This window comes from Sycon ciliatum, chromosome 1 (assembly GCF_964019385.1).
Source record: "Sycon ciliatum chromosome 1, ocSycCili1.1, whole genome shotgun sequence".
Classification (NCBI taxonomy): Eukaryota; Metazoa; Porifera; class Calcarea; order Leucosolenida; family Sycettidae; genus Sycon; species Sycon ciliatum.
The window spans coordinates 59,042,682-59,185,781 of NC_088643.1; the positions used below are offsets into that span (position 1 = coordinate 59,042,682).

The 143,100-nt window shown below is 48.6% G+C and overlaps 9 protein-coding genes and 1 long non-coding RNA gene across 10 annotated transcripts in view; 7 read left to right on the forward strand and 3 right to left on the reverse strand.

The window, feature by feature from the left end:
- Window positions 1-10,323: 10,323 nt before the first annotated feature.
- LOC135804626 (acyl-CoA-binding domain-containing protein 5-like) lies at window positions 10,324-18,817 on the reverse strand. Its single transcript, XM_065318540.1, has 10 exons — window positions 18,557-18,817; window positions 18,414-18,448; window positions 15,875-15,960; window positions 15,455-15,527; window positions 14,785-15,000; window positions 14,549-14,627; window positions 13,657-13,769; window positions 12,727-13,236; window positions 12,439-12,468; window positions 10,324-11,529 (listed from the first exon to the last, which is right to left on the reverse strand). The coding sequence occupies exons 1-10, from the start codon at window positions 18,639-18,641 to the stop codon at window positions 11,401-11,403; spliced, it is 1,356 nt and encodes a 451-aa protein (XP_065174612.1). The 5' UTR covers window positions 18,642-18,817; the 3' UTR covers window positions 10,324-11,400.
- Window positions 18,818-19,068: 251 nt separating this feature from the next.
- On the forward strand, window positions 19,069-29,546 carry LOC135804624 (ran-binding protein 3-like). Its single transcript, XM_065318538.1, has 14 exons — window positions 19,069-19,373; window positions 19,459-19,492; window positions 20,824-20,919; window positions 21,237-21,344; window positions 23,401-23,460; window positions 23,999-24,064; window positions 24,506-24,615; window positions 24,781-24,896; window positions 25,583-25,691; window positions 26,525-26,606; window positions 27,230-27,351; window positions 27,488-27,605; window positions 27,935-28,071; window positions 28,414-29,546. Exons 1-14 carry the CDS (start codon window positions 19,326-19,328, stop codon window positions 28,675-28,677), a joined length of 1,470 nt encoding a protein of 489 aa, XP_065174610.1. The 5' UTR covers window positions 19,069-19,325; the 3' UTR covers window positions 28,678-29,546.
- A 7,226-nt stretch (window positions 29,547-36,772) lies between these two features.
- LOC135804625 (luc7-like protein 3) lies at window positions 36,773-46,448 on the reverse strand. The gene is made up of 9 exons (XM_065318539.1): window positions 46,204-46,448; window positions 44,686-44,752; window positions 42,838-42,877; window positions 42,172-42,316; window positions 41,741-41,821; window positions 41,308-41,403; window positions 40,723-40,890; window positions 38,245-38,615; window positions 36,773-37,783 (listed from the first exon to the last, which is right to left on the reverse strand). Exons 1-9 carry the CDS (start codon window positions 46,303-46,305, stop codon window positions 37,540-37,542), a joined length of 1,314 nt encoding a protein of 437 aa, XP_065174611.1. The 5' UTR covers window positions 46,306-46,448; the 3' UTR covers window positions 36,773-37,539.
- Window positions 46,449-49,686: 3,238 nt separating this feature from the next.
- LOC135804627 (core-binding factor subunit beta-like) lies at window positions 49,687-64,307 on the forward strand. The gene is made up of 6 exons (XM_065318541.1): window positions 49,687-50,096; window positions 51,903-51,998; window positions 58,854-58,958; window positions 61,326-61,442; window positions 62,034-62,171; window positions 63,530-64,307. The coding sequence occupies exons 1-6, from the start codon at window positions 50,022-50,024 to the stop codon at window positions 63,533-63,535; spliced, it is 537 nt and encodes a 178-aa protein (XP_065174613.1). The 5' UTR covers window positions 49,687-50,021; the 3' UTR covers window positions 63,536-64,307.
- A 6,637-nt stretch (window positions 64,308-70,944) lies between these two features.
- LOC135804628 (uncharacterized) lies at window positions 70,945-83,010 on the reverse strand. The gene is made up of 9 exons (XM_065318542.1): window positions 82,428-83,010; window positions 80,526-80,583; window positions 79,774-79,830; window positions 78,431-78,568; window positions 77,911-78,005; window positions 77,119-77,217; window positions 73,959-74,025; window positions 72,854-73,327; window positions 70,945-72,225 (listed from the first exon to the last, which is right to left on the reverse strand). Exons 1-9 carry the CDS (start codon window positions 82,590-82,592, stop codon window positions 71,579-71,581), a joined length of 1,800 nt encoding a protein of 599 aa, XP_065174614.1. The 5' UTR covers window positions 82,593-83,010; the 3' UTR covers window positions 70,945-71,578.
- Window positions 83,011-84,446: 1,436 nt separating this feature from the next.
- Window positions 84,447-90,491, forward strand: LOC135805893 (uncharacterized). Its single transcript, XM_065320015.1, has one exon. It carries the CDS (start codon window positions 84,447-84,449, stop codon window positions 90,489-90,491), a length of 6,045 nt encoding a protein of 2,014 aa, XP_065176087.1.
- Window positions 90,492-114,785: 24,294 nt separating this feature from the next.
- LOC135805903 (uncharacterized) lies at window positions 114,786-118,046 on the forward strand. Its single transcript, XM_065320026.1, has one exon. The coding sequence runs from the start codon at window positions 114,786-114,788 to the stop codon at window positions 118,044-118,046; it is 3,261 nt and encodes a 1,086-aa protein (XP_065176098.1).
- Window positions 118,047-123,997: 5,951 nt separating this feature from the next.
- On the forward strand, window positions 123,998-124,756 carry LOC135807046 (uncharacterized). The gene is made up of 2 exons (XR_010551428.1): window positions 123,998-124,146; window positions 124,304-124,756. It is a non-coding gene; the product is annotated as an uncharacterized LOC135807046 (long non-coding RNA).
- Window positions 124,757-128,227: 3,471 nt separating this feature from the next.
- Window positions 128,228-137,078, forward strand: LOC135804629 (uncharacterized). The gene is made up of 9 exons (XM_065318543.1): window positions 128,228-128,511; window positions 130,322-130,382; window positions 130,850-130,897; window positions 131,211-131,354; window positions 131,795-131,889; window positions 132,651-132,752; window positions 133,254-133,311; window positions 133,655-134,095; window positions 135,871-137,078. Exons 1-9 carry the CDS (start codon window positions 128,323-128,325, stop codon window positions 136,491-136,493), a joined length of 1,761 nt encoding a protein of 586 aa, XP_065174615.1. The 5' UTR covers window positions 128,228-128,322; the 3' UTR covers window positions 136,494-137,078.
- A 5,859-nt stretch (window positions 137,079-142,937) lies between these two features.
- The window catches only part of LOC135804630 (mitogen-activated protein kinase kinase kinase 1-like), a 21,837-nt gene continuing 21,674 nt past the window's right edge, over window positions 142,938-143,100 (forward strand). The window contains exon 1 of the mRNA XM_065318544.1: window positions 142,938-143,100. This exon is cut by the window's right edge and continues 336 nt beyond it. The gene's annotated coding sequence lies outside the window, so the exon portion shown is untranslated.

Here is a 143,100-nt window from a genome sequence, read left to right on the forward strand (position 1 = left end):
CTGCTGCACATCCACTGCAGCAGCGTGTGGTCATACAGACTGGTGCTGTAGAGACTCTGTTCTTTTTCGACGTGACCAAGGTCTGAGGGGAGGTCAAACGATTCGGAGTGAGGTGCGGAAGTTGGTTTGGACCAGGCTTCCAGTTCGAGTTACAACAATGCTGGCGGCAAGGTCTATGATCTGACTATCCGAGGGCCAACGTGGGTGAAGAAATACTATCTTACAACGCAACCAAGTCAAGAGCGAGTTTGGGATGCAATGGCGTCCAATATCGTTAGATGGTTTCAGTACTACAGCTTGGCGACGAATAGCAGCTTAGCGCTGGCTCCTGGGTCCTCCCTCGCCAAGCTTGTGGCTGACGGGTGACACACGCGAACTCCCTGCGCCCGTGGCGGATGCGATCGTCCAGTTACGTAGCGGATATTGTAATTCGATGGTGGTTGACACCAGATCAACTAACTTGCAGAAAGTTGAGAGTGTGTCCTGGTATTGATTGCCCTTCTAATTCTGCTGTCACAGTGCTGCTGCTGCTGCTGCTAGCGCCATCGTCTTACTTCCGCCTCGCTTCCTGCAAGCTTATCTCAGCAGCTTCCAGTCCCCTAATTTAAATTTCATCGCACATTCCAGCAGAAACGAATGTGCTGCGAATAGTGTTTTATTTATTACCCGGGGCTGTGAGATGGGCTCGTAAATTAATAACGTATCTTTTCAGAAGCACCTGGCAATGCATCAGATTCTCTTGTCGCGGCTTGCGTGCTGCTGTTTGCTCGCCAGCCCGTTGTACCGGCCTCTGAAGTCTGCACCTGTACTAGATCTACCGTGTGACAGACAGTGAGGGCGCGCTGTATGCACACAAGCCAGCCCACACTACTGTAGGCTATGAGTATGACCCATGGCATGGGAGAGAGCATCATGTAGATCTCCGTCGTGGACTGTATATGGGCACGTGGTGTATGTTATGCGATAGTCATGCGGGTTGCTATCACTATCAACAAGAGTTCATATGAACTCTTGCTATCAATAGTAGTATCATGCTATCTCTACTGGCTACCCTAGCAGCCACGGTTACATGTACTAGAGTGTCTACTCTTTGTTTCTCCTCCCCTCCAGTGCTCCACGGCCCTCCACTCCAGGCACCGTTTTGCACTACTCGCATCCAGACCCTTCCCACTGACCCGCAGGCTCTCCTTCGTGAATGCATGCCTCATCGAGGAAGTGCGGTTGGCTCACTACCAACAAGTCCAGTCAGGCAGGAGCATTGCGTATCGACGCTTCAGCCATGTCAGTAGTAACTTGTCAGTTTCAGGTCTACAATATTGCCTAGCTAGTACTTCGAAGTACATCATGTTTCCAATCGTCACAGAGCAGAGCAACCAGCAGCAACATTACATCAGCAGTAGCTCCGTGGGGAGAACATCGTGCTTCGTGGTGGGATCATGTACTTCTTGAAGTAGATCTACTGTCTTGGACTAAGACGTTGTAACACCCGGATGTTGGTGCCACGAGCTTCTTTTACATGTAGATGGTTTTCAGTGACGGTGCCGTACAGCATGACAGCCATATATGTACATCTTAGGAACTTAGGAAGAACAAACACGCAGTGCTGTACTCTACCAGGTAGACAGAGTCTTCTGCTCAGATTCAGCCAAGCCCCTTCTACATAAGTCATTGGAGGCATGGAGGCAACACTGTGCAAGTATTGTAGTTACCCACTGCCAGTACGGTCGTGTAGATGGTAGATAGTAGGCATGGGTGCGTGCACCTCGAGCCAAAGTCCATCTTAGCTCCCTTACGGTAGTATTGACAACCTGACGTGGCTGTTACAAGAAGAGGCTGATGTAGAATACCGCAATGAAGACTGCACTGCGCTGAGCATACACCATAGTTGTGATTTCCAACTGCTACGTGCACTTGCATTACAATGGGTGAAGGCACTCAGTTCAGTTGTTTAGCCATTCAGGGCATATTGCTGGGCAGACGCATGAATAGGGGCACACGACAGAAGTACATGGAGGTTATGTACACTTGGTGGGGCTAGGGCAGTAGGGTCTACTCGGGTTGTGTTCGTCTGCTGGTGGATAGGGTGAATCTAACATGAAAAGAAGTTTGTACAAAATAGAAAGGACCAAGGAACTACAAGTTACCCTAAACTGTCCACTAACACCACCAGTTACTAAACAATCAGGTCATGCGATAACATTGCACCTTCCCCTCCTATGTTATCATTATAATACTTAGAACCTTCCAAGTTGGAAGGCTGTTGAAGTGCGCATCCAAGATGTGCAAGAGCTATTAGCCAGTTAGTTGTAGAATGTCAGTACCGTTGGTCAGTGTCGTGCAATGTTATCGCATGAGCTGATTGTTTAGTAACTGGTGGTGTTAGTGGACATTATAGCGTAACTTGTAGTTCCTTGATCCTTTTCCTTTTCTATAAATTTATCCTTGGCTCTCCATCCGAGTAACATGAAGTAAGTAATCTAATAGTTTAATATCAACGTGCGATGATGACTACGGTGACACTCGGGTACTGCATGCCTCTCCTCAATGATTATGTGCTCCCTTCGTCAGCAGACTCGGCACGACCATTGAAATAATAATTCTCCCTTGAATGCATTGTCGCGTCGGTGGTGTCCTCGAGACCTGGCGCCCGTGCACGCCCTGTGGCTGTGCTCTGTACAGCTACAGGCATGTTGACGCACTTTTCAAGAATGTGACTGGAACCTGTGTGTGGCCCCCTAGCTAGTAGGGGGCGGGACTTCAACTTCTTTTTTGGCCTCAGCGCCGACCACAGTTTGGAGGCACATACCGACGTCAGACCAAACACTGTGACAGAGAAAGCACCGCACTTTGCATGTAAGTTAGTTGTCTCCTCTTCATCATGTGAATGGTGACGCCACCAAATACATGTACATGAGTAGCTGTCCGACTGATTCTGAACGTACACATGTTTGTACCGGTAGATAGAAGACTCCACACAAGGTGACTGGTCGAAACAACTACATATTGCTGCTGTCCGCCGTGTCCGGAGATTGAATATCCCGGTACATACATGATAATACCGGTACATCTAATTCTTGCTCGGACATTACAAATTGTAGGTAGGTCTGTGGGGTGGGGCGAGCGGTAAGGGTGGCCGCATCATGCGAATTATTTTGTCCAAAATTGAAGTTCAAAAAGCGAAAAAAACGGTCAAAATGTTTTACGAGAATTCAAAAAATCCCCCAAAATGCGAAAAAATTCGATCCGCTGCCATGGTTTTTACAGTACTCGTACCCAACATTTCCAAAAAATGAAAAAATAAATAAAAAATAAAACCACAAACTGCTTATCATGTGTGTCTGTACTGTTGTGTGCTTCGGGGGATGGGTGTCAAAAGGTCAAAGGTGTGTGTATGTGAAAGTACTGTTTTCACATGTCAAACTTGGTAATATATTGAGCAGCACATGTACTCTCCAGATGTGACAGCACTGTCGTTCTCCAAAAACGGCCAAAATTCAATCCTGATGAGGCCAAAATTCAAAAAAAATTCAAAGTGCGAAAATCCAACCAAAATTCAGAAATAATTGAAAACATTTTGTGGACAAGCCTAGCGAGCGGCGTATGGCGCGCCAACCACTACATACCGGTACATGCAATTGTTAGATTGACAGGATGAAACAAGGAGGAGGACACTGTGTTCGAAAACAGTGACCTTACTACAACCTTCCGTGGTTGGCAGAGCCCCGGTCCCTGCGGACCATTTGAACCATATGGGTATCGCACCCGGTTCTGACCCTCGTTATGCCAGGGGGTTAGGAGACTACTCCTGATTTCGTCTTGTTGTCTTCGCTCTTTTTTAACTTGTATAAAAACTTCTTTTTCTTTTTCTTTCCAACTTCTGCCCATGGCGTCCTTCTCTCAGCTCGTCAGCTGTGAACAGTTTTTTGTCATCACCATGACACTGTCGCGAGAAGGTGCTCTCTGTAGACGGCCCGGGGTTGGTGATGTCCCGACGTGGCCATGGGTAGGCCATGGGCAGAAGTTGAAAAGAAAAAGAAAAAGAAGTTTTTATACAAGTCAAAAAGAGCGAAGACAACAAGACGAAATCAGGAGTAGTCTCCTAACCCCCTAGCATAACGAGGGTCAGAACCTGGTGCGATACCCATATGGTTCAAATGGTCTGCAGGGACCGGGGCTCTGCCAACCGCGGAAGGTTGTAGTAAGGTCACTGTTTTCGAACACAGTGTCCTCCTCCTTGTTTCATACTGTCAATCTAACAATTGTGTGAACTACAACAAGATTTATCTAATACATGTACTGGTTTACCAGTTTTGGATTATATCATACCGGTACATGTACAACTGTAACAGTGTTAGTGCTAAGACCCCTAAGTGCTTGCAAGACGGCGGTACCATAACCATTACTGTATCATTGGTTGACACGCCGGCCAACACAATCATCATCATCATCATCATCATCATCACCTCCTTACAGCTCAATCTTCGGGAGGTAGCTATTCGTCGTTGATGAGTTATTATCGTTGTGGGGTGTCTTTCGCGCTGCTACGTTCCGCTGTGTTGTGTGTCAGGGGTGCTCGGTCGGCCCGTCATCGTCCAGTTCACATGCTTCGTGAGTTGGCGATGGTGGAGGGTCGGGTTCCCCTGCAGTGATTGGTGCTGCGCCGAGCTAGTTTGGTGTGAAAGTGTAACTAATGTTATTATTCTTATATATATACATCAAGTAGTACTAAATAATTGAGAGGCTTTGAATCGTTTTTATCAAAATCAAAATATTTGCCGGGTTGGAAGGTGGGATCAAAAAAAAAAAAAAAAAAAAAAATCATCATCATCATCATCATCATCATCATCATCTGCGTTGCCGAAAAAATAATAAAAGTTAAATTTAAAAAATAATAATAAACGGCATTATGCAGCTGTGTAAGCAGTAGATGCACAGTGCGACTGCCAGGCATCTCTGTCAGATGCCAACTGGCAATTCTCATGCAGAGACATACCAGTCCACGAAACGATGTTGTCAGCAAAGGAAATCTTCGGACGACCACGCTTTCTCTTACCATCCACGACACCAAACATCACGTCACGTACAAGCTCGCAGCCAGATGGGCGGCATGTGTGCCCGAAAAAGGTCAGTTTGCGTATCCTGACCCTGGCTAGCAGCTGTCTCTGTACTCCCAACTCCACCAGGATACTGTCATTTGTGCGCTTCTCCATCCAGAATACTCTGAGCAGACGTCGGTAGCACCACATTTCTGCTGCCTGTATTCGTCGTTCATCTGTCTTCCGCAGAGTCCAACTCTCAGCTCCATACAGCAGGACAGACCACACTAAGGCATGCATTATCCGGATTTTCAGCTGTCTGGAGATGTTGTGGTCTTTCCAGATGTCAATTAACTGCAGCATACGCTCTTTCGCCATGGCAATTCTTGACCGCATATCGAGGCTGCAATCACCGTTTGTTGTCTTCCAGGATCCCAGATACTTGAAACTGCTCACCTCTGCAATTCGTTCTCCGTCGACCACAAGGGGGGTTGGAGCAGTATCGTTTGCACCAGCAGTACAGGTTCCGATATGCATGATCTTGGTTTTGGACAGATTCAGTGACAGGCCCTTCTCTCTTCCAGCGTCATTAACAGCATTGGTGAGGGTAGACACTTCTGATGGATGTGCACACAATCCCGTGTCATCTGCATATCGTAGGTTCGACAGCCGGCGTCCTCCGATTCTCACACCGATACTGTCCACATCAGCAACACGCATAACACTCTCAGTGTACAGGCTAAATAGATGTGGGGACAAAATACAGCCCTGCCGAACACCCTTCTTGATGGCGAACCCCGGCGAATGCGAGCCATTCCATCTGATAACTCCGCTCATCCCTGTGTAAAGATTCTGAAGCAAACAAACTATGTGGCGAGGGAAACCAAAATCCAAAAGGCAACCGAAAAGATGTGAGTGGTTAACTGTGTCAAAGGCTTTACGATAATCGATAAAAACAATGGATACAGGATTCTGCCATTCAAGACTTTGTTTGGAGATTTGGAAAACAGGGAGATGGCCAAAAGCATGGAAACGTCAAGAAATCGTCATGCTACCCAAAGCTGGATCAGCTAAGGAGTGTTCCAACTATCGGACCATTGCTTTGATGTCACATGCAAGCAAGATCCTTCTGACAATAATCTTGAATCATATGAAAAAGAAGATAGAGCCTTAGGCTGAGTTACCAGATGAGCAGGCTGGTTTTCGAGCTGGTCGCAGTACTGTAGATATGCTCTGTGTTCTGCAAATCATTATCGAAAAATCTCTTGAATAACACAATCATAGGCCTTGCATATTCATTTAAAATTTATTCAGTACATGGACTGGATCAAGCCATTCAAGGATCAAGGTAGTAACATAGTCATAATACTAATAGTAGCTTGTACAACGTAGTACTGACATCATGCAGGCGCCAGTAATGTCGACTTGTTCAATGATTATGCCATGACTGTCTCAGTGTCTGTGTGCTAGTACTTAGTAGTAGTAGTAGATCTGTCTCTGGAGACTGCTGATTACAGATTAGCCTAGCCTGAGTACGAGTGCTCACGGGAGAGGATGATTGGATCCACTCTGGATATGTGTTGCCTGTTACAACAGGCAAACGCTATACCAAACTGATCGCAAGACAGTATTCTTACCAAACAAGGAGACGCTAATAGGGCAATACAGCTCGACTGCATGGCCGCATGGCCGCAAGCTTGCGAGATTCCGATATCGGAACTGCAACGAGGCAATGAAATGCAGAGGAAGTGCCTGAACAGGCCGTGTAGTCTAGTGTAGACTGCTGCCAATGCAGGGCTGAGCTGTCAACGCCACCTGCTTGTCAGCACCTACCTACAGTAGCGACGGTGGCCGAGAGGGGGGCGAAGACCACCGTGCGTTTTATCGCCGAAACTAACACTGGTGTCAGGACGCTGTAGCTAAGGAGCGAAGGCCTTTGACTGACTGACTAGCGGCGAGCTTCAACTTCGCGGTGACGGTATAGTCGTGTACGAAGCCGACATTGCTTGAATAATACAGTTGATCGATGGGCGATCGACTCGCCGTAGTGCAACGAGTGCCAGTAACACTCGCTATTATCACTAATATCAGCCATGCAGAACGCAGACATCATGATACACTCCCTGCTATGGGTCAGTTGTGGATAAGCCATGCCATGCTGCTACTACAGTCTACAGGCTACAGTACACTTGTATGTACATGTACTGTACTACCAATCCCTGGTTGATGGTGATTCGGCCGGGCTGGCATCAGGTATGTGGGTCTGCACATTGTTCTTGACGGTAAGGAGCTCTTCCGACAGCCGACAAAAGGAAGCAAGGTCCTCCTAACCACACTCAGCCTTCCAATCACCATGATGAGCATCACTGACATCGGCGCACCAGGATACATGCAACATAATTATGTCACTCTTGAGGCTATGCATAATTGGCATTGCAACCACCATGGACATGGCGGGATGCGTCTTTTTCGCCCATTCAACCGATGTCCCTGCTGCCTAGTGCTTGCTGATGCAACGTGTAGATCTACAATCATCATGATTATGGAGAAAAGAGTCTCTCCACGTCTCTCAGACGAACGCTGTACTGCTGAAGACCCTGGGCCTGTATGCGTGGTTGTGAGCTTGGGAATACAGTAGCACATGGGTCATGACTGACATAAGACATTATCACATACCTTGCCTTATAATTATACTGTACATGTACATGTATTATGTATAATTATGGATTCACTGTCGCATGCAGACAGCAGGTGTCTAGATGATTACAGAAGGAATGTGTCAATCTGCTCGGTTAGCCGTTCAGCCACTCCTAGCCTAGGTCCTGGCACTGCTCCGCAGACCAGGGATCGAACCAGGAAGGTCATGCATGGGGAAGGTAAACAACAGAATGCTGCTGCTGGCAGTGCTGCATACGGGGAGGGAGATGGAAGGGAGGATTATAAAGCGCTACTCGGCCTGTTGACTTGTTCCGGTAGTGCTGACGTAAACATTGCGAACGACATCATCGCAAACTAATACTATTATGCTTTGCATGAAGTGGGGACCAGGTGACCCTATGCTTGCGATGCCAGTCCATGCAAACTTGAAGCTGCAGAACCTCTACACCTTTCCACCAGCATGCTAGCAGACACACGAGACATGATTGTATTGCTATTCAGGTATTCATGGTATCGTGTCCCTAGTCTTTCCCCACTGCATACAGTGCAATAGCCAGGGCCCTGAGCTGCCTCCCAGCTCTGATAAGCATCATGATCCATTGCCTTTTGAGTAGAGTTCTTGAGATAATCATGTCCCATGATACTTGGAAACTAGAGAGAGAGAGAGTAAACGAAGAATCTTCCTCTTGATACTAGCAAGTACCATGTACCAAGAGTATATAGCCTGATTCTCAGTAACTCTTGTCTTGATACTACTACAGTCGTCCCTCTCTAATCCGGCACTTTATAATCCAGCACCCTCGATAAACCAGCACAATTTCCAGTAGCCAAAATGTCCTCTTCATGCACATTGCAGCAGTAAATCAGATTTGTTAATCCAGCACCCTCCCTAATCCAGCAGATTTTCGTGGCACAAATGGTGCCGGATTATAGAGGGACCACTGTACTAGCCTTCGGCGTTAGTCTACCATTGCCATGAGTACCATGGTTACGTGTACCTGGTTGCTTGTCCAGGCGTAAGAAGCAGGGAGTAATAATATTATTTTACTACTCCCTGGAAATACATTTCCTCTGAGGTCAACCAGCGGTCAACAGACATTGCATTGGTGACTGGTGACAGAGCATTCAACCTGCCATCATAATAATAATTATTATCATGAGTGAAACTGAAATGCACAGTAGATCTACACTCTACACAGTCGCAGTGTTGCGATGCAGACTCAAGTCAAGAGGACTGCACTGCATGGTTAGACACAGTTACACTGGTCCCGCCCCCCCCCCCCCCGCCCCCTCATTGTGTTGCATAGCCTATCTCATACAATAATCAGAGCATCCTACAACAAACAACATAGATCCTAGATTACATCTTGTTACCGGTATGCCATCTGGTCACTATTGCCACTGGTGTGTGCGTGCGTGTGTGCGTGTGTATGTGAGTATCAGACAGTACAGGATAAATAACCACATGAATAAGAAAAAGAAAAGCTGACAGGATCTTTTTTCTAAATACCGGTAACACTGTCTGTGGCTGCCGGGTAGTTTACGACAGTACACTGCCGTTTGGCACACTCATGCCTTGCTTGTGTTGAAGGCAGCAGTGTGAGCTCACCAGGTACATAAACATGTAAACGACAGCAGTCAGTGAGCCTCAGCCTCACAACTAACTTTATATCATTTTAGTCTTTACTTACCACAAGCAGGGTATTTCCTAGGCAGTTCAAGCCCTCACTTGCTTACAACGACAAGGTGATCTTCATGCCTTGCTTTGATCCATGCGCACTTGGTTTTGCATACATCACTGTTTTACAATCATGGCATGTAGTTCAGTGAGGATATGAGTGGTCATGATACTTGATAGGGCTTGAAAGTGATGACGTCAAAAACGGCCAGGGAGTACTAAGTTGACATCAGATTTCTATTTTGGATCCACTAAGGTGTGACTTTGCTATTGCCTAATAAGTATGTGGGTGCATAGCAACCCACTCATGTCGCATGCAGGTGTGACTTTTATTTCGCCACCAGTTGTAACCCCACCCCCAGTAACCAAATCAGTCAGTTTCACTGGCTACATGACCATGCTGTGGGTAAGACCGCTTGAAATGTGCTTGGATCCATACAAAAACTGGATCCAGTTTTTGAATTTTTGAAATTGTTGCTATGCTGTGACGTAGCACTTTCAAGCCCTATTGCCTCAGTATGTGGTTGCATAGCAACCCACTCATGTCGTATGCAGGGGTGACTTTTACTTCGCCACCAGTTGTAACCCCGCCCCCAGTAGCCAAATCAGTCAGTTTCACTAGTTATAATTATCACCTTGCTGTGAGTAAGACCAAGAGTACATAAACATGGTTTATGTACTCTTGGTAAGACGGCTTGAAATGTGCTTGGATCCATACAAAAACTGGATCCAAGTGGATCCAATTTTTGAATTTTTGAAATTGTTGCTATGCTGTGACGTAGCACTTTCAAGCCCTATTGTACTCTTGGTGCTGATACAGGCAGGTCCGTGCTCATACTGAATAGTCGTATCAGGACGGAGATTTCACAATTGCGGCCACCACAGGCATGCACATCGCACATGCAGCAAAGGCAAACCTCAACGCAAACTGCGCATAAGGGCAAGCTGGTGTGTGATTGCCATTGAAAAAAAGGCGTGATACGCTCACAAAGACAATAGATATAATTTCACAGCAGCATATATGGTAGACCACAGCACATTCCACACTCGTGAGGATACTGGGTGTCGGCAGATAATAAATAACATAGCACAGCAATGAATAGGATCCAGTACTAGTATACCGTATTATCTCTAATATAAGCACAGTCTCCAATAATAGCACGTCTCCAATAATAGAACACCTTGGGGCGGCATTCAAAAAATAAAGTGCTCAGTCTCCATTATAAGCACACTGTCTATCGGTACCTGGTAAAATGCATGTATCGTATTATCTCTAAAATGCAGTACCGGCAAAAAAAACCTGAAATGTGTGTGTCTGACATGAATTTGGCATGGCAACATGCCTCTGAAATGAGGTTCAAATAATAACGGAACAGTCTCCAATAAAGGAACATCTCCATTAATAGCACGGGGCGGAGGTACATTGAAAAAATAAAGGACCGTGCTTATATTAGAGATAATACGGTATACGAAAATAATAGAAATGCAGCGATACTACTAGCAACTAGAAGTTTAAGCAATGCTATGATACAAAACGATATCAAGCGAGAAATTAGACGACTACTCCGAATAACAAGTCCTAAGTAAGAGCAAGAGGCTCTGCAGTTGGCATCTTGAACAAGAGATTTCAGGCGGACATGTGAAGCAGAGTCCACGAGCGGAAATAGAAGACCATGAAAAGAGCGAGGCTTTGCCGGGTCATACTGCATAAACAGTATAAAAACCGAAATCTGGGAGACTAGTAAATGCCTGGCTAGTAGTGGTATGCAGCTAGTGCAGAAAGAGAAGGCCATTGGTCAGGCACATTTTCTCCGTGTTACTGCATACCCGGTGCATGTACCGGTAGAATGCGACTGCCAATCAGTGAAAACAGACGAGGCTGGGGCGTAGGAAGCAAACACAGCGCAGCGGCATGGTCATGACTATACGCGTCGGAACACACGGTACGCGGTGTGCTGCCACTGTGCCAGTCAATGTGAATGCCAGTCAGGGATCATAAATTATAATGTGACCTTGCGCAGCACAAGCTCAATTCGGTCTGCGCTGCCCTCTTCCGAGGAACACACGCATGATGTAATTAGCCAGGAACGGCCACAAGAGAAGTGACGCAACCGAGCTCGAGCTCCAGCCTTGGAACGGCCACCACGATGAACGTGGCTGAAGAAACAAACATACACGCAATCACATGCACAGAAGGAACAATGTTACAGCTAACACGCCATCTTTAGCCAGGACACCACAAGTCAAATTCTAGTCACGAGTACGTAGCCCGAAAGTAGAAAACAAAGTATGAAGTGCACGAGGGTAGAGCTTACACAAGTAGTTCCAAGAAACTTAGTTTCTCGGTATAAGCCTAAGGTACCAATGCCTTGCAAGTAGGGGTGAAACGAGTATCTATTTCGACCAATCGATCACTCATTCATAATATTCGATCGAGTATCCGATTATTTCGAGTATTTTATCAAAATTCCAAAGCGCTAGATTTGTGAGTTCTCCACCAATTCGGAAGAAATTATCTGTGAACATAGAACAAAAGTCGCCAACGTCTTGTACAGAGTGTAAAGTAACGATTTTCATCAGTACTTTCATATCTCAGAACGTTAACTAACGTTACTTGCCGTGGTGATCGCATCGTCGAAGTCATAAATACTGACTCAAAGGCATGCATAACGCATGCATACCAGTGGACGAGCGGTACAACCAACGTTTTGGAAAAATTGAATGCCAATACTAAAAAAAAAAAAAAAAAAAAAAAAAAAAAAAAAAAACGATCGAGTGCAGAATTTCGAATAGTCGCTCGTTTGAAATTTTCGAACGAATACTCGAATATTCGATCTAATCGTTTCACCCCTACTTGCAAGCATGCTCAACGCAACAGGACAGAGCTACACATACAGTGACCATGTACATGATTGTATTTAAATTCAAACTATACCCTGATCCCTTATACTGCCTGGAGTCGAGCAGACACCCTTGCTCGCCAAATCAAGAACGGCATCGCATACGATGATGCCCAGTTTCACACAAGACATTATAGAAGAATGCATGTTGAAGAGTGATCCATACCTCACGAACTGTGGTCACGTCCGGCCGACCCTGGACATCAAGAGCAAAGTGTGCAACAAATATACAGAGGTCACAGACAAACACTATACAACTATGTTTACCTGAACGTACGCAAATTCCCAAGATGTTAGATTGTGCGCATGATATCGTTCTCAACTTTTGCCACAAGCGTTCAAAAAAACCAAGATCACCAAATTTGCTTCAGAGAAACCAAGGACAGAGAAAGGCGTGTCCAGTCAGAGTCGGTTCTATGCAGCGGACGCAAAAGGGATGAGAAAAGCTCCTCACCTGTTTTAGACCCTGCATACCGGCTTCAATATCACCCAGCCGCGCATTGATGGAAGAGACATCATTGCACAGGGTTTGCACACTGTGCTCCAAGGACGACGAGTGATACTCCGGTCCAGACATGCTGCTAGCCTTCACCTGGGCTGCCGACGCAGATGCACTGGGCGCATACAGAGCCTGGCCATCGGGCATGGTCGATTGCTGAGAGCTGATGTAGCCCACGGTTGCAGGGGCATTGGAATACGAGCTAGGGACTGTGCCTGCAAAGTTACAGCCACCAGCACCACCGCTGCCACCGGCTGCTGTCTGTGGTGTTGGTGACGGAGCGTACATAGGAGAGGATGCCTGGCCCAGACCACTGTCAGTAGAGCGACATGTTGTGGTGGCACCAGTCGAATCAGCAGCACGCAATGCATGCTCAGCGTACGGTGAACTTTCAGTGACGCCATCAACAACGTTACTGGATGGTTCTGCGTTTCCTAGTGTTTGTGGTAACCCTCCAGCCAGATCCTGTGCAATAGAAATAGAGCAAGGAACATGAAACGAAAGCATCATGAACCAGGTCAAGTCTATCGTGCATTCTCCAGACAAAGCGTCAAGAAGGGATCTATTGCTTCAGAGATAAGGGCAATATACAGAGAGAGAGAGAGAGAGAGAGAGAGAGAGAGAGAGAGAGAGAGAGAGAGAGAGAGAGAGAGAGAGAGAGAGAGAGAGAGAGAGAGAGAGAGAGAGAGAGAGAGAGAGAGAGAAATAGAGAGACAGACAGACAGGACAGACACAGACAGCCAGACACACACACACACAGAGGGAGGGAGGGAGGGAGGGAGAGAGAGGGAGATAGAGAGAGAGAGAGATAGATAGATAGAGAGAGAGAGAGATAGATAGAGAGAGTGATAGAGAGAGAGGATGCAGCAAACAGGGGAGACTTACATCAGTATTGAACGATTCCATAGTGTCACAGAACTCATCATCATCATCGTCATCGTCGTCGTCGTTGTCATCATTGTCCATGTCAGAAGCAATCGGCGATGGAGTCGTTTGTCCTGACACAGAGGAGCAAAGGAAAGACAGTGAACATGGATAATTCATACCTCACACAAATAGTCACCTGGCACGGTTCGTCCAGAATACACAGTATTCTAATCGACCTTCTTTGGATCAATCCCTGGATTAAAAAATAATCACGGTCTGTGACACTCCCAACCACACGTTGATGCGCCCACCACGCACCACTAATCCATCTCCCCGATGCCCCTAACCTCACTGCTTCCCTCTCTGTACCTGTATCTGTATCTCTCCCCCCTCCCCTCCCTCGCTTGCTCTCTCCCGCTTTGAAATTAGCATCCATAGAATTGGGCACCATTGCCAGTTTGGCCTTGCGAAGTAAAATGAATAAAAATCAACAACACTCAGCTTAAGACCGAGGTTTCCGCATCCGTAGCAACGGCACCACCCCCAAGGATCATGGCGCAGATGCAGCTCCTAAAGCAGATAAAGGTTGTGACTACAGTCCATTTCAAAAACATTGACAATCCTGGCGATCACCCGGGGAGTTCCTGTCTTATCGTATGTGATGCCTGGAAAAACTCGCTGTGAACTCAAAGAAATATTCCGTGCGAAAGCACGGAAACTGTGACAACGCACGCACGCAGGTACATGTACGTCAAACAACTTTTACTTCTTGCTCGTAATCGTATTGATATGGAGTCATAACTTAGAGGACAAGTTGAAACCGTGGTAAACGTGTTTGCAATGGACTGTAATATCCCCATAATATCCCAAAGATATGGTTTCTGAGGATGAGCATCATTGCCAGACAAACCTGATCTCAGCTGTTGAGAGTTGCTGCCATGCGATGTAGCAGCAATGGTTGCAGGATTAGATAGCGGACCGCCAACACCCTGCAGTGATATGAATAAAGAGCGTCCAAGGAAAAAAAATTAAAAGCTGGGAACAGAACAAGCACAACTGAGATAGCCACCGACCAACAAGTAACACATAACCACTACAAGCTGCAGTACAGCAATACACACGCGCTACACAAGACACAATACGTACCGCGGGCGATGGTGGTGCTTCTCGAGCCGCGTCTGCCGCGGCATCGAGCTGTGAATCCACAGATGCACTGGGTGTTGCACTGGCACTAGTGGATACAGTGTCGTCGGCGGACTCCTGGTCAGGTATTACAACCTCGGGTTCCTGCTGCTTGGGTTTCGCATGCATGATTGACATGAACTTCTCCTTTTCTGGCGAGTCAGACATATTCTCAGCGGCCTGGTCAATGTAGTAGAAGAAGAAGAAGGCAGCAGTGAAAACAAAAGGAGAGCAAATCGAACTTAACACCCTTTTAATACTCACCCAATTGACCCATTCCGGCAGCGACCATGACAAGGACAAACAAAAGACACTGCACTACAAATGTATGCAGAGAGATGTTGAAGCATAAAATTATCTGAGGCAGCCAGGTTGCAACTGGAGCACACGGCCAATGCGTACGCACGCTGCATAGATAATTGAACTATATTCAATATCTCCAACAGCTCCGTCCGTCCGCCCATCTGTGTGTTTGTTTGTCTGTCTGCTCGCCTCTCCTTTCTCAAGCTCCCTTTCCACTTTCTGATTCCAGCGAAGTGAATAAAGTTATCGACTCGGCCAAAAAAGATGACATTGCACAATGCCAACAGGCACAGATGCAAACTCCAAGCAGAAAGATGTCCATTATTCTCACCGAAACTATCTCATCAACATATGCTTGCATTGCTTGCTCTGCAGTCATTTCACCTAATCCCTTCCAGGCATCCCTATTTCAGGTCAGAGCAGAACAGCAGCAGACAATCAACAATCAGAAATGGGGTATAGCAGTAGAAGTAGGAAGTCTAGGATAGAGGACATCGACGTTAGCATGTGAATATACCCACGCGTGTACGAACACATACATGTAGACACATTGCTGTTCATGGTCGCAAACATATAATACGTAAATGCACGCACGCACATGCACACACACACACACAACAACAACCACCACCACGCATGTACATGTACACACGCCACCACCACCACCACCACCACCACCACCACCACCACCACCACCACACACACCACGCACACACATGCACACACGAGACAGCAAGCTAAACGTGCGTACCATTTTGCACGGCCGATGGGATCGAACATGCCGGGACGAGCAGACGAGACAGGGCCGGAGGTTGCTTGCTTGTACAGAGAATAGAACTACACAAGTAGCAGCACAGGTTGCAACAATATCAGCCAGTGCAAACAACAGCACCAGAACAAGATAGAGTAAAACCTGTGACTAACGACCACCCCTTGGGGCCAGAGAAAGCGGTCTTTAGTGGCAGGTGGTCCTTAGTTAGAGGTTTGCACCGCACAACCATGATATGAATGTGAGATGGTCCGTGCCTGGCGAAGTGGTCTATAGTACCAGGCTGGTCGCTAGTCACGGTGGTCTTTAGTTACAGGTTTTACTGTAGAGCCAAACAAGCTTGAAGAGCGCTAACGACATGTAGCGACCCAGCGGGAAAAGGCTTCTCGCATCGTACGGTTGCCTGTAAGGAGATGCAGTAATGATGGGAAATCTCGACAGAATACTCTAGTGAACTACATGATATACGACTACTGGCTTTTTTCTTCTTCATACCACGGCGTGGTTTCGAATCCTAGTCCTTCTAAAGCGAAAGCTTGCCTCATCAACCTTAACGAGGGTTCACTGTACTACGGTGGCATGCATGTTTGATGGCAGCATGCGTGTTTACATCACCCACACAGTAACACCACAGCATGCGTGTTTACACCGCCCACACAGTAACACCACTCTTATACAAACTACTGTAGTGCAAAGAAACACTAATAGCGTACTTGCACACGTACATGTCGATGCGATGTTTGTCTCTCACATTATAAGATCATGGTCTTACAATCGAACGAAAATGCACTTGTGAAAGGACCGAAAACAGCGACTTTTCGCTTATAAGGCCATGGCCGTACATGCGCGAGATTACGGTATAAGCAGTGTAGACCACTCCAGTATGCCTGCTTGCATGCAGAGTTAGTTTGGCTCAAATGATATCAAAACAGAATCAAATTTATGCTGTTTCGTTGCTGTGTGAAGTGCCATGGAAAGTAGTGTATACACAATGCTAACTATGGTATGAAACAGGTAAGGGGCCTTCCGTAAATACCGATATTTATTTAGAAACGAAAACTAGTCATTTCTCTTCAACCCCCCTCCCCCCTCCCTGAGAAACGAACACATACAAATGGTACATAGCATCGATATTTTTGGTCTTTTTCTGGTCATGCTCACGCATGCAAAATGTACATCGATATTTTTCGAGAAACGAACAGGCGCTCAAACCCCTCCCCCCTAAACGACTAGTTTTCGTTTCTAAACAAATATCTATATTTACGGATGGCCCGTAAGCAGCAGCTACTAGTAACGGTGCCTTGATTCTATAAGACAGTGCACTCCCACCACAACCATCAGGAACCACTGCATGCGCTCTATGGCCAGCCACGTTCACAGACCAGCAACAAAACGGCACCTTGAATTATTGTTTCTATGGCTACATCTCCAGTACATCTTCAGTCTTGTTTCTTGTACATACGTGTGTGTATGTGTGTGTGTGTGTGTGTGTGTGTGTGTGTGTGTGTGTGTGTGTGTGTGTGTGTGTGTGTGTGTGTGTGTGTGTGTAACTGGTTTGAGTTGGCAAGCGATCGTGGAGAGTGGCGTGGAGTGGTGACAGCAGCAGGTGAGGACAAGGAACCTGCCCCGAAGAGCATTGAGTGCCCAACCTGCAACCGTCTGTTCCGCCGTAGTTCCGACATGGCCCGGCACAAGTGTTCAGCAATCCGCCAGCTCCCGGTATCGGAGCAGCCTGGGTCAGTACAGTATCCAACATGCAACCGATGGCTACGTAGCAGAGGAGGCTTTGCGGTGCATAAGTGTCGGCTAGGCGATGACGACCAGCCGCTGGCCCCTGCTCCTCTTGTTGTTCCGGGTGTAACTTGCACAACCTGTCAGCGTTCGTTTAAATCGGCTGCGGGTCTCAAGCATCACTGTTGTGGAACCTGTCCAAAGCGCCCTACTATGGCTGAACGCCAGCAATTCAAGTTTCACTGCCAAGTTTGCCACAACCGACGGTTCCAGAGGCGGCAAGATCTGGATCGCCACTTGGAGCATTGCCTTCCTCCCCCCTAACCTCTCTGACAGTACCTCCCATCTGGGAGCGGCGTGGCCAATTCTGGCAGCTGTCAATAGTAGTACATGTAGTAGTAGTAGTAGTAGTAGTAGTAGTAGTAGTAGTAGTAGTAGTAGTAGTAGTAGTAGTAGTAGTAGTAGTAGTAGTAGTAGTAGTAGTAGTAGTAGTAGTAGTAGTAGTAGTAGTGTGTGTGTGTGGTGTGAGTATGTGTATGTGTGACTTGTGTATGTGTGACTTGTGTGTGTGTGTGTGTGTGTGTGTGTGTGTGTGTGTGTGTGTGTGTGTGTGTGTGTGTGTGTGTGTGTGTTATGGATATCAAAGTTACGGGTCGTGCCCGGTCCCGGACCAGCCAGATAATCGAGGTGCTAGCATGAGTGTACAGCTGTAGTCATTATCATCATAATCATTGGGTACCCAAGTCCTGATCATAGTCTCACGTCTTATGGAAGTGTTCATTTGCCTCACCTTCAATTTCATGGCATTAGAAGGTTGAAACGAGCCTGGACATGATCAATCAACAACCCATAGGCAATCCATATAAGTATGCAATCGAACAACTACCACTCCGCAGCAAAGAGCCTGTATACGTGAAATATTTACTCCCGTACCCTGTTTGGGCAGGTTCTTGATCGTATCCACGGCAGCATCGAATTTGCTTATCAGCAGGGCATCCCCTGTAACTTCCCTCGCCATCTTGATGCGGGTGCGGATGCAAGCCCAATTATTTACTATCGCCGTGGACTGTTGTTACAGACTATATCCTGATCCTGATACCTAGATAATTGCATGGGCTTCCATGACATTGTCACTGGCAGTTACGCAAAATCGGATTCTGGCATTTTCACTTCTCAGCAGTCAGATGTGTCAATGACATTGACAATGGTCAACTAACTTATTACTATGTCGTGCAACATTACATGTGAAGTAAAGATCAAGGCAAAGTGACGTCGACATCCTAGATCTCCCTCGTCGACACCACGTGCATGCTTGTTGCTAGGAGATAGCCAACCAGATCGTACTGGTTTTGCGAAATGAAAGGATTTCCCACATAAATCATCGACGTAGCGACCCAGGTACAGCTTGTGGTTGAGTTCAAATCCGATACGAACCCTGCACTGCTGCAGCTAGCTGGTGATATCTGCGACAGGACTCACACAGGAGTTGTGGATCTTTTTGCAACTAACCAGGACGAGTCTCGCTCTCTACACTGCAGATTACACTCAAACGTGGCAGCGAGGTGTTTTGTTTTAATGTTCAAAGACTTGCATACCGGTAGCCCCCACTGAGCTCATCGCCCCTGCGCTGCAAGCAGTATTGCTGGAAGATTTGATCCGTCCTTGCAGGCGATTTTTTTACGCTCAATTTATTACCTCAATCATGAGCATGGAATCAGATCGCTCGGAAGTTTTGGCGGCGCCGACGAAAGTAAGCTTCCCGACGCTGTGCCTGTGCAATTATTCTGCAACCTACTAGTATAATGTGGCACGTTCATTCTGTGTGACTTCTCCAGCGACCAGCAACTGAAGAGCCTGAAAATGAAGCAGGTAGTGAATTCTATAGTTTCCCCAATTGATTCTCAATATTGAAATCGTACTACACCAAGCTGATCTTGTACTATTAAAAAAATCAATAAGCTGTAGCGTATAGTGTAGTGTCTTGGCGATGTGTTGCTTCACTAAAATACACGTTTAGAAGGAACCCTCTCACCTAACACCACTCATCGTCGCTCTCCTGCTCAATTTTACCAAATTATTCAGATAATTCTGACATAACCCATCATCACGGTGGTAATACTAGCGTAACTTGGCTAGCAGGAAAAGAATTTGGTGCAGTAGAGAGGTTCCACCCTACGTAAAGTTGAGCAACTTAGATAGGTGGGCAGGAAAATTCACGAGTTTGCACTCCACTTACGGAACGTTTCTACATAGAGTGCGTACGTGGGGCTCCACTAACGGAGGTGCTCCGTAAGTGGATTGGGGGACTAATTTATGAATTTCTCTCTCTGGGTCGTATACTTTCGCGTCCGGAGTTGCCATGGGCAGCTACGTGGTTTGAAAATTCCGTATGGCAGAACACGGATCCGCACGCAGTGTATGTAAGACTTTCCGTAGGTCAACTACGGTTTTTACTGACGTAATAACATTGTGCAGAACCCCTCTAATATCAAAACTTACTGGTAATGGGTGGCACCAGTTTACCCATACAATGAAGGCAAGAATGCAGATGTCAGCTACTGAGGTAAAGGCGATTTGTGAAAGCATTCTCCAAGTTAGCGTGGGGGGGGGGGGGGGAGAGACAGACCGAGAGACTGTGCATGTGGGGTGTAACAAAAGAGAAAGGCGAAACAAAAGTGAAGGCAAAGTATCATCGTGTCGTTTCAAATAAACCAGTAAACAGAATGGCGACAATACATTGTTCTGCTTTGCGTACCATTTTGTTTCGAAACGCCATTCCAAATGCAGTGCCGGGCTACGAGATTTAGTTCGCAGTACAACTTACTACACTCGTACACACGTGTAGAAGTCACATGCTGTGCTGATTTTGGCATGTAAGAGGTGGAAATACATTTGTAATGAGGAACTAAGGCTGGTTTCTACGGGATAATATTGCCACTGTGCCTGTGTGTGTGTGTGTGTGTGTGTGTGTGTGTGTGTGTGTGTGTGTGTGTGTGTGTGTGTGTGTGTGTGTGTGTGTGTGTGTGTGTGTGTGTGTGTGTGTGTGTAAGGATGGACGAATGCATGAAAGGCATAGCAGTATCCTCCTGGGTCAGGTCTTGCCCGGAAGTCTGGTTACTAGTTACACACCATGTAAGTTTGTACTCGTTCTAGGTCACTTACTGTTGTGATGTACATGTCCACCGTGTGCTCGCTTGTAGCTTCTCCCGATGGATCAGCAGCCAAAAAGCTGAAGCCGGCATCTACTTTTTCAGAGTTAGCATCACAGGCTGCGTCCAAGGACAGCAGCGGCAATGGTACGTGGGAGTTATAAATGTGAAGCATTGTGCGTACAACTCGCTGTCTTTCATTGCAGGGTTCCGCCAGCTTACACTACACACTAAATGCTGAGCACTCCAGACGTTTTTCGGGCATGCATGCTGTCTGTTAACTTGGCAGTGACTGAGTCCGCATCTACACTATCATTCTGAAATCACAGCACAGTAGGACATCATTGTTGTAGTTCTTTTTTTCTTCGTTTCCATGGCAAAGAGGCCGGAGTCAACGTGCTTGGGGCTGTTGTTGAAGTCTCATATTTCTCTTGATGCCGCTACCATTATTTATGTGGCTGTAGTGGGGGCCGCACCGTTTGACTCCAATCGTCCAAGCATCCCATTGGATATTGCAGCGAAGAAGAAGTCCACCGAGTCCACTGATTCAGACAATGCGGCCGACTCTCCAGGTAAGGTTGCAGCTGCTGCCCTAGTGAAAACTACCTATCACAGGGAAAAACTTTTAATTAAAACCCCCAAGATCCAGAGCTCAAAGTGGTGCTTTCTTGCAGGTTTGCCGAGTGGAAGGTTCGATGGACTTCTCGTGTGCTCTGGATTGCAATTGTGGGTCAGTCAAGTGAGAATTCAAGTCGGCAGGAAAAGCGCGAGCTCCCACGTAGGGAGCAAAACATTCCCCAGGATAACAGCGGATCGGTATATACAATCTAACAAAGGAAAAAGAAAAAAAAGGAATGTTCAAAGTGTTGGGGTGTTTTTCTCCTTGTCCATCTGCTGGAAAGGTACACCTACTACGGGACCTGAGTGTTGTGATACAGTGGGCAGCCTGACAGTGTGGTGTGTCCCTCAGCCCACCGCTGCACATTCTTGTGACCAAGTCCTGAGCAGCCAGGCACAGAACACCTGCGGCGAGCGAGAAGGTCCTCAAGAGACTGGGCAAGTGTGGAAGTGACCGGGCCAGCAGCAACTGGAACGACTGCTCCCATCGCAACTGTTGACAGGGGTACATAGGGAGGGAGGATCTCGAAGCGGCGATCTGTAGGAATCCATCGGTCGTACATATCTGTTAGCTGTGCCGTCTTTTCTGCATTGACTCCTGGGCATGCATTCAAATCGGAGTAAGGAGTAAACGATGACTCTCAGCAAGATCCCTTTAGATCCCTTTGTACCTTGATAGCCGATTGCTCTGCATTGCCGGACTCGATTAAACGGTTCGCTATTGTTTGCGCCCGTGATATCTCCTCACCATACGCCTTGCATGAGTCGCAGTAGTCTGAATTCAGCGAGCATATTTTCGTGGAGGGACACTCTTGATTCAGCCACTACCGAGCTGCATAGTTTCCACAATGCTGACGACCAGCTGCATCCTGTGAGAGGTTGAAAGACCCAACAACTGATCGGCGCGCTCGAATGTCATGGTCAGCTACTCCCTTGTCAGGCGAGCAGAAGCAGTTGAACTGCGCATCAAAGAAATACTCTGCAGAAGAGCTACCGGCACGACGTCCATTCGGCACTCTATTGGCATCCACAAACTCCAGGAACTGTGCTTTCACAGTGCTCTTTGCTCTGTTGGGTTGCTTGGCCTGCAGTCCATGCTCTGGTGGAATATATTTATGTCTCATTTTTCTGAGCCTGGACAGTCGCTGATTACTGACTCTAAGTGTACGTGTGATACAACTTCTACAATACAGGAAATTTCCGCTGGCATCAAATACATTGGATATCAGCCAATCGTTCTGCTTCTTCAGACACCTGTACGCTTTCTCCTTGTCCCCCTTTGGCAAATACCGCTTGCGTTTTTTCAAGTCAGTCCCCGTAACTTCCATTGCATGAAACGACTCCACATGAGCGGACAGAGCAAGGCGGCATCCACAGCCAGTCCGCTGTTGCTCTGCAGCATCGTCTTCATCATCGGTTGGGTTTTCGTGCTCTAGAGATCGCCAGGTTTTTTGTAGGGCGCTCGAGCTTTGCCTCGCGGAAATAATTCCCCAGAGCCACGACGTTTTCGCTTCGGCCTTACCTGCTCCGCAGCGTCCACATCACTGCTGTAGCTTGTCGACAGCCTGTCATCACCCAAACTTTCACTGCCAGTGCTTTCCTGCTGTGATAAAATTAATAACAACTGACGTGTAGACATGTGTGCTGCTGTGACAACAGCTGATGTGTGGAAATGCTTCCCAGTGTATGGAGGTTATGTCACGGTACTTACTTTGATGGGGCCGCCAATCAGTGCTTGTGTTACCACTCCATGCACAAAAACAAACGAACACCTCCACTAATGATGCAAACGAAAGAGAGAAAATAACCCTGTGTATTCCCCAGGTGGCTGCAGCTATTTGATACACGCTCAATTGCTTTGGAGTGCTCGCTGCCAGCACATTGATACTGATCACCCCGGCGACTTGGGCTGTATGAAGCCAATTTTCACTTGCCACAGTTGTGTATTGAACATCAAGCTGCCAATGTTTCCTAAATATGTCCACATGGCATTGTGTTGCTTGGGTGCAGCTCCGTTACAGCTGAATGCACCGAAGTTTTCCAACTCGCCTATGGAAGTTCCGAAATCACGTGAGTATGCTATAGTCCTTCATTTCATGTTTATGTACCAAGTACAATGTATTTTGAAACTGGGTATCATCGTATGCGTATGTGATACATTCTTTTTATCATAGCGGCATGTACTTAAAATTGCTAAAACAATGATTCAGCATTCATTGGTGTGAAGTCTCCTTAGGCTGTACGCGGCAAACATCGCCATTTTGCATTTAATGCGCAGTCGGCTTTCCAACGCATTCCATCATTGTAGACCTAGGTGTTACATGATAGTGTGATGGATGCATCAGTAGTTTACCTTGTGCAATACTGTCTGTAGCGCTGTCTAGGATGGAGTGCATGCTAAATGTCATACATGTAGGTTTTGTAGCTGTGAACTGGGAGTATGCTTACGTTGCAAGGTGCTCTTGCTACAGAGATTCAACGTTTCTTATGATCATTTAAAGTAGCATACATCCCTGTTTTTCGGGCAACGGGTATTGCCTGCAGTTCGTTGTTTGGCCGTGCCTCCTCTTCAGTTTAATTTATTTTCCCTGGTGTTGTTGCACTGCAGCACTTGTTGGTGGTGGCAGCTTTTCCCTAGCGCCTCCAACACTGGCTGCTCCTGGCAAGAAATCAGGTGTGTTCATTCGTCGTGTTGGCACTAGCCTGGATGTTAACGTATGCAATATTTCAAGACCTATTACTGCGGAAAAGCTTCTTTGACACGATTGTGTACTGAACATAGTCTTGGTGTGCATTTCTATTCTTGTCGTTTGGTGGGGTGTGTGTGACCTTATGCATGTTTGGGTGATGATAGTGTGCCTGAGTAAAATAGGTACCGGCATGTCATACACCCTCCCACCAACACACGCATACATACATACACGCGCGCGCGCACACACACACACACGTACATTCATCTTGCAGGCGTTCCATAGCTCACTTCCATTGCATACCTGGTCTTCGTTATGAAGCACTGGGCCCTGGTGCTCGTTGCGTATAGGTAACTTTCATTTGCTGGGTTGCTCTTTGGGCGTTTAACATGTCTCTTTTTGGCTTTGTGTGTGTCGGTCATTAGATACTGCTACGTCTGCTCCTGTTGCTGCTACTGCCGCTGTCGCTACCGGTGAGGTGGTGAATCCACTTGCAGCTACAGGCGCTGCCACTGTTTTTGGTGCTTTCCACAACGTGAGTTATATCGCAGCCGAGTCCAGTCGCATGATTTGTTTCTTGAAGTAGTGTGTCAGTGTGTCTCATTATGACTGTATGATTCTGCTGAGTAGTTGAGTTGCTGGAAGTTGTGAATGCTGTACTGCGTCAAATGAACTCCTCCGGATGGTGTTGTTGTTTTAGTCATCACCTGGATCGCATCTGATCAAGGACTTTGGTTTTGGTCCGCGCCCCGTTCTGGACAAGGCACCCAAGCCATCGGTCCCCAGTGACAACCCGTTCTTGCAGTGCCTTCAAAAGTAAGCTGAGCTAGCAATGCCCAGGGCTGTGTGTGTGTGTGTGTGTGTGTGCGGGTGTGTGTGTGGGTGTTGCATCGTCTCGTGTGCTTCTTTTTGTTTGTGTTGTGTAATCACTAGGTCAAGAGAGGGTGCTATATTTTCAATGCTGATGCAAATATGTCATCTAGCAAAAAACAAAAAAAAGCAAAGAAGAACAGAGTTGAAAGTATCAATGTCCATACGTGTAAATACTGCTGATGTAGAGGAGAAGAAGAAGCACAACTCAACAGAAACTGCACCAAGATCTACGATTTTTATCATGAAACCACCAATGCCAGAACAACAACACTAGCAATACAACACCAAACCTGCACATGCGCTTGATCATGCACTCAGGACACTATTCAACAGAGAGGGCTTTGTTTAAAAAAGATTCACTGGCTCTCCGAGACAGGGCTCTGATTGCATGAGTACGGGAGGTGAACATACCCAGTTCTACTATCGAATTATCAGACGTTGTTGTGGGGAAAATCATATCGACTGAATCTATAAAATCGGCATTATAAAGATTCCACCTGCAACTGCAAAAAATTACATTTATTTACCCTGGTCAAAAGTAAAAAAATCCTCCTTGTGGTGTTTTAGACTTTTCACGTTGCAACTCCCTCCACCTGATGAACTTTCTCTTTTCACTGTTTATTGTTCAGGAGCAAGTCTGTTTCATCAGAATCAACAACGGTTGACTCCAGTGATGAGAAAACACCTGCAAAGCCAACACCGTTCGTGTTTGGTCAGAACTTGACCGATCGCGTCAAGGTATGGTGGATGAGGGTGGGCTCGTATTAAAGAGGCGATTTACACAGCGGCAGGATCCCGTGCGTGATGCTGCCATGGAGATTCAGTCACATGTACTCATATTTTGGCGTTAACGTGCCCATGAACGTATCCCGGTGCCGTGAGGGGGCTGGGGGTGGAAATGCATCCCGTGGCATTCCGTGGACTGTTTGTACTACAGGTATGCACTGTGCGTGCATCCTGCTGTGTGAATCGATTTTCGTTTTCCCGTATCACGGCAAGCTCTTGGGATCACGTGCTTCACTTCCTGGCGGGATGCACTGCCGTCGTGTAAATCGCCTCTAAAGGATAGTGAACATGTTACTGTATATAGATGTGCCTTCACAGACTTTTTGCCTGTGAGGTATGGGGGAATGCGTACCTGTTGGTCCATGGACGTGGCAGGTGAGCTTTGCAGCACCGCGATCAACACGGTTACCTTGCACATGAAAACCAGAGTGTGCAGCTTGGGGCTTTTTCTACTATGGGTGTCTGTCACGGCGGAATTCCGTGATTTCATCGTATTTGGTGCCGATCTGAGGCGGGAAGTGGCGTAGTGCGTACAACTGAGCTGCAGTTGTGCAGAAAGTGACCTGCTTGAATCCTGCTTGTACGTACCACATCACTAAAAATTAATGATGTAGTCACGGAATTTGGCCGTGACAGCAACCCATCTGAGCTACGCGCTCTGGTTTTCATGTACGCTTGATGCCACATGTACTCCGGATCAGCCAGTGCTTGTTTTCTTTTGTCTGCACTCTCAAATTGCCTTACCTTTGAAGTCCACTGTGGGGTTTTTCTTGGCTTGAAATCAGGTATTTGCAGCGACATCATCAGCCGGAACGAATGGCTCGGCGAGCACTGCAGCAAGCAGCGACTCTACCAACAGTAGTGCAGGTAGGTAACTACTGGCTAGTGATAAAAACTCAGCTGCCGTGGCCCAAACACTGTCAAGTTACGAGTATTGAAGCGTGAAATCAAGCACGCTCAGGAGGGCCCGATGGCTGAATCTTGCCCGAGCCTGCAGTCCAAGGGCCATAGGCCCGAGGGCTGCAGGCTCGGGCAAGATTCAGCCGTCATGACAGACAGAGCGTGCTTGATTTGATTTCTTACAGCACCAAGCAACATAATTTGGAAACGTCAAAGGTTGAAAGTACTAGTTAAAAGGTCAAATTCGTCCCACAATGACGTCAATCGGTTCTGATGGCCTGATTTTACTAGTGCCCGCTGCGGGAAGACCGCCTTTCGGCCATGGCCTGGGCAACGATCACGTGTCATGTGAGAATAGGCATGTACATGTAGTGAGCTGCAGCCATGATAAGTGCAAAGCAGCCCTCATATTCCAACATGTGTGTGTGTGTACGCATATGCGTGCAGGTGGATGAACTTGTGCCAGATAGTTGTATGTCCACTGGCACTGTTGATTGTGGCTTTGCGTTTTTGAACTTAGATAAGATGCACTGAATCACACCATTTTTAAATCCCGTCCTGTGCCTGCTTGCGTGTGTTCTGGCATGTAGATACGAGTGCAGCTGCCAGCTCGACAACGTCAGCATCCAGTGCTGGGGGCTCTGCGGCAGCGCGTGACTTACCACTTGTGGATGTGGTCACCGGAGAAGAGGGTGAAAAGAACATCATGCAGGTAAAAAGCTGCCCGGCAAGTCGGGTTCTCTGTCATTGTCTAGAAATCATGCTTCGGTTCACATGGCGTTATTTAACAGCTCACTGTATCAGCGTGAAAGTCCATTCCCGGTGTTGATGTCTTGCTTAATTTATAGATTTCTTGCCGTTTGTACAACTTCAATCGAGACACCCGGCAGTGGGTGGAGAAAGGTCGTGCCATCGTCCGTGTCAACGACAAAGACTCGCCCAGTGGTCCACCATCGTCAAGACTCGGTATGTTGACATTATGCTATGTAATGTGCACGCATGGCTGCATACTTAAACACTTGTTTTGGCTTCTGGCTTTGTTACTTCTCTACATGTCATTACGTGCAGACTGCTGTGTTCTCGGCACGTAATTCAAAGGTGGGGCTTTTGTGTACATGTACATGTATTCATCAGAACATGCATACCTATGGCATAATGCATGTGTACTTGCAAGTATGTATTTGTGTAACCCCATCTGACCATTCTTCTTCTCTCTCTCTCCCTCCCTCTCTCTCTCTCTCTCTCTCTCTCTCTCTTTCTCTCTTATGGCGGTGGTGTTGGTTGATGTGTTCCAGTAATCCGCTCCACAGGCAGCCTCCGCGTGATGGTAAACTGTTTACTGTGGGCTGGCCAGAGCTGTGAGAAAGTCAATATACGGTCGGCTCGGCTCACGGTCATGAACGACACAGAGCTTGAGATTGTGCTTGTCAAGGTATGTGGACTGTGTACATCGTATATAGAGGGGGGGGGGGGTGTTATCTCCTTGAGCTGGGGCACACTGGATTGTGTCTTATCGCCAGTCATGAGTGGCATCTTGTCAGCAACACTCACCCCTAAATCTATTGTCAACTTATGGCCTCGCCTTTGTTACAGGCTACTCTTTTACCTGTTGCGAGACAGAGACGGAGAATGTTTTGTTTTGTTCAGGACCATAGTGAATTTCCCTCTTGGTTTTGTGTCGGATTGCTGTATCAATTGTATCAAGGTTATTTAAGGCGAGTGCCTTTGTGTGTGCGTGTGTGTGTGTGTGTGTGTGTGTGTCCTCTGCATACAGGCCTCGCCTGTTGATATTGCAGACCTGGTGGCGCGCATCAACGCACGCATCAACGCTCTGAAGAACGAGAAGGAGATCAGTGCAGCAGCACCGCCGTCGTTCACAGCCAGCAAACCAGCCCCGGCGGCCGAGAGTGACGAAAAGGCAAACGAAGCGAGTGAGTCAGCTGCAGTGTCACCGCCAGCATCACCCACCGGCAATGGCAAAACGCCTGTGCAGGCCACGGAGACCCCCGAGCATGAAGACAACGGTGACAATGCATGATGTGAGTTGTCCTCCAATACCCTGCACACTTCAGTCGGATGAGGTGCCGGCTCTTAACGGGTAGTGGCATGGCATTACTGTGCCTCGTTGACAGATTACATGTTACACTGGGACGGTTGACCAATGACTTGTCGCCTCGGTTACCCGGCTTACCTACAGTACACTGTTGGTGTGATCTCTGCAATGCAGTGCAATGCAGTGCAATGCAATGCGGTGATCTCTGCAATGCAGTGCAATGCAGTGCCGTGCAGTGCCGATCGCAACTTGCCAGTTCTGTCTATCATGACACTGTGCACGGTTCTCGAACTTTCTACACGGTTCCTACAAGTATTGATAGGTAGAGCTCATTGCAGATGCACCCTGCCGAGTATGCGTTCGCACATATCTTGGCTCATTGTATGTCCTCATACGACTTGAGTTGGCAAGTGCGTGCTGGTGCGTGTACCTAACCGCCAAGCGGAACACCTTTTGTTGACACTCTTCGGCTGGATTCTATTCTAGCTGCTACAGATTTGATGGTGCTAGCATGCACACTGACACACGCGCGTACACACACGCGCACACACACACACACACACACACACACACATGTGTACACTTTCCCTGACGTTCGATCAATCGTGTTGTCAAAAATGAAGTCTCCCTTTCAGGCATGCATTCTATTTTTCGTGCCACCTTCCCAGCCACAGTTGCTATCTCTACAAATGCAGCCGCTGTGGTGTTTCTTCTCTCTATTTCTCTCTTTCTCTTCTTCTGGTTATTTTTATTTCAGTTTTTAAGATGTGTTTGCTTCTGGGTTTTTTTCTGCTAGTGGGCTAGCACTTGCTTTTCGAAGTCTAGTTGTGGCTGATGCAACGCATCACACGGTGTTTGTGCAAGTGGGTTTATTTGGCTAGATTAGTGCACTCCTAAATATGCGGAAGTTCACCCAATAATGAGATCTTCACAACTTGCAGTGAAAAATGCACTGGCTCCAATGGTGAAAGTCTCAGGTGGCTCGGAGCATCTAAAGTATTCCGGAGCTACAGCAGCTGGAATTTTTCGCTTTATTTGGTGACATGATAATGGTGTCATAATTTGTCCAGAATAGGCCATCTCTGTGATGTCACAGAGGTAAACTTTGTATGGGAATAGATAGGGAATAGCCAAATTCTCTCTTGTTTTGCTACAATTATTGCAAGCTTCCTGTCAGCACGATTTTCCTGTTGTGATCCCGTTACGGTGTGATATGTTCTGAAGTTTGAAATATCTGGCTAGATTGTTGTCAGTTGACAAACCCCCTTTTATTCAGATTGTGACTGTTGGGAGAATCTCTCAACAGTCGATATTGCTATTGTTTGGTCTACTCCCATGCAAAATTGAGCTCCATGATGTCCCAGATCTCGCCTATTCTGGCCAAACTATGTCACTGAATTTAGTGAAAACTTCCAGCTGCTGTAAATCCGGAACAGATGCAACCTGAGCCTTTCACCATTGACATCGGTGCATTTTTCACTACCAGTTGTGGAGTGTTGATTTCCAAATGTCCACGAATGGGCCAGTACCGTGTCTGATGTGTCTCGGACAGCTAACGTTACATGTATATACTACAGTACAGTACTAAAATTTCAATCAACCGAACAAACACTAACACACAATCCAATAGGGAACTGCTTCTCCGTACCTAAAATGGCTGTTCACCTAACCTGGCCTTTTGCCCTCATACCGGTACTGAAAGTACTGAGCGCCTAACATTTCTGTTTCTGTCCTGTTCACCTAACCTGGCTTTTGCCCTCATACCGAAAATGCTGAGCGCCTAAAATGTCTGAAATTCGAGTATACATTAAAAATTTTACTTTTGAAATTCTATAGCGTATCTCAAACACAGAATGATACACTATAGGCGCTATATCTGTCCTGGACATGTCAAACACGGCACCTCTGCCATCTCTCACACATCCTTGGGAGTATCAACTTATCGGGTTGAGCATTGTGCATCGGGTGCTTCTTAGTTCTATGATACAAGCAGAATGCTAATTCAAGGAGCCTATGCCAGTCATGAATAACAGCCACAGCCGGGGTTTCAAAAAAGTGTTAAGCCTCAACTTCACAGGATTCAGAAAGCAATTCTTATGTGTGTAGCTCAAAATATAATAATTATGTATCATGTGTACAAAGCAGCTACCATTGTACTTATGGTGCACGTAACGTTAGTAATTCCGTCTGTAAAAAGACGAGGTACATAGATCGAGAATTCAAGTTTCTCATCTTAGTCTACGAACCGGAGCGACTCAATCATGCATAGGTTAGGTAATGAAGTGGAACTGACCGACAACACGGTCAATCCCTACTTGCAGTACTGCCTGTTTCTCAGTATGACAGGCGCGCAGTGCCATTAGTCTGCAAATATCTTCCGAGCAGCATCCTCGTGATCCTGGCTACCCGGGCCACTGCCGGACGTGTAATGACGAATGTAGCGGCAACCCTTGATCTCGCTCATCAGCCTTGCCAGGGACTTTCCCCCGTGGGCATTGTCTCCCATCACGCCATCATCTGGAAAGCCGTTGCTGAGCAGCTCGCCATCGTCCTCCGCCAAGAGACCGGCATGTCCATTGGCTGATTCAGCGGTGGCGGCAGCAGCATCCTTGCCAGCCTGCCCACCGCTACTTGTGGATGCAGGCTGTCCGGCAGGCTGGACGGCAGTACCCGGTCGGCTACGCGTGATCCGGGGTAGAGACGACGTCAGGTCTTCCAGCAGATTGTGCGACTGGACTAGCCGAACCTGATTGCTAGCCAGGAACACGTTGGCCTGGGTCAGCGGTACCTCGCCGGCGTTCCTTCCCGTTCCACCTCCTGCGTACGGACCGTCCGTCAGCGTCTCGCCGTGCACCGAAAACTCCGACAGGCCCAGCGGATCGCTAGTTTTCGGCTGTCTAGCTGCAGAGTGACGAAATTCTTGAGAGCCATACTGTCCAGCCGCCGAAGCCAGGCCGTTGTTTGACCTGGATGCCAAATGGCTGGCTTGCGCAATGCTAACGTGGTGGTTATCCTTGGAAGGGTGGACGACTAGCGGCGGTAGAGAATGCCGGTTACCCGTACTGCGTGAAGCAGCAATGCCTGTGTTACTATCCGTGTTGCCACCAGCCATTGGTTGTACATGTAAGTCGTCAATGTATGCGTTACGGATATCTCCGCTACTAGCTGCCCTCTCTCTATCTGTGGGCACGTGTAGTCCGGTTGGGGGCTTCGACCATGCACCGTTCGGCGTCCAAGACTTTGCTACGCTCTTGCTCGCAGAGTCAGCAAGTGGTGACGGGAACGCGTTGATATAGGACCGATGTGATGTCGATGGACTGCCGATTGTTCGGCTCTTGCGCAGTACTTTCGGTGATCCCCGTGGATTCCTTGCCATGGTTGCTGGACTGCGCGTATGTGGCTGCTGTGCGTACTGCGATGATGCCGCGCTCACACTACGATGTGCTGCTGGGTCATGAGTGGATGAGCTGTTGGCCAAATGTCTACTCTGATTCAGACTTGGTGATACTGAGAGACCTAATCCCTGTCCATTGACTCCTGGAACATTCAGGTGACCGCGACCACCACCACCACCGGAACGGACCCGAGTGCTCTGCAGACTGTCCAGCGACCGACGAAAGGCTTTCTGCTCACGATCCAGGCCTTTCAGCAGGTAGGACTGCTGTTTGTCCAATGTCTGCAGGTCACGACGCAGCATGTTGCCGCTTGTATCGCTAACCACTCTGTACGGAGTAGTTGCGCGAGCAGCTAGTTCCGACTTGGACGGGATACTCATTCTCAGTGTCGCTTTTCAGACCGTAAGGTGTCTCTTCCAATTGCTTCAATTCTGTGGCTCCGAGCAAACACGAAGTTCTGAGATGTACTGGCGTTCAGAAACAACGAAAATTAATGTCGTGTAGATCTACCTGCGGTTGTGTTCCGATTATCTCCAGATTCCAGTCCAAGCTCGTGCTAAGTCACAAGTGCGATGGCACAGCAGCTACTGCAGTACATGTATCAATGGCCAGCCCGACGAGTGCGAGTGGGTGGTCGCAAGCGATCTCAGGTATTCACACCGACCCACCCGTTCGAATCGGAGCAAGCGGAACAGTCCGAGACGGATCGCTGAATGAAACAGGCGCGTATTCACACTAGAATACCAAGCCACGGGCCTGTACTTGTGATGTTGCCGCGCCAGTTGGGCGAGCTTGCCAGCCGAGCCTCTCGATGATTTCCTGCTGTGTTTGGTCAGGCAGCGGATGCTTCTAGCACTCGTTTGTGATTCAAAAAACGTAGAAGACAATGTGGCTTGATCTTTTACAGAGAGGTATCGCTAGCAAGATTTGCCAAAGGGCCAGGCCAGGTCCTGATCTCTTCTTGGGAGGCGGTGGACAACGTTATGAAATGCTAAGTCTAAGGCAACGACTATCTAGCCGGATGGGAGGAAACTAAGGCGGTTGCTCTCAACTGCAAACAGTTACACCATAAATCATTGTGCGGCGCGCGAATGAAGAAACCGAGGGGGTCGAGAAATCTGTAAGGTTACTCTACCAAATACATGCCCGGATGGAAGGGACGAAACCATCAATGACAATGGGATCGGAACATCATTATCGCCGCAGTGCAGCACTGCCAGCAGGCTAGACAAGCGTCAAGTAAACAAGAGACGCACCCTCGTTCCGGATTCCGTGGAGAGCTGGTGAGCTGGTCAGTCAGACAGACTGCAGACTTGCAGTGTATCAATCATCGAATCCGGGTAAGTCTCTAGTTTAGCGCATGTTTGCCTTTTGACTGTGCGTGTGTGAGCCATGATCTGCCATCATTGGCATTGTGCTGCCATACCAACACACACACACACACACACACACATGACCACATACGAACGACGTGTTGTCGGGGAAATCTGCCAGTGTAGCAGAGGATGCGTGTAGTTGTGGGCAACTGTCGGGTTCATCACGATGGTGTGGAGCTCTAGAAATCAACACCACCTTGCCCCATTCTTGTCACCTTGGCTGTGCGTTGGCCTCAGTGGTTTGACAAGCAGAGGCACATTGCTGTGGCAAGCCTCTTGGCCGCTTGACAACATCCTGTCACAGCTACTAAAGTACTAGTACACTCTGTACTATTTTGTGTAGATCAGGTATAGTAGTGGTATAAATGACACCCTGGCCTGGTGTAGATCTACTATCATAGCATCATAGTATTCATACCAGACAAAGCATACCGCATGCAATGGTTGGGCTTCATGCAAACCAATGCTCCTTCGATAATGTCCACCCGTTTGCACACGACTATCATGTGCCTACTACTGTCTAGCCAAGATCGCAGTGGAAGCAGAGCCTGTCCAATCAGAGTCAGCCGGCCTCAGGGCATATTTGGCTAGCTACGCAACCTCATGTTTTGCCATTGGCCAGAGGTACTGACAAGGAACGAAACTAGATCTGCTGATCACATCATTTTATTTATTCTGCTGTGCTGCTGAAACCTGAATACTTTCTCCGCAGTGGGAGAAAGCCACTGTAACCGTATGTCACATGATCATGTTTATCGCACCTGATCCCTAAAAAGCTGCAGCTCAGCCTGGGCTGATGGGCTGCTTGACCGTGACTTCAAGCATGCATGTTGTAGTTACATATCACCATGGTCGAACCAACGGTTTAAAGTTCCCAAACTTCTGCCCAATTTGTAACAATGTAAATGAAGAGATTGTATGTACTTGTATCGTGATTGTCATGTATCACTCGGTGTCGTTTGAAACACAGCAGTACGTGATCCTACTCTACAACATGTAGTCTTGAGCTAGGCATACTATTACTTAATGCGGCCTGCGTGGAGGCGCAGGAGATTCCTGGCCGATCCTGCGGCCTCTCTCTAGTCTATGCGGTCTTAGAGTACTGTAGTAGTCCGAGTAACTCTATGCAGCCTATCTACATGTACACAGGCGGTCTCTGATTATCTGATACTTCGTCCAATCCTCTTCCTTCTTGAAGTTGTCTCCTTGTGCACGAAAAATTTGCCTGTCGGATTGCACGACTACCGGTGTAGATAAAAGCACAACCCGAGCAGTGGCAGCAGCAGCAGCAGCAGTGACGGCGGCAGCAAGAACAGCAGCAAGAACAACAATTGACAACATTGTATGCTGTGTGTCCGTGGCAGTTGCCCGGCACCCTCGGGGCTGGATAAATGAATATTCTGGATAACTGAAGCTACATAGCCGTTATTGTGCTCACGCATCAAAAGGACGAACTGAGAAGTGCGCCTCCAACGTTTGGAGCAGCCACCTTCTTACACATCAAAAGGACGGTATTTTTTGTTGCTCTTTTACACTCACACCTCGGTTATCCGGACCCCAACGTTCCGGGCATTTCAGTCTATCGGGCACCCTTTGGGTGAGTTTCAGTGGAAATATTACTACTCTTTTGTCACTTTTTATGGATATAGTGACGCCATATGCCATACCTATGTTATGGCCTTTCCCCATCAAAATGCATGTGATTTGGGGTTACGGACATTTCAAAATTACGGGCAGTGCCCGGTCGCGGACCGCCCGGATAAGGGAGGTATGAGTGTACATGTACTATATGTAGTCATGGTTATCCTCAGATCCCCAGATCCTGAGATAGTTTCGACTTATCGAAGCTATCGTGCTCATCTGCATAGACTGCATCATGACTTGTGTGTAATGTTGGATAAAGGCAACAACAGTTGCATGCATGATGCTCACCGCCCACATTTACTCAAGGTAGGACTGTAAATTACTAAATATGCAGTACCGGTATATGAGCTGATAGTGCGCTGTTGGATAACCGATGTGCTGGATAAGCGACATGTGACTCGCGTACTATATTTTCCAGGGTCTGAGCCACGCTTTCTCGAAAGTTCAGCCAAAATTGCCTCCGTCTCCTATGCCCCCTACCCACAGTCATTGCCATACGAAGAATACGGTACTAGTACGTAGTACACAGGGTGGAACGTGAGACTTTGCCTCCAAGCGTGGGGCGTGGCTTGTAAGTTGCAACCTGGCCGTTGCGGCTCTGGCTCCCGGAATGAAAATACCCTATAAAGCCCCCATGCCCATGCATCACTGGCCAAGCAGGCGCTGTAATACTGACGAATGTGACAGACTGCACGACATTTTGTCATCTGGATTTCCTCTAACCGTGTATGGTATGACATATGTTTGCGATGAGCTGCTTGTACTGTGCAGTATGGTAACACCTGGAGGCAGCTGTGCAATGTAGTAACAGCAACTGCTACTTGTTTTATTTATACGTCACGGTGTGGGAGATTTAGTAGATGATCTCTGACAATCACGGTCCGCGTCAATTCCTTGGGGATTCAGTGTGACGCAGGGCCATGCACATGCATCAGCCAAGTACCTGCAGCTGCTGATAGTATCAAGACTACAGACGAAGAGTACACAACACCCCGGGAGATTATGGACTGTTGATAGTATACGTACGAGAGCATAGTCACAGATTATGTATACAAGTGATAAGGCTGCTCACCAGTCATTTGATTTACATTATTTAGTGCTTGTGTCACACATGCGTGTGTGTGTGAAATCTGTGGGTGCACATACAGTGCATTTGCAGATTTGCGTGCTTCTCTTACGACGGGCGTATACATGGTACATGGTGTGTGTGTGTGCGTGTGTATGTGTATGTGCGTGCAGCGCTCCACCACCACGGCCTGCTCCGATCCTGATCTCGGTGGACGTCCGCTTCATCGACCAGGAGACCTGAAACGACATGCCAAATTCTGCGCTCGTGTTCTCACATGAACTTTCTGACGTTCGCTATCATTGCGTACACAATGGGGAAGATCCAGGTCAAGGTGTGTGTGAGTGTGTGTGTGCGCGCGCATGTGTGTGTGTGTGTGTGTGTGTGTGTGTGTGTGTGTGTGTGTGTGTGTGTACCTCTGACGTGACTGTTCTACCCATGTCCTGGACGCTGGCTGCCCACACATGTACATGCCATTCAGACACTTCCAGCATAGATTCACACTACACACCAGAACTTCGGGAGCAGCTTCAGCAGTGCCGCTTCAAACCATCGGTCGTCTGGTAATGGGGCAACCATCGGTCGTCTGGTAATGGGGGGGGGGGGGGCAAGAACAATTACAATAGCCAATACGGTAATCCGTCTGACATGACTACATGTTGAAGGACACTGAAAAAAGTAAGTAAAGCAAGGGTAAAAACCAGTAGAAATAATGATTTACAACACGCCCCCATGGACCTGGTAGGTGCTGGCAGCGTAGTACAGCAATAGTATGACAATGGCTGTGTATATCGGTGACTGTTAGTCGAGTGGGAAAGTCAAATGCATGCATAGGGAGTCTTAGAGACTCACGTACGGAGCAGAACAAATGACATACTACATGATATTTACAATCCAAACAAACAAACAGACAGACAGACAGACAGACAGACAGACAGACACACACACACACACACATGAGCAATGCCCAGGGCGTACGACTCCTGCTGTGAGTGACCCAGTGAGACCAGCACTGGGAAGCAGTCGGAGCAATCAGTTTTGCACAACACACACACACACACACACACACACACACACACACACACACACACACACACACACACACACACACACACACACACACATACATACACACACACACACACACACACACACACACACACACACACACACATACACATACAAACCCACTGCACGCACGCACGCACACACTCGCATTCAAAATCACACCGAGACAACAGCTGAGAGGAAGCAATGAAAAGGATATGCTCCACTCCGTGCACTGCATGGAATCAACACGATATATTGATCCAATTGAGCTGCTGCTGGCAGCTAGTTAGGTGGTGTGTCATGTGGTGGATTCACCCTAAACGTCCGGCGTTCCTGCTACATTTGCAATATCAGTAGATTCAGGCTCTGCAGCACTCTTTTCTTCTTGCTGCTCTCCGTCCTGCTGGTCTGTTGCCCTGTCACTGTTAGCCTGCGAACGCTTGCTCTCAGACTCGCGATGGCGACTCTCGGAATGTTCGGGCTGCCGCTCTTCAGAGTCCCGCTGTCGTTCTCTGCTGGGCGAGCGGTGACTTTGATGGCGGTCAAGTCTTTCCCGAGACCTTCAGGCAGGCACACAGACAACAGGCAAATAGATATGATACAAAAAATGGTTCTAATTGCTTGCGAGCTCTAATGCAGCCATTGGAACATGTCCTAATATCGGCCAAACCCACTCATACCCACTCTCTCACTGGTCTCTGTACTGTAGTGCAACCATGTTCAATTCCATGACATGGATCATTATCTTCACGGGAATACAACGGATGTGAGTAAGTGAATCCTGAATCCTGGGAGTTTCAGTGCATTTTCCTTACAACTATGGCTGTGACACGGTCATAACAATGCACACAAATAGATGTGCAGCAGATAAGAGACACTAAGGATACCTTAACGAGTTTCTTGTAAGGATACCTTAACGAGTTTCTTGTAATTATACCCTTCCAGAAGTAAACTGGGAAACACGCTGTACTACGAAGTTGACCCAGCCACGAGGATGCATACGGTCCACACAATATCTTACCTGGATCTCCGATCAGAGCGGTCACGATCTCGACGATCGTACCTACTGCCACTGTCTCGTCTTCTATCCGAGTAGTCGCCGCCATAGCGGCCTCTATCACTGCTGTCGCGGCCTCTGTCCCGATCACTGTTATGATCGCGGTCCCGGCCTCTGTAGCGGTCACTGTCCCTTCGAGAATCCCGGTCACTATCCCGGCGAGAATCCCGGTCGTAGTCCCGGCGAGAATCGCGATCGTAGTCCCGACGTGAGTCCCGGCGAGAATCGCGATCGTAGTCCCGACGAGAATCGCGATCATTATAGCTGTCACGTCGCCGATCGCTTCCCCCTCGGGATGACGATGATGACGATGAGCCACTAGGCTTCAGCATTTTCTAAAGCAAGATAAAGGACATGGGCAACCTAGGGTGAGGAAGAGCTGCATTGGTACTCTAGAAAATACTGACTGCGTGTAATGTGTGCATTCATATTGGCAACTTAGTGCATTGAAACAGAACAAAATTAACCCATGTTAACCTGCCCAGTCCCCACGGAAAATCGCAGAAAAAAGGATTTCATGGTAGAAAGTACGCAGAAAAAGCAGAGAAGAAGTGAATATACCGTGAAACAGGAAGGCGTTTCCTTTTCTTCTTCAGCCGCTTCATGCACTGGCGCGCCTTTTGATAGAACACGTGGCATGGCAGTGGCCAGTCTTTACAGGGTTCACCACGATCACTCACAGTCCATTGCATGGGGTTTAGCACCAAAAAGCAAGGCTGGCACTTGGTTTTTTAGAGCATCACAGTCCATTGCATGGGGTTTAGCACCAAAAAGCAAGGTTGGCACTTGGTTTTGTAGAGCATCCCGGGCAGGCGACAACGAACAAGGCTCCTGGGAATTTACTACATTCTCTGCAACTACGTCATATCGTACGCAAAGCTCAACATCTGGAGGATTCGGCGCCACCGCAAAGCTGCGATTTTCGGTGGGAACAGGCGATGCGTTCGGGCAGTAAAACACAGGCATCTGATAGCAACTCATCACAACCCAGAAAACAAAGAGAGACAAAAGTAGACTAGTACAATCATGCTCTATCAGCATATAAAGAAATTTGTTGTCATGCAACCCTTCCCGTTAGAGTAAAGTAGCCTGGGAAAGAAAGGTTTGAGGCTTGACTTAAAGATACGACACAGGCAGATAGACACAAAATAGTCAACGGTGCAAGTGACTCAAAACGCCACAGGCTTGCACCGTGCCACAATGTGTCTGTTCTCCCTTTCTTTCTCAACTGGATGATTTCTCTCAGTTTTCGTTGAAGCTGCCACAAGGGCAACTGTGTTTCAAAAGAGAGTGTGAATACCTGAGGAAAGTGGTGGAGGGTATATCTTGCAAATACGTCGGCAGCCGAGATAGGTTTCCCAGATCAGATTCTAACAATCAAGGCATCAAAACCACGAGGCAACGCTAAAAACCTTGGGAATGGCAAAGACAGCAACAAACACCATGCTTGCATAACTCTCTTCATCAGCATCTGACTACATCAGCACATGGTACATCACACAATCATGCTGCTTGCACTCCAAGTGAGAGCAGCGGCCAAACACCAGCTGACAAAGCCTACAATGCAGTAATTCAGAATGAATTGTTAGGTATACTTGTGTGACACAGCTATGTCATTTGATGGAGAGAGAGAGAGAGAGGAGAGAGAGAGAGAGAGAGAGAGAGAGAGAGAGAGAGAGAGAGAGAGAGAGAGAGAGAGAGAGAGAGAGAGAGAGAGACAGAGACAGAGAGAGACAGAGAGAGACAGAGAGAGAGAGAGAGAGAGAGAGAGAGAGAGAGAGACAGAGACAGAGAGAGAGAGAGAGAGAGAGAGACAGAGACAGAGACAGAGAGAGAGAGAGAGAGAGAGAGAGAGAGAGAGAGAGAGAGAGAGAGAGAGAGAGGAGAGAGAGAGAGAGAGAGAGAGAGAGAGAGAGAGAGAGAGAGAGAGAGAGAGAGAGAGAGAGAGAGAGAGAGAGAGAGAGAGAGAGAGAGAAGGAGAGAGAGAGAGAGAGAGAGAGAGAGGAGACAGAGAGAGAGAGACAGAGAGAGAGAGAGAGAGAGAGAGAGAGAGAGAGAGAAGAGAGAGAGAGAGAGAGAGAGAGAGAGAGAGAGAGAGAGAGAGATAGACAGAGAGAGAGAGAGAGACAGAGAGAGAGAGAGAGAGAGAGAGAGAGAGAGAGAGAGAGAGAGAGAGAGAGAGAGAGAGAGAGAGAGAGAGAAGAGAGAGAGAGAGAGAGAGAGAGAGAGAGAGAGAGAGGGGAGAAAGAGGAGCAGAGACAGAGGAAGCAGCCAGCCAGAAAGAGAGACAGAGACAGACAGATAAACACACACAAGCACACAAATACACACACACACGAATTGAAATAAAAGATGGCATGTAGCATATGTATGTGAGCAACAAGTACCAAAGGAAACACCCGGTTACAGGCTCAGAGGAGCGACAGCACACTTGCTTCTCACCTTGAGGTCATCAATCTTGGCACGGACCTTTGTGAATCCAAGGTGCTGCTTGCCGGAGAGATGGGCATCAAGGCGAATTTGAGTGTCATTGATAACGAGAAAAGCTCCGCATGTGTCACACACTTCCATGCGCTTCTCATAGTCATCGAGATCAGCGCGGTGGTTGCTCTGAGACGGGAGAATACACACGTGCAGTATCACCAGAGACTAACTTCACAGAAGAAGGCAACTATTCATTTCAAAAGTACAGTCAACTTCGCTTATAACGACACTCAGCGGGGCATCAGAAAAGTGTCCTTATTCGCAAAGTGTCGTTATACCCGAAGTCTCATTATATGTATTACAGTTGGATGGGACTTTGATCTGGGCATGGAAATTCTGTCGTTATTCGCGAATAGTCGTTATATCCGCAGTCGTTATTAGTGAAGTTGACTGTACACCAGATTTCGTTACGGTAACCACAGACGTGGTAGCAGCAACAGCAGCAGCAGCCTCAATGAGGGCAGGACAGGCAGTGTAAACGTAGGCACTAGATCGCAACCGCACAGACAATCGGACTAGGGCCAGACTATTATAGCAACTCACAAACTGCTTCTTTTCCTTCTCGCGCTTCAGTTGATCGATCTTCCTCATGACATTTTGTGCTTCGTCGACTTCCCCTTGCTGACCAAGAGATTCGACCTACGCAGCACACATACACACACACACACACATGTATTGATACAGAGGCAGATGTACTAAGCTATCATACACATGGGCATTGGAAGGTATTTTAGGGTGGCAACGTTGGCCATCCAAAGCACAATTTACGGGGGGGGGGGGGGGTGCACTTAATGTTTTTTGAAATTTTGAGGCCAAATCAGTGCATTTTATTGATTCACAGGGTACCTGGGACAGCGAGCGGTACGGTCAATACCGTAGTGACCGTAGCATGTCCAGCACCCCTGATATAGATGGCACATAGGACAGGGCACACAGTGCTCCTGTAATGACTCGACATTGCTCGGCGGCACCTTACCTCTGACAGCAGCTTCTCAATCGTATCCTCAATCCGTGCTATGTCCTGGTTACCAGCAGCATCATTGCCCTCATCGATCACCTGACCAATGGCCACAAATAGACCATCAGCACACACACACGCACACACACACACACACACGCATACGTTTATTCATTAGCTTGAGAGAAAGGTGCAAACGGGAAAAGTTTGAAGAAAAAATTGACTGTCACCACCAGGACTCGAATCAGGGACCCTCGCTTATGGCCAGTGATGCTCTACCACTAAGCTACGGTGTGGTCGTCATCCAAGCAGCGACCGCTCAACATTGTCTTCAGACTTCGAAACTCACACTTCCTGGGAACACGTTTATTAGGATACCCACACATTTGCTAAAATCCTTGAAGTGAATCAAGAACAAGTGCTCACGGTCTAAAGTAGAATGCACGTACCACTTTCTCACGGTACGCTGTGTTGTTAGCTAGGCGCTGGCGACCTCGCTTGATCTTACGATCCATGTCCTCCACGATACGTTCCAGATAGGAAAGGAAGGCATTCTCGTAGCCACATTTCTGAAACCTTGCGCTCTGTTCATATCTGTGGGCGAACACACATGTTACACAGGGTGAACTCATTCTCCAACAGCACACTCTACAAGGAACTCTGGGAAGCAGTGAGCGCCGACCAGGCTAATGATAAACCACAGATTGGGCTGTACCACAACCGGTTGGCTTCAAACAAAAGTATCTAGCTACAGCTGCTGACTGCTGTGCGTGGCTGGTTGGGTGTGAGAACCACTGAGCTCCACCATAGCTTGATCATGTGACTGGACACATCCTGCTGGTACCTAGCCAGCAATACACTCCAGGAAATGCGCAACGCAGTAACTACAGCTGTGGCCAAAGAAATCCGACTTGTGCGCCGAAAGCAGCGCAAAGGCTCATGCGGCCCCCGGCTGGGTTTTCGGATCGTGCATGGCGCGATTGGAATGGAAACGCGGCACTACTTTTGACTCGTGGGTTGGATTTCTTTGGCCACGACTGGTGCACCAACACTCATAATCATACAAGTAGGTCGCTGCAACAAATAATGCAAAGCCGGCAGTAGTAAGAACGTACTTCTCACGCAGTCTGTCCTCGTGCTTCTTCGGACATTGACCTACATGATGAGCAAGAACCACCAGAATAGCAGGATAAACACACACACACACCATGTACCATGTACACACACACTTGTACTTGTTGCTCACTGCCAAACCTGGTCACGTGGGTCTCCCCGGGAGAGGGGAGAGAGACTCAAAAGGAATCTTGGAAAGATGATTCAATTGGCTATTGAACCGCCCGACGGCCGACACCCCCTGAAATCCCCAAAACTCTGGGTGGACTTTAAAATGATCCCACTTATGGGATCACCACACCTCAGTAAGTGGATGAGGACTAGGTGCACACACACGCACGTACACACACACACACACACACACACACACACACACACACACACACACACACAAAACACATCACCCAAATTCAAGGCACACAATAAACTACATTCCGATCCACAGTACAGTGTAAAACTATTTTTTTAGGAATCTAAGACGCGAAAGGGAGAGAGGGAAAAGAGAGAAAGAAAGAAATAGAGAGAGAGAGAGAGAGAGAGAGAGAGTGAGAAAGAAAGAGAGGAGCAGGGCGTAGAGGCCAAAGACCCTGGATGCCACGACAGAAGAATAAGAAGCTCACACAAGGCAGACTAAATCCCAAAGTTCAGATGCCCCGGGCTATGCAAAACAGCCCAAATCAGTATAATTGTGTACTGGGTTACGTAGATATAAGCAACGCACTGTCCAGCACAGTTTAACATTTTTCTCCTTCTTCTTTTTCCCGACCGGAATACTGCTGCCAGGAGTACATAGCCCCCGGGAGTGAGCAACTCCCGCATACCATGCCCCCCCGGCAGAGTTTCAAAGTTGATGTCGTTTTTATGATGAATGTTTGTCGCACGAGTGATTTACGACGTTTGTACTGGGTGTCAACGCACCACACGTGTTTCCTTGTACACATGTCCTAGTCAATTGTTAGCTGATTGACAGCATGAAACAAGGTGGAGGACACTGTGTTCGCAAACAAGGTGGAGGACACTGTGTTCGAAAACAGTGACCTTACTACAACCTTTCGCGGTTGGCAGAGCCCCGGTCCCTGCGGAAGGTTGTAGTAAGGTCACTGTTTCCGAACACAGTGTCCTCCACCTTGTTTCATGCTGTCAATCTAACAACATGTGTGAACTATAACAAGGTTTATCTAATACTAGTTTTGAACTAGTATTGGGTTATATAATACCATGTACTAGTCTGTACAGGATCGAAGGGGGATTTGCCCACCACATCTCCAAGACACGCCTGATAATACGTGAACAACGCATCAACTTGAAGTTCTGCCATGACAGCAATGACGGTGGCGCGCTGTACACTCTCGGGAGTTATGTACTTGTATGACTAGCATATTCAGCCCTTGACGACCTGGCTGAATTTCACAGCACACAGCTTTGAAACCATAGCATGTCAGCTCTTGGGCCATTAGAACTGAGCAAGAAGGCAGCAAACCACCCTTCTCCAACCTTGCCAGCATCCGAAACTTGAGGTAGCTGTACCTTTTGCACTAGTACATGTACTATGTAAACGTAGTATAGCGATGAGCCATGCTGTCCTGATCTCATACCATATGCCGAGTAACCGAGCTGGACACTCTGCTTTCTGCACTCTTGGCAACAGTAGTAGAACGATGCTGGACACATCCCATTCACACTCATACCATACCACACAGCTCGTCTGCAGTGGCAAGTCAGAACACAATCACACGTGCACATACCTTGAACTACTTTGGTACTTTATCATATTCATAACCTCGTTAATACTAGTAATATAGTACATTTGATAATAGCCACAGTTTTGAGTCAAATACAAATTGACTTACCCAAATCTGATTTGGTATTTGTAAACAAATCATGGGGGCAGAATCCACACAAATAGCTTCGGCACACCTGAAAAGCAGGCAGAGGATACTTAAGTTTTAGAAACACAAGACTCCATCGCTGCCCGACATACTGGTACGGATGGTGATGCAGACACGCCCGGCAGGGTATGTCACAGACAGACAGACACACACACACACACAAACACAGTGCGAATAGTAGAATAGAAACAAATCTGCAAACAAATGCCCGACTGCTGTCTTGCCAGGCAGGCACAGTGGGTTGACCATGATTGAGAAACAAAAGGTGCCAGGATATAAAAGTCCTGCTTGGAAGTGGATTGCCTTTTCCAGCCGTGCTGCGGCCCATGGTCAATTGGAAACTTGTGACTTGGCACAAGGGTTACACGGACAGAGCACATGGGATTTCAGCCTTTGGCCTCTGATTGATGAATCTAAACTCCAATGCCATTTAGGAGCTGCATCTGACGTCACATCATGGAATGGGGCGTCCCATGACTAGATATCGGAAAAGCAAGTCCCTCTCTTCGTTCCCTTCTCTTTTGGATAACACAGGGAACTTTTATCTACTTCGATGCCTCCTTTCTTCCAGGAGCAAAAGAGAGGTGCGCCACAGATGCCATGTGGACAAGTGTGCCGTTTGCCGGTACTTCCCACAGTGTGTTTCAGATGTAGACCAGGGATTAGATGGGGAAAGCCCCGTTGAACACGCGTCTATGCCACATGACATCTGCGATCATTTTTGTGCATGAACAATTAAAAAAAATAGGGAGCTTGTTGTTATCCAACCTCTCGCCAGCTAGCTCCGGGCAAGCAACGACATCTCTACTTTCACCGCTGCTACAGTGCACTTCAAAGCAGATGCTCTTGGATCTGTTGCTACTGCTGCGGACTTCCACACGGAGTGTTTTTTGAACGTACAAACTCCCCCGTATATTTTGCGAAGTTGGACGAAGCGTCCATCATGCGTTGAAAAAGATATTTCAAAAAATCTCAAATCGCACTTGTATTCGCCTGGCAAGTGAAAGGCTCGATGTGCTCCCTCGTGTACTATGCTCTAGATGGCAGTTGGGAGTCAGTCAAGTGTCGGCCAAGTCAGCAGCAAGCTCGAGCTTCACTTTGGATGTTTTCAGCTCAAGCACACACACACACGCACGCGCGCGCACACACATACACACACACACACACACATGCATACGTCGTCTTACAAAACAACATTTACATTGTATTATGCAACAGTAGGTAGTTGGCGGTCATATTCATACGTTCATGCGAGGATGCATATGTACTTTTTTCTTTCTTTTTTTAAATTCACACCCCGAAGGCCGTGCATCCATATGGCCATATGCTAACCATCATTCGTATCATTCGTCAGGAGTTTCCCTACACATTTTAATGCACTGTATATACTTTTATTAGTACATCCTAGAGCCACAGCGGACGTGTTCACCTGCAACACCATCAGATTCACCGCGGTACACTTGCAATAAATCAACTCACACTTTCATCGTCCCAATGTGGACCTTTGGGTTTTTCGTCCGGCAGAAGATCTCGATCTTTTCCCATCAGCTCATCGAGCATGGCAGCCATAACCGATGCCATTGCTGCTCGAAAAGAATTTCTCTCTTCGTTGAGTTTGAGAAACAACAAGAAACTTCACATGCACTTCATGTTGACTATCACCAAGCAGCTTTCATTATTTTTGATGGTCGGGCCAGGACTGCGAGGTTGTTTTCCGGTTTGAGTTGAAGCAAACACTAATTGTCGCAAAAATAATGTACGATGATGACGTATGCACAACGTGCCTGCTAGCTACGAGTACAGTGCTGGCAACTGAAATCCGACCCCCTGGCCCCTACCGTCTCGTACGAATCGCTAACGCGGCTAGCGCACCGCTAGGGGGGGGGGGGGAGGGGGTCGGATTTCAGTTGCCAGCACTGTAGTTGCTACCGCCCCGGCTGTGGTTTCTTTCGTCGTATAAACTCTCTTCCTCCTCCTCCTCGCGCTCTAAGCCGACCATTGTATATTATGGGCGCAAGAAACTAGAACGTAAACGAATATTCTCCAAGCAGCGTGCAGTGCCTATGTAGGCTAGGATTCTAGGAAAGATACAATGCAGCTATCATTATCAGATCAGCATGACTGTACAAGGTACCACCAAGAGGTTACCGTATACTAGAGAGGTTAAGTTTCACGTAAAAGTCTTACGTCCGTGAACTTTTACGTCAAAAAGTGAAAAAACTCACGTAAAATTTGACGTGTTTTACGTGAGTTGACTGTCCCGCACGTAAGTTCATGACGTGAGTTTTTGGAAGTTTCGCTTGGTTATTCCGACCGAATGTGTGTGAGTTTCCGGAATTTTATCGAGTTTTATCGAGTTTGTTGGAAGATTTGATATTTGTGCGAACTAAACCCGAATCCTGCCAGGCAAAATTTCACGTCACGTCGCACGTGTAACTTAACCTCTAAAAATTACACGTAACGTGAGATTTGCACCGCGTTTTGAAAAAGGGCAAAACACGTGTAACTTAACCTCTATTATAAGCGCGGTGCTTATATTTTTTCAACACCCCTCTACCCCGTGCTTATATTGGAGACCGCGCTTATAAGTTATAAGTTATATTGGAGACCGTGCTTATATTTTTTCAACCAATACATCCATACAGAGCAAGAAGGAATACACATGTACATGCTGGATATCATGCATGCAGCATTGAATTCCACCAAGACCGTGCTAATAATAGAGACTGTGCTTATAATGTTTCGAAAGGTACTCATAGTGTGCTAGTATTAGAGACTGTGCTAGTAATGGAGACCTGTGCTTATAATAGAGAATAAACGGTATTATTATTTATTATTAACTGGTTTGAGGGAAAGAGACTTATTATTATTATGATTAAATTTTGAATAGGGTAGTCCCACAGGCCTAGGTTTATGCACTCTTGCCAAGAGTCTTGGTACCACTACTAGTACTAGGTGGAAAGAGGATGGCCACGCAGACTAAGGGTGCGTTCTTAAATCCTCTCGGAAAAGTTGGAGACTCTCCGAAAAGTTCGAGAGCTGTTCTTATATCCTCTCCGAATTTTAGGAGGCTCTCCAAAGCTCTCGAAGCTCTCCAAGCTTCAGAGGTGGTTGAAACTCGGAGATTCCCGCGGTTTCGGATCAGCGCATGCGAACTAGGCTAAAAGCCACGTGTTGATCATGAGTGTACGCATTTCCCTTTTCGCATACGCACAGCGCATACTATTTTCGTGGCACTCAAGATCACGGTCCCTTTGGCGCTCCATTTTGCTTGACATCTGCAAAATATCTCCGAATTCTTCGAGACCCGTTCTTGAAGAATCCCAGTTTCTTCGACTTCTCTTTTCTTCTTCTTCTAGAAGCTGGAGAATTTAAGAACGCACCCTTAGATTAGTAGATAGTATTATTATTTTATTTATTTTACTAGTGTCGTGTGCTTATGGCTACAATGGACATTGGTGTACTAGTAGTTAGGGACCCGGCAAATATGCCGGCACTAAATCGAGCATTTTAGGGTGCAAAAATCACACGAGCATAATCGGTGATTTCGCGGGCATAATCGGTTGTCGCTGACGTTTGTCGAGTGGATAGTGCGGATGAGGAGGAGGCTGAAAGTGAAAGGGATGAGAAAAGCAAGAAGGTGGTTTCTCTGCTGGACAAGCTGAAACCAGCAAAGCATCTGAACTTGCCAGAGCCAGAAAACAGAAAAAGAATAATTTTTTGTTTCCTTTATGTTTGAGAATGCATCTTTTTGTGTTGGATGCGAAGAAAGACCTGGATTTCAAGCGAAAATTGGTGAGAATTTCTGGGAATTATCGGCATGGTTTCAGGCATTATCGGTTTGTTTGAAAGAATTGCGAGAAAGCATGATGGGAGATTTTTCGAGCATATTTGCCCGGTGCCTACTAGTAGTAGTACGAGACTCGTACTACATTTTGTAATTATGTCGATGACTGCGCATGCTGGTGACTATGTCGTATGACACTTGAACTACTTTGACACAATCTTTATTAGGCCATGGTAAAAAATAAAGTTGATTCTCAGGTCATGAGCCTGTGAAAATCAGTGCGAGCGAGCGATTTTTTATTTTAATTCCCACAAATTTTTTATTACTCCACTTTTATGTTTATGTATCTATGTCATTCGGATCTTCCCAAGTTGTACAATGTACTGTTGAGATACCGAATTCAAATAAATCAATACCATACCAATACCATTTCCAAAGATAGGGTCACACATGTGTACGTCACAGGTTCATATTTAATTTATAATTATTTTATTATTCAGGCCAGGGAGTAGAAAAATACCGGTATTTTACTACTCCCGGATTCATGCCTTTCGCATTGACCGTTTTCATGCACGCATATGCATGCATAGAAATAAAAAAAAATCGTCGGTGCGCCACCAAAAATCGATGCGCGCGTACTAGTACTTGAGAATCAAAGATATTTTTTACCATGGCCTTTATAGGAAAATTGAAATAAGTAGACAATGACATTACATGTATGTAGATGGAGCAGCAATGCCCAAGAACTCAAGAATTCACACTTCAACGGAACACTATACTACCCACTAGTACTATAGTATATTTAAATATACAGTGTGCACATGTGGTAGACTACATGTCAGATTGATTTTTATTTTATTTTATTTTTTTACATGATTGATTTACATGATTGATTATTAAATTTTTGTACTTTTGTAGAGAGATCGTAGATCATGTAGATCACCATGATCTACTATGATCTACTAATACCATTGAATACTGTCCGTACAAAACGCTGCCGTAGACGTCTTGACCTACTACCTACATACGTAGTATACAATGGTATACCTGTACCTACGCCGGCTACGTAGGCCTAGGCGTAGATCTACGTAGTGATTCAGCTAACAGTAGCTATGCGCATATGCAGTCAGTAGCTATGCAGTCAGTACAATGATTATTGTTGCAGAGATAGCATAACCAAAATGATAACACGTCAACGCAACATCAGTAGTTGTTACTGTTATCAGGGGTTATTACTTTTGCAAGTCGTTGCTTTCTGCTCGGTACTGGTACGGACTGTAGTTTGAACTAACGTTAATCGTTACTTCCTGAGCCTGAGTTTCATTGAAGTAAAGCTCGATAGATTCTTTCTTCACCGGTGCGCTATTTTCTGCTAACTTACTTTCATACTATTTCCGGTGCTACATTAGCGGGGCGCCGGTGGTCCGCGAATCAGTTTATTCCAGGATTCAACTAACTTACAGTCGGAGACTTACGATCGAGCGCACGGCCTACTGGAGCACGCTGCACTATGCCGAAAGTGCACGAGGACCAGAAGAACAAGTTCGAAGAGGACTTCTTCACCAAATTTCACAAAGACACCGAGGTACGTATCGCACGCCGCCGCCACCGCCGCTAGTACAATGTATTCTGTGAACTGAAAATCATTGAGTACTACAATTATTATTATGTTCTGTGAACTGAAAATCATTGAGTACTATAAAAGCTGTACTTTACTTTCATGTACTACGGCTAAGCAATAACCATGTGTTTTGATTGATATCCTCGGATATGTGCACTAGTGGTACATTCATTGATATCGAGTGTGCGCTAACAACCGCTCTGTAATTCGTAATAGGAATCGGAAATCATAATTGATAGCAATGAATAAAACAAATTAAGTTTTGCAGTAAAAAATGCTCCAAACTTGTGACGTTTTCATGTGGCACTCCTCAGTTGAAATACATGTAAGTCACGCATTGAGGAATGGACTCGGATGGAGAGCTAAGGATAAATTTATAGTAAAGAAAAAAGGACCAAGAAACTACAAGTAACGCAATCGCATGAGCTGATTGTTTAGTAACTGGTGCCGGTGTTAGTGGACCGTGAATATAGAGTAACTTGTAGTTTCTTAGTCCTTTTTTTCTTTACTATGCATTGAGGAATAATAACCGAACCAACCAACATTCGTTTACTCGTAGTCGAAAACATTGGGAGTTCTTTGTGTACCCAGAGTAACAAATAATTATAGCGAAATCTGGAGGTACACACAGCGCAACTCGAAATCAGCCAATAACCTACTGTAGGTTGTGAAAGGTAGTAATGAAATTAAATGCTCTCACACTCTTTATGTAGTAGGCACACACCGGGCCATCATGTTCATTCACACAGTTCTTACACTTGCATGCCCATCCACAAGTATCAGTACAGTGAAACGGCTGTCTAAGACGACCGCTCAAGAGACCTTCAAAACGTGGTCTCTGTTACCAGGTGGTCTCCTTATCCAGCCGGGGTCGTTTGACTGGAAATAGCATATCTTGGTCCTCTGCTGGTTGCAGTGGTCTTCTGGGGCAGGTGGTCGTCGCCTTATCCGAGTGGTCGCCTTGATAGGTTTTACTGCATCTTTCACACTACCTACAGTACGTTACTGGCTGGCTGTGCGTTGCACTGCTTGTACATCCTGATTTCGCTATACTTCATAGGAGGAGCAACCGAATATATTGGTTGTTCTGGTTATTGCACAGCAAGTTTCCACTGAAGAGTGTCACACAAAAACATTTTGGAAGCTAGTATTTTTACATTGTTTCGACTGCATGGTTGGTTCTATTCATTGCAATTTTACGGTTGTTGTCTCCTCGGTGATTAGAAGTACTGGAGATCATATACTTTGGTAGTTCTATGATGTCTGTTGTACCGGGCTACTAATTGCCATATGTCATTCCGGAATGCTGCCAAAGGCGTCCGTTTGTGTGTGTGTGTGTGTGTGTGTGTGTGTGTGTGTGTGTGTGTGTGTGTGTGTGTGTGTGTATGGTGTGTATATGTGTGCGTCTGAAGTAGTTATCCACGCTAGTATGGCCGTCAGATAGTGGCCCCGCACATATGATCTGAAATGCCATAATACATGTATTTTATTGCATCACGTTCACTTTGTGCCGAGATAGCCTGTGCGTGTAACTCTTTCTGCACAGAAAGAGTTTGAATAAAAGATGCTACGTTGTGCACAGAATTCGCGTCAAGGGCTGTGTAAGTGCTGGGTGCCAAATGTGTATTTTCCGGGGTCGGTTTTTGCCGAGCCCGACAACTGGTTTTACACCCTTCTTCTCTTTTAAAGTCATTGTTAGTATCTGAGTTTATCGAGTATTGTTAATTATGGTATGTGTTTGCATCTATTGTTACATTTGCTGTGGATTAGGTGAAATATGTGCTGAGAAAAGAAACGGTGGACGGCCCCAAGGAGGAGCGCATTGCGCATCTCAAGAAAGAGCTAAGGGACTCTACTTCGCACATTGTGAGTCCCGATCGGTTCAGTTGTTGTTTGGGGCACGTGTATTCTTCGCTTTGCACCCTCTGGCATTGTTGTATGAGCCATGAAGCACCAACATATGGTAATATGCACAAATGTGATGATGTATGTGTTGGATGAAATACCCGAGTTCACAATCCTTTCGGAAAAGTACGAGACTCGGTGGAAAGTTGGAGAAGTGTTCTAAAATCCTCTCTGAGTTTCAGGAGATTCTCCAAAGCTCTCCAAGCTCCCCTAGCTTCAAAGATGTTTGAAACTTCGAGATTCCCGCATTTTGTGGTCAGCGCATGCAAACTGCTGCGAAAAGCCACGTGTTGATCATGAGCGCATGGCTGGTCTTTTTTTCTTTTTCGCTCAGACGAATGGCAGTTGAGGACGACTGGGACGATGAATTCAGGGTCGTGGGTTGAGCGGAAAGTGGGGCGCCATTGTTGGGATGCAGAATGGTGTTATCCTCCCAGACACAACGGACACAGGAACGGTTAGGGGGAAAGAGGAAAGACATTTATAATGGGAGACGAAGAGACCGAGACAAAGACGAACGAAACGACTACATTATGGAAGAGAGAGCGAGAGTGACTGAGGGCGAATGCAAGATAAAGGGCCTGGGTAGCTATGGCAAATATGGGCGCAAGTAGCTACCCAGGCCAACGGAACAAAAAGTGAGTACGACTGTTGTAGTACGTTATTTTGTGTACGTCGTGTGTACGTCATGTTGGTGCATGCGCGTGTTGCTGTGGTATGAAAAGCTGTCTTCGTCTTGAGTTCACCATGTCTTCGTCTTGAGTTCATCATGTCTTCGTCTTGAGTTCATCATGTCTTCGTCTTGAGTTCGTCATGTATAGTTGTGGTTCCGTCGTCTTGTCACAAATATAGTCTTCTAAATGTAGTTATCGTCGTCCATTTGTATAAGCGCTTGGAGATGGCACGGGACTGGGAGCAGGTAGAGAAAAGCGAGTTACAACACGACTTTATACTGGGTGCATGCAGGCCAGCGTGGGAAAGGTTGTAGGTAAGCTTATACGGGAGGAGGTTCCTAACACTTACAATGAGTCATGCGGTCGAGTCACTCAAGATCCTCTGACGCGCGAAAAATCACCGAATTCTTTCAGACCTGTATCCAGGGGATACATTTCTCCGAGAAGCTAGAGAAAATTCGAACGCATCTTTAGAATAGACTCGGATGGAGATACTGATTAATTTATAGTAAAGAAAAGGACCAAGGAACTACAAGTTACATTATAACGAGCGAGCTTGGAAGCTCAGGGCCCTACGCTATGCTTTTTTGCCTTCATGACCTAGACAAAAAAAGCATAGAGATGTTATAAATTCTTATTAGTTTCAACTTTTTGTTTTTAGACATAACCTGGGATTCGAACCCGCACTATCGCCCTGCATGCATCCCCCGATACACTTCGCATACATACTAATTCTTCCAAGTTGCTTCATGTTATGATCTTGTATTTGAAAGCCCTATTTGAATATGCATTGTGGCCAGCCGTCTTTGATTGTACAGTACGGGATAGGTACGGGACATGTACGGGACAGGTACGGGACAGGTACGGTCGAGGGTAATACGACACCGTCTACCGCCTTGATGACGGCAAAAAAAGAAATGGGATGGTCTAAATTTTTCAATTCTCCTATTTTTTCAGGCATTACCTGGGATTCGAACCCGCACTATCGCCCTACATGCATTCCCCCATACACTTCGCATTCATACTCATTCTTCCAAGTTGCTACACGTTATGATCTTGCGTTTGAAAGCCCTATTTGAATATTGCAGCCAGCTGTATGTGGCCAGCTGTGTTTGATGGTACGGTACGGTACGGGACAGATACGGGATAGCGCCAGGCGTGACACAAACACACAAACAAACAAACACAAATTAAAGCTGTGTGGACCCTGGCTAGCGCCAGACGTTACTGAAGTAACGTCTTCTGCATAGCTACGGGAATAATGTCCACTAACACTACCAATTACTTGACAATCAACTCATGCGATAGCATTGAACAAAACTGACCGGCAGTACAGACGTTCTACAACTAACTGGCTATCCGAGCTCTAGCACGTCTTGGGTGCGCACTACAACAGCCTTCCAACTTGGAAGGTTCTAAGTGGTATGAAAATATAGGAGGGGAAGGTGAGCGCAACCAAGACAAAAACAAGAGTTCTATGTTTTACAGCAGTGTTAGAGTTTGCGACGCCGTGTCTGGTGGTGAAGATGGCCATGTTATAGACGACCATGTAACTCCTGAAAATGGAGTAAGTCAGGTTTTTATGGTGCAACACTTGGTGCGCGCTTTTGAGCTGGCTCCAACTCCCCAAGGTTCGGCGGGTCAGAATCAGTGATGCTGGGTGCCACGGTAAAGACCTTGCCGGCCCAGTTGCGGTGGCGGAATCTGTGGTGGCCGAATCGGTGACTCCAGATGCCAATACTGTGGCAGGTAGCAGGGACTTCAGGTTGTCCACCAGCTTCTCCACAGGGTGCGGCCACCCATCCTTCAAGAGGGAGAATGTGGCAGCTGGTGCATTTTGGTGCAGCAAAGTTTTACGGAACAGAAGCTGTGCCCTCAGCGCACTTCGTTTTTCAGCAACAGTGCGGAGGGCTGCCACACCAGCATACACCTCAGCAGTAGAACCCCAAAGACCGCCGTACTTGTGGACATCTCGGGTAAGGTCTTCTTTCTGGCGTGTGTCTCTTGCCTTCTTCTTGGCTATCTCCTCCTCCTTGTCTTTCAGGACTCAGTTTCATTCGGTGGTCTCTGATCTCTTGGCAGCATTTCTCGTACAGGTCCTGAACAGCTGGAGCCTGAACAGCTGGAGTCGACTGGCGAGCTGAGGCAAGGATAGCAGCTCGGTCCTCTTCACTTTTTGCTGACAGCCAAACTGCTGTTTTGTTGTTCGTGAACATAATCATGCCCTCCAGGGCGACGGTGTGAGCACATGGCTTTTCCCTGATCATACGGTCAAGCTGAGCGAAATCCCTCTCAGACCGTGGCACAGCATTCGTACTTGCAACTGATTGACTCTGCTGCCTGACATCATCGGATGGATCATGTAATTTCCCGTCTGACAAGTGATCTGCAAGAAGCCGTGCAGAGTACACCGCATATGCCGCACACAGTACCTGAAGGATTTCCTGGGTGACGGCATCGCTCTCATCTGGCTCAAGCAATCGGGTCATGACGACATCAAGCAGGTTGGGAATGGCACTGGCAAACGGGCGAGCTGTACCATCAAGCAGCGGCGAGGCATCTTCCGACCACTCGACAAAATGTCTGTACAGCTCTGTGTACCGTGTCGACATGTCGAAAATGGATAATGTTGCGTCCTCGAGAGCTTTCCATGGGGGGGGGGGGGGGGGGGTGATAACAAGCTTCGATAGTAAACCAAGTGCTCTGGCGCCTGCACAGAGCTTATCTACGGACAGATCGGCCTTGACAGCTTTCAACATCAGATTGGTATCGCCATGGATATCCCGGAGGAAGTGGAGAAGGGTCTCTTGTAAATAGCACACACCGGCGCCGTTGTAGAAGCAAACATAGCTGCGGTTACCACGTAGCTCGGCAAGTGGGACAGGAATGCCAGTCTCCTCCATGTAATTGTAAACATTGAAGTCAGCCGTGCAGCTGGCCTGATCGTTGCCATGCTTTTCAAAGGCGTTGGCAGTGGTGCGAAGCATGCGGATCACTCTAGACTCGGTCGTGTCAAACACCTGTGCCAGCTCTGTGGCCCCAAATGCCTTGCCTTAAAAATGGACCTCTTTCCACTTCTTCAGGCACTCTTGGGCTTGGTCCGCTAATCCAGCTATATAGTGGAGTCCGCAGAAATAGTTGCTCATTGTTGTTAACTTGCTCTGCTGCTCCGATGTCGAATCCTCCCATCCACCAACAACACTTGGCAATACGCCAGCACGGTATTTCTGAAGCAGTTCGTTGAATTTCTTCTGCACTATGCAGCAGTCACTCATGGTATTGGTGATGCCTTTCAAGATCTTCTCTGCAATTTGTTCTTTGCCGTCGCCACTGCAAGCACTCGCGACGTCTCCCAGTACGTGCTTCAGCTTGTCCAACACATGGTCTGCACTACCACACTTCATGTCCACAATTCCCAGAGTCAGCACTTCTGTGGCAGTTCGTCACAGTGCCACTTTGTAGCTGCCGAACTTGAAGCCACCCTTACTTGTGCCATCGCTGTGGAGGGTGGTGCTAGATGCTTCCATCAGGGACTCGCCAATTTGCATTGAACTGATTTGCTTGAGCTCTACAAGCATTTTGGAGAGTAGCCCGGCACTTGGAAGGGGATCAGCTGATTTACCGACCATTTTCAGTATAGAAAAAAATGGTTTCAGAAGCAGACTCGCTCTCTTCCCATTCACTCTGCAAACTCGAACTCATTTCTCAATCAATTTTTTTTACGTTTCGGCAAAATTGCCCTCATCAGGTATGCAATGGTGTGCAAGTTTGCAAAGGAGCAGTTATATACCGTGATGCAATTTTCAGTATGGTTTGGATAACTGGACCGACATGCCTTACTCCCACATTCCGCATCGCCAGTAAGCCTAGACAGCACTCCCTCACAGTATCTCGATATTTCTCACCATCCATCGTCTGCACGTCTGTACCACAGTCTTCCATTTCTTCATGCGCATCCAGCAGGCCAGCCTCAAGAGAAGAAATCTTGCTCTGAGCCGCAGAGAGCAATCGGTGAACTTCCGCCAGGCAACATTCAAGCACCCTCATTTTCTCGTTCTTGACTGACAGCTGCTTTTGGTAGTAATAAACACGGTGCTGCTCATTTGTAAGCTTGCGCTTCAGATCCAAAACTCCATATTCTCCTCATTATCCTGGGCCTCTGCAAGGGCACTGTTTCGGCGCTTCACCTTCTTTGTGGCATTCCTGATCTTATCCCGCTGCCTTTTCACAGTCTCCTCCAGAGCATCTTTCCTTTTGTTCACAGCAGCAAGTTCTCCTTCCATGGACACTAGTTCAGCAGTCATCATCTCTACAGTGGCCTGGTCACATCTGGACATGGTGGATTTGCTCTCAGCTTCGCTGCTTGATCCTGCTCTGGACCCGGAACTTGCTTCTTCTCCAGCTGGAAGAAAAAATACCTGCTCAGAAAGCAAATGCCACTGCTCTTTGTTTGCTTTCAGGAGGTAGGTACGTCTGTCTTTCAGTCTGTTCACTTTGCCAGACACTGCCTTCAAATTTTAAGTCGAACGTTCTCTCCCGGATATCCCTTCCAGCCATGTTGTGAAAGCCTTGAACGTCAATTTCTCCATTCCTTTCAATCGGAAAAGCTCCAACCCAAGACCATTGACCATTGGACTATCTCTCAGCACTACACTTCAGCGACCTAAATGCATCGTCATTTTCCACTGAACTTAGCAGCGACCTCTGAGTCAAACCCAGCACTTTACACAGATCTCCAACTACGTCCTCGCTGCTGTCACCTGTCTCCATTTCTGTGTCACTTGCCATCGTTCAGGTAATTTGGCAGGCTTTTGCTGCCTCCTGAAGTTGCAGGACGACTCGATCATACTAAATTTGAGGGTACTCTACACGAATATGAGCATTTCCCCGCCGAGCAACTAGAAAAAAGTACTGAAAAACACGATTGAAAAGTTCCTCCAGAACTTTGGACGTCTGAAAACGGTTCAACCACGGCAAGTGACACACCAAACAAAAGCTACTGTCTTCTTGCTGAATAATTTGAGCCTGCAGCAAAACATTCGAAAAACACGTCCCTCACCCACCTGGGCACGTCATGAGTACAGCCGCGTGTAGAAGCCCAATGTATGGGCCCACACACTAACCGCATGCTGCTCCCACACACCAACCGCATGCTGCCCCCACACACCAACTGCATGCTGCCCCCACACACCAACCGCATGCTGCCCCCACACACCAACCGCATGCTGCCCCCACACACCAACCGCATGCTGTCCCCACACACACCAACCGCATGCTGCTCCCACACACCAACCGCATGCTGCCCCCACACACCAACTGCATGCTGCCCCCACACACCAACCGCATGCTGCCCCCACACACCAACCGCATGCTGCCCCCACACACCAACCGCATGCTGCCCCCACACACCAACCGCATGCTACTCCCACACACCAACCCCGCATGCTGCTCCCACACACCAAATGCCAGAAGGCAAACTGGTTAGCTTCAGAATATTTGCGGACTGAGTGCGAAGATGCATGATTAATGATGGAGGATGGCTGGAGGTAAAATGCGACCCGCAATCAGTGTCGTTGCAAAGTAATGATAGAACATATCAGCTAATAACTGTCTAACCAGAAAATGCTACAAATACATCAGCTTGTACAGCTTACAATAAGACACACCGACTCAGAGAGAGAGAGAGAGAGAGAGAGAGAGAGAGAGAGAGAGAGAGAGAGAGAGAGAGAGAGAGAGAGAGAGAGAGAGAGAGAGGGAGGGAGGGAGGGAGGGAGGGAGGGAGGGAGGGAGGGAGGGAGGGAGGGAGGGAGGGAGGGAGGGAGGGAGGGAGGGAGGGAGGGAGGGAGGGAGGGAGGGAGGGAGGGAGGGAGGGAGGGAGGGAGAAAAACACAACTGGGACAAAGAAAAAAAGCGTGCATACTAGATCAATGCAGGTCGCCATGCTCAATCATAGATCCATCTATAACGTAACAGGGGTAAAATCTTACTAAACGCCATCATGTGATGTGCAAGGCAACCATACATGTGCTTATGCATTAGCGTATGCATCATGTACTATTTTGTCATAGCTTAGTGTGGTAGGTGCAATTGGCAAGTAGAACGACGTACGCTGTGACTTGTTGACTTTTCCCATCTTGGCTAGGCATTCAAAGCATGTGGAACAAACCTACCGCTCCGCTTTCCCATGGCTAAAAATGCCACCGCACCGTCCAGTGAATACGCCGACTTCGACAGAGAACCTGATAAGGTATGGTCTTGGCTCATCGGGACTCCTTTTCTTTTATTCCTGGCAGCACCTTTGACTTGCCTGATTGATTGTGATAACTTAGTACAGTACAGGTCATTCAGATATTACTAATCTTATGTTAGTGAGTTTGGGGATTTTCCAAACCCATTTAGGTCGGGTTAGGCTAGCAAATCTTACTCTAATTCGGATGGAAATGGGATCTGGACAAGTAGTCATGTAAACTTTTCCAGAGAAGTAGTTTTAGCATTCGGCAACCGAGCCAATGAACTCAACGGTTGGCTGGGCTGGACTTAGTGATCATCGGCTGATTTTGAACAAGCATGCACTTCGAAGTACAGTCAAACCTCTTTAGGACGAACACTAAGGGACCAGTGGTATTTGTTTGCAATAACGAGAGTTCTTCTTATCCATATTTTATACCCAGTGAATACACAGTGTTTTCTGCAATATAGTTATGAATACTAGTTCTTCTAAAGCGAAAGTTTGTCTTATCGGTGCTCTTCTTAACGAGGTTTCACTGTAAAGAAGACTTTGTGTCAGTGGACTTCGAGACTCTTTACCTGCATATATTTGTGTCCACGTGCTGAATAAAGACTTCTCAAAGATGTACTTCAAAGTAGTATTGGAAGTGCATTCCTCACTAGATTGCTAAAAAACAATTCTGGAGAGGCTCAACTTTTCGACCCGTTCATGATCGTAAGCATTGGCGATGATCAGCATCTTGTTTTCCTGTTACTATTGAGCACTAGTCTGCATTTGCTGCTGCAGACAAGTCGAAATGGAGATCAGACATTGTTTATGAATGAGTTTTTTGTTGACTGGAGACAGAAGCGGACTTGGCTTAATTTCAGTGTATTCTCATGCATTGTTCTTTGGCCTTTGTACGCGTGCTGTGGTATTATTATTATTATTATTCCCGTAGCTATGCAGAAGACGTTACTTCAGTAACGTCTGGCGCTAGCCAGGGTCCACACAGCTTTAATTTGGTATTTGTTTGTTTGTGTGTTTGTGTCACGCCTGGCGCTATCCGTATCTGACGGCAAAAAAGCATAGGATGTTATAATTTTTTCAATTCTCCTATTTTTTTTCAGGCATATCCTGGGATCCGAACCCGCACTATCGCCCTACATGCATTCCCCCATACACTTCGCATTCATACCCATTCTTCCAAGTTGCTTCACGTTATTATCTTGCGTTTGAAAGCCCTATTTGAATATTGCGGGCAGCTGTATGTGGCCAGCTGTGTTTGATGGTACGGTACGGGAGACGGTGTCGTATTACCCTCGATCGTACCTGTCCCGTACCTATCCCCTACCGTACCGTGCCATCAAAGACGGCTGGCCACAATGCATATTCAAATAGGGCTTTCAAATGCAAGATCACAATGTGAAACAACTTGGAAGAATGGGTATGAATGCGAAGTGTATGGGGGAATGCATGTAGGGCGATAGTGCGGGTTCGAATCCCAGGATATGCCTGGAAAAAAATAGGAGAATTGAAAAATTTATAACATCCTATGCTTTTTTTGCCGGTAGATACGGATAACGCCAGAGGTGACACAAACAAACAAATGTATGCGAAGTGTATCGGGGATGTATGAAGGGCGCGCGATAGTGCGGGTTCGAATCCCAGGTTATGTCTTTAAAAAAATGATTTTTTAAAAGAATTTATAACATCCCTATGCTTTTTTTTGTCTAGGTCATCAAGGCAAAAAAAGCATAGCGTAGGGCCCTGAGCTTCCAAGCTCTCTCGTTGAGCACTAGTAACAGGAATAGTAACGGCATTGAACAATGAAGCAGGACATTGTGCATTTTGTTGTGATGCTTGGACAGAGCAAGGCTACTGAGATAGTGTGACGGCATGACTATGTAGAAAGTGACGGCATGACTATGTAGAAAGTGTGACGGCATGACTATGTAGAAAGTGTGACGGCATGACTATGTAGATAGTGTGACGGCATGACTATGTAGATAGTGTGACGGCATGACTATGTAGAAAGTGACGGCATGACTATGTAGATAGTGTGACGGCATGACTATGTAGATAGTGTGACGGCATGACTATGTAGATAGTGTGATGGCATGACTATGTAGAAAGTGACGGCATGACTATATAGAAAGTGACGGCATGACTATGTAGAAAGTAATTTAAAACACCCATAGATTATGTCTAGGAAAGCAACGTTTCTCTGAAGTGATGGCCGTCGATTGACGACGGCGACTGTGCTGCACTTGGACGAGGTCTAACCTGGGTAGATCGCCTGCTGTCATCGTTGTCAAGCACATTTCACCCAACCACAAATGACTGCAGGAGTATGGCTAATCCGTGACTACACACGCGACTCATCTGTGTCGTTCTGTTGTTCAGGTTCACTTGCGCAGCCCGATGATTCTGAATGGCGTATGCTGCTCTCTGCTCGTGGTGTTGGACTTGAACACCTTTGACGGCATGGGCCACCTGGAGTTTGACGAGGAGCTCGCTACGGTATGGTACATCATTTTCCTGTTGCTTTCATGGATTTGTGTCGTTTCCCCGTTGGTCTCTTGCAAGCCGTACGATCCTAACAGATCATCATAGTTAGGTTTCCTATTTCTTTGCTAGCAAATTCTAAGACGTACGCAATGAATAGCCCTCGGCTGTCGGATAACATAACTGTGTGTATGTGTGTGTGTGGGGGGGGGGGGGGGGGACTGATTTGTTCAGTGGTAGATAATTGCAGTGTTCCGCTTTCATCACCAACAGCAGAAGCAGCCGTGTGCATGCGCGTACACATCCTGTGTAGAAATTATGAAGAATGCCGGTATTCATCAGCCGGAAAGATTTTAATATTGAAAAAGAAGTTCTTCAGTGGCTGCTTCACTTAGCCCTGTGCATTATGTACGACTCACAAAACATATATACATTATTGTAATACACTAAAGCTCATGAAAACACTTGACTGTGATCATAATTATTATCATGACTCACTTTCTCCCTGGGTACTAATGCACATGGCACAGCTGTCGAAGGCCATTCCAGTAGAGTCTGATTATGTGTGTGTTTTCGCGTTGCGTACTGCTGGGTGGACATTTTCAGAAACAAGCCGAGACGCCGAACGATGTCGTCGACATCCTTCCACGCCGAGTGCCAGCGTTTCCAACCCAGCCCAGCCAATCCATGCCACCAATGTCGCAACCAGTGTGGGAAGGTCAAAAGCCGCTTTCCGACTCGACTGTACGTTGAAGGGAACCCGCCATCAAGGCAGAATGTAGATGACTGGCATACACCTTCACAGTTTTTCCTGGTTTTTGTACAGTAAATACCGAGCGGTCTATTACTTGTGTTTGGGAGATTCCTACGTTCATCTGCACTAACTTACGTCACAGTCATAAATGAATCCCACTTTAACATGTCCATGCACATGAATGACTCGCTGTGTACAGGTATACCCTCGTTAGTATGACATCGCTGGCTACAAGCCAAACCTCATTAGTAGACAACGATCCGAAATCCCCTGACGAAATGCATTTAGCAGTCGTGCATGCGAGTCCGGATAAGAGATAATTCGTTTGTAGACAAAATCCTTTACAAGGTCACCTTCAGCTGTCCCACTGGTTAAATTCCCTCATTACAAGACAATACAAATGGCCTGGGCTAGCTCGATCGATGTTTCATGTCTTGTATAGGAGGTAAGATGGAAAAATTGCCTTATAAATTATAACAGGTTGTCTTGTACAGTGTTGTCGGCGGGCGGGGGGGGGGGGGGGGGGGGGGGGGGGGTGATGTAAAACGGCAGAACATGTGCAAGTCCTGATAGTAGATACAGCTCGCTATAAGACAACACTGTTGAAACCCCGCCCATTGGCAGCAATGTGCAGTTGCACACACGAGGCATTATTGTCTGATCAGTGATCACCCTGTACGTGTAGCTGAAGTTCCACTGCTGCGTAGAGCAGCAGCCAGTCCTGAAGTTCCACTGCTGCGTGGAGCAGCAGCCAGTCCTGAAGTTCCACTGCCGCGTGGAGCAGCAGCCAGTCCTGAAGTTCCACTGCTGCGTGGAGCAGCAGCCAGTCCTGAAGTTCCACTGCCGCGTGGAGCAGCAGCCAGTCCTGAAGTTCCACTGCTGCGTGGAGCAGCAGCCAGTCCTGAAGTTCCACTGCCGCGTGGAGCAGCAGCCAGTCCTGAAGTTCCACTGCTGCGTGGAGCAGCAGCCAGTCGTGAAAGGACACGCTGCAAGAAGCACAGGTACCTGGAGCGGATCGACTCATGACAGCCTTTGCCAGTGTCCTAGAAGTGCACGTTTGCAAACCTCAATATCCCGAATGAAGAGGGCACTTTTGAATTGAAGATGGATTGGGCTGGTGCCTTGGTTGTCCGTATTTCTAAGGTTTCACTGTTCTTACAACGCGGCATGGCTAGGGATAGGTTTAGAACGGACGCCTTTGGTGAGCGTGCCCGGATGTTTTACTGACAGGTATGACAGGTACAAGCACAACAACAAAAATACTCAGTTGCAGTTGCAGAAGGTGTCTGATTTTTGGTATGCTGCCACGTTTCTGTTTCTTTGTTTTTTGGATTGGTTATGATTACAGTACTAGCTGAGGGCTGGTGTCGTCCTGCCAGCATGCGCTGCGTTGCTCCACACGTTGCCGGGGCGCTGCCTGGAGGTGCTTTGCAGGCGTAATTCCTGCTTCCGACTGTCGTCTTGTTGTACCAAGCCGCTGAACACGGCCACACTGTCTCTTACCTCAAGTTGGCAACGGCCCTGCCAGCCACCTCTTACCCTGTTTTATACTAGATAAAATATCTTTATAAGACATCTAGTCCGGAAGCAGCATGATTCCACCCCAGGTCTAAAGTCCTGTGCAGATGCAGAGTATTTTACAGCAGGCATCAGTTGACTTGAGGTATGGGATCGAACTTGCAAGTAAAGTTCAAGTTGTGCGGCATATCTGTTTTTATCTGAAGTCATACTTTTCTGACACCAGACCACCTCTGTGGAAGTTTGCTCAAACTGCTCTTTGGTGGGGTTATACAATAAATCTTGAATGACAGTCTCGTGTGCGTGTTATTCTTTTTGTCCTGTGGAAATTTCACGCAATAGCGGTGCGGCCTGTACATGGGTCCGAGGCTTATTGCTCGCACATGCCTCAGTTTTGTGTGTAGTAAAGACGTAGAACTCCCCTCATCAGTGCACGTTAGGACCGGCCACTGCCCGTAGCTACGAATTGCCCGTAACCATGGTAACCTAGCTTAGGACAACTATGTGTAGTGACAACTCGGAATGTACGAGTACATACTGCAGCTGCATGCAAGTACGAACTTTTTTTTAAAGTTGTTATGACAATTACTATTTTTTCTGGTGCTGTTTCTCGTTGTTATTTCATGTTTGTGAGCTGGGGAGGGTCAGAAAGGTGCGCTGGTAGACGATAGTGCCCGAATACGGAGAGTCTGGATTAGGGGAGTTTGCGATACTGTAAGAGGTGAATCTTTATAACCGGGGGCAACGTCTTTTAAAATGTTTTAACGAAAAGGAATCCATCGTTAGCTCAAGAAATGTATGTTATTCCTACTCTCATCTGTACTGTTGACTATCACCTCCACCACTACCCTGTGATAGTACTCATCTGTACTAGAGAAATAAAAGACATACTGCATATGTGATGGCGAAGTCGTTAAACTTTGTGCCCGCTCAGTGGGATTTTGTGCAAATATGACACGTTCAACTCTTACTCATAAAAAGGACACACTTCAGGCTCATTACAAACATCTTGAAAGTTTTTGTCTTCACAAGTATACTTTCAAGCCTTCTCATCAGGTGAAATACAGGCAAGGGAAAAGGAACAGGAACAGTGGATTAAGGTACTAGTACTCTTTTCGCGGCTGTATCTGGGCCGACCGCACAAGAAGAGGCATTACTTTGGTCCCACACAAGCAAATCACTCCAAATTTTCTCCACACACAGATGAAAGGGTAGTGATTGCAGCAGCAGAAAATATATTGTCATGCTTTGCGAGATCCTTGGAAAATGTAAATCAGAATGTACACATTCTGTCGATATGACGGGCTACACATTTTCTTAAAAAAATGTCCAGGAAAAGACTATTTGATGGGTCCAAATTTGTTGGATCCAAACCATCTAGGTCTGGGGAAGGGCACCTGGGTCAGCAGAAGTCCATCCAAAGGAACAAAGGACGCACAATACACCTTATAAAACAACGTATATAATACGCGACCGTGTTGCAACATTTGAGAGAGGGCAAAGATTGTTCTAGTTAAAGTGTTGCTCTTGAAAACACCCAGGTGCCCTAGGCCTGGGCATCACCTTTCCAAAAATGTATACTTTGGGGGGTGTCCAGACACTTTATCCAAGAGAAAACTTCAGAAAACACACTCGCAGTAGGCTAAAAACAGTGAAAAAAAGGGGTCCAAAACAGACAAAAATGCAGGCATAAGCTGTAATGTCAGCAACAAAACCTCACCAAACCAAGCTAAAATCCGCCAGCCTCATATGTGACACCTTCTTGCTCTGTTCTTTGCTCTTCCCAGCCCTTTTTCTTTCTTCTCCTCTTCTTTCTTGTGCTTTTTTGCAATGCTGAACTGGCCACTTCGGCATGTGCAATGCGGTCCGTATCCTCCTTCTTCAGTGCCTTGATGGTGTTATGGCCAACAGAACACGACATTTCTCTTAAGAACTTGACAAGGGCTCATGGCACCATCATTGAAAGTGCATGTAGCAAGATTTGCAGCGAGCTCCACCAAACAGCGACCTGCATTGACTTCCTTCGGGCACATGCGCCACACGACACCATTGAATGCTTCTTTGGCATTTTGTGTGGCACCAAGCAAGCACCGTTTCAGAAGTGCCTGGTCTGCCAGTCTTCGGTAAACAGGCACCAGCAACTTGTAGATGGCCTCTGGCTTCGGGATTTTCTGCTAACAGCTGCTGGGCAGCGTAGTTGCGGCTTTTCTCGCCAACCGTGTGTGCAGCCTCAATTGCAGCTTGTTGGTGTTTCTGGAAGTTCGTCTTGTTGACAGGCTTGGGGAGGTCCATAATGGCACAGAATTTCTGGAGACCAGAGTGTCCTCGGCCAATGGGCCTGGCAGCTAAAACGGAGCATCGGTTGACGTCAAAAAATCTTGTTCTTATGGACGATGAAAACTTGACATTAGCACCAGGACATGATTCTGATGAACAGGATATGACCATGTGTGATCCTAAGCCTTGCTGTCTCTCCTTTTCCAAAATGATACCGCCAACTTTACAAACTGCACACACATTTCAGCAGAATCTCCTGCAGCTGCTCCAAGTCGAAAATACGTTTCCCGCACCAGTATGGGGCTCATCAGCCTCGAAACAATCACTGTCATCACTGCTGTCACTCGTGTCTGGGTTCGAGGTCAGTGAGGTATCAGACTCCGTTCCAACATCGCCATCGCTGTCTGATGTCTCCTGCTCCCACCAGGGTTTGCAGCCGACGAGCTTTGCAAATGAAGAGCTACGTCCAATATCTTCTGGCTCCGCTTCCACAGGAACAGGGTTAGGATCGGGAGCTGTTTCAGGCTTCTTTCCATAATATTTCTTCTTTTTGGCAACGTAGTATCTACCTTTCCATTTTTTTGTTTCCCATCTTCAAGCTCGATCAGCGAGTGCAGAATAGTTGCTGTTTGTGATGCAAAAAGCGCAAGGGAACCCAGTTTTTACGCTGGGTCGCCATTTTGTGCAGTCATGGTAACGAATATTTGAATTTTTGCCACGTGGCATGAGTACTCATTTTTGCTCTTCTGACAGCTAGCATGGTCACGCTGCAGTGCGTACATCGTACATACCCACGCACTTCACTGGCCTGTAACTCTGCAAAGACTGTGCCGATTCGCCTCAAATTTTGGATTCCACAGGTTCAGGGCCTTGTGCGTCCACTGAAAGAGTCAAAAAAGCCGATTTCTAAACTTCGATTTTTGACCCTACAAAGGAGTACTAGTACCTTAAATACAGTAAGAAGGTGGTAAAACAGCGCAAAAAGAAAGAAAGAAAGAAAGAAGATAGCTAAAGTAAACAGCGAAGATTGCAATAATGACACAAAGGTGCAAATGCGAGAAAACTCAATAAGCGCGACATGTAGTGCGACAACAAGAGACAACCACTGGACATACATGTAACTAACGAGGTTTTGACGACCTACCTAACAGCCTAAGTGTGAATTTGATTTGTTTCTGCTTGCAAAGGTTGGGTTTCCTTGTGTGAATGTATACAGCTTCCAAAACATTCAGCAATCTAGCACTGCGTACACGTGACACAATCGAAAAACAATCATCCGAATACACAGCACGACAATCAGGATGCTCAAACAAATGACTAGCAATGGACGACTCATACTTATCAGAACTAACATCAGAACAATCAGCATGTGCGGTGGACACATCCGATTTCACATGGCTAGTCGAGTGGACCCTAGCCGTTGCCTCTGTCTGTGCTTTAGTCGCTGCCATCGCCGCCGTTGCCGATCTTGTTATTCTTCTAGGGTCCACTCGACTAGCCATGTGAAATCGGATGTGTCCACCGCACATGCTTTACCACCTTCTTACTGTATTTAATCCACTGTTCCTGTTCCTTTTCCCTTGCCTGTATTTCACCTGATGAGAAGGCTTGAAAGTATACTTGTGAAGACAAAAACTTTCAAGATGTTTGTAATGAGCCTGAAGTGTGTCCTTTTTATGAGTATTATCGCATTTTTGTCTCAGAGGAAACTGTTCAACTCTTACAGTACTTCTTTCTAAGCATTCTGATGCGAACAGTGAAAGCAGTGTGATGGTACCTCAACAATCCGTTTAGGTTTCCATTCCATGTCCTGCAGGGGTGCGTTTGAACTCGGAGCTCAGTCAAACAGCAATGTACTTTTCTCCGTTAGTCGTGCCTCTGTGTGTGTGTGTGTGTGTGTGTGTGTGTGTGTGTGTGTGTGTGTGTGTGTGTGTGTGTGTGTGTGTGTGTGTGTGTGTAGGGGGGGGGGGGTATAGAGTGGAGATATTGTGTGTGTGTCACTGTGTGTGTGTGTGTGTGTGTGTGTGTGTGTGTGTGTGTGTCAGGGCCTGCTGGAGAGCCGGGTCAGCCGGGTCACGCGCCCGGCTGGGGAACTGCACGACCTGGCTGAACAGATAACACCGGGTCCAGTCTGACCCGGCTGAAAAATGTCTCAAACTAACAAACTGGATTCCTAAAATACCCGTATTTTACGACTCGCGGACCCCATCTGTTGCAAATCTAGTGCAACCGTACACACTACAGACCAGTGTATTTTACTACTCCCTGCTACAGACCACAGTCTACAAGCGACAGAAACTCGACTAGGGAGTAGGGACAACTGTGGTCAACTGGTTCGAGCGCGATCTGGCCAGCGGCGAGCAGGAAGTCAGGACATCACGCAGGAAGTCGATGGGGCAGGTAGTCAAAAGCGTAACTTTGGCTATAGCTTTTGACACAGTTGCAAGTTTTCAGCCGACTGGTGATTTGGACGATGGAGCCCGCAGCGAAGAGAAAAAAACTCACGCTTTCCAAGACTCTTGGAAGAAAGGTCAACCCTGGCTGGACTACGACCAAGGCAGTCTATCCATGTCATGCGCTTTGTGCAAGACGCATTTCCAAAGGAAGACGAGCGGCGGTGGATTTGGTTGCGATGCGTGGTTGAAAGGTAAGAACTCACTGCCTCAACTACGACAAGACTATGGCTGCATGGCATTCTGAGGTGACTCAGCGCACTACGACTGCAACGTCAACCTCGTCTGAACGGAGGGACCTGGCCCGCACACCCAGAGCTGCAGCGGCAGCAGCAGCACCAGCAGCAGCAACAGCGCCACCAGCAACAGCAGCAGCAGCGCCAGTCACTTAGCGCCAGCGCAAGCAGCAGCAGCAGCAGTTGCATCTCCACCAGTTCTCCAGTCTGCTGAAGCCTTTCAGCAGATGGTGAAGCAGATGCCAGTCGGCTTGGCCATGCAGGTGATTCAGTCGCAGCAAGCAGCCACTCCACAAGGTGCTGCAGCCCCCCCCCCCAGTGCTCTATTATGTTACTGCTTGGCATTCTTCACAATAATGTTGTTTACCTTCTGCGTTTGCGGACTTTGATAGTTCGCCTTGTTCTCTAAAATTTCCGATTTCCGGTAATAAATTCGCCTTTCTGTTTTCCTGCGTTTTGAGCAGGCTTTTTGGTTGTTTTTCTGCAGGATGATCTGACCCGGCTTGACCCGGCTGGCCTGCATGCGCCAGGTACACTCTGACCGGGCTGAGTTGAATGTCTAGAGCAGGCCCTGTGTGTGTGTGTGTATGTGCCCCCGCCCAACTGTTGGAGATGTGGGGTGACACTGATACCATCTGCGTGAAGGTTGCACAGCGTCGCCTAGAGTGGCTGGGCCATGTTGCCCAGATGGACAGTAGCCGGATGCCGAGACAGATCCTGTTTGGCTCACTTCCCACACGTCGCCCAGCACATGGCCCTCGCAAGCGCTGGAAGGATTGCGTTGTCTCCGACCTAAGAGTTTGTGGCCTCACCAAGGAATGGTACCCTATTGCTTGTGAGTCCCGCGCTGACTGGCGGGCTATGTACGCCGAGCCTGTGGAGAATGTGCCTCAGCCTGGCCCAGTGGTATGTGCGGATTGCAATCCGTCATTCTCGCGCACTGGAGATCGTGCTCGCCACAAATGTGACGAGTGTGGTTGAGCGGGCCAAGCTGATTACTGAGCAGCGAGGGGCTTGCCACTGTGGAGATTGTGGGCGTTGGTTTCGAAGCAAGGGTGGTCTAGCTGTTCACCGCTGTTCCGCACCTCAGTCTCCCGAGCCCTGGCAAGTCTATGTGCAGGATGCCTGCTGTGCTGCGCGCTGTGCTGTGTACAAGGTGTATGCCCGCTGCTTTCGGACTGCGCAAGGCCGCAGTCGTCACCGGTGCTCGAGGACTGGCTCGCACCCGACTGCCCAGCAGCGTTCAGTCATGTACGCGTGTGTTCTCGCCGGTTCCGTTAGCTCCACCATCTCCAGGACAGGTGTGTGTGTGTGTGTAAAAAAAAAAAAAAAAATGAAAAGACCAAAAATAGGGGTTCACTGGCCAGAAAATGTCACTCCAAATAGCTGTATGGTGTAGACCAGGCTGAATAGTGACCAGGTGACGGTCAATTCTTCAGCCTTGCAAGCTGTTGAATGGACTGGTGTAATCCCAGCACAAGTTGCTATGGCTTCTGCCGTAGCATTGCTATCATCGCCTCCGGCGATGGGCGTCAAAGGTCAGGTAAGGTGTGTGTGTGCGTGTGCGCGCGCGCGCGCGTGTGTGTGTGTGTGTGTGTCCAGGCCGGGCCGTCCAGGCCAACAGTGCCTGAGGTGGGGTCTTTATCGACAGGAGACTTGGTCGGATAGTTACGATGCCGACACTCTCCTCGTCGCCCCCACCTCGGAGTCCTTCGCGAGGCCTTGCAAGCCCGCGAGTGGAGCAAACTACCGCACGAAGACGACGACTTGGAACGACTCTCAGCATTGGCTCATGGAATGTTCGCTCTGTTGTGGAGAGTGATGGACCACTTCAAGCGGCAGCCGTGAGAGGAATCATTTCCGATGATAAGCCAGATCATCATGTAGCTGCCAGAGATGGCTCTCTCGAACATGGTCCCTGAGTCCCTGACCTCTCTCTCAGCGGACTGCCGTCGCTCGTCGTTCCATATTGTCGGCCCCGCAAGGGGACACGTGACCGTAATGGCAGTGTTTACCAGGACCAGGACCAGGTACTAGGTGTGTGTGTGTGTTACAAATGGGCTCCGCAACTAATACTTGAAGGTGCATTGCATGTGCCACCTTTGTTGGTCCAGAGTCCTTATACTTTCTTTTCGAGGTATTCATACCTGTTGAGTGTTGACCAATACGACTACTTCTCAGGGTTAGCGGATTCACTCTTGCGTTATCAGCCAGCCACGCCGGTCACGGTCATGCAAGTATCTCGACTGGGGTTGAGGAAATCGGATTGTTGCAAGAGATTAGAAGTAGGCAGCACGTTGAGATTTATTAATTCCACATATCCCATAGCATGCAATTATTGGGGGAGGGGGAGTGAAAGCCAAGCTGCAGCTGAAAAACGTAAAATAATAGAAAGTCTATCTAGATGCCGGGGAGCGACTAGTTCTATAATTCTGCACACTTTCATAATAACTAGGGTTTTTCAAAGTCTCCTAGGCATGACATGCCGGAGCTGAGCTTGATAGCAGAAGGTAGAATAATCCCGGATGATTCTGAGAAAGCCTACACCAGAGCTGAACGAAGCAGTGTTCTGGTCCATACAATGGCTAGACTGAAAAGTTCATGTGTTCTATGCCTAGGGGTATCAGAGAATCAAGATTGCAGATCGAGGGGCATTCACTCAAGATATTCCTAGTACAGTAATAATTGTATGGAAATTATGATACATAAGTTATAACTCAATTCATGTTGAGTTCCTTGCCATGTGGAAAATCAAAGATTGGTTTTCGTCACAAGTTTTAGTGGACCTGAAGAACAAGAAATGCAAGTACAGTCATGCACATCAACGCCAGTGTTATCACGGCAACATCATGATCATGTCCTGTGAAAATCATCCGTACTTGAAGAACAAGGTTAGCGGAGTAAGCAATGACATCATATCTCATCATGCAGTCTCTGCAGCAGGTCCAGCTGATCTCGGTTGGTTGTGACATTTCCTAAGCCGTACACACGGCGGTTGAGCAACGGCAGAGGAACCAGGTCAGGCACGTGAGGCAGGTCCTCGTCATCGTCACTGAGCATGACAATCGGAATCACTTCTGCAACTGCGTTTGCCGGACTGCCCAAGCACACGCGGATGAGGTTGATTTCCCACGAGGTCAGCCTGGATGGCGGCTGCAGCATTGCCCAGTCGGTCGAGTCTTCAGCAGAGTCTGTGGCCCAAACATCGGCATATGCCTCGCTGCATACGGCCAGCACAAAATGACTGGATGTGATGCCTCTCTCGACAAAGAATTGTGGACTGCAGGCAACTTCATTGGCATAGTAAAAGTCTGCCACAACGGCTATGCCATTCTCATGTAGCCAATCAGATAGCTGTGTCACTCTCAGTCGATGTTGTGGGTTGGATCTTGAGTAGGAGATATACACGTGTGAACGATGGCTGGCAATGGGAGGAGGGGTGATAGGTGGCGGTGGAACTACTGGAGACTGAGGTGAAGGAGGTTGGTATTGAGGTAAGGGAAGTATTTGCTGAGGAACTAATTCAGCAGGGCTGGTCTTCAGTGGATTCTTCTGGTAGTCTGCACAACAAATAGAGAGAAAGAAAGTAATCCTTTGCTTATACATGTACATTGGTAGCATATTGCTGGCCATGCAGGAAGACAGTGTGACTCAACCACTGACCAGCGTTTTAGGCCAGTCAGTGGGAAGCAGCCCTTGATGCCCTCACGGTTGCTGTACAACCTAGCCCAGGGCATATTGCCTAGCAACTCAGCTTTGTTCATGTGCCCCGCACACAGCAGGGCACAGCATCCGGCATTCTGGAAACTGAGTGGTTGAACTTTGCTAGCCAGCAATCAACTGAGAGCATGCAAGTGCGTGCGTGACTGCGTACGAACACAGTGATGCAGGGATGTTCTAAGAAGCCTGGCCTGCCGGATTAATTACCGCTGATCACCGTGTAGCCCCGGGCACTGCTATCGCTGGCACTGAGCAACCTATAGCTATGCTTTCAAAATAAGCCACGTACATAGTATTATCATAGCCGATCCATTTATACTCAGATGCAGCCCATAACAAAGACCGACAGAATATCATGCGAGCGTAACTGCTAACTTAGCATCCTAGGAACCTCAGAAAAGCACTGCAGCCAATTATATTTCCGTCTTTCCCCGGCCAAACTTACGACCGTGAGCTGCGTGCACTTACCCGTTACAATCTCCACAAAGTTGCTGGTCTTCTCCACGCGATGTTTTCTGCGCACAAGCAGCAGCAGAACACCAGCCATGATCAGCACGACAAAGCCCAATGCAACCACGATTGCAAGGGCCAGCTGCTGTGAGGGTCCGTCGACATCAGCACTTGGCGCGGTTCCGGCTGCATCCGTGGCAGTTGGATGTGGAGGTGCTGACTGAAAGGAGTTACCGTCGGACTTGGAGGTGCTTGTCAACACTGCAGTTACAGTGGAGGACACGTTGCCAAGGGAATTGCTGCTGGGCGTGGTTGATGTGCTCCGCACCGTGGCCGTGGGCAATTCGGATTGTTTGGCTTCAGTAGTGCGGGGAGCAGTGGGTATCGGAGGGCTGTCGGTCTCATTATAAGGAAGATGGATTATCTTGCATGGATCGAACACGCCATGAATGATTGGAGATCCAACGAAACACTTGTTGAGGTCATCTTCAACTGCAGCAGAAACATAACCCACATGGCAGCATTTTAACATCACTAGTAGCCATAACAGAAATTAGACCCAAAGCTATTTTACTAATCCTCTGTACGCCTCTGGAGTAATAGGAGGTGGCACCGGTACAGCCTGGGCAAAGCCTCGATGCAGCTCATGTGGTGGAGGAGTTCACGGATCAGTGCATAATGGCTGGGGTGTCGCTGATTTCTCTTCTCAGAGATTAATGTACTTTCAAGTACTGTCGCGGACATGGGAATCCAGTCGACTGACCGGGGCCGGCGCCGCAGAACGCTGCATGCAGTGCACAATCATGATTGTTGATCCGATGGGACCAGCAATGCATAATGCATGCGTGTACTGCTTACCAACGGCTGCATGGCCAGCGCCCTGGGGCAGCTAGACGAGCGACCGGATTTCCATGTCCACGACAGTATGTGTTGACTATCAACCAATACTTGCCAGAACCGAAAGCGTTTGTTTGATGATATGACAAGCATGGGTGCTGCCCATTGTCGGTTCTCCATTCAACATAACACAATCAGTCATATCATTATGCGATGATGTCATCAGAGGGGATATCATCTACATTAATCACAGAACGCATACTACTGCAATTACTATAGTACTTACTGCCTACTCTGCCACCATACACTGTGCTTTGTGGATCCAGTCTTCTTGGGGCTGGCAGTGTTATCACCTGCATACATTTATTCAACACACACGCCCGCACGCACACAAACACGCATGCACGCACACACACACACACACACACACACACACACACACACACACACACACATACACACACACATACACGCACACACACACGCACACATACATACACACACACACACACACATACACACACACACACACACACACACACATATATACACATGTACACACCATGTATACGCCCGTCGCAAGAGAAGCACGCAAATCTGCAAATGCACTGGATGTGCACCCACAGATTTTCTCTTATAGCAACGATAGCGAACAAGATCTGAATGAGACAGATCAAGACTTGCGCCAGATAACTGTCTAATCCACACAACTGGCGAAGCCATGTGATTACACACACACACACACAGTGAATCGACCACCAATGCACACCTGGTCTACACCACACGGAGTACATCGGCATAAAACGGCCAAGACAGTTACCTATGCACACCCTACACTTGCTGGGGTAACCAGTATAGACAGCACGCTGCTTTGATAAAAGCAGACACTAGATGCGCTGGTACCTTGAAGTGAAATTGGAGTTATTTTACCAACCAGCCTCGGCAACTGGGTACTGGGAACCCAGGGCCAACAGACGTACCAACAACCTCAGCCATGAAAGCTATAACATAGCTTCATAGCTTCATAGCTTTCAAAATCCAGTGTGTCGTTACTATTATAGTAACGACACACTGGATTGTGAAAGCTATGAAAGCTATTAGTTTCGGCTCCACAATCCGGTGTGTCGTTACTGTAATATTATTATAGTAACAACACACTGGATTGTGGAGCCGAAACTAGTCCAACTTCCAAAATGCTTTGGCAAGAGGGTGGGCTTCCGACAGGTTGGACACCCACACACACACACACACACACACACACACACATACACGCATGTACACACACACACACACACACACACACACATACACGCATGTACACACACACACACACACACACACACACACACACACACCCACACACACAAACATGCATTTGATTGATTGATTGCTTGATTGATTTTTTTGATTGATTTTTATTTCACGGATCCTCCAGAGGCAAATAGATGCCTATCGAAGGGAGTCTCCTAAGTAAGTATGGAAAATGAGAAAGTATGTTCGTAAGGGAGAAGAGGTAGAAGATACATTAGAATATAGAGTACAGAAGAAGTAAATTCAGTACTTCGGGTAGTACATTGCATGCTAATCATAATGAGAATTAGAAAAGCAGCATTGCGGACTACTATAACTGACATATACACAAACTATTGAAACTATCATAGATGTGGTTAGCCTAGACACAAAAGTCAGGAATACCTTTCAAAGAAAACATTGATTGCGAATGATACCGACGAACAGCAATACCAAATTTCGCTGTTGTAGAGAGTGAACGAATATCTTCAGGAAGTTTATGCATGCATGCATACAAACATACATGCCCATGACCATCCACACACTGCACTCTGGCAAGGTACGTTCGGGCCTGGTTTGAATCTGGCTTTGGAAAATTTATTTTTCATTACTACCAGGTTCGGCCTCATGTCCTCTGTGCTGCGCTGATTAGTCCACAAAGGACGAAACAGTTCTGTCCGCAGATTGAGTACATACATACACACATACATACATACATACATACATACATACATACATACATACATACACATACATACATACATACATACATACATACATACATACATACATACATACATACATACATACACATACATACATACATACACAGGGTTCTAGCCAGGTCAAAATAGTGGGGGGGGGGGGGGGGGGGCGAGCATGGGAAACAGTAACCCCGTATCCCTTTTTCCACTTTCCAATATTGTCTTGTCACGCTAAATGCAACGTATGGTGCGAATCCCCGACTTCGCCCCAGACAAATGTGCCTTTATGAACCATCTAATAGTGACTTTCGACCGCATTTTGGTTGAATTGCATGAAAAACACGAAAATCGGAAAATGAGTAGGGCAGGGGCGTCGGACACAGTACGGTCACTACGGTATTGACCGTGCCACTTCTTGCCCCAGGTACTTCGTGAATTAATAAGACACACTGATCTGGGCTCTAGAATTCCAAAATGTTCGGCTCAACAGCCCCTCCCACTCGAGTAAATTGTACTTCAGATGGCTGACCGTACCACACTGAAAAACCTTCCGACGCCCCTGGTAGGAGGACGGCACTTTTTCAGAGGGGGGCGCACAAACAGAGTAGGGGGGGGGGGGCGCTTTGGCTTGAACCCTGATACATACATACATACATACATACATCTCTCTTTGTATTGGCCGGTGTTCTCACTGTGCTATGAGATGCTGTAATAAATAAATAAATAATACATACATACATACATTGGGTACAATTCAGGCAGGCAGGCGTAGCGGGATGGTCTAAGACCATGATTGAGAAACAGAGGGTACCAGGTTCAAGTCCTGCTTGGAAGCGGAAGGATTTTTCCCAGCCGTGCTCTGGTCCCCAGTTCTTAATTGGGAACTCGTGGCCTGGCACGAGGGAAACATGGATGTAGTGAATGAGATTTTCAGTCCCTGCATCTGCGCCTTTGATCTTTGCAGGGTGGTGATGTTCCTACAGATGCTGAAAACTCAGTCCAACTGAGTCTCGAGTGAACCGTGAATTTGTTTACACTCCAGAAAACGAGGTTTGCAGTTTAGTTTATCAAGACACCAAGCACACACTGCAGCAGATGTTGTATCGCGCCACGTCTTACTACCCCTGGCTCTGTGTCATCTCCACATTCCGACAACTGATGACAGGATAAGATTAAAATATTTCCCTTTAATACAAAGACATGATGGAAACACAATTGGACACAAACAATTCAAGACAAAGACGGACTTTCCACACAAAAGCATTATGCGCCATGCACCAACAGCACGCATACAATAATGATGCACTAGGTAATATACAGACTACAAGACTCTTCAGCGGGTCGAATCTCACCCCCCCCCCCCCCCCCCATCATTAACTCCAGGTGTAGAACGACTGGATATGGTGAAATGTTTGTTAACAAATTATCACCATGCATGGGAAGCGATCTCACCTCAATCAGTTTGAAGTCTATAAGACGATCGGCCGGGGCTGGATTCGAGTGTCGAGCGCATTCAAGCAACTGATCGTAGTTGCGAAGTGCAAACCAAGTCTGGATCAGAGATGCACAAGCCACGCGCACGCACGCACACACACACACACACACACACACACACACACACTTGTACTTGTACTTGTACTTGTTGCTCACTGCCAAAACTGGTCACGTGAGTCCCCCCGGGAGAGGGGAGAGAGACTCAAAAGGAATCTTAGAAAGATGACTCAATTGGTTATTGAACCGCCCAACGGCCGACACCCCCTGAAATCCCCAAAACTCTGGGTGGACTTGAAAATGATCCCACTTATGGGCTCACCACACCTCAGTAAGTGGGTGAGGACAAGGTGCAGAAAAAGGATTGACGGCATCAGGTATCCGCCCCGGGATCCAACTGCAGTTACCCGGCCTGCCCCCAGTGAAGGTAATATTTGCTACTAGTGTGAGTGGCTAAATCAGAGTGGATCTGACACACACACACACACACACACACACACACACACACACACACACACACACACACACACACACACACACACACACACACACACACACACACACACACACACACACACACACACACACACACACACACACATGCGTGCATGTGAACACTGCAGGAAAGCAAGCTTTCACAGACTGAGAGGAATACGTGAACGATAATTATACTCTGTTTTGGAGATGAGAAACAGCTTCAATACCAAAGGTGACTCACTCACCGAACCCCAGAGAGCATCACTCTGGTCTTACCTTGCCTTGCTCCGCTGGAACCAGAAAACTGCAAACGAAATACACTTCATCACTGATAATGTTTATCTTGTATCCGGTGATTTTCCATTGTGATTCTAAGCAAGCACACACACACACACACACACACACACACACACACACACACACACACACACACACACACACACACACACACACACACACACACACAGATAAAACCGGGGCAAATACTGTCAGCAAGCAAGAAATTACAAACTGAGGATGGAAGTGCACGTATGAGCATACTGCCTGTATTTTCACTGATCAGTTTTTGTTCGGGTACCTAGCCTGACCAGTGCCACCAGTCAGGGTACTTATTGAAGTGAACCCATGGCATTGGGGCACGTTGCCATCAAGCAACCAGACTACACAGCCAAGTCCAGGAGAAGTTCCCAGCCTGAAAAAAAGGTTTACTCACCGCTTGTAACTCTGGTGAATATGTAATTGTCCTGTCCTGCAGGGAGAGTAAATAATTATATATCCTGAGATTTGTTTTCAATACCTTCTGGTAGTTGCCATGTAATGTTGATCATTGGTCCTTGTCCTGTTGTGATGCATTCTTCCGTTACATTATTCACTTGTTCTGGCAAGTTGGTGCAGTTCTCAGCAACCCTCAATCCCCACTCGGGTTTGTTGCATCCTGCGAAACACCACAGAAGGTATTCACAAACAGAAACTGAGTTGATTGTTGGTTCGGGTGCTGTAATCAAAGTCATACCACCAAAGTATGCAGCATGCAGTGATGGCTGAAAATTATTGCAGGGTACCTTAGTGCCGGGCAAGTACATGTATTATCAGAAATGTATTGTAATACTTCACACTACAGTGCAGAAGCTAGAGTGCCACGACTGCATGCACGCTGTGACTCAGCACAGCCGCAGAGCATGCGTGGCTACGGTGGAACCCAGGGTTTTCACCACCACCACCACCACCCTGCTTTCCCAGGGGAAAGCCACACCGGGCCAAGGCATGACTGCATGGTCTTGCAGCTACAGTGGTACTCATTCCAGCTAAAGGCACCATCAACATGCCATGGTGACCGAGTTCACCATTCTAATAGCGACGAGGCATATTTCGATAAGAGTACTTCAGTATTTAAAACAGTTGGTCAAATGCTGCCAAATGGTCAGATCTAGACAGCTGGCGGATACAATGGATCTTTGCAAAGAAGATTTCTGATGGTGCATGCAAAAGTGCATGCAACCTACATGTGCAGTAGGTTAGATGTGCAGGGGACGAGTGGGTGGGATAGCATTGTCTTTTCTACACCCCCATCCCCTTACCCCTTTCCGCATTACAACCAAAATAATTATCTGGGCCGCAGCAGTCGTCCTTGCAGGATTACAAACCGCCAGGAAAGCGCACGGATCAACGCCACCTCCGGCAGCTGAATGGGTAACAGCAGACTGTGGGACACAGGCCAGACTTGACAATGCGCCCCATGCCCAGAGCATTACATTGTCAGTACGGCAATGTACTTCACAAGTAATAGTTGTTTGTTCTCTGTGTCAGCATTGCCAGCCGATTGCCTCTAATACAATCTATTGTAACTGTCCCGTACCACCTAGATGGTCCCCGCGGGTGATATGGATCCTGCATAGTACACTGCATATGGATCCTGCATAGTACACTGCATATGGATCCTGCATAGTACACTGCATATTATGGATCCTGCATAGTACACTGCATATGGATCCTGCATAGTACACTGCACAGCACACTGCACATGTGCTGGTCAAATACTGTGTATGGTGTGTATACTGTGTATGATGTGTATGGTGTGTATGGTGCTATACCAGCAAGCACAAGCAGCCTGTGACTACTGTTGGGAAGTAAGTTGCGTACCGTAAGATCTGAACACGTTGCCCACAGGAGCTGGTCGACATGTGCTGCTCACCGACTCTGTGTAGAAGAGGTAGTAGAACAGTGCAATCATGCACACACACACACACACACATACACACATACACACACACACACACATATACACAGACACACACACACACACACACACACACACACACACACACATATACACAGACACACACACACACACACACACACACACACACACACACACACACACATATACACAGACACACACACACACAACAGCAGCAGGTGCGCCTGATGACTGTCTGCATGAAATACCGTTAGCAGTCAAAGTACATATCTGACACCACTGAACTGAGTTCTTTATGTGAAATACTTTGTCGAGGAGTCCTACACAATACTCACTCTGCCCTTCGCTCCCTCTATGCCTCTCGATAAAGAGAACATTAGTCTTGTGGGAGAACAGGATCTCTCCATACTCTTTACTGGTAGAAATGCAACACCGCAGGACAGGATGTTGACTACTTACTTGCGATAGAAGTCACAACACAGTTTTCCATACGCACATTAACGTTATGTCATTACAAGTTCAGCATAGACGGTAACACTGAGTTTCTAGTGAAACCAATACATTACACACAGCAGCAGTTGGGCACCCCGCTGTTCTCCATATAAACCCATGTGAAGTTAACCAAGCATGAACGAGACACGACGGTACAGGGCAGATATTGAAGGATCTCGGACAGCGTCAAACTGAATCTAACCCGGCATGTCCCCGTTTCGATTGCACAGTGCGCTCCTGGGCAAGCAACTTGTGATTTCCTGCCAACACAAAACAACACGGCAACAATAATTGCACAGATGAGGATCACAGAGAAAGATAAAAGCTGCGTGGTGTACTGTAAGACCAGATATTTTAACGTCAATTAAAGTTAACGATCTCCGGATTTTTGTGGGTTAACGAGGTGAAATTCTAACGAATTCTGTCTCAAAACCGGCAAATGACTGCACATGTACATATCGTTTTGCACATAACGACATCAAATGTTAACGATTCTTTCAAATTCGTGAACTCGTTAGAATTAAATGTTCGCTAACATTACTGGTCTCACAGTATACACAGCCCGCTGTACAGGTGTAGCAAGAACATGTGAAGTGGCAATTTACCCGGTTGAACCCATGCAACACACTCTCTCAAGACAAGAAAGAGTTTTGGCCTTACACAAGAATCTCTTGGTCTTGGAATCTTGGTCCACGAAGACTTCCCCGTGCGCTGCAATGTATACACCTCGTTGAGTCTGAAGAGTCGCAGGTACTGCAGGTTGTTGCCTACGCCATACACTGCACTGGCTCGGTGACCAGGCAACTGGCGTACGCATTTAGTATGCGGCCCACGGATGGGATCGCATTAGATTGGGAATAAAGACCAAACACTGAACTGTAGCCTCCTCGAACCAAGACCACTCGACTCAGCATCCAGAAGACTACACGTTCTGGGAGTTTCATATTCATCCGGAGCTCTACAAGGACTAAGCGATGCTTCCAGTGACATATTCCACACAGGACTAAGCGATGGCTTCCAGTGACATATTCCACACAGGACTAAGCGACGGCTTCCAGTGACATATTCCACACACTGAATCCTACGTAGTACAAGAAGGGCGCACTCACCCAGTTTCGAGTGAACTGCGCGAGTTCGAATGGGAATAGGATGAAGGGAGCGTCTCAGCTTCTTCGGACCAAGAACATTCGACTCAGCACCCGAAGACTACAAGTAGTAAAATGTTGATGTTAAACCATACCTCCCCTTTATAGAAAATTACCACCCCGCATGCAGATATGCTCAGCAGTGGCGTCAAGATATAATAAGTATGAGTATCGTGTTTGCACAGTTTGTGAGGCGGTTTAGCGATTTCCATTTGACACCTCCTCCCATCAACACGTTTGTGTTTTCGCCGAGCAACTCGCAATTGAGCTCAGTAGCAACATCTCGTGATCCCGTTGCCCTGGTAGTGTTCAAAAACAACTCAAAACAGTAATGCCTGGGATGCCAAAGCAAAATGTGTGTTTCCTGTGGCTGCCCGCCTATCAAACTGGCCAGGCCGGACGCACTGCAGCCAGCAATACGAGCTCACACCGCCAGTGCGCCTAGGAGTGCAAGTGGCTCGCTGACACACCGAGCCCATGGAATATTGCCGTCAGTGATTGACTGACGCTCACGCCGGCCCCATCATTCCACCACCTTTGCTGTGACTGTACTAGTGCGGGGGGGGGGGGGGGGGGGGTACATAATGTCATTGTGGCACTTTGAATCTTTCGGGTGCCTTTCTTGAAGTTTCTTCACTGCCTCGGTTTTATTTTCCAGCAAGGCCAGGGTACATGAGCTACCTCACAATGTCTTGTGTTCCAGACATTGCCTGTTACTGTTGAGTGTTGTTACCTACTGTACTGAGCACTCACGTAGTGTTGGCCTAGCGATCGATCATGCTACACCAAAAAAACTGCGGGTGGAGAGTGTGTTATGCACTGTACTACGCCATGCTGTGCAGAAGCATTACGCCACGCTGTGCCATGCAGGCGGCCGGTCCAACAGTTATTAGTTACGCTTTGCACAAACACAATCACCTCTAGTATACAGAACAATAAACGACGCAACACTTTCTTACCGGTGTCGCGCTCACGTCGACACACCAACACGTCCTGATTGCGAACAGCCACAGCAACAACTGTAACGTCGCTTTCGGTTTGACATCTCTGCGTAAACCAGCGTCACACGTGTCCGCAGTGACAAGGGACACTCTGTCTCTGGTGCGCTTCGTTCCGTCCGCCATTTCAGACGGTAGATGAGGCTGGCGGGTAGCGCCGCGACGTGCAACACAGTCAGTGGGTTCTTACAGGTTGCAGGTGCTGCCGTCGATCGGCTGTGTTCACACCGACACGCTGCATCTATGCGCCCACAGCATGCAAGCAGCACAGCTGACCGTGAGCTCGTTGGACACGGGCGGGGAGGATGTCGACGACAAGCGTAAAGTAACGGACCGATCCTGCGCCCAGTCTAGTCAGTATTGCCGACAACAATCCAGGTCCGACAGCGGCCGCACGGCGCAAGTCTCACAGACTCAGTACAGTCAGGACACCTACTAGTACTACTCTTTGGGTAGAGCGTTGCAGCCGGAAAGTTCTAACTTCTTCGACTTCCTTCACCTCGACGTTACGGTTTCGGCAATGGAGGAATGTCCGGTACTGAGTTTCGGCTGTATTCTTTTCGTCTGATGTGGCGAATCAAAGCACCGAGATGTTTTTGTTTCGACCGTCTGTGTATACTGAGTCTGTTGATAATTATGATGATGTGGATCGACAATGATTGTAGTCATGTACATGTAGACACGTAGATCTACCATCTACATGACTGACTGTACATCATGGTACATTCGCTGCACATGAGCTCCGCTGATATCTGGTACATTCGCTGCACATGAGCTCCGCTGATATCTGGATATGGTGAGTCTACACTGAGACTACTACTACTAGTACTACTAGTACTATGCCTATGTACATCAGGTACAGGTACATGTACATGATTGTAATGATGTATGTAGCTCTGTCCCTGCGGAAAAAGTCATCGAAAACTTGCGCAAGAAATTGCGGCAGAAAACAACAAAAAAATGCGGCGAAAAGTGCGGAAAGATGCGGAACTTGCCAGGAACTCGCGGAATTATTGGCAGGAAATTGCGGATTTGGGCCAAATCACGTAATTTGTTGCATCATTAGAATCGCTATTTGCGTACTGTGCAAATAACCCACGTACAGAATCATAGATAGCACTGTATACTGCGTGAAAAGTGCAGAAAAATGTAAAAAGAAGTGCAGAAAACAACAAAAAACGCGGGAAATCGGGGACTTTTCAGAAATTTGCGGGTTTCGGCCAAAATCGCGAAATTTGTTGCATCCGTGGAATCGCGATTTCCTGGAGGGACAGGTAGCTGGAGGAACTACACTACACTACTTATGTTTAGAAGAGTATCTCTTTGTTGTTGTTACTATAATCGAGTGGCACATTCGCACTACAATTCTACGAGTGCTAGTTTGAAATTACGTTACGAATTGTTACGTTGTACAGCAGGTACGAAACAATTAATATTTACATACTCACCGGTTTTCGTTTCGGAGTCCCGCGCTGTGACTCAGCTAATTTCTATTTCGTTTGCCTTGTATTGTCTGACTAGGGGCGCTGTCACCCCGTCGGGTGTAAGCACCCTTGGACAGAAGCACTTCACTTCACGACAAGTGTTCATTTTCGTTTTCCTCTTCTGCTTCTGTTGCACAGTTTGAACTTTGAATGTGTGCTTTTTTCGTACTCTGCTCTCGATCGGGTCGATCTCCATAATTTTATCTTCCGTTGCCATGACTGGCATTAGTACGCGTTCTGTACTCACTCGCTGCTTGGCACGCTTGCAGCGCGTCTTTTTTCTGTTGCAACCCAGTGCCTGCGTGCACGGTACGGGATTTGCGATGCCACATCAGCGTTGGTGTGTCGTTGTGTTTCGTTGTTGTTTTGTTCTTTGCTGAGTGTGGTCGTTAAAACTGAGCAAGAACGGGTCGTTGACAAGGCGTGATTTCGATGTGCATGCCCTCCTGTCAACTCCAAACTATTGGTAGCAGAGGATGGTTTTCACGGAGCCATCATGGAGGTAAAACTAGAAGACCTCGCACGGAAAAAGCGAGAGCTGAAAACGGATTTCACAAATACGAGGAGAAATTTGACAGTGGAGTCAACGAATGAGGTGCCGAACCAAGATGACGTAAAGACATGGAGAAGCCACTTGACGACAGTGTATAACGAGACCAAGAAGGTCATCATGGAATACATGGAAGCGGTGGTGGACACTGACTCTAGGAGACATGCTGGTCTCCAGAAGCAGTACAAGCAGCTGGAAGGCCAGTATTCCGATGCCATGGAATTGGCCAGGAGTGTGCTCATCAGGAGCAGCAGAGCGAGCCTGGCAGCGTCGACCAGGCAGACTCCCAGTCCAAAGCAATCGCCACTGAGAGGGGCAACGCCGTTACTAGCGTCAGTACGAGAGGAAAGCAGAGAAATTCTAGATCTGCGTGCGGCGCTCCAAGATGCACCGTTTCTTGGTCGCCAGCACGATGCGCGGGTGACGTTGCCCAGGGCTGCAGACTATGGAGAACGGGTGGAAGTAGAGCCGGACAGTCGTGTTGTAATGTTCAGTGGTCAGCGTGTGGGGGAACCTGCCGAACCCTTCCCGACCGTTGCCATGGCAACCGCGTCAGCACACGCGCCACCGCAAACGGATATGATCAACAGCAATGCATGCACCGCTTTATCTGCAGCAGCTGCAGAGTACCAGCCACGTAGTTCAGTGCTGCCAGCGTCATTTGCAACTATGACCACGGGCAGCAACGCTCCCGCTATAAATCAGGAACAAGGCTCTGCCTTCCTGATCCACGATCCTGCTGATCAAACACGTAGTATGATGTATGCAACGTATGGCAACAATAGTGCTAGGCCGCAGCAGGCATACATGTACCAACAACAGCAACCGCAGTGGAGTGCGAGCAATAGTGCAGTCGTGTACAACTCACCTGTGTCTACTGGACCGTCGCACACCATCTCTGCCGGAGCGTCACAGTACGGTGTGAGACCCAGCGCTGGCATGCAAGCACCCCAGACCGCAGTATTCGCCCCAGTTCCGACATATGTCGGAGGCACCGCAGCTCGACCTGCGCCACGGACTGCTCCAGCGGCAGCTGCACAGATCAACATCGCCAGCAAGTTGAAGCGGATCGAAATTGCCGTGTTCACCGGAGAGAAGCGAAAATACGAGCGCTGGAAATCCGCTTTCAGCGTTTGTGTGGACCAGCAGCCGCTCTCCGCTGAATTCAAACTGCTGCAGCTCCGACAGTACGTGGCGGGTGAGGCGCTGGATGCCATCGAGAGTCTTGGCTACTCGGCAGCAGCATACGATGCTGCTCTGCGGCGGCTGGAGCGACGCTTCGGTGGGAGTCGCCGGCGCCTTGCGGTTAGGATGGAAGAGCTGGAACGATCTCCACCTATTCGATCCGGTAGAGCCCAGGACCTGGAGCGCTTTACCGATGTGCTCGACATGGCAGTGGTGACGTTAAAGGATGCCGGTATGCACACCGAGCTAGGTACCGGCATTCTCTACCAGCGGATCCAGCAGAAGCTGCCGGTGAACTTGTTGGCCCAGTATCGCCGCTGGATAGTACACCACCAAAAGGACGAATCGGTCGAGGTGCTGCTGGAGTGGCTGAATGCCGAGGCAGAAGTTCTTGCTGCCGCCACGGAAACTATCGAAGGCATCAGCCAGCAGCATCACGTCAGAAGCCAATTGTCAACCAGCGGGACAAGTCGAAATCAGCCGACTCGGACGGCAACTGCTCACGACGCTGTGCAACCGCGCACGACCACGTTCGTGACAGCTACAAACACCGCTGGCAACGTGCCGACCGCAAGGTCCACATGCCAATGCTGCAATGGTGGCGAGCACCCGATCTGGCGCTGCCCAGAGTTTGAGAAACAAACTGTAAGCCAGCGCTGGGCAGCAGCGAAGCGAAGCAAGTCATGCTATAGATGCCTTGCGACTGGGCACAGCGGCAAGGATTGCCCACGGGACCGGGAGTGTGGTATCGACGGGTGCACGCAGCATCACCATCGCCTGCTGCACAGTGAGCCCCGTCAACCGCTTCCAGCGTCGTCAACCCACGCCTCCGGAGAGACTGGAGCCATGCAGCCGGAGAACTTCAGTGCTGTCTCCCTCGGAAACAGCACGAAGGGAGAGGAGAATAGAGTACGGACGGTGACGTCGATTCGGACAGTTCCCGTTCAGCTATCCAACGGCAAGCGGTCGCTAACTGTTAACGCGCTGCTGGACGACGCCAGCACGCGCTCGTACATAGCGAGCAATGTTACGGCAGAACTCGGCCTGATTGGATCCAGCATGTCGCTGACCATCAGCAAGCTGAATGGACAGCAAGAGACCATTCACACTGTACCAGTATCGTGCACTCTGCGAAGTGTTGACGGAGCCACGTCGACGACTCTCCATGCGTGCACAATCGAGCAGCCAACAGGCAACATGGAAGTTGTAGACTGGCACCACCTGGGAAAGCAGTACGCACATCTAGCCAACGTTGAGTTTCCGCCGCTACCGTCGAAACGCCACATTGACGTGCTTATCGGTGCCGACTATCCGGAGCTTCACATGGCGTATGAAGAGCGCTCGGGTAACAGCCATGAGCCCGTGGCGCGTCGGACGGCATTAGGTTGGACCTGCATCGGCCAAGTACAACCAGCACACCCAGCGGCGAGCTGCTGCTTCACAATGTTCAGCGACGGTGACCTACAGAGCAGCTTGAAGCGCCTGTGGGAAATCGAAGAAGTGAACAGCAGCACTACGAAATTCATGTCACGCGACGATAAGGTGGCAGAGCAGAAAGTTGCAGCGTCGTTGAAGGTGACGGACGGCCGCTACTGCGTTGGCATACCCTGGAAATCCGAACGTCCAGTCATGCCTGAAAGCCGAGCGAAGGCACTCGGCCGTCTGCACAGCTTGGAGAAGCGGCTGCGACGTGACCCAGCAGCAGCAACAGCGTACAGCGATGTCATCCGCAAGTACCTAGCCAACGGGTACATTCGACGAGTGCCTGACAACGAGTGTGGAGGTTCTGTAAACGAATGGTACCTTCCACACTTCGCCATCATCCGTGAAGATAAGGCCACCACGAAGACACGTGTGGTTTTCGACGCAGCTGGCATCAGCAATGGTGTAGCGCTGAACGATGTTATCAGTGCTGGTCCCAAGCTGCAGCAATCGCTACCGAAGGTACTCCTGCGCTTCCGGCAGAACAAGGTCGCCATCATCTGCGACATCCAGGAGATGTATCTCCAGATATCCCTGGCTCCGGAGGACAGGCCCTTCCATCGCTTTCTGTGGCGGGATAACGAGCAGGAACCGGCCACATACGAGTTCAATCGAGTGGTCTTCGGTGTGAACGCGTCGCCTTTCCTAGCGCAGTACGCGGCTAGACACAATGCTCATCAGCACGCCGACACCTATCCTCGTGCAGCGGAAACGGTCCTTGAGTCAACGTACATGGATGACTCCATGGACTCTGTTCGAAGCGATGAGGAAGGCGTTGAGCTCGTAAGGCAGCTGTCGGCGTTGTGGCACAAAGCCAGTATGCACCCGCGAAAATGGCTGAGCAACTCCACGGCGGTGTTGCAGACCATCCCGAAGGAGGATCGCGCTGAGGAGATCAACCTCACGAAGGGAGAGCTGCCGAATGTCAAGACACTGGGAGTCCTCTGGCTTGCCAAGGAGGACCAGTTCACGTTCCAGCTGCAGCTGTCGGAGATCGGCTCAAATCCTACGAAGCGCGCATTTCTCAGTGCAACAGCAAGTTTGTTTGATCCACTTGGACTCCTCGCACCGTACCTCGTGCAAGCAAAGGTCCTGCTGCAAGAGATGTGGCTTTGTGGAGCAGCATGGGATGAGCAACTGCCCCCAGCAATCGTCAAGAAGGTTCTCGGCTGGCTTGAGCAGGTGACGGAGCTATCAACAGTACGTGTACCACGCTGCCTGACGGCCACGGGACGCACAGCAATCAGCAGCCAGCTTCACGTGTTCTCAGATGCGTCCGAGGTCGCATACGGAGCAGTCGCGTATCTGGTCAGTCACTATGACACTGGAGAACCGACAGCACGGTTCGTCGCAAGCAAGGTCCGTGTGGCACCAGTGACTGCTGTCAGCGTTCCGCGGCTTGAGCTAATGGCGGCGACAACCGGAGCAACGCTCGCCACATCATCCGCCGAGTCACTGAACCTCGACCCCCGAGCAACGACGCTATGGTCGGACAGCAGCAACGTTCTGCACTGGATCACCAACTACAGCCGCACCTTCAAGCAGTTTGTGGCTAGTCGAGTGGGCGAGATTCAACGGCAAACCAATCCTACCCAGTGGCGGTACGTGCCCACCGCGCTCAATCCAGCCGACCTGGTCTCTCGAGGAATGTCAGTGCAAGAGTTGGCGGGAAGCAGTTTATGGTGGAACGGTCCCGGCTTCTTGGGTGCCGCTGAAAGTGAATGGCCTGTTCAGCCAGAATTGAAGCCCCGTCCGTCAACTCTGGAGTTGAAGAAAGACAATCAACCGACGGACGAGTCCATCGAGCTGACTGCGGTGACCGTCGACCAATGCCACAGCGAGCTGAATCGTCTAGAGCCAAGCCGCTACTCCGACTGGGTACGAATGTGCCGTGTTCATGCTTGGTGTGTGCGATTCGCTACGAATTGCTCAGTACCACCCGCACAACGAGAGTTTGATGAATTATCGCCACAAGCGATCCGAGACTCTGAGGAGTTCTACATCAAGCGAGCGCAGCAACAGTCGCTACCAGAGTATGCTGCAGTTAAGGCAGGCAAGCCGATCCCTGCAACCAGCAAGCTAGTCTCGCTCAAGCCGATGATTGACGACGCCGGCCTGCTACGCGTCGGAGGTCGACTACAGCATGCAGACTTCTTGACTGCAGAACAACGCAATCCCATCGTCCTACCACGAGGAGATCATGTGACACAGCTGATTGTCAAGGCATGTCACGAACGAGGATATCACGCGTTCGGTGTCAGCCATACGCTAGCCGAACTCTCGTCGCGCTACTGGATCGTCGCTGGCCGCGAAGAGGTGCGAGCTTGGGAAGCCAAGTGTGCGAGGTGCGCCCGGAACCGTACGAAGCCGGCAATGCAGGTGATGGCGCCACTACCTAAGGTCCGAGTCAGCCTGCCGCTACGCGCATTCGGCCGAGTCTCTGTAGACTACGCTGGACCGTTTATGACGAAGCAGGGTCGCGGCAAGACACAACACAAGCGGTACCTGTGCTTGTTCACCTGCTTGCAGACGAGAGCAGTGCATCTCGAGCTGTCATACGCGTTGACAACGGACTCGTTCCTGCAGGCGTACGTCCGCTTCACCAATCGACGGGGAGTACCGATCGACGTCATCTCCGACAATGGCACGAATTTCGTCGGCGCCACCAATGAGCTTGCTCAGCTAGTCAAGCAGCTTGATGCAGAGGCGATTCAGCGGCAGACAGCGGATCAGCAGACTAGCTGGCGTTTCAACCCTCCAGCAGCACCACATTTCGGCGGAGTGCATGAGGCGTTAGTAAAATCGGCAAAGCGTGCTATCTCGGCGATTCTGAAGAACGCGGAGGTCACAGACGAGGAGCTATTGTCTGCTATCGTCGGCGCGGAGGCGCTCATGAACTCACGGCCACTGTCCTACGTGTCGGCAGATGGCCGTGACCCGACTCCGCTAACGCCCAATCATTTCATGTATGGCCAAATCGGTACTCGGTTCGCACCTGCAGGAGTGGACGAGAGCGAGTTCAACCCTCGGCAACGCTGGCGTGTAGTGCAAGAACTCGTGTTGCACTTTTGGCGGAGATGGATGCAGGAAGTCGTGCCAGAGCTGAACCGGCGACTCAAGTGGAGGACGGCCGAGACAGACCTCAAGGTCGACGACATCGTTCTAGTGACATCCCAAGACAACCCACGGGGCACTTGGCCAATGGGTCGCGTCACCGAAGTGCACCCTGGTCCAGACGGACACGTGCGAGTTGTGAAGGTCAAGGTGGGCGACAAGACCTACACCCGCCCAATCGTGCGTCTTTGTAAGCTGTTCTGTGAGTAGCTCCTTGTTTGCCTATTTCAGAACAATAATCAATTTCGAATTTTTTGGTCACTGTGAATTTCGGCACAGTGAGAAGGGAGAGAAATGTTTAGAAGAGTATCTCTTTGTTGTTGTTACTATAATCGAGTGGCACATTCGCACTACAATTCTACGAGTGCTAGTTTGAAATTACGTTACGAATTGTTACGTTGTACAGCAGGTACGAAACAATTAATATTTACATACTCACCGGTTTTCGTTTCGGAGTCCCGCGCTGTGACTCAGCTAATTTCTATTTCGTTTGCCTTGTATTGTCTGACTAGGGGCGCTGTCACCCCGTCGGGTGTAAGCACCCTTGGACAGAAGCACTTCACTTCACGACAAGTGTTCATTTTCGTTTTCCTCTTCTGCTTCTGTTGCACAGTTTGAACTTTGAATGTGTGCTTTTTTCGTACTCTGCTCTCGATCGGGTCGATCTCCATAATTTTATCTTCCGTTGCCATGACTGGCATTAGTACGCGTTCTGTACTCACTCGCTGCTTGGCACGCTTGCAGCGCGTCTTTTTTCTGTTGCAACCCAGTGCCTGCGTGCACGGTACGGGATTTGCGATGCCACATCAGCGTTGGTGTGTCGTTGTGTTTCGTTGTTGTTTTGTTCTTTGCTGAGTGTGGTCGTTAAAACTGAGCAAGAACGGGTCGTTGACAAGGCGTGATTTCGATGTGCATGCCCTCCTGTCAACTCCAAACTAACTTATACTGACTGTACATGTATGTACTAGTCTAGCACACGACTGACGGAGTGACGGACCGTCGGTGCAACAACAAGAAACTCCCTGGCTGGGCCAACACCCACACGACACGGTTCAGGTGGTCGCAAGACCGGGGCTCTACCAACCGTAGTCGTAGATGGTTGTAGAAAGGTCACTGACTGTTTTCGAACACGGTGGTCCTCCACCTTGTTACATGCTGCCAACCAACAACAGTCAACAAAATTAATAATCCTGTCATCCGCGCAGTCTTGCATAACCATGATAAACCCCGTCGCCACCCAGCCCCTGCTACATGTATGCGGAAGAGACTTCGGTTATCCACCATTCAGTAGCTCTGACGTCAGAAAGTCCATGTCTTCGTCTTCCGTGCCGTGAGTTACTAACGCGTTGTCTTCACGCTCACACCGCACTGGCAGTCCACTATTTTCGCCATTCTACACACCTATTCAGTATTGCCCCCGATCTGGTCGACCACGAACGCAGAGCTACCCGTGGTATGGACAGATGACGAGACTTCTGCGCGTCCCTTTCCTTCCCGGGCCTGCGAGACTGGGTCGTCCATTCGCTTCCGAGGTGCGATTCTGTGGAATGAGTTGCCTCCCGATGTTCGCCTCGTTGTGCGCAAAGATGAATTCAAGCGCAGGCTATGTAAAATTAATATCGTTCTGTGTCAGAAGGCCGCATCCAAGATTCATGCGACAAATAATTCAATGCATTTCAAGTATTATCCAGTACAATACTCAATACGGACAATAGCCCAGACTACCCAGTTGAGTTGGGAAATAATTTCTTATTATGTGTCCTGACGTAGATGTATCGCTGGTAAAGGACCACTTTCATAGTACACTTTCGTACTACAAGTACTTTCGTGTTTGGTTGCCGGAGATTGAGTTGTAGACTACCACCATTGACATTGTTACATGTCATGTTACACATCATGTACATTGTAGATCCACTGTCCACAGTACATCATCGCAGTCTTTGTAAAACTATGATTCATTAATTTTTTAGAAGTAAGAGTAAGAGATCATCGGCATGAACCACTTGCCAAGGTACATGTAAATACATGTACATCGTACGTCATTACATCGCACTTCACTAAACGTGACTTCATGCAAAGCAGCGCATTGTAATAATTATTATTATTTGTGGGTCTACATGTTATACATGCGCATGTACAATGACAATGCTTCATCCTTGACCTTGGTGCTAGCATGCTCTGTCGTGTGCACCCCACCGGGTGCACCATGCATGATCACACGCGGGCATCAGCCATTCCCGGGAAACAAATACAGGTCTTTGCATTCCTTCACCACGACACACCAGTGAGCCACTAACTTGGCACTATGCCTATGGCTGACTTTGCGTCCCTGTGCATATGGCTGCAGTACTCCACTAGTGCAGGTAGTGCAGTGAGATGGTCAATGATCATAGCAGGAGCCATAACTTGCACAAGGCATAACTGCAAGGAATGCAGCAAAATGCTAACCGGTTCTTGCGACATTTTTCATAACGATCAAAGACCGCAAGGAAAACTTTCAGCAGGCCCTGCCATGTCGTCTCATCAACCCTGCTAAGAGCCAGCTAGGCACTGTGAGCCGGATCATACTCCGCGACATGACTGTGCCAGATAAACTCCGCAGTACAACAGGGGCAAGGCAATGGAGAAGTACTGCGGATGTGACAGACTGGTTCAAGGGCATCGAGGAGAAGGAACGACACTCCTTCTTGGTGTTTGATATAGTAAACTTCTATCCATCCATCACGAAGGAGCTCCTCCTCGATGCCTTGAACTTCGCCCAGACGCACGACGCGCAAGTGAGCCAGGACGATATAGACACCGTTATGCATGCCGGGAAGTCGCTGCTATTCTCAGATGGCCAGGTGTGGTCGAAGCAGGGAAGGGGAGACATGTTCGACGTCACCATGGGTGCATATGACGGTGCGGAGGCTTGTGAGCAAGTCGGTATACATTCTCGAGAAGCTCACTGCGCACCTCAGCAGACAGTCTGTGGGCCTGTATCGGGACGACGGTCTGGCAGTACTGAAGGCCGCTAGTGGGCCTATGGCAGACAGAAAAAGGAAGCAGGTCACTGAAGTCTTCACGCTTGCCGCCGGCGGACACACCACACCTCTAACCTACAGCGGTGGCGACACGCAGCCGCGTAGAAGGAAGGGGTGAAAACTAAATTATGGTTCAACAACCCTCCATACAGTGCGAACGTCAGAATAAACATCGCCAGACAGTTTCTCGCGCTGATATCGTTGCATTTCCCCAATGGATCCAGATTGAGAAAGTCTTCAACCGCAATACCGTGAAGGTGAGCTATAGCTGCATGCCGAGTATGGAAACCAGGATAAAAGCACACAACAAGAAAGTACTACAACCGAAACGTGTTGGTTTACCATGCAATTGCCGTGTTGCAGCGCTATGCCCACTGGTCTAAGGTCCAAGGTGGTATACAATGTACACTGAATGGTGCATGCAGGACCACCAATATGGTGTATGTGGCAAGCATGTGGCAAGCATCAAGTCGGGCAGCACCCTGAGAACATACACTCTGGGATGTCGGCGCCAGAGTTCAAGAGCAGACACTCCAACCACATGACCACGCTAAGACATGAGCGCTATGATAGCAGCACTCAGCTGGCTAATGTGTGGAGCCTTTTAAAAGCGCCAGGATAGACCATACGAGATTTCCTGGGCTGTCAAGGCGCGTGCTAATGCCTACTCCAACGTCGCAAGGCGCTGCAACCTCTGCATAGCCGAGAAGTACCACATCCTAGCATCAGACCGCAGAATCTCGCTCAACAAACGCACGGAGATTGTGTCCAAGTGTCGCCATGCTGCAAAGTTCCTGCTTGGCAAGTACAACGGTGTAACTGAGTCCATGTATGAAATTCCTCACGCTTGCTTACACACATCGCTGCCTCTGCAACACTACTGCATATAATCGGATCTTGGCTGTTCATCCAGTATCAGTTGTCTGATGATTGCCTATGGCAGTATGGGCATGAGACTAGTATTAGTTACAACGAACGATGCTTTATGCTCCGTGCCGTTTGTAAGTTAGCTCTGTTCGAACCGTTCGGAACGAATATTGAGCACTCTACCGAGCCGGAGGACTCTCATTTGTACAATACAATGAATGTATGTACAGTGAATGTATGTATGTATGTATGTATGTATGTACACTGTTGTGAATTCCAGCAGAAATCCAAGAGAGCTCGATACCGGGAAGGTAGAGCCGTGACACACTAGTCAGAACAACAGATGGTTTGATCAGTCACAACTTAGTATGTACATGTATGTACATGTATGTACATGTACATGTATGTATGACTATGTATACAGTAATGTACACAAAAGGCACAATGGGCGACTGATGATTGCATTGAGCAAGAAACTCAGAGTTGCGACAACCGTTGTAAACCTCCGTTGTGCCTTTTTGTGTGTAATAGTGCTCCACATTATTGTGTCGAGCCCTCTCCGCTGGCAGAAGGAAGTTTTCCTCCTTATACAGTAATGTATGTATGCATGTATCACCCATAACCATTTCGTCCGGCCCCTGCTCGAATACTCTCCCCTTGTCTGGATTGGAGCTGCTCCCACCAACCCGTTGAACACATTAACGGAGTGCAGAGGCGGGTCCCCACATCCTGGGACCCAACATCTTGCTACAGAGCCTCGAGGCTCGATGGAAAGTGGCGGCACTGACTTTCGTCTACAAGCTACTGGGCCAACCAGGTCCTCCTATGCTGAGATCCATGGTCCCCTCTCCGTGTCCATCAAGCGCACCTGTAACCCGGAGACAATGCCAACAGTCTGCTTCACACCCCTACCAACTGGAAAATGTTCTCCCTCCAGGTGCTCCTAACTACTTCAGTACCTAAGACGCGCATTTCCACACAACATCATCAACACCTGGAACACGCTGCCATCTTCCCTCCCTCTTCACCAAACCACCATCTCCTAAGGGCCTGCAATACAGTATACTTCAAAACGAATATTCACTACCATCTTCGCCGAAGCCAGTGGCTTTGGGCCACGGACTCCCTCTAACAGTTCAGAACTATTTCCATCTTGAAGCTTCTCCCCCCCCCCCCCCCCAAGTATTACTTCATGTTCACAGCCATCTGAACTGCCTTTGATCTCTTCCCCCCCCCCCACCCACCTCTCTCTCTCTCTCCTCCCTCCCTCCCTCCCTCCCTCCCTCCCTCCCTCCCTCCCTCCCTCCCTCCCTCCCTCCCTCCCTCCCTCCTCCCTCCCTCCCTCCCTCCCTCCCTCTCTCTCTCTCTCTCTCTCTCTCTCTCTCTCTCTCTCTCTCTCTCTCTCTCTCTCTCTCTCTCTCTCTCTCTCGGCTCTCTCTCTCTCTCTCTCTCTCTCTCTCTCTCTCTCTCTCTCTCTCTCTCTCTCTCTCTCTCTCTCTCTCTCTCTCTCTCTCTCTCTCTCTCTCTCTCTCTCTCGGCTCTCCTCTCTCTCTCTCTCTCTCTCTCTCGGCTCTCTCTCTCTCTCTCTCTCTCTCGGCTCTCTCTCTCTCTCTCTCTCTCTCTCTCTCTCTCTCTCTCTCTCTCTCTCTCTCTCTCTCTCTCTCTCTCTCTCTCACTCTCTCTCTCTCTCTTTGCCTCTATTTGTGTGGTTATAGCGCAGCAATTCAGCTTTAATAAAAGCTCTGAAACATAAGCGTTCCTGGGCTTTTGGAAAGTACTGAATGTGAATGTGGATTTACCATTAATAGAGATGATCAAATCAAGAAACTCAATACTTTTACTGGGTCTGACCACGTAAGTATGGAAGTTTCCGGAGGAGGAAGGAGGAAACTGTAGTTATCACCAACCCTCACCGCGCCCAGCTCACGCCGCACGGCGTGCGACCTGAGCTGGGCGCCCTGCCCAGTATGGAACTGTCCTCAAGCCAGTCACGTATTTGGCAGCCCAGTGAGCTGTCTACCGGATCGCAGCGTTTAGAAGCGCCAAATGCGGCAGGGCCAGTCTCAGGCTGGTCGCGTAGGCGGCAGGCCGGCGGGCGACCGGCAAGGCTGCATTCGCATTTGGATCACCGAAGTGATACAGGTGCTTCAACGGCACTCCGTGGCGCATCAAGGAGGCATCTGGGGCCCAGGCAGCCCGCCCGTAAGCGCACCACCGTATCAGGTATGCGCAGGTGGAGCAGCAGAGCAAGATGTGTGCCGGACACTCACCATCATCCGGTCGACTGCATGGTTGTGCGACTTTACACAGCCGTCACTCATTACTTGCTATTGCTTGCAGAAGGCCAGAATTTTTTTTTCTTTTTTCGCTCTTTCCCTTCTTCCAGGCACGGCTTCATGTTAGAGCAGTAAATTGCAGTTAGGGACTCAGCTGAGTCAAGCTGGACTCAGCGTGTCAAGTTTGGCATAATACAATAAGCGCGCTATCCCCAAACAGTTGTGTGGTTATTGTGTGAGTGTATATGCAGGAGTCCGCGGTCACGTGAGGGGGAGTGATAACTGATGTTGTCAAGTTTTGCGTACATGGGCCGTTTGACGGCAGGGAGATTGCTCAGTCTTTCCTGACTCTTTTGATGATTAAGAGAAGATCATCAACGTATCGACCGAAGAACTTTATGGTGTTACGGAAGACCGAGAGGATGTACGCTCATGGACGAAGAGGAAAATATTTGCAACATTAACCGCCATGGGTGTACCCATGGCCATGCCATTCTCTTGGTGATACACCAAACCATCATGCTCGAAAAAATTATTTCTTAGCACAAAAGAAGAAAGATCAATGAGCAAGTCTTTCATGGGGTGATTATTTTCGTCGAGGAACACGTACAGGGCATTGGTCGTGTCTTTCCACGACATACATGTGTAAAGACTTTCGACGTCTGCAGTCAAAAGGGAGCAGTCACTCAAGTCACTCAAGTCATCGTTCGACGGAGTGATCAAACTCTTTACAACATCGTTAGTACAAGTAGAAGTAAACACAGTGCTTGCTGATTTCATGAGACTCTTTATATGGTAGTTGACATAGCGAGAGGCTGGGGTTGTACAGTAGCCCTGACACGACACAATGGGCCTCCCTTTAACTCCACAGGGCCCAAGGGGCTTGTGGATTCTGGGAATGAGCCGAAACTTGGCTGGCTGTCCGACCACCCCCGCTCATGTTTCAGGGCTTTTATTAAAGCTGAATTGCTGCGCTATAACCACACAAACAGTGAGATCACCTCCCTAGGCCCTGCTCGCTATGTGATGCTTTCTGGACCAGGCTTCGCAAGCGTGGTTACCCTCCTACTGTCACCTAGGTTTCTCCACGATGCGTTCAGTGATACCCCAGCTAGCTGTCAACTCATACCTCCAGCTAGCTCTGTGCAAGCTTCTGCCTCTTGCCCCACAGTTTTTGTTACTGACTATCACCCTGGCCTCCTCAGCCTTCAACGCACCCTGCAAAATTCTTTTCGCGTTAACTTATGTTTTAGGAAACCACATTCACGATGGGTATAGGTATTTTTACCTCCATGCACTCAACCTCGTGTTTGTTTTTTCGCCTTGCAAGCAACCCCGTGTTTTGTTCACGCTTTTTTTCGCGCTAAATCGCTAAATTGCTTTTTTTTCGCGCTAATTTCTCGACAGTACTCGACGCCTGTCTGTCCAGTTCTCTGGTTATATTGAGTTCCATATTGTCATTTATCTTCATTCCTCTGATGAAGTGACTCATGTCACAGGAACCGGTCAGGTTAAAGAACTTGCAACTCTCCTTCAGTCCTTGCTTGTCCTTGCTTGTCAGTGCGACGTGGTTGTTATGTTTTAAACTTCCCGTGTAGGACCTTCGCCGCTGCTTCACTAGACTCCTCTCTCCCTCTCTCTCTCTCTCTCTCTCTCTCTCTCTCTCTCTCTCTCTCTCTCTCTCTCTCTCTCTCTCTCTCTCTCTCTCTCTCTCTCTCTCTCTCTCTCTCTCTCTCTCTCTCTCTCTCTCTCTCTCTCTCTCTCTCTCAAAACCGAGGTAGTGTTGACCCCGCCAGGGGCTTTGCAGACAAGGTCACGGCTGGGAAGCTTACAGCTGCTCTCAAAGTGATATCGGACGATGAGGGTGGCGGCTTGCATGCCCTTGACGACACAATTGTCTTGATGGATGTACAGTCCGAGATATCCTAAAGGACAAGCACCCGTCACCAGAGCCGATCGATGAGGATGCTCTCATATCTGACGCGCCTCCGCATTCCGTATGATTGATTGATTGATTTTATTTGGATTCGCGAGACCAAACGAGCAGGAGTGCTCAATAACAGGGTAGCGAATGGTTGAGTTGTGCTATGTGACAATGTAGTGTGTGCGTGGGGTGGTGGTGGTTGGGGGGGGGGGGAAGCTGCGGAGGCCCAATACAATGTAAGGGGATGGGAGGAGAGAAGGCCAGCGGAGAGTCAAATTCAGAAGAGGGAGGAGAGAATAGCTGAAGTACACGGTTACTGTGCGAATTCAAATAAACCAAACAAACTGCAAAACAAGTCCACATCTCACGAGAATAAAGAGGACTGGAGCACAGAATTGAACTGCTGAAGTACACAGCTGACGAGAATAGAGACAGGAGCACAGAAATGAACGGGAGGCAGTCTACGAAGTGGTGGTACCATCGGTGCATGCACCACGGTACATTATCATATTATCGGCTTTGCAAAGTTCGTGGGTACTGAATACCATGGTATGACCAACTGTGTAGCAGTCTACAACGTGTAGGGAATGGCAGCTCGGCGGAATGCTGGGATGTTGCCCATGGCTCGCGCCGTGTCAGGTATATGGTTCCATAACAGGCAACCACGAGATGCTGGTCGGCATTGGCCTGCCCGGCTTCTGGCTATTGGTTGTTGCAGGCCCAGACTGCGCTGAAGGCGAGTTGCTCCGCAGTTGCGAACAAACAGTGCCTGCAGAGCAGGACTGGCATGGTTATGAACGCACCGCCATACCAGCACAAGCAGTTTCTGGCGATATACCTCGTCCACGCGATAACCAGAGAGCCTCTCCAAGAGGTCACTGGCCCTGGTAAATCGTGGTCGTCCGAACACCGCCCTTGCTGCGCGGTTTTGGGCCACGTGCAAGCGGTTTAGCTGGTTGTGGGTCAAGCCAGAGCCATATGCTGACGATCCATATATCAAATCCGGCATGATGACAGATAGGAAGTACTTGCTTCGACTAGCTAGAGTGAGGCAGCGTCGCGCCCGCCACAGACTACCGATCTTCCTAGCAGTGCGTGAGATGCACCGGTCAACTTGCGGTTGCCAGGCCATTCGTTCATCGATCAAGACGTCGAGGTATTTCGCGCTGGTGGTGTGCGGAAGGACATCATTTCGACAGCGTACAACCACATCCGGCTGCTGCCCACTGCTGCTGGTAAAAACCAATACATTGCTCTTCTTTGCATTTAATACAAGACCACGAGCGTCCAGCCAACTTGAGAGGGAGGTAACCGCCAAGCTGAGCGCATCAGACACCTCTTGCGCTGTCCGTCTTGCACATGTCAGGGCGATGTCATCCGCAAACTGCAGTGATGATGCCGGCGCAGATTCAGAGGGGACATCTCTGGTGTATATGGAGAACAGCATGGGTCCTACTACAGAGCCCTGCGGCACACCACAAGTGCACGGTACAGTTCTGCCCAGTCGGGAGCCCATACGAACGCGTTGATGGCGCCCAGACAGATAGTCCCGAAACCATTTCAGGGCTGCGCCGGAGATACCGATGCTGAACAAGTCCTGGATGAGGGTGGCATGCTTCACCTTGTCGAAGGCTTTACTCATATCTAACAGGCATGTTGCTACAACAGAACCATTGTCTCGGGCTTGGAGGACGGTGTCCGAGAGCAGTGCCAGCGCATCTTCGGTCGAGTGTCCAGGGCGGAATGCAAACTGGGTGTTAGGGAGAGCTGGGTCGTATACTTTAGTGGCTTAGGGCGGGAGGCGATCCGAAAAGCAGCCACTCATGCACAAGGTGCTGCTGGTCCGAGCGGTGTTGATGCAGAGAATTGGAGGAGACATAATTATGTGCTCCAATTTCTCGACTCCTTCAGATGCACTATGTGACACTTTGGCGTCTTGTGCTCGAAGGCTGGCCACGGCCTACGTGAACCCAGACTCACTGGCTGCATTTACAACTTGTCGATTAATAGCACTTGATAAGCGCCCTGGCGTCGGGCCATAGGAATAGGCGAAGTATCTCGCAGAATAATAGGCAAAGCAAATCTCCAAGTTGCTGGTCCCGAGGTTCGCGAAGCAGTGGGTTGTGACCAGCTATGTGCCGGTCTGGATTGTGGGTTGGAAGCGGGCGTGCACGCGATGCAGACAATATTTTCCCGCCCTGGTACTGAGGGCATTTTGTTGCCCATGCATCTAATGCATTCAACAGATTGAATCGTCAAGTTCGCTTACTCAATGTTCGCCATTTGTGCCCACCCTTGGCCACAGTCCTGATCACTACCTACCCTTGGCCACAGTCCTGATCAATACCTACCCTTGGCCACAGTCCTGATCAATACCTACCGTGAACCGGCCCATTTAGACATTGATGGGGAATGTATTCTTTCACAGGAGCTGAGAGCACCACACAAGGTGTACCCTCGCGATGCAAATGTACGCTATGGGCATGTTGCCCCTTATTCGGCAAGCGGCTTGCGCTGACACTGGTCAATCGTGGTTTGCTGATGACTCTTCCGCGGCTGGCCGTCTACGTCGTTTTCGACGGTGGTGGGACGTCCTCACCAAGCGAGGTCGTGCTTTTGCCGTTTTGGCTATTTCGTCATTGCCACGAAATCTGTGTTGGCTATGAAAGAAGAATGCTTGCTTGAGGCAAGGAATCTTTCCAGGACACCGGCGTTGATCGATAATTGAGATCATCTCAGATGGAGCACGTTATTTAGGTGCCGGCTCAAGTGCGTTTAAAGGCAAAGGTTGCCCAGCCGAATATGTCAAGAATATGTCAAGTCAAAGGTAGAAAACTGGGTGCGTGAGGTAGAGCGATTGGCGGTGATTGCGCGGACACAGCCTCAGGCGCATATTCTGCCTTTAGGCTTTACCTCGGGATTACGGGGAAAATGGACTTTCCTTTGTCGAGCAATGAGTGTACCGGAGCATTTGCTGGAGCCGCTTGAGAATGCCATACGCAACGATTTTATCCCAGAGCTAACCTGCCGTGCGTCCCCAGGCAATGTTTTTACGTATTGTATTTGAGCTCCCTTGCCGCCTGGGTGAATTGGGCCTCATCAATCCAAGGACCTTGAGCGCACAGTTTGCTTCTTCCACCCGCATCACAGAGTCGCTCACCAACAGAATTTTGGCTGGAGAGAGGACCCTCGGAAGTGGCTTGACTTTAATCAGTAAGGCTAAGGCTGACGTCAGGGCGGCGACACGTCGGGCACAAATTGCTGGGATGGAGGCGGTGATGAGCAATTCCTCCGAGGCCCTGCGCAACAGTATTGAAGTTGCGCGTGAGAAGGGATCGTCGAGCTGGCTAACGCGTCGCCCATTGAGGGAAGTTACAGTATGGCTTTAGTCTCAGCAAGCAGGAGTTTTGGGATGGGTTGTGCCTCCGGTATGGGTGGACACCTGCAAGGCTTCCATCCCATTGCTCCTGTGACCATTAAGTCAATGTGACGCACTCGCTTTCGTGTCCGCATGGAGGTTTCCCGTCGATAAGACATCGGGGACACAACTGCCCAGTTGTTGGATCAGGTGTGCTCCAATGTCGTCTCCATTGAACCTGTGCTGCAGCCGCTGACTGGCGAGCAGTTGAGGTATTGTACTGCTAATGTGGAGAACCATGCACGACTGGATGTGGCTATCAGTGGTTTGTGGGGCAGTCGATTTGAGCGAACCCTCGCACAGTAACCGTGTACTTCAGCTATTCTCTCCTCCCTCTTCTGAATTTGACTCTCCGCTGGCCTTCTCTCCTCCCATCCCCTTACATTGTATTGGGCCTCCGCAGCTCCCCCCCCCCCCCCCCCCCCCCACCACCACCACCACCCCACGCACACACTACATTGTCACATAGCGGAACTCGACCATTCGCTACCCTGTTATTGAGCACTCCTGCTCGTTTGGTCTCGCGAATCCAAATAAAATCAATCAATCAACCCTTCTTGATGTTCCGGTATTCAACCCATATGCTCGCTCAAATCGATCTGCACCACGTACCGCTGTGTACCAACGCCACGAGAAGGAGAAAAGGCGACATTATGAGGAACGTGTCAGGAACGTGGAGCAGGCATCTTTCGTTCCAGTGGTGATGTCGGCGAGTGGAGGGATGGGGAAGGCGGCATCGACATTGTACGCAAGGGTGGCCGCTCTTCTGGCAGCAAAGACGTCCGAGCAGTATTGTCACGTCATGGTCTATGTTCGATGGAAGTAATTAGTTGTCTTTCTCGCTACTTAGGTCTTGGATGTAGAGTGTATGGTCTTGTATTATGTGTCTCCGAGGTTGCAGGAAGCTGTTCGGACGTCCCGTGGTTCTGGAGGCTGGTGCTTCGTCTGCTGCACTAGCTGTGTCGGAGGCTCAAGTTCCGGTCTAAATTGATGGATTTTGTCAAGAGTAGATAAACAAGAGTGTGCAACTCCGGATCTCTCCTGCACAATCTGCAGATACCCCGCGCCCACGGCGGAATTTTTTGTTTACGTCACCTTTTTTCAGAGAAACGCGGATTCTGCCGCAGAGCAGTGTGAGAGCACGACCGTGCTGGGCACCGACCTTGTAGTGTAAAGCCCAGCCAAGTGCACGAGGGAAAACTCTCCAAAAGGCTCGCAGCGCGTGCGTCGTCGAAAAGATTACGTCAACAAAAAATTCCGCCGTGGGCCAACCCATCCGCGAGTTGCACACTCTTGTTTATCTACTCTTGATTTTATTGATACGTTTTTTGAGGAAGTTTACTTACATGTATTTATGCTGTTGCCTCTTGTGTGCTCCGTATGCGGCTGGTTGCGTTCTTTTCTTTAACTGTGGGTTCTTTTCATTTCTTTTGTATTGTATTGTATTGATTTATTTGACTTCGGTATCTCAACAGTACAATGTACATGTACAACTTGGGAAGATCCGAATGACATAGATACATAAACATAAAAGTGGAGTAGGTGCCACCAGGGAGTCGTAAAATACCTTGTAAAATACCTTGGTATTTTACGACTCCCTAGGCCCTGGGTGCTACATTTCCTTTGAGTTTTTTTTCATTTGCATTGAGTTTTTTTTCATTTGCTTTGACTTGTTGTAGTTTGAGTTTTTTACATTTTAAAATTGTTTGGATTTTAGTTGCATTTCTATCATTGATAAAGATGGTTTTTACCCGTACATGAGGCTTGAAACACTGGAAAAAAACTACTTCAGTAAGGACCACCTGCCAGTAAAGACCGCTTACTCTGGCCCAAAGGCAGAGGGGTGGTCGTTAGTCACGGGTTATAGTGCAGACTACCATTATTATAATACAGTAAATACACACATGTCATGTCAGCGTAGCGTAGATACAGTAATCATTGTAAATTTTGTTGCAGAAGTGTTGAGGTCTCAACACTTCACAACAAAACTACCCATGATTTATGTAGCTACGAGTAGGCCCCCGTGTAATATGCCAGCATTTTTTTGAGCATTTTCGGTACAATCACTTTGGGCTCGTGATGCAGCATTTTGGGGGAAACGGAGCACTTGGCCGTTGTGTATCAAAATTGAGAGAAGAAAAACTTCCCATACAAGAACGTCACTTCCGCATTCCGTGGGTTAGCTTCTTGTTGACTACTGAGTAGTTTATGAATTGTTTACCATGGGAGACTCGAGCAAGTCTCTTATTGAGTATTTTCTGACTCCCTGGTTTTGACGGCGTGTGCTGAGGATGACAAAAAAGTGAGCATTTTCCGAGCATTTTCGGCAAGGTCTGGGAGCATTTTGGGCAAGGTTTACGAGAATTTCCCAAAAGCATTTTCGGCAAAGTTTCGGGCATATTACACCGGGGCCTAGCTACGAGTGTGCATATCACCGGGCCGAGACTCGTCGCGTAGCATGTAATAATACGTATCTAATATTGACTGAGTACGAGGTCCCCGTAAAAGACCTCGGCTTCGCCTCGGTCTTTTACTCGGCTTTTATTTCCTATTGACCAAGTACGAAGTCAATATTAGATTTATCACGACTGACCAAAGCATGTGTTCCGATGATCGCTAAAAAGGAGTCAAATATAAGCGGTCAATATCCCTAAGCCCGAGTGAAATATGCAGGAATATTTGACTACTTAGGTATGGCAAAAATCTATGTGAGTCAATACTAAGGGAGTGATAAATGTATGTACTGTGGAGGGGACAGTGTGGTATGTTCTCCTCGCGTAGCAATTTTCAGGGATCTACGATAAGCAGAAGTCCCATACCACGCGAGTGGGTTTTCGAGTGTCCATACGAAATACAAATTGGGTTACATTTCATGCAAAAATCAACTTTGCCAAGACCGATTTCGAACGGACACAGCGTCAAACAGACCTTCACTCAATCATCAAGAGCCAGCTTAGAACTGACAATGGCCTGAGGAGAAGAATTTACAGAGAACCACCAATCCTTGCAGAAAGGTTGACACTCCTGGCATCTCCACCACTGTTTTCCCGCGGTTTTCACAGCGCAGCTGCTTCTTCTCTGAGCCGACTAAACACAGCTTGCATTTCGGCAACAAACTACGCTTTTGCAAGAATTACTGGTGGAGGCCGCATGCCAAACATATCCCTTCGGTGCTTTCGTCGTAACCGAGGGATTGCAAGTTAGCAATTAGCAGAAATATGTGTGTATTTCGAGTCATCTCTGATCAGTACGGACTAAGTTAGAGTACCCTCTGCGACACAAAAATTTGATATGAAAAATCAGCGAACTCCAGAGAAACAGATCGGATCGAAAGATGGCCTGGTTCAATCGAGCCTGGCCTCAGAACAAACTTGGACAAGATACCTTCCATCCACGAGCAGGATTCTGGCAAGTGATCATTGCTAGTGTGAGTTTCAGCTCGGCAAACACACACTGTAAAAGTGTACGGACTTCGAGCACCTGGGTCTACTACTAGTACAGTCCGTATCGCCTATAACTTATAATAAATTATAGTATAAGGTTGGCGGCTATAGACTATAGTAATACAGTGGTCCCTCTATAATCCGGCACCATTTGTGCCACGAAAATCTGCTGGATTAGGGAGGGTGCTGGATTAACAAATCTGATTTACTGCTGCAATGTGCATGAAGAGGACATTTTGGCTACTGAAAATTGTGCTGGTTTATCGAGGGTGCTGGATTATAAAGTGCCGGATTAGAGAGGGACGACTGTATACCAGATATAGTGATCAATTTCTCAAATTCATTTTCATTTGCCATAACTAAGTATACACAGTTATCGCGTATAGTAATAATCGTCTATAGTAATATTACTAATATATCGCCTATAGTGATCAAATTCATATTTCAAAAGACCTTTGTTACATTATTTTTGCATCGGTTATAGTGATTGATGTAAAATCAAGCGATGTCAGAGGAGAAAAGGGTGTTACTTCTTCGTGAAGAACTTGTCCAGTGAGTGTTGTTTGGTGAGTTTTGCTCGTACAAGTTGCCGAATTATGCCTCCATCATGAGGAAATGCTGATTTTGTGTGTCAGGAGCTACAGCCAGCTACATGACATTGTACATGTACAGTATGTAGTGCGTATGTCCACGGCGCGCTGAGTCGTTTGACACCTCACTCGCATACATTGCATGCAGTATGGGTCATTATCGCTTATAGTGATAAAATGCTCAAAATCAAACACCAACGCTATAGTATAGGCGATACTGACTGTACTAGTACTACTGTCGTGGATTTTTTTTTTTTTTTAACTTTGTTTTACTTCGCAAAATCCAAACGGGAATTTCTTCCCAATGCATTAATGACAAGGTAGCGAAGATCTTAAGAGGGAAGAAAAAGAGAGAGAGAGAGAGAGAGAGAGAGAGAGAAAAAAGAAGGAAAGAAAAAAGTGTGTATGCACTGGAAATGATAGTCAGCTGGAAATCGGATCCATTGTCAAACATGGCATTTGCTACTGTTCCATGTAGTCAACGAGCAATTGCGTAGGGTACTGCTGCAGCTTTGAAGGTCTCCAGAGTTGTGCTGGAGCGGACGTCTCCAGGTAATCTGGCCCAGTATCAGCGAGAATCGACCTTCGGGTGAAAATCATTTTTTTCAGAATAAGTCATTTTCTCCAACGGCAAAAAACTCTTGCTTCGCTCTCTGCACATTCAAACAAAAAATTTGTTCATCGCAACATTGAATGCTTTTGATCGTCCTAGTAGAAGGAGAGTTCGTTCACGATGGCCAGCTAGCTGCCGTCCGGCTCTGCCAGAAGTCATTGGATTTCTTAGGCAGGAATCGTCGCGTCTGATAGAGAACAACGACAGTTTCCAGAAGATGTTTTTGTCGATGCGCAATTCCTATTTAGCGACCAGAATTTCAACTTGATTTAGGCGCACCGCCAAAGGAGCTCTCTGCTGGCAAAAGTACTTTCTGACATCTGAAAATCCTTGTAGGGCCCTTCTGAATTTAGTATAGCTCTGCTCAGAAGAAATACTCAACGAGGAGAAACTAGTGAGGCGACGGCAACAGGGGTAGACGAACTGAAATGTCCTGGATCAACTCGAGTCAGGACGAAAGAGCGCTGCCGCTAGTGACATGATCTGAATTTTCCCAGGCTCCCACGCTGGACTCCGTGGTGAACACCAAACCCCTTGGACGGGGCAAGACGCCAAGAGCTGAACATTGATTGATGAGCTACGAACACTCTGCGCTCAGTGCTGGAATCATGGCGCACTGACGCGCATGCAGCCAGTTCCCACAGAGCTCAAATTTCACAGAGCTGCATGCAGCAGTGATGGACTACCTCTAAATCGTGTATGAGATGAAGTGTAGGGTGTTAAAATGTTGTGCCTGTGTCGTATTCCCTGTGGGATGCACAGACTGGGACTCCAGGTGTAGTTTTAGCCACCCTCCCTCCTGTTCTGCACTTGTCTGGATTTTCAGCAGACTTGTGATGGCTTTCAAACAGTTTTCATTGGTATGCAGTGATGAGGATCAAGGCCATCCATGCTCTATGCCAGAGGTTACCCAAGACTCGCAAGAGTTGTTTTACAACAAAAACTGGATGGATGATTTATTACACTGTCTATTTTTATTTATTTCACTGTAACACATAGTATTCCGATGTGGAAAACACTGTGATAAATTGTTGTATTTCCTGATATGTACGTATGCTTGTTTGAGAAGCTTCTGGGTCATCAATATTGCTTTGTTCGGTCTAATACTTTGCCATGTGATCACTAGATACCTATAGATGACAACAGCAGAAAAAAGTCATTTTGTGAAAAATCACCCTATTAGGTCCATTTTCGCAGATACTGGGCCATCTGTTCTGTGATTGGAAAGGCTTTCTGTCTAAAGCCTTTCCATACTGGTGCTCGATGTTTTCAGTTTGGGGACACCAAAATTAGTGTACCGCTAAAGACACGTGGTCGACACGTTGTTGACACGTTGTTGACACGTTGTTGACACTTTGTTGACACGTGACCCAATTACCGGCCTACCAAGTGCCTTTGGCGACCGCTAACAGCAACTGCGGAACAGTGCAGTGCCCTTTTTTGGAGCAACGTACGAGTAGTGCCCATGGATTATGACCCCGCGACCCCAATCTACGTGGCGGTCCGCAATTCGCTACTTCATACTGACTGGCGTCCGGCATCGTCCCGAATTTGGCCACAATCTGCTCTCGGGACCCTATAGCCGTAGTATAGGGCTCCCTGACCTGCTCCATCTCCGCCATCGTCAATGTACTGCGCATCCACCCAGGCCAGGACTGCACTTACTTACGGGAAGGAGTATTTGCAAGATGGAACCTGGGAACTGGAAGACGACGAAGAGGAAGCGTGGGAATCCGGCGGCAATGGCTGGGATGTAAGTCCAACATTGCTGGTGCCAGAGTAGCCACTGCTTGCTTATAAGGGAATCATGTGTGTTGCCTTTTTGCCTTTTCCGACGTCCTCCTCCGACTGTACTCCCGATCCCAGGACTGAACTTACGGGAAGGAGTGCTTCCAAGATGGGAGACGAAGAAGAAGAAGCCGCTGAATCCGGCGGCAATGGCTGGGATGTAAGTCCAACATTGCTGGTGCTAGAGTTACCACTGCTTGTTTATAAGGGATTCATGTGTGTTGCCCTTTTTTTGCCTTCTCCCATGTTCTCCTCCGACTGTACTGGTGAACGCTGTCACATATGTTGCCCTTTCCAGGCAGTAGAAGGGAGGGGGGGGGGGGGGGGAGGCAGCACATCCTGGCATCCAGGAATGCTAGGCCCTAGGAACTAGGCAATCTGACCTTTCCTCTTACCAGTTCTTGAACATCCTCAGTCTTGTTAGAATGAACTGTGCAACTCGGCAATCGGTGATAGCAGAGGACCAATGCCGATGGCGATGCACCTTCCTTTTTCTCTGTCACAGGCTGCGTTCTCGAGAGGAAGCGTTATTTCTGCATTCCAAGAAGGACGGCACAATGGTGAGTGGAACTTCGTTGGTGTGCAGCCTTGCTAGTTGAATTGTAAATCAACCATTCTTCCTGTCTCTGACTTCTTCAATGTCCTCCTCAGTGTCGGACTGTCCGCGTCGCATTGAACTGGTCCGATGAGGCTGCTATTGCACACACAGTGAGGGAACTCCCATACGGGAACTCGGAAGTACTGCTACAGTACAGGTAAGGTGGCCATTGCTTATGTGCGTGCGCCGTTGTCAAACTTCTAAGCCAGCTGTACTCCAACCTACATGGAGTCTGAAAGTAGTCAGCTGGCGAACTACAATTGAAGTTTAGACGTTATATGCCCCGGCTTGGTCAGCTTTTTCAGTTTCACAATGCATTGCACTCAGCACCGCTTCTCGGAGTATCTTGTCAGGATAGCTTTGGAACGCATCCTCCCCAGTGGGGGAACGGCAAATGTGCTGTTCATTTTTTAGGCTTGCTTTTATGGTATGTACAAATCCCCATTGAAAAGACATAGTGGAGACCAGAAACTGCAAATAGATGTTGGGAACCGCGAAGACCACCCTTCCTTGTCAAGTTCCCTGAGGGTGTGGAGGGGGGGGGGGAGCGGAGGAGGGACATTCCTGCACTGCTTATTAAAAGCAGGATTCACAGGAGCATTTTCAGAAATTGCTTGTACATTTGTACCAGTTGTAACCGACAAACGCATTCTCATTGAGGTTTGACTTGAGGCACGTCAGCAAGGCGCTGTTGCATCGCTGACGTCTTGTCCTGATTCTGTGAATGGTATTTTGTGCGAGTTTGCATCGCACGCAGAATCGCAGGTCGTGTCGCATTGCGCAGCACACTGCCAAATTGCTTCTGTGAATCCCACGTGAATGGGAATTCCAATGGGAATGTAATCCATTGCCAACAGGTGTATTCCCGAGCTGCGCATCATACTGCAAAATTGCTCCTGTGCATGCAAATGGATTTCATTGCTCTTCTGTAGTTTGGGAAATTCTCGATTATGATAATTCTGCGTGTGTGTGTACACCAGCCCTGAACATACATGTAGGTGACCCATTTGTGGTGTCTCATAGCCTACCTCACGACCTTATGCTTTCTTTCTGTATCACTTGTATCTTGCAGGTATATCACCCCGTGACGACCACATCGAAGTCTGAAATTGAAGTGTGAAGATGCTTCAGCAACCCCTTCATATTTTTCCATTGCTTTTATTGTGCTTCTACTGTGCATGTGTGTAACCTGTGGGGTATGCATGTGATGACAATGTATGCCGATGACACGGTCAGATTTTGTCCATGCGTGTAACGTACACCTGCATGCTATCGTTGAAAAGGATCTGCCACTTACGATCTTCGGACGATTATCAGGTCAGCTTGGTTTTGTGTGGGCTGTACCAGATGCTGTTCACTTCTCTATCTGTTGGATATGTGACTTTCTGCAAGTTTCTGGTGTATGGTGGCCACTTCTTTGCTCGTCTTTGTATGACATTACAATAATTCTGTATTCACTGCTTCCATGGTGTGGTCTGCAAACTGCAATCCTTAGGCAAATATCATCACGGTTTGCAATGTTGTGCTTTGGCTGCTAGCTTACCTACACATTGTAGTTGAATTATTTTTGTTTCACAACTGACTTCCTGAAGTATGGTGGCCACTGCTTTGCATGGCATTATACAATGTTCATCAAGAATTTCCTGTTTGGGTCGTGTGTGTGTGTGTATGTATGTGTGTGCGTGCCCATGTGTGTGTGTGCCATGTGCATGTGCGTGTTTGTCACAAGGTGTCTGTGTGCGGGGTAGCGAGGTGGGGAGGGCTGGAATGTATCAGTGTGCTACTGCAGTTGCATGGCTACATACAGTGCATCGCGCGTGTGCTCACCATGTTTATCTTCGGAGCTGGGCTAGGGTGGGGGAGGGAACAGAAAAAGAACTGAAATTACCCATATAAAAACCGCTCTGTGAGCGGTTCTGAAAAACCTCTACTGGTGCAGCCCCGTCGTAAAAGTAAGAAATTAGAACTGGCGCATTGTCCTCCCAAATGTGAACTGATCCACCTAAATCGCGATTGACGGGACCCGAACGCACCAGTAGCACGAGGTCGGGAGGGCACAGGATCACAGCCGGCGTCGGCGCTGATCAAGTTACCATACAACACTTAGATCTACCCCGGCCCGAAGCCCACCTTTGCCGCTTTGGCTTTGGCTATGGACCAGCGTCCCCAGCTGCATCCACAGGTAGGAACCTCGTGCTACTGGTGCGTTCGGGTCCCGTCAATCGCGATTTAGGTGGATCAGTTCACATTTGGGAGGACAATGCGCCAGTTCTAATTTCTTACTTTTACGACGGGGCTGCACCAGTAGAGGTTTTTCAGAACCGCTCACAGAGCGGTTTTTATATGGGTAATTGTACTGTACTGGACAAGGTGCCATCCTTGCATGTCCTGCATTACCTAGCGAGTAACTCAGTTGCATGGTACATCTATGTATGACTATGACTGTACTACGTACTGCTGACAGGTACATGCCCTGCCGTGCTTGTGCTGGAACCATAGTCTAGATGTGCATTGTTAACATGTTTGGTGTTCTATGTAGGTGTAGGCAGGGAGTCGTGAAAGCCCGGGAGAGGACACGGCACACATTCCCAGAAAACATCTTTGCCTCGCGCTGCCGGGGAACGCTGCGCCAGGGAACGGTGTAGCGAGGCAAGGAAATTATTATTTTCGAAAATTGTGATGTCTTCTTGAAATACTAATTGGGACATTCTCCGATTTATCTTAGAGCACGGAGACGATTTCTCCGTCGAGTCTTCTAATCTCTATTTTCATCCTCAATTCTTCCAGCTGCCTCACTCATTCTCTCTCAGTTTATCGAAGTTAATTTATTCTGAGGCGATGGAAATGCAAGATAAATCCCTAATTGTACTTCACTTTTATTTGAGTTGGGGTGAACGAAATGAGATTTGTGGAAAATGACGCCACTTCCCGTGTTAGCCGCTGGTCGTATCATACAGCCCATATTCCATTGCAGGTGATGGGCGAACGTTCGTGTTGAGATCCGCTGAGTTTCCTCGTACTCGTGGAGTTGAATTTGTGGCAGAAATTGCACTGAATTGCAGTCAAATGGTTGTGAATGAAACTAGATTTGTGGAAAATGACGCCACTTCCCGTGTTAGCCGCTGGTCGTATCATACAGCCCATATTCCATTGCAGGTGATGGGCGAACGTTCGTGTTGAGATCCGCTGAGTTTCCTCGTACTCGTGGAGTTGAATTTGTGGCAGAAATTGCACTGAATTGCAGTCAAATGGTTGTGAATGAAACGAGATTTGTGGAAAATGACGCCACTTCCCGTGTTAGCCGCTGGTCGTATCATACAGCCCATATTCCATTGCAGGTGATGGGAGAACGTTCGTGTTGAGATCCGCTGAGCTTCCTCGTACTCGTGGAGTTGAATTTGTGGCAGAAATTGCACTGAATTGCAGTCAAATGGCTGTGAATGAAACGAGATTTGTGGAAAGAGACGCCACTTCCCGTGTTAGCCGCTGGTCGTATCATACAGCCCATATTCCATTGCAGGTGATGGGCGAACGTTCGTGTTGAGATCCGCTGAGCTTCCTCGTACTCGTGGAGTTGAATTTGTGGCAGAAATTGCACTGAATTGCAGTCAAATGGTTGTGAATGAAACGAGATTTGTGGAAAATGACGCCACTTCCCATGTTAGCCGCTGGTCATATCATACAGCCCATATTCCATTGCAGGTGATGGGCGAAAGTTCTTGTGGAGATCCGCTGAGCTTCCTCGTACTCGTGGATTTATGAACTTGTGTCAGAAATTGCACTGAAATTGCAGTCGAGTGTGTGTGTTGTGAGTGAATCGCAACAGCTCCCTTCCTTCAGCATCGTCAAAACGCAACATACAGCATTATTACGCACTCGTTCCATGATTTATGATATTGCCTGGATTCTTTTAAAAACAATCAATGTGTGTTCCCTATCTATCTACAACACTTTTCTACTCGTATACTGAGTACGCGGTGCGGTGACTTTAGCCGTTTAGGAAACGGAAGGCTCAGCCTCCAGGTTGGCCAGAAAGGTTCTCAGTGAATCTAACCGAAGTCTTGGCGAGTGTACAAAAGGTAAACCTATCATTTGTTTTTCATAACGGAATTGTGCACAAAAATGCGCACGCACGCACGCGCGCGCGCGCACACACACACACACACACACACAAACACTGTGCAAACACACAGAAAAGTACAAGCACATGTGCACATACACACGCCCCCCCCCCCCCCCCCCACACACACACACACACACACTGTCAACTCCCCACTCCCTGTACCATGTGTACTGAGTCTGACAAAATCATGTTTATGCTTCCTTCGCCACCAGTTTCGGATAATGGTGTCAACAACGAGTCGTAAAATATTGGTATTTTAGGACTCCCTGCCCTGAAAACGAGCACAGCGCCGTGGATTGAGCAGATCCGGCCGCGCCGGCCTAGCGTGCTTCACTTTCTGGCCGAGGCAAACATCGTCCGCGTGCGCGCATCCCGTGTCCTCTCCCGGGCTTTTACGACTCCCTGGGTGTAGGTATCGCTATTCCACCAGATGGTCGCCAGATTTCCCTCCTTGTGACGACCCCTTAGAAATATAGTTGATTATGCCATGGTTGATTAGGTCTGCTGATGTTCTTGCCGATACATTGTGTAATGTAGCTTTCTATTCCTGGTCAGCCTGCTGTCTGTTATGTGCAAGCACCGTACTGATCCTAGCCTAAGCTCCGTAGTCCATGACATGATATAATGCATAACATATCCATGAAAGATTAGTTTTTGAGTTCGACTCTCCAGACGACGTTGTGTGAGCGAGCCAGGTCCGTAGTATTCTACTACAGCTTTTGTGGTGCCGAAACCCGGGATCTCTCGCAAAGGGTTCACAGCGTCGTACCGGCGGAGGACGCAGGAAACGCTCAAGCTCTAGCGGTGGAGCAGCAGGAACAGCGATCTACGATGGCGTCGCTGAAGGTCGACAACTTCGTTCGTGCGTATCGTGGCAAAGGGGACGACTGGGAACACTTCTGGGGGAAGTTCAGCGTCCTAGCCAAGATCCAAGGATGGGATTCTGCGGAGAAACGAATGAAGAACTTTCCACTGTTCTTGGATGGAGACGCGTTCCTGGTATTCACGCGGATGCCGGCCGACGACCAGAAGGACGAGGAGAAGGTGAACGAGAAGATGAAAGTGTCCTTCAGCCTGACGAAGGCACAGGCGTACCGTGCATTCACGACTCGGACTCTACGAGAAGACGAGTCGACCGATGCGTACGTGGCCGATCTACAGAGGCTCGCGAGCCTGGCGGGGCACGCCGCCGACGATGATAAGGACCCATTGTTGATCGAACAGATGGTGTCCGGATTGCCAAGCGCCTTCGCGAAGGAATTACGCTTGTCCATGGCCTCGAAGGAACATTCCGTGAGCGGGTGTTTGGCATCGATCCGAGCTCTGAGGTCAGCGCAGAGCGACTCGCGATTGCTAGCTAGAGCCTCGGAGGAAGTGGCAGCGGCGGCGAGCAGTAGCAGTAGTGGAAAGAGCCAGCCAGTTGCCAGCTCGGCTTGTTTCGAGTGCGGAAAAGTTGGGCACCTCCGCCGAAACTGCCCTTCAAGGAGCCGCGATCGGCGTTTTCGTTCTCAGCCTCGCGGGCTCACGTGCTTCTTTTGCGATAAGCCTGGCCACGTCAAGCGAAACTGCCCTGCACGTGAGCGATGGGAAGCGGCTTCGAAGGGCGGCATTGCTGCTGCAGCTGCTGGTGAGCGCGGAGCTAGCACTGACAAGTGCCTCCGCACAGTGACGAAGGCAGGACAGGGGACTCTGCCCAGGGTGTACGTCGATGTCAAGCCGCGGGACCAAAGCACGAGTGCATGGAAGAGAGCAAGGGCAGCAGTAGACACGTGCGCCACACGCTCTCTGGTGCTTTCCTTACTGACCATGGCATCGAGTATGAACCCGACACTGAAGTCCAGATGAACGCCCTGAACGGCAGCGCAGTCAAGCTGCTTGGAGCCGTAGAGCTGCTGGTAGAGCGAGTAGAGGCGGGCTGCCCGGTTCATCTTCCGCGGACGCAAGTGAAAGCCTTCGTTGTCCGGAAGTTGGACGCTGTGAATGCAGACGTCCTCGTTGGCGCTGACGTGATTGCGGCTGTCGGAGGAGTTCACCTCGGGTATGGTGACGATGGTTCCCTGTCGAGTGTCCAGTTCGGCGCCCCAGAAACTGACCGTCCTGCCATCGTGGCGGCGACAGTGCCGGCCGCTCACCCTTCTCGGCACGTGACTGTGAGCAAGGACGGAGAGGATGTGGTGCTGAGAACGGACGACAGCGAGGTCCGGTGGGACAGCGCAAGCCAGCGCTGGATCGTGCGATGGATGTGGGCTGATGATGAACCGCCAACCAAACAGATCGGTTCCGGCATCGGACAGTATTCTCGGAAGCGGCTGTCGCCGGAGCAGGAAGCCAGCTTCTGTACCGAAGTCGATGCTTGGGTGGAGAACGGCTGGCTGGTGGAGCACGACCCATCCGTACACGGGGAGCCGGCAGCTATCCTGCCTCTGCTAGCCAAGGTCCAAGAACACAAAGCCTCTACCCCAGTCCGGCCGTGTCTAGATTACCGAGCACTGAACGGTGTCATCAAATCCAATCCGGGGACCGAGGCGCCCGTTTGCGCCGATAAACTGCGGAAGTGGCGCATGGCCGGCGATCAAGAGTGCAAGCTAATCGACATCAGGAAGGCCTATCTCCAGGTTCATGTAGACCCGTCGCTCGCCCGCTACCAGGTTGTCGTTTGGCGAGAAAAGCTGTACGTAATGACGAGGATGGGCTTCGGCCTGTCCGTCGCGCCCAAGGTGATGGACATCATCGTCCGCTGGGTGACCCGAGAGTGGCAGGATGTTGATAGCTACGTCGACGATGTGCTCGTTCCGGGAGCGAAAGAGCAAGCTGTGACGTCCGCTCTTCACCGCTACGGTCTGCCGACCAAGCCCGCAGAACCGCTCACCGCGGCCAGAGTTCTCGGTCTCCAACTGTCAAAGGAAAGTGACGGCACGGTCAACTGGGCTCGTAGAGGAGGTGTCAACCTTGACTTCGAACAGCCGCTGACAAAGCGTGAGGTCTTCAAGTGGACGGGACGCCTGACTAGCCACTACCCAGTGTGCTCGTGGCTCCGCCCGGCATGTGCGTGGTTGAAGCGGCAGGCCTGCTCAGCTGATGGCTGGGATGACGCCGTGCCAGAAGCGGTCGCCAGGTGCTGCGCAGAGCTGGCCGACATGGTCCGGGAGTCAGACCCTGCAAGAGGTGCGTGGCGTGTTCCATCGCTGGATAGCGACGGCTGGACCGTGTTCTGCGACGCGTCGGACGTCGCCATTGGAGCCTCCCTGCATCACGATGGTACTACGATCGAAGACTGCTCGTGGCTGCGCGAGCCACGTGACCACAAACACATTAACATTGCCGAGCTGGACGCCGTCTTAAGGGCGCTAACACTCGCCGCGGAGTACAAGGTGGAGAAGGTGACGTTAGTGACTGACTCGAAGGCGGTTGCAGGCTGGGTGTCGCAGGTCCTCGGGAACGTCAGACGAGTCAGGGTCACTGGCCTCCACAAGCTTCTCGTTGTGCGCCGTCTGGACATCATTGAAGACCTAGTCGCAACGGCTGGCCTGAAGGTAACAGTTGGCTGGGTACCGACGAACGAGAATGTCGCTGACAGACTGACCCGTGTCCCAAAGAAGTGGCTGCAAATAGCTCGCGTTCCCGAGAGCGACGAATCTCCGGAAGTTGCCGCGTCCATGGCAATGAAGCAGCCGGCGACCGTCATTGGCTGTGACGACGTCTGTGATGCCCAGCGGAAGTGCCCGTTGATTCAGACGCTGGTCAGTGCTATCGAGAGCGACAGCGAGATTCAGCACGCCACCTACCGGAAGATTCGTGAACAGCTCGTCATCAAGGACGGCCAGCTGAGCCGCACGCTCAAGCTGCCTGCACTCGGCGTTGTCACTGTGCCGATCGTTCCGGAGTGCCTTGAGCACAGCGTTCTCGAGTCGGCCCACGTGATGTCCGGGCATGCCAGCTGGAGTGTGATGTACGACATGCTCCGCGTACGTTGCTTCTTCCCCAGCATGGCGGCTAGGTGCCGGGAGTATTGTGACCAGTGCCGACAGTGTGCAGCCGCTAGCAGCCACGCAGGACCCGCAGCGCCGCCGACACAGCCAGACTTGCCTGGGCGGCCGTGGAGTGTCGTTCAGATCGACACACTTCACCTGGGAGAGGAGAAATCCGGTCAGTACCACTGCGTGTTGGTGTGCGTGGATGTGTTTACGAAGTGGGTCGAGGCAATCCCTCTCAGGCGGCACGATGCGACCAGTGTTGCAGAAGCGCTGACCAGCCTCTGCTGCCGTTGGGGCCCGCCAGACGAAGTCCGTATGGACAATGGCTCCGAGTTCAAGAACGCCGTTGTCCGAGCTCTCTTCGCACGGTTCGGCGTGCGTGTGAAGACAGGGGCCGTACGTCACCCGCAGTCGCAGGGAGGTGTCGAGAGGGCAAACAGGACCATCATCACGCTGATGCGGAAGGTCCTCACAGAAGCAGCAGATTGGAAAACTGAGCTGGATCTGCTGCTCTACTACTACCGCTCGAGGCCACACACCACGACAGCCATACCGCCGATGCTGGCCATGTGTTCATGGCAGCCGCGCCAGCTGATCATCGAGGCTGAGGCACCAGAAGCCCTACTGAGCGAGTGGGTTGACCGAGTTGGCGAGACAGCAGCAAGGGTCCGCGACCACGTGGAGGTGGAGCTTGCTGCTACGACTCCGGAGAAGCCAATCACCAAGTTCGAGGCACCCTACACAGAGGGGCAACGTGTGATGCTGAAACAGCCTGGCCGGCGACGCAAGTTGACTCCGCCATACCAGTGCGGCTGGAAAGTGAAGAAGATCATTGCGCCGTCGACAGTAGTCATCACCAGAGATGATGGCGGGGAGAAAGTCGTGAACATCAACCTTCTCAAGCCTGACGTACGACACCCACAGAGTGCCAAGCAGGATGGTGCTCCGCGTCCAGGAGCGATGGAGCAGGCGCACACGAGCGCCGACGATGGGCGTGACGACGGTGATGGTGAGATGTGGCTTGACCAGCCGGAGCCAGCGGACGACGACGACGACGATCGCCCTGCACCGGCTTATGACCTACGTGACCGTGGAACCTTGGCGCGTCCAGCTAGATACAATGGCTAGAGTCGAGTGGAGATGTCACCTAGGAGAGGGGTGTGATTGTACTGTACTGGACAAGGTGCCATCCTTGCATGTCCTGCATTGACTAGCGAGTAACTCAGTTGCATGGTACATCTATGTATGACTATGACTGTACTACGTACTGCTGACAGGTACATGCCCTGCCGTGCTTGTGCTGGAACCATAGATGTGCATTGTTTGGTGTTCTATGTAGGTGTTCTATGTAGGTGTAGGTATCGCTATTCCACCAGATGGTCGCCAGATTTCCCTCCTTGTGACGACCCCTTAGAAATATAGTTGATTATGGTTGATTAGGTCTGCTGATGTTCTTGCCGATACATTGTGTAATGTAGCTTTCTATTCCTGGTCAGCCTGCTGTCTGTTATGTGCAAGCACCGTACTGATCCTAGCCTAAGCTCCGTAGTCCATGACATGATATAATGCATAACATATCCATGAAAGATTAGTTTTTGAGTTAGACTCTCCAGACGACGTTGTGTGAGCGAGCCAGGTCCGTAGTATTCTACTACAGTTCCATTTACCTGTAGCGTTGAAGGCGTACCTCGACTTGCCAGCGTTTGTTCTTGCAACTGGAAGACTGAGTCCGTCCTGCTGCTGAAGGCGGGTTTCTGGTCATTTGTGGAGTCATTAGTTCTGTGACGGACTGCGATGTCTCACCGTGTAGGCTCTTCCACACAAGAGCTAAGGTGTTCTGGTGGAAGTGCTCTGACACCTGGAAAACTCCCAGCCGGGTCAGCAAAGGTTCAGCTGAGTGTCGCGTGGGCACACCGTAGACAGTGCGGACTGCTCGATTCAGCAGAACCTGCAGCCTCCTGGTCTCAGCACTCGACAGTGAGCTACTGAAAGAGGGCGAGGCGTATAGGGCGTCTGGCAGTACTACGGAGGTCACGTACCGTGCCCTTGCAGCTTCACTGAGGCAGCGGCGTGCGCGCCAGAGTGCCCCGATTTTCTGAGCCATCTTGGCTGCCACTTTGTCAATGTGCTCCTTGAATGCCAAAGTGCTGTCCACGGTCACTCCGAGATACTTCACTGAGGAGGCTTCTGGGAGGGGTGTTCTGTCGCAGGTGACTTTGATCGGTGGTGTTGGCTGTTTGCGTCCGGCATACACTGCTAGGAGATGACTCTTTGTCTCGTTGAGAATGAGGCCACGTTGACGTAGCCAGTCACTGAGCTTTGTGACTGCTGTGGAGTCGGGAATCCGGTCGCAAGTCTAGCGGCCCGCACCCCATGCCCAGGGCCAGGGCGCTGGCCATGCAGCCATGCCATTTTTTTTTTAACTGTGAGGAAAATGTTATCAACTCCAAAGTACGAAAAAGGCCAAAAACTAAACCAAGAACATATGCAATAACATGTTATTTATAAAGACAGGACAAGTGAATAATTAGTCAGTCCATTGTTCATGATGATCTCCGACGGTTACGTCGGCAAGCGAGCCTCCGCCACTGCCAAAGCAGCGTGGGCTCCGCAGGAGGGTGCAAATTTCAAACCAAAATTTAAACGCCTACAACCGCGAATGCACATGATACAGGATTTCAGAAGGCTGAAGGAAATCCTGCATCTAACAAATGCCATAACATGAGAGTAATGCTCACCCCTCTTCTCCGCCAACAGATGAGCAATTCGTTTGTACAGTGCTGTTGATGCTGGACCCATTCCGCCACTGGCTGACATGACCGCCGGAACAAAGGAGGCTTGCTCAACCTGCCTCACCCGCTCCTCATAGTGCCTTCTCTTTTCTTTTTCATGTCGCTGATACACAATAGTATGTGGTGCAGATCGATTTGAGCGTGAGTGAGGATTAAAAACCCGTATATCAATAAGTGTACGCTCAAAACGACTGCCCCACAAACCATTGGCAGCGACATCCAACCGGGCACGGTCTTCCATATTTGCGGTCCGGTAGCGAAGACGCTCCCCCGTCAGCGGTTGCAGCAAGGGCTCGATGGACACACTGGTGCACACCTCGTCCAGCAGCCGGGCCGTGACGTCCCGAATACCATTGTGTCTAATGGAGGGAAACCCTCCATAGGGGCACGACAGGGAATGCGCGACAGTTGCCTCTTGGCCGCAAGAGCAGTGTGACGGTACCCTGGCCGGTGTCCATCCGTAACGGAGGCAGAGTCCGTCCCAAAACTCTCCCTTTGTTAAATTAAAATGATATTTCTTAAGTGGACGGCACGTCAGCCAGCTCGACGACCCTTTCTCCTTCGCGACGTCTATGACATGTCGTAGCGACTCCGACGCACTGCCCGATATCGCGTCGAATTCCAGTTTCTGATGACGTCGAGAAGATGCCTTGGCGTCTCTCTTGGCCGATCTGATTAACACTACCGAGTCACCGATGGAGCCATCCCCTGACAAGATTCTCCGAGACAAAGGGTTGGTCATCCGAACCGACGAGTCGTATTGTTGGCATAGGGACACAGGGTTAATCAAACCGAGCCCACCCAGACGACACGGCAAAGCCATAAGCCGTCGGAGGGTGTCGCCTGGGGGTGCACGGCAAGTTAAGGCGGGAATCAGTTCAGACTTCACAATGTCCTCCAGCGGTTGGAACATGGGTTCGGGTACCTTCATGGTACGACAGAGGAACGCCCATCTACCCCTGAGGCCCGTCACATACGCAGAATACGCAGCCTGCGGCTGGGTTTGTGCAAATACTGCTAGCTTCTTCAGTTCCCCCATCCATTCGTCCACCTTTGTTTTGATATAGCTTTGAAGAAAGCTGTCCCTTCCGATTGCTGCGCCAAGATATCGTGATCCCTCGTCCGTTATCATTACACCAGTGTCTCGAAACAATTCAGTCGCCTCCTGGTAACACCTTTCCTTGACGACAAGGACCGATTTCTTTGGGTTTACGTAATATCCATATGCCGGTCCTCTCTTGTCCATTATGTCCCACCATAGACGGAGTCTGCGAAGACGAGCAGCAGCGGATGAATCGTCCGCGAACCATGACTGCACCGCACCCGCCTCATCCGCCAAACGTATCAAGGGCATTATTCCCAACGCGTACATGTACATTGCAAGGGGATCACCCTGTGTTGTCCCTTCTTGCGACAGGATACTTTCACCGTCCACGTAGAGATGAGCTGGATCACGGTAGGTATTAATAAGAACGGTAGCAAGTGATGGACACAAGTGCCGAACATTTCTTAAGCAAGTCTGTCGATTTAGTCTGTTGAACGCATTACTTGCATCCGCCATCAGAATTCCTTCGGTGTCATCCAGCTCAAAGGCCTGCTGCATCGCATGTATTCCCGCCTCTATACCGCAATCCTGGCCAGCGCATAGCTGTATACACCCAACCGCCTCCTGAACGGCTTGGCCTACGACGGAGAGGATGGCCTTGCTTATAATGCGTCGAGCGACCTCACCTATTCCAATCGGCCGGACACCGGGTTGCTTGTCCAACGCTATCAATCTGCACGCAGTGAAAGCCGACAAAGATGCTGGGTGCACGTACGTGGAGGCTAAACGCCTTGCACACGATGCTAGTGCATCGCAAAGGCCCTGGGAGGCGTCAGAGAAACTAGCGCAAAAATGCCTCCAGTTCTCGGCGTCAACACCACTCGGCCCCGCAGCACCCTGCGTACCGAGCGCTGCACTCTTAATCGACTGACGTCCAAGGCTGCTTAAATAGATCGGATGAGGTGGAGCAGGTGGATCACCACCAATAACGGCGTCCTCGCTCATCGGCTCTGCGGGTGGATGTTTGTCTTTCAGGATATCCCGGACAGTGCGTCCGTCAATCTCGTCGTCCAACTGATGCACGCCTCCATCATCACCGCTTGTTAAGCCACGGAGCGCCTTGCCCACTTTGCCCGCGGTGACATAATCTGCAAAACGCCTAGCAGGGTCAACCGACGGACCCACTGAATCACGTTTATGTTTGTTCTTGGACGATAGAAGAGAGGTCTGTATGGTGTCCGCTTCCCGTTGCAGCTCTGCAAAATCTCCCTTCGACCACTGGTCCATGCGGCGCTCAAGTATTTTACCATATTTATTATTGTCACAGTCCGGCTTCTGCAGCATTAGCATCTGGTAGACGGCTGCAATCTTGAGTGCGATCATTTCATACGATCCCCCATCTCCGAAGCAGGAATAGAACGATGTCAAGGTAGTGATAAATCGTCTTCCAATATTTCCAGACGGCACAGAGAAAGCATTCGGGCGAAAGTGAACACATTTGTTATATGCAGCCTCTATGGCTCCAGCTGTCTCCGCTGCAGACAAATCACCAAGCCTGAACGACGGGTCGGAGCTAGCTATGGGTTCCGGCTGGGGCAGATCCAAGCCGGTCCGGACATCAGCTGAGCCCTGCACACGCAAGGTCGACATAGCGGTATTCACTTCAACAGCATCCCCGGACGTGTGCCCCCTGGTCTCCCGGGAAGCAGAGTGTAAGTCACTTGTGGCTGGTACCGAATTACCACGCACAGGTCCCCCAGGCAAGGACCCGGTGTCATACACGCCCGGCGAGCATACCGGAGCAAAAGTGTCGACAGCGGAATGCGGATCAACCGCTTCCTGTCCATCAGGTAAGTTGGTATCAGCTCCGGTTTTAAAGGGTTCAATTTGTTTGTCATTTCTAGTATTGTCCATTTCACCATTGTCAGCTACCGGTAAAGACCGTGCATCGAGGCTCCTATCCAGCCGGCCAGCAGAAGAGAGAATGAGATCGCCCGACACTGGTTCATGTCCAGGTAGAACCGGCACTGGGCAAGCAGGAATACCCCGCCGCTGTGCCAAGCTGGAGTCAGCACCTCCCAAGGAACCATGAACCACTGTGGTACAGTCGCTTGGTCCATTGGAGTGCGCCGCCATCGGCACAAGACCTCTATCATCAGCTCGAGGTGGATGCGGATTGCGACATTTCCTATCCATCATTGGCCTGCAGTTTGTACAGGGCTGCTTGAGGCCGCAGCATCTACAGTCTCTGCACAGGTCACCGTTTGCAGCGCAGCGACAGCACCCCACCTGTCCGCTGTGGCCCTTCGCTCGCTCCCGCTGGCGTACACGGCTGCGCAGCGCGTCTACTTCACGTCTTGACGCTTCCTGCGCCCATACAGATTGGATATCGACATCGTCTTCCATCACGCGTGTACGGTCTGGACACCGCCGTGGCACCTGTGACCATTACACGGTACGGGCTGAATCCGAATGCAGAGTCACAACTCCATGGTGCTTCGAGAGGGAAAGTGATTCCGTAAAAAGAAATATCGAGGAAAACAACGAGATTCCAAGACCTCCAGCAAGTCCTTCATGCTATGGGAGAGTAAACTCCCCGAACAACTCCGTTCGTAGGCGCAGTATGCCCTAGTGCACTGGAAAAGTCGAAAACTCGAAGAAATTCCTCCAAGAAATTCCTCCAATATCAGAGCCCAGAAACGCTCAACCGCTCGCCACGAAGCCGAACTGAAGCCATGCCATGGCATGCATTATTAGTAATAATAAGTATCTAATATTGACTGAGTACGCCAATATAGGAAATAAAAGCCGAGTAAAAGACCGAGGCGAAGCCGAGGTCTTTTACGAGGTTTTTATTTCCTATACTGACCAAGTACGAAGTCAATATTAGATTTATCACGACAAACAGTCCGTATTTCAAATTCCAAAACGATAACCTCGTGAATCCCGGTTTTATGATTGCACAACCGTTGCACCACCACCTACTCATGCAGTGACAATGCTGCACTAGGCACCGTTCAACTGCGCAACCCCTAAGCAGTCAAATATAAGCAGTCAATATAGCCCGCATATTTCACTCCAACCCCTAAGCAGTCAAATATAAGCAGTCAATATAGCCTGCATATTTCACTCCTTAGCCTTAGGGTAGGGACTTCAGACCACGTGACTTCTTGGCCCAAAAGCGTGCAAATCGACGCCTGCACAGCGTGTGATGGTCATATGTCAAGTCGTGTAAAGAAATGTGGAACCGTTTTTCGAAATGAAGGAAGTCTTGTACAGTTGGAGAAAGTTTCGGTTCGTCTTGTTGGAGCTTGCCTTCGTTTGGGACCAGCAAGAATGGAGCTGTTACGTTCATTTTTGACGGAGATACGTATGCGGATGGAAGGGAAAGGTGAGAAACCATATGATCCGTCCGGGTCCCCTTCTTGAAAATGTGATATTCGTATTCTACGACCTCGAATTAGTCTAGATAGAAGGTAATCTTTACTGTTTTCCCCTTCCAGAAGACCTATTTCTTGCATTATTCCTTTTTGTACTTTGCCGTGCAGCGCCGCCATAGTCACAGTATGGAAAGCAGCGAGAAGTATCCTGCGCTAAATGATGCTGATGTACAAATTGAATTGCTCTTGGCTGTTTCGGTCCATGCCTCGATTCTTGTCTCCAATGCTGTTATGCTCGATCTGGTTGAGCTCCGCAAGAATAGCTGAAAGAGTGCCGAACTGGGAGATGTGCTGTATACTCTTGTTGCTATTTGCTGTATCTCTGCTGATGATGATGTGCGTGCTACGATTACCCCAGCCAATACAATGTCCTGTACATGTACATGTTGAGCTTAGTCAGTGCCTCTTCCGTGATCATTCTTTTTCTTGACACCAACCACGCCAACAGTCCGAAGCTATCTCAGGACTGTATTATCAATGTCTCCTGTTACTACCCACTACATTGTAAACCATACTATTCAGCTATTTCATGCGGAGAATCAAGATTGTTTTTGGATCTGGTGTGCGGTTGCTATGCGTTGCCAAGGAAAGTGGGTTCTCTCAGTTTGACATATCTCTCTGATCTCAAATGTGTGGGACGTTTGTCGGACAAATCCGGTGATAGGCGATGACTATTTTGCTTGTAACTTTAGTTTCCTTTGTCCGATTTAGAAAAACTAAAGACCAAACTCCTCAGGAAGCTCTAACCTATCCAAAAAGCAAAACATAAGCCACAGAAAACCGATTTGAAAAAATGGTCTGAAGTCCCTACTTAGGGCTATATTGACTGCTTATATTTGACTGCTTAGGGGTCGCGCAGTTGAACGGTGCCTAGTGCAGCATTGTCACTGCATGAGTAGGTGGTGGTGCAACGGTTGTGCAATCATAAAACCGGGATTCACGAGGTTATCGTTTTGGAATTTGAAATACGGACTGTTTGTCGTGATAAATCTAATATTGACTTCGTACTTGGTCAGTATAGGAAATAAAAACCTCGTAAAAGACCTCGGCTTCGCCTCGGTCTTTTACTCGGCTTTTATTTCCTATTGACCTCGTACTCAGTCAATATTAGATACATATTATTACGCGCTGCTGCTGGCCGCATCGTATCAACATAATATGCAACGACGACGTTCTGTACGCGCTGAGGGCGCCGGCCCCGGTCAATGGACTGGATTTCCATGTCCGCGACAGCAGTACTCGTACAGTGCTGGCAACTGAAATCCGATCCCCTGGGCGGCGCGCCACCCAGGGGGTCGGATTTCAGTTGCCAGCACTGTACGAGTACGAGTACGAGTAGGTTGCTTATGTGATAAATTATGAATCTTGGATCGGTAGAAGAGGCCGCGCCCGCTATCATCTAGTACTAGCACTACTACTACTAGTACATGTGCTAGAGGTAGCCAGTGCAGGCTAATTTTTATTTTTCAAGGAAACCCTTCGAAAATGGTACCAATCGATTCAGCATGGCATTTTCATTCCTCCTGCAAAGTTTCAGCTGATTTGGAGTCATGACAAGGACGCTATGGCGATTTGAAGATCGAAAAACTTCACTTTTGTTTGTCAAGAAGAAAGACCATGATCGCACACAAATCATACAACCCGTGTGGCACAATGATTTTTGAACGAAGTTGATCCGCGGACCCCGTGCTTCGCGCATGCACGCATGCATACTGCACAGACTCAGTACCAGGGAGTAGTAAAATGTATTTTACTACTACTCCCTGCTCAGTACAGAGGCTTTTTTGAACGCAGATATGTACAGTCAACTTCGCTTATAACGACACTCGGCGGGGCATCAAAAAGGTGTCCTTATTCGCGAAGTGTCGTTATACCCGAAGTCTCATTATATGTATCACAGTGGGATGGGACTTTGCTCTGGGCATGGAAATTCTGTCGTTATTTGCGAATTGTCGTTATATCCACAGTCGTTATTAGCGAAGTTGACTGTAGTTCTTCGTCTTCTTCGAAATGTCTTCCAAATGCGTGGTGGTGGTGTTGTTCTCACAGCTTCGTCAAGGCAGAATGCAGCTGCATGTGATGCTCCTGTGTGTTCATGCATGTTCTCTTTTCGCGTCTCGACATTGTAGCGTCCAGACTCAGCTCGACTGGAGAAGATTGAGGAGACTATGCTTTGATCCACATGGAAAATCGATGAAATTTGGTAATTATCGTCGGGCGCTAAAAAGCGCTGGGGAGCATGGGGCTAAAACTTCGTAGCAGTCATCCCTACCATGAGGACCACAATTGGCTCATACTGAGATAAGGAAGTGTAGTTGTATATGCATGACCACACTAGACAGATACATCATACATGTACCTGCTGCAAGAGTGTCGGTACACTGTCTGTAAAAGCCTCTTGTCATGTGAAAAGACGTGTAAAAAGTCTTGTATTGTACCAAAATAGAACTGATAATGCTTTCTCCAGCCAAAAACATGCCACCTGATGCCGAGCACTGCTACTTCTTCAAAACACCCATCATTATATTAAATGCTAGTTATAATGCTAGCATTAGCCGCCGATGCCATGACAGGCATCGACTGGTATATGTTCCATTCTGTTCCCAACCACTACGGGTCGTCTGCGAAGCTTTCTTCTTCGCCGATTCTCGGACAGATCGTACGTCTTCGCACTGTATCTCTCGTCTCCCTCAACGGATCAAAACACGGTTTTCGCCAGGACGAACACAAACCCCCAGATTTCGCGGCGGCAACATCTTCGAGTAGAGAAAAGCTAGCAGCTAACCAGGAATCACCAAAAAACACGTGTAATACTCAGTGTGATTTGCGACAGCTGTCATTGTGCCGTCGCACCATGCATGTAGTACCATGCACGGGAATGGAACACGGATGAGTCGTTTTATTACGACAGCCTGCACTGGCTACTACTTACTAGAGGCGACGGTTCGATACCGGAACGGCTTGACAGGTCAGCCAAATTTGTATAGGCCCATACCATGCAAACCTATCACCAGCGTTGATTGTTCACTCGAAATATGTTTGTGAAAGGAAACTGGTATGTTGAAGTTTGCTCTGAGGCCAGAGTCAATCGAACTGAGCCACTCCTTTGTGTTGACCCATTGCCTCCAAGTTGCCCAATTTTTCGCTTCAAATCAGAGGTGGCTCCAAATCGGAAAGGTTTTAGAGTGCACGTCAAATATTCACTCTCGCTATCGCTCCACGACGGCCAGTACAGAGTAACCATGGTAACAATAAGCCTTGTGTGTGCTTCTCTTTTGCCTTAGTTTTGGTTGGTATGCGGTGCTTTATTGGCGAGAGGCGAGCCGCTGTTTACCTGCGACAAGAAGTTGATTTTTCGAAAGTCGTAAAACTCAAGTCGCAGTGCGAAGCAACACGTCAAAAACTCACCTGCTTGGTTTGGCGCTTCTGGTCATCGCAGAACCATGAAATTTTGGCTCGGAGTATAAGTTATAACACATCGTAGTCTCACTGTGACATTATGTTTTCTAATCAAAATACCAAGACTCCAACGGCAAGAGAGAAAGTGTTGAGTCCGTTCCGGTTTGCAACCTACTGGTATGTCCTATTTTGAAACCGTCGCCTTCTACACTCACTCAGAGTCAGAGTCAGACTCAGGCTCAGCGCAGTGCTCATCGCTGCTCAACCATACTACCGCAGCAGGCAGAGTGCGGCGCAGACTGTTCAGTGCATGCTGTCGATCCAGCTAGTATTGCCAGTATACTACTACTAGTACTAGTAGTAGTATAGTGGCAGTGCAGTGGCAGTGGCCTAGACTACGAGTCGTACTGTTTAGTGCATGTGCCACTCATGAACCCGCGATGAAGTACCGCGTAGATCTACCTACCATACCTATGTACGCGTATACATGTACTTGGCATTGGCCGGATTTTTTTGGCGACGACTCGACTGTGTACCATGTACTACTGCTAGCGCGCTCCAGCTCCTGCTAATTTTTACACTCAATCCTAAAAAATATCCCAGTGTAGACTTTGCTGTTTGCGCACTGGCACTGTCGATAGTTCCGGCCAGATGCATCTTTGACTTTTGAGAAGGGATTGGGTGTCCGGAATACTACTGGTAACTATTCGCCTGGATAGGATCTAGGAATGTTACACGGCAGTAACGCCATGGATGATTCACCTCGACCGCGACGGGCCGCCAGCAAGTGGTCACACCGGCACCGCCCGCTCGGACTCCTCAGCAGTTTACCGGCTGCAACGGTGGCCTTCCTACTACCGCTGCTGCTGATGTCAGTGATGATGAATTATTGTTTGGGCGCAGACGCCGCAGAACCTGTAGGTAGAGTATTTCCATCGCCTGGTTCTGGGTGTTGTCTGTATTCTGTAGTGTAGTGTAGTGTAGTGAAGCTTGAAGGTCTGACTACTAATACTAGTAATACCGTGACTGTAGTTACTTGCAGTAGCAGTACACCTACCTTACTGTGCGACAGTCATGTAGTTACCGGGTCAACATCCGGACGTCGTGACGATCTGTCACTCAGGAGCTAGGCTACCCTTTCCAATACAATACTGAATAGCGTTTGTGTCGATTTATCAGTATTGTATTGTATCACTGCTGTCTGAAGAGTGCCCCCCCCCCCCTCTCCTCACCATTGTTGGGCAACAAGAGTAAAAATTAATGGAAAGCGAGCTAAAAAGTACAAGTTAGTTTCATGATCCGGGTCTGCAGGGCTGCAGGTAGGAGGTAGTAGCCTGGTACCAGCAGTGCCTGGGAAATACCAAGTCGCGTGTCACGTTGCACTGAAAACCGGCGCGTACATGCCGGCGGCAGATAACTACTCCACGAAGGGTGGCACATTGGCTTTATCTTATTAATTTTATTCACCTCAAGGCGTCTGTGTTTGTTTAAGACTCACTGTACATGGACCTGCGACTTGGCGTGTATTGCTGACAGTTTCGTATCACACCTCAGCATTATGATTTCGGTAGCTGACAGCTTCCAGGTCTGTATCCAACTAAGCGTACAAGGGCTGTCCATAATCATGGTAATTGTTGCCACCTAACACATTCGCACCAGCCCGCAGCCTCTCTCGGAATCAACCCATCGCCACTTCCACACCGACTGTCCGTAGCTTCTCTCAGAACCAACCTCTCACCAACACCACCACTAGCACGTCGCGTGGTGTTATGTCCTTAACCTTGACAAACCTAGTAATTATAACTTGCCTTGTCTGAAAACTGCGGGCAACAGTCCAACCAAGCGGCACAGAGGGCCCAAATAATTAATTACCAGGTTATAATGCAACTAGCAGCACCCCAGGCCAGCGTTGCCTGGCCGAATGTGGCATGCGGGTGAAGCAAGTACATGAACAGCACACTTGCTCAGCACGTGGTGGTGGCCAGACCGCTGAAGTCCTGGTGAGGAAGGTTCTTCATGGTTGGAAGGAGAAGGAGGGACGTCTGTTACGCCTTTGGGAGGCTGGTCAGGGTTGTCCATCACCTGGTGGCGGATGAAGCGGCTCAAATAATTCATAAACTTACGAACAAAAGTGCGATGCGCTCTTCACTGCAGATCAGATGCAGAGTGCAGTCAGTGCAGATCTTTTGTATCCTTTTGTTGCAGATGTTTCTATTTGCAGAGAACGGTTCACGTGGTCCGCAGCGCTTGTGCGGCTGCTAGTGCTACCTATGGCCTAGGCTAGGTGGCTACATGATTCGCACGCTTCGCGTGCTCAGTGCTTCTGCGCGCGGCTGCTACTGCTACTCGTACTGATCGTGTCTGCTACCACCTACACTGTTCGCACGCTTCGCGTGCTCAGCACGTGGTGGTGGCTACACGATTCGCACGCTTCGCGTGCTCAGTGCTTCTGTGGCTGCTTCCGCTAGCTACACGATTCGCACGATTCGCGTGCTCAGTGGTTCTGCGGCCGCTAGCTACACTGTGCTACACTGTTCGCACGCTTCGCGTGCTCAGGGCAGCGCTGCTCCGCAGCGCTTCAGCGTGACACAAAAACACACGTCACAGGTACCTCTTCTTTATAAGGAGCGTGACACACAGACACACGTCACAGGTGCCTCTTCTTTATAAGTAAAGATGTAATCGTGTTTGAGACACAATGCCTTTGGTGTATGTCTCTCACAACAGGCTCCGCGAAACTGCAGCAGGGACTCTCGGAGATGCGCGTCTGACAACGAAATGACAAAGCGTGAGTAACAGCAATAGCTATACCCAATGGCAATGTGTGAGTGTTAGTAATACATGTACTTCGAAGTAGCTATGCTCTAACTCTGTACTGTTCATGTTCCAATACCTAGTTACTACTTATGGATGGATGAACTGACAACACAGGTCTGAGTCATGGCCTTGGAAGTACGGAATACTAGTAGCCCTCGTGCACAGCTACCAGAACACTGCCCAATGTACTGGACGCAGACAGCCTTTTAAACATACATACATACATACATACACACGCACGCGCGCGCGCGCACACACACACACACACACACACACACACACACACACAGAGCAGCGAAACCACTAGGAGTGTGCTTCCTATGGCATGAACCTTAGCATAGCAAACCAATATCTTAAAGTGGTTTTGTTTGCACCAGTGGCTATCCTCTCTTATGTGTATTGTCGTGATTCTTGTCCCGGTGTGTTTTGGTGCTGCAGACAACACGGTTTGCCAGCCAACTCCACCGAATGTCTTCTTCACCCAGGGTAAGGCTCTCCTAGCTATCCTAGTGATGCAATGCTCTAAATAGACTAATGCTGTACACTTCCTAGGCAGGGAATTTGTTGGCCAATTGTATTCGTATGCACGTTTCCCTCTAAAGCCATGCATTCCTTGGTTTTAGTTGTTAGTCTGTGTGTGTGTGTGTGTGTGTGTGTGTGTGTGTGTGTGTGTGTGTGTGTGTGTGTGTGTGTGTGTGTGTGTGTGCATGTGCATATGTCTGTGTGCATCCATCCGTACGTATGTGCATATGCACTTTGCACTGCCTGCTCATGCATTCGTGTGCATTGCATTATGCAGACTGTGAGTATCCGGAGTACGACTTCAGAGTGCTAGATGAGTGTGACCGCCTCCCTGAGCATCCAATCAGCAGCAGCATCCGTCTGCAGTGTACCAACACCCGCGATGGTGTAGCGCTCAATGTCAGCTGGGCTATTACTGATGGTAATCTTTGCTTTGTCGGAGTAATGTACATTGCACTGGTTTGTGCCCAGTTTTGGGAAAAGTTGACCCACCCAATGTGTGAAAAACGTTTTTTCATCTGTAATGCTCACTTCCGGTCTAGTATCTCGTTTTGCCGGACAATCTGAAATCTTGGTGCTACGGCCCTGCATGATTAACCCTGAACCTCTCTCAATACAAAAAGGCATTGTTCAGGAACTGGGGGTGATGTTGTGAACACCATTAGCACCAGGTGTCAACAACTACGATCGAATAATCCACTGGTCAGCTGAGGAGTAGAGGGGAAGAGAAACCACACAATTGGTTCATTCACCAAGCAGTGTTGAAATGACTGTGTGTTTGTGTGGAACAGAGCTCACCATGCCAGTAGTTGAATGTTTGATTACCATTGCATTCTCCTCACGCTCTTTTATTCCTCTTAGACTCCTATTTATATGTGACCGGGTTCAAGGTCAGCCTTTTTGATTCTGGTGGCAAGCACTGTAGCTTTGTTCTGCCAGCAGCTACTATGGATCAGGTAAGAATTTCAACATGCATGCCACAGTGCTTTTAATGGAATGTGATGAAAATCTCCTACTCAAAGTTTATATTTAACGCTGCATTTTTTTAGGGGCCCCCAGGGTTGTTGATATTTGATTTTATTCCCGTAGCTATTCAAAAGACGTTACTTCAGTACTTCAGTAACGTCTGGCGCTAGCCAGGGTCCACACCGCTTTATTTCGGTAATTTTTAGTCTCTATCTGCATCGACCCAGTGGCGTCGGCATGCCTGGCGCTATCCCGTACATGTCCCGTACCGCACCATCAAAGACAGCTGGCCACCTTATTCAAATAGAGCTTTCTACTGCAAAATCATAGCGTGAAGCAACTTGGAAGAATGTTTATGTATGCAAAGTGTATCGGGGGAATGCATGCAGGGCAATAGTGCGGGTTCGAATCCCATGTTATAATTATCTTGAAAAAATAGAAGACATGAAAAAATTATAACCTCGTTATGCTTTTTGCCTAGGTCACCATGCATGTTATTTGAACTGATGGAAACGTTTTTGCAATACAATGATGTAGCCGATGATTGTATTGCAAAAACGTTTCCATCAGTTCGAATAATATGCATGATGACCTAGGCAAAAAAGCGTAGTGAGGGCCCTGAGCTTTCAAGCTCTCCCGTTAAACACTTAAAAGCGCATTCACATCCTCGCGTTTGCGCCTGCACTCAGCAGCAAGCGTGTAGTGATTTTGTCTTTGCTTGTTTTGTGGTATGTTTCTGGCGTTTTATCAGCGCTACCGGACCTGGTTTTTACTGTACGACTATTCGGAAATGAAGCCCTGCATCAAAGAACGGTGGTTTCCCGGAGTGCTGGCAAGTCTACGAAGCATCGCGGTATGCACAACAAGGGACTGCACAACTGACCATGAACGCATGCCGTATTAGAAGTGGATGCTAATAGAGTTTTTTTTCTCTCCTTGTAAATGTATTCAATGATGAACTGGTCCTTTTGAAACATATTATGCGTACTGTTTCAAATCCCGTGTATTGTGTGAGAGTCACACAGTGTAAGCCCATCACTGTATCCATGTGGTTGTGGATGGGCCATCATGGCAGCGGAGCTGTGTCCACACGGACAATCACATGTTAGACTGTTGCCGGTGTACGGTCAACGTGATCTCCAGTGCTATATTGGCCTAAGGCACTGAATGACACACGGTGTACTCGTGTGCTGGAAGCCAAACTTTGTTAGACAAAAAAATGTCCTGGTTTTCATCATCTTTTCTAAATGGTATTATGTGATGGCTGTGGGCAGCTTTGCAATGTGGTACTGGCATTAATGGCAGTGCTGCCGGTTACCCTTGCCTTTCATCATGTGTTCTTGCCCTTATCCAGTTGAGGAGTCTCCCCATTGGCGTTGAGAAGGTTGATCACGAAGCTGGAGTATATGAGTGTAAGTTGTGTTCACCAGCATGGTGTTAACGATGTCTCCCTAGATGCTATTATTCCCCGATTATCAATACTTGTTGCGAAGAGAACTTCAAACTGCCTGCCACGCTTCGTATCAGGCTGGAGAGAGGATTCTTGTGCTCAGTAGTCAGTGTTTAGTGGATATACAATAGTCACTTTCCATGTGTGTCAAGTTGTGCTTGTGTTTGTGGGTCTGTGTGTGTGCGTGTGTGGGTATGGGTGTGTGGGTGGGTGGGTGTGCCTGTGTGTGTATGTGCATAGTGTGTGCATGCATGGTGTGTGCATGCATGTGTTGTGTGCATGTTCATGTTGGATTGTCACTGTAGTGTCTCCCAGTGATCAGAGCATGGTGGAAAACTGCGCCTTGAGTGCTTCGAAGTTTGCCTTGGACCGTTGTCAAGTTGTTGATCTCGACTACAACATGAGCGATTCCTGGACTCCCCGTACAGAGTTGACAACTCAACGCATCTCTTCAGTTGATACTCCTATGACTACCACTGGTCCAGTGAAGGAAGAAGGAGTCAACGGCAGCGATAGCAGTTACTCCAGTACCAGCGCCACCAACAGCAGCAGCAGCAGTACGGGCACACCAATAGCTGATACCATCCCAACTACACGTGAGCTGATCAGGGAGAGTGATGTGCGGGAAGACATTGTCCTGATCCTTGCAGTTGCTCTGGCGTGTCTGCTCACGTGCGTGGTTGTCCTGGCCATTAGTCGTGTTATGCGCAAGAACATCAAGTACCTGAAGAGCCCCGTGCTGAAAGGTAAAGATCTGCTGCTAACTTACTGTGCACCCAGTAATTACATCTTTAGAGGCTGTGTGGCACACGAAGTAACTTACATTACATCATGCTTCCCTTGACATGACATCATTATTATTATTTATTCATATTTCTGTAGGGCAGTCCCCACAGACCTAGGCTATGGTCTCCTTACGGGGTAGTACCCTAGCCAGTCAGCTAGGATTACGGGGTACACTAGCCAGTCTAGGATTACGGGGTACCCTAGCCAGTCTAGGATTGCGATATGAAATTGACTTGGTGAAGCAGCAAAGTGGACCAATGTCGGAACTGAGTTCCAGCGGTCGGAGGCTAAAAAGGAAAGAGAGGAATAACCAAATCGAGAGGAGGCTCCTGGCAGTACAAGTCCAAGGATCTTGAGACCTTGTGCAGGTGCGGCTATGTGCCTCAGAATTGGTACGAAGGCAGAAAAGGCAGCATAGAAGTACACTGGCAGAAGCATCATGATTCCCTTGACGTGACATCATACTTCCCTTGACATGACATCATGCTTCCCTTGCCATTACATCATGCTTCCCTTGACATGACATCATGCTTCCATTGACATGACATGCTTCCCTTTCTAGCTGGCTGGTAAGTGGTAACTGAGAAGTGTATTAGTCACGAAACTACTCACGAAAGTAAACTCCTGTTTGCAACTCCCTCAACCAAATGAATATTTTTAAAAGTATTCCTGGCAAGGTACGTTCGGGCCTGGTTTAAAATCTGGCTTTAGAAAATTTATTTTTCATTGCTATCAGGTTCGGCCTCATTTTCTCTGTGCTGCGCTGATGAGTCCACAAGGACGAAACAGTTCTGTCCGCAGATTGAATATTCTAACCTTTTGAGCACGCGTGACGTTCTGACACGTCATGACCACTGCCACTGTGACACGCGTGACGTTCTAGAACGTCACGAGTCAGTGCGGAACTACATCGATCCCGCGTTTCTTCCGTGGCGTGGCGTCGAGCTGTACCGCTGCACAGAGGACTCCTAGGATGTACGTGTACCGTAAAAAAATGCGAGTCGCTCCGTAAAGCGGGATTCACAGAAGCTTTTTTGCGATGCGACACGCAATGCAACGCGATCTGCGATGGACGCGTGCGATGCGAACTCGCGAAATACCATTCACAGAAGAAGTCAGCGATGCGACAAAGTCTTGCTGATTTGGGTACATCACCATGGTATTCGCGCGGTTTGGTACACCTTGTTCAAATATATAACTCTTGAACCTTTGTACAACTTTGCTGTAGAAAAGGCCAACATAGTACGCCAAATCGCTTGTCGCATCGCAAAAGTTGAGCCAAGCTCAACTTTCGCGATGGCCCTGTTGCGGCAGTTGCGTGGGGTCCGCGATGGTCGCGATTTGGGGATTTCCCGGTTTCGCGGCTGTCGCATCGCGTGTCGCATCGCAAAAAAGCTTCTCTGAATCCCGCTTAAGTTTGTGGAGTTACATGCGCGTGCATACATTTCAAAATACCGATTTCGCGTAAAACTACCTTTCTGAAAACGGTCATAATTTTTGTAATCTTTGTTGTATTTCCAAAAACAAAAACAATTCTGTGCTCAGGATACATGAAAGAATCGTTTGATATTTTGATATCAAGTTTGCTCGCATAGAGTGAAGTGGCAGAGGTTTTCAATGGGTGTGGGCTCAAAAGGTTAAGTAAATGGTCAAAATGCTAAATTTTATTTTTGAATCTGTGCAAGAACCGTAATAATCAAGTGCCCTGTGCACACTTTGCCTTGGATATCTGCAGAGCTATCAACAAGCGCCGATGAAGAGCACCTCAGTCCTGACTTTGGGTATCCGCCACCCAGCTGCGGCCATGGCGGCCCACTGCCACCACCTATCACACCTCCTCCCATTGCCAGCCATCGTTCACATGTTTACATCTCTTACTCAAGATCCAGCCCGCAACATCGACTGAGAGTGACACAGCTCTCCGATTGGCTACACGAGAATGGCATAGCCGTCGTGGCAGACTTCTACTACACAAACGAGGTGGCTTGCAGTCCGCAGTTCTTTGTCGAGAGAGGCATCACATCCAGTCGCTACGTGCTGGCCGTTTGCAGTGAGTCATATGCCGATGTTTGGGCCACAGACTGTGCTGAGCACTCGACAGGCTGGTCCGTGCTACAACCACCGACAAGACTGACCTCGTGGGAAATCAATCTCCTCCGCGTGTGCATGGGCAAACCGGCAAATGAGAGCTCAAAAGTGATTCCGATAGTAATGGTGACAGAAGATGATGACATGGAGCTGCCTGATGTACCCAGTATGGTGCCAATGCCACTGCTGGGGAGGCGCGTCTACGGAATAGGAAACTTGGCCACGAGCAAAGACCAGTTGGATTTGCTCCAACGCTTACATGCATGCTGAGACAACAGTCTCTCGTTTGAAGGTACCGCCGTTGACAAGAGTAAATTGATGCATACTCCCTTTCTTGAGTTCTACCCCCCCCCCCCCCCCATTATAACGTTATCTTTCATTTCTTTTTAACCCAAGTCCTTGTTGAAGTTGAGACAATTAAATTGGATCTAAACGTAGACTGCTAATCCTGGTAAACTCCCACTGGAAAATGTACATAGCTTGTACATAGCTTTCGAATTCAAAGTTTGCAAATAATACATGTAATTTATACGGAACAATGCTTTGCTAGATCGTGTGACGGATCAAGGCACGAGCGGCTTTCCATAATTTTGCGGCTTTCCACCTCAGTACTAAGGTCAATCCAAACTTTGGATGCAAGTCTACCTTCCCCGATGTTCATGCGTGATTATGTATCGGTTGATCTTTTTCAATTTTTAAATAAAATGGCACGTTGGGCTTGATCGGAAAGATTTAGAGGTGCCCGCCAGCGCCTGCATTAATCTACTGTAGGCATATTCTTTGTACAGAACACGATTACGTTTCCCACGCCTGTACAGTGCACAGGACAATGCGGGCAGTAACTCCTGCCGGATACATACCGTATTATTCCGGTTGTAAGTCGACCTTTCACGACTTAAAATAGAAGGAGAAAGGGTGGGGGTCGACTTACAACCGGAGTTCGACTTATAACCGGGAACTATCAGTATCTTACAAAAAATGACGTGGACTGCATGCACGAGAGCACCATGTGTACACATTTTTGCCAGTTTATTGGCTTTTTTCAAGGATTCGGAAGTTTTACTCTCCAATAAGGAATGTTTACATGACTTGTTGATGTGTTAGTAGCAGGGAGTGGTTAGTAGTGCTTCGTTGGATGAAAACTTTAAAACGCAGAATTGAGACCTCCGGATATGGGGGTCGACCTATAACCGGGGTCGACTTACAACCGGTAAAATACGGTACCTATTTTCTCATGCTGTGCAGCTCCCTTGGTCTGACTGTTCGATATCCAGTTCAGACGCCAGGCCACCCATATCATGTCCCCAGGCCCTTGACTTGGCCCAGGGACTGAGGGAGCCATATAAACCTTTATGCGACCCCCAGACCCTGACTTGGCCTAATCGGCGTTCAGGGAAACTTCTATAATGGCATTGCACTGCACTACTCGCTGAGACCTCCATGACTGATCTGATTCTCCAGCCGGATGAACCCACCATAATGATATCCCACCCAGCCAACATATGCGTGTACTGCTTACCAACGGCTGCATGGCCAGCGCCCTGGGGCCGCTAGACGAGCGACCGGATTTCCATGTCCACGACAGACAGACTCAGTAGATCTACTCAGTAGATCATGGTACATGTAGATCTACCTGGCCTGGGCTGGGTACCATGTCATGTGTCAGTGAGTCGGGCTGACTGGGCATAGGATCTAGGTCCTTTTTCTAGGAGCCGGCGCGGCGGGAACGTACCTGGGGCCGTAGGCTGGAATGACCATGATGACGGTCATTGACGGATGCGGTTGAGAGGACTCATCAAACGCGAAGGACTAAAGGGACCGTCACTTAATTTTTGCCGACTACCCGGTACCGCCAAAAAAATCTTTTCGTTTCACGTGCCAGACACGTCCGCGAGCGCGTACGACTCGCGCTCGCCCGCGCTACCTTTCACGTCAAGCAATCTGTTCACGCCACATGGCTGGATTGGATAGCGCGTACATGCAGACATGATTGAAGACTTGCAAAATCAATTTTTTTACAAGTCCAGGCGCTAGGCGCTAGGCCTAGGCAGTACTACTAATGCCCAGGCAGCTGACTTTATTTTCGGAGAAACACTACTCATTGTAGTAAAAAGTAACAATGAATAGCGACATCATCTAGGAAGGATCGATACCCTAACGCAAAGGAAAGGCCTTGCGCGGCTGCTCTACGAAGTGTTGAAGAAAGACTCATCAAAGTTAGTTGGTGGACGAACAACTCGCTGGCGCCGGAAAACTTGGCCCCCAACGATGGTGTTTGGTGAATCATCAAGCATAATGTCTTGTACAGTGTTTACCGAGGAAGGAGAACGCTCTAGCCGCTGCTGTTGTCCGTTTCATCCACGTTGGGCGTTAGCTGCACCGCGCCTATTGTGTTTTAGTATTCCATGGACACACATTAGCATTCAGAGCGATTGTGGAGCCACAATTTACTTCACACAGCGTTGTATTGTCCACGAGCGCAAACTTCATTATCAGCAGTAACTGTTACTCTTCATCCTACATGTAGATTTGGAGTATACACGGCCTTGTCATGACAGCGACAGCTCTACAGAGTGTTCAAGTGAGAAACATTAATTTCAATTGTTGGTGGACGAATAAATGGCTGGTTCCGAAAAACGCGGCCTGCACCGATGGTGTTTGGTGGATCATCAAACAGGGTGACCAACAGTGTTCACCGAGGAAGGAGAATGCACTCGCCACCACTCCGATTCATCCAAGTGGGCGTTAGCTGCGCCGCGCCTATTGTGTTTTAGTATTTCATGGACGCACACTAGCGTTCTCAGCGATTGTGGAGCCACAACATATCTTCATGCGGCGTTGCACTGTCCAAGAGCAGAAACGTCAGCAGTGACCCATCATCATACATGTAGATTTGGAGTATACACACCATGCGCCAATGGGCCTTGGCACAACAGCGGCAGCTCTACGGAGTGTTCAAGTGAGAAACATTTGTTTCGACTTTTGGTGGACGAACAAATCGTCGGTGCCGAAAAACGTGGCCTGCGCCGATGGTGCTTGAAACATCAAGCATGGTGTGTGGTGACTGCGCGAAATACACAACAGTAGCACAGCGGAAAGAATAACTGATTGAACAGAAGCGTTGCTTTGTGTGTTTGCGCACAGGGCACCGGTCAACTCAGTGCAAGGCCACCCGCAAGTGTAATGTCTGTTCTCGCATGGGTCACCAATCAGAGTCACCATCATGTCACGATCTGCCCTGAATCGGTCCCTTTAGTTCTTCGCCGAACGCGAAGGACTAAAGGGACCGTCACTTAATTTTTGCCGACTACCCGCCAAAAAAATCTTTTTGTTTCACGTGTCAGGCACGTCCGCGAGCGCGTACGACTCGCGCTCGCCCGCGTTACCTTTCACGTCAAGCCTATGTATTTTACTGCATAGGGTGCAAGGTGACCGTTGTCGGTTTACATGTACTCCAGTTATTACACCGTGCATGCACTGAGTCTGTGCTGCACTGTGCATCCATAGGTGTTCGTTTGCGGTAGCGCAAGGTGACACGTAAGGTTGATGTATTGTTTTGTCCACTGCTATTCGAAGCTCTCGGAGTCAGAAGCGTTACCTCTGTTTCCCCTGTTCCTCCCTGCGCGGAGTCTGTAGTTCTGGCTTGCATTTGCTGTTACATGCATGTTGGCAGTTGCATGTGTTTTGGTTTTCAGTTGTCTTTATTTGTTTTGTGTGGACGACAGTTCAATATTCTAGCAGTTGTTGCACTTCCTACATTCCGTAGTCATCTGCGGTTGGTGTTCGAGAGAGCAAACTGTGTTCTTCTCCAGAGTGGAGTAAACCATTCGCTTGTGTCTGAGGAAAACCCTGTGTGTTGACGAAGAGGTTGACTTAACTGTAGAGTGAAAGTACCACATGGTCACATGGTCCACAAAATCTTAGAACTAACTTTACTTAGGGTCTTCTGGCGTATGGTATAATTATATGAGCAGCATGAGAGTGAAGTAAAAGACTATTAGCTCAAACATTCAGTCTTTCAAGAGTAGGTGTTTCATCACGGAATAGGTTCTGCAGTTCACTTACACACTGCAACAATGGACCAGCAGTGTCCAGCATACAATAGTCATGTGAATATGTACCGTATGCATACTCACAGCTGCAAGGCCAGCGCCCCGTGGCTGCTTGACTTCTCAATCGATATAAATATTCACAACAGTAAGACTCTGTGATCAATCAGAGCTGTGCTTCGAAGTAGTCACAAATGCCCCATGATCAGTCACAAAACTAAACTTGGCAACCAGTCACAGCTTCCACGGTGCCCCAAGACCAGTCACCAGAGATGACCGTAGTAAATCTGCAGGGAGTTTCATAATCTGTTCATTGCAGAGTCCACTATACTATGATTCAAGAGGGGGGGGGGGGGGTAGCGTTCCTGCGGATGCGGAAAACTTGGCTGGAACCCGAGTGTCACGTGAACCCTGATTTTTAAGACTTTTATTATTTGTTTTACGATGAACCTATTATACGCGATACAGGCTCAGAACACACTTTTCGTCTATTTGGCATATCAGGGATATAGGGCCGAGCAGCCCATATCCCCAATTATGACACGCGAGTTATAGTGAAATACGATTGGCGTATTGTGCTGGACTGACTGCGGTTATGTAAAGCTAAAATCAAGCAGTCAGTTTGCCCTTAGCATGGCCTTGTCATGAGCCGCGGGTGCCACATCCGTGGAAAGGCAACATGCCGGCTAATCTCCCTGAGAAGTTGAGTGGTTATCAGCAGGCGATGACGCTGTGTCGATGATGACCTGTTGATGCCCGACAGGAACCTTGCGAGGAGAGTCATTGGGCCCGACGGGTAGGTAAAGCCAACTTCCACCTGAAGTTTGCGGATGGCCGACATGTAGACATGGACAGATCGGGGCTGAAAAGTTCTGAACAACTCGGCAGCAAAATAACACATAAAGTAAAAAGTCATCACCTGGCAATGGATTCCAGTCATGCCCTTGACAGAACTGGAAGTAACGGGTATCGGCGGAAAAATATTTCCGGCTGGTGCCAGTGCTGCTAGCTGCAGCACGGAGTCCGGCAACTGAGAGTTGGCAAGACTGGCTGATCTGGCTCAGCTGCTGCTTCCGGAGCCCTCGATGGTTCAAACACCATCGGCGCAGGCCACGTTTTTCGGCACCACCGATTTGTTCGTCCACCAAAAGTCGAAACAAATGTTTCTCACTTGAACACTCCGTAGAGCTGCCGCTGTTGTGCCAAGGCCCATTGGCGCATGGTGTGTATACTCCAAATCTACATGTATGATGATGGGTCACTGCTGACGTTTCTGCTCTTGGACAGTGCAACGCCGCATGAAGATATGTTGTGGCTCCACAATCGCTGAGAACGCTAGTGTGCGTCCATGAAATACTAAAACACAATAGGCGCGGCGCAGCTAACGCCCACTTGGATGAATCGGAGTGGTGGCGAGTGCATTCTCCTTCCTCGGTGAACACTGCTGGTCACCCTGTTTGATGATCCACCAAACACCATCGGTGCAGGCCGCGTTTTTCGGAACCAGCCATTTATTCGTCCACCAACAATTGAAATTAATGTTTCTCACTTGAACACTCTGTAGAGCTGTCACTGTCATGACAAGGCCGTGTATACTCCAAATCTACTAGTACATGTAGGATGAAGAGTAACAGTTACTGCTGATAATGAAGTTTGCGCTCGTGGACAATACAACGCTGTGTGAAGTAAATTGTGGCTCCACAATCGCTCTGAATGCTAATGTGTGTCCATGGAATACTAAAACACAATAGGCGCGGTGCAGCTAACGCCCAACGTGGATGAAATGGACAACAGCAGCGGCTAGAGCGTTCTCCTTCCTCGGTGAACACTGCTACAACTTAAGTACAAGACATTATGCTTGATGATTCACCAAACACCATCGTTGGGGGCCAAGTTTTCCGGCGCCAGCGAGTTGTTCGTCCACCAACTAACTTTGATGAGTCTTTCTTCAACACTTCGTAGAGCAGCCGCGCAAGGCCTTTCCTTTGCGTTAAGGTAGCGATCCTTCCTAGATGATGTCGCTATTCATTGTTACTTTTTACTACAATGAGTAGTGTTTCTCCGAAAATAAAGTCAGCTGCCTGGGCATTTTAGCCTTTGGGCATTAGTACTGCCTAGGCCTAGCGCCTAGCGCCTGGACTTGTAAAAAAATTGATTTTGCAAGTCTTCAATCATGTCTGCATGTACGCGCTATCCAATCCAGCCATGTGGCGTGAACAGATTGCTTGACGTGAAAGGTAGCGCTAGCCTATACTGGCTATAGGGCGGGCGAGCGCGAGTCGTACGCGCTAGCGGACGTGTCTGGCACGTGAAACGAAAAGATTTTTTTGGCGGGTAGTCGGCAAAAATTAAGTGACGGTCCCTTTAGTCCTTCGCCTCATCAAACAGTGACGACAGGTGCGCCTAGCAACGCCGCAGTCACGGTCGGGCAGCCTCCCGCCACTTTTACACAAAAATGACTATTTTTTTCTCTCTTCGTGCCATAATTCGATATCCTGAAAAAGGCTGAATGATTATGCCATGTACCAGTGTACGCGGTGCAGGAGATCTACACTGTACTCTGTAGATCTAGACTACAGACTACACTACAGTCAGTAGTAACATGACCAGTTAGTTGTGGTGTCTTCTTCACTTCAACTCAGTTCAAGTAGTTCAATGATCATGGTGCCAGTTTGTGTTTAGGTGATTGTGACTTTGTGTGCTTTATTCCACTACTAAAATAACTAGCAGTAGAAGCAATACCATAACAGAGAAACGAGATTAGCGAGCTGCGGAGCACCCGCTCCATAGGCTAACTCTAGTACTTGGGATCTTCCAGTCCGAATTTG

Coding starts and splice junctions, on each gene's coding strand:
- LOC135804626 (XM_065318540.1), bottom strand. CDS start 18,641: ATGGCGAGGGAAGTTACAGGGGATGCCCTGCTGATAAGCAAATTCGAT. Junction 15,961..18,413: donor CTAATGCCATGAAATTGAAG/GTGAGGCAAATG, acceptor CTACTTGTGTAG/TTCTATTCTCTGTACAAGCA. Junction 13,770..14,548: donor CTCTCAACAGCTGAGATCAG/GTTTGTCTGGCA, acceptor CCTCTGTGTCAG/GACAAACGACTCCATCGCCG.
- LOC135804624 (XM_065318538.1), top strand. CDS start 19,326: ATGAGCATGGAATCAGATCGCTCGGAAGTTTTGGCGGCGCCGACGAAA. Junction 24,616..24,780: donor TTTTTGGTGCTTTCCACAAC/GTGAGTTATATC, acceptor TTGTTGTTTTAG/TCATCACCTGGATCGCATCT. Junction 28,072..28,413: donor TTGAGATTGTGCTTGTCAAG/GTATGTGGACTG, acceptor CTCTGCATACAG/GCCTCGCCTGTTGATATTGC.
- LOC135804625 (XM_065318539.1), bottom strand. CDS start 46,305: ATGGCATCGGTTATGGCTGCCATGCTCGATGAGCTGATGGGAAAAGAT. Junction 44,753..46,203: donor CACATTGGGACGATGAAAGT/GTGAGTTGATTT, acceptor CCTGCTTTTCAG/GTGTGCCGAAGCTATTTGTG. Junction 41,822..42,171: donor CAGCGTACCGTGAGAAAGTG/GTACGTGCATTC, acceptor GCCATTGGTCAG/GTGATCGATGAGGGCAATGA.
- LOC135804627 (XM_065318541.1), top strand. CDS start 50,022: ATGCCGAAAGTGCACGAGGACCAGAAGAACAAGTTCGAAGAGGACTTC. Junction 50,097..51,902: donor AATTTCACAAAGACACCGAG/GTACGTATCGCA, acceptor GCTGTGGATTAG/GTGAAATATGTGCTGAGAAA. Junction 51,999..58,853: donor GGGACTCTACTTCGCACATT/GTGAGTCCCGAT, acceptor CATCTTGGCTAG/GCATTCAAAGCATGTGGAAC.
- LOC135804628 (XM_065318542.1), bottom strand. CDS start 82,592: ATGGCGGACGGAACGAAGCGCACCAGAGACAGAGTGTCCCTTGTCACT. Junction 78,569..79,773: donor CAACGTGTTCAGATCTTACG/GTACGCAACTTA, acceptor GGTGTTTCGCAG/GATGCAACAAACCCGAGTGG. Junction 72,226..72,853: donor CTTTGTGGAGATTGTAACGG/GTAAGTGCACGC, acceptor TTTGTTGTGCAG/ACTACCAGAAGAATCCACTG.
- LOC135805893 (XM_065320015.1), top strand. CDS start 84,447: ATGGAGGTAAAACTAGAAGACCTCGCACGGAAAAAGCGAGAGCTGAAA.
- LOC135805903 (XM_065320026.1), top strand. CDS start 114,786: ATGAACGCCCTGAACGGCAGCGCAGTCAAGCTGCTTGGAGCCGTAGAG.
- LOC135804629 (XM_065318543.1), top strand. CDS start 128,323: ATGTTACACGGCAGTAACGCCATGGATGATTCACCTCGACCGCGACGG. Junction 128,512..130,321: donor GCGCAGACGCCGCAGAACCT/GTAGGTAGAGTA, acceptor CTCTCACAACAG/GCTCCGCGAAACTGCAGCAG. Junction 130,898..131,210: donor GAATGTCTTCTTCACCCAGG/GTAAGGCTCTCC, acceptor TGCATTATGCAG/ACTGTGAGTATCCGGAGTAC.